A 144,179-nucleotide genomic window follows, 5' to 3' on the forward strand; every position below is an offset into this window, starting at 1 on the left:
CTTATCTTTGTTGACTGCCTTAGTTCAACTAGGCATGACCTATTTTCAGGGGGAGACCCAAGATGGTAATCTTACTTATCTGGGGAAATCTGGTGAAGAAACCAGTGAAATTCTTTCTTTTTTGATAGTGCTATTTATTCTGTTACATCCTCCTGAGCCACCATCAGCTGAGACAGATGGACCTTGGATTATCATCTTATGTAAGGGAAGATGCCTCAGGAGTTCAGTTACCCCTTATGGTGCACTACAGTTTCACTGATGGAAAGGGATCAAAGCATTTGATTTAGGAGTAGGACCTATAGCCTTCCGGACTTCCTGGCAGCACAGACAAAACCAAAGTGTGCTACCTGTTGAGCTTGAGAAAAAAACAAGAACGATCATGCAGCTTCTCTTGGTGTTGCAGTGCTGTTTAAGTGATTTGTAATTCTTCTGCAACATATTCTGAGATAATGTTGGTCTTAACTTTGAAAAGTATGCCCACAAATATACACAAGCAAAAACAGAAAGACAAAGAAACACAGATAATAACTTACTGTACATCCGGCTGAAAAAATATAAAGTGGACATCTCTGGGGACATATTTAACTGTTTACTTAGAAAGCCACAGAGACAATATACATTCTGACTTTCATTCTCATGTGACCCACTGACTTGATTTGTTTGATTTATGAAGGGTGTAACTTTTTTTTGTGCCAAAACATGTGAAATGTACTGTAAATCTGAATAAACAACATTCGCCTTTGCTAAAATTATCTAGCTGGGATTTTGAGAGCAAAAGTAAGATGTCTAGTTTGAACAGTTAGACCATGTGAAGCCACCGCACTATTTTCAGAAAGTCATTCCTATATGCTGATGTGTTATAGTATTGGAGTTACACACACACACATAACTGTGCATGTGCACATGCACAAACACACACACAAACATGTGCATGCAATTGGGTCCCTATTGAAATGTCAGAACACAAAATGCCGAGTGCTACCAAGCTGGAAAAAAATGACCAAAAACACAGGTGAATAGTGAATCTCAAAGATTACTGTTCTCCGTTCTCCTTTAAACTTGTTTTTACAAGTGCCCCCCAACCCCACCAAAGATATATAAAACAACTCTGAGATCACCATACCTCAGAGTAAATGAAATATTCTGAAAAGTAGCATCTCTGAGTTAGTACATATAAGCCCATCTTTTGCCAATTCACTCTCCATATTTTGGGACTCATTGTAGCGGATCCTGACATTTCAAGTAGTTACCCACGTGCTCACACTTATGCACACTTTACACAATGTTCATTAGTAAAAGCATCAATACAGTTTTACAGTTAAATGTACTTCATTCAATACATTTTTAATTTATCCAATAGTTACTAAACTCATACCTCAGAAATGATTTGCTGTGCATGATTACAGAGGTGTGAAAACTGAAACTGCAGTTAAATGGTGAAAGATATGTCTTGACAAGTTTTAAGAATTCTATCTGAAAATGGACCATCTGTGTCAGTATTCCCACCTAGTTATACATAAACTACAGTGGCTAATAAATGGTCTTCTCTTCACCACCAACATCAGATTATGTAAGAAGTTTTTGGAGTCTGCCTACAGAGATTGTACCATTACTTACAATATGACCTGTAACCCATATGACTCTTTGTGATACTTGAATCTATGACAGCATTATGTTTAAAGTTCCAAGAACATACGGTTTTGTCAGCAAGTTGCACTTAAAGCAGTGCTTGAATTTTTGCAGGAAATACTTTATTTCACTAGCAATACTAGCAACGGTTTTACTTTTATAGGGCCTGTGACTTTGCCAGGGTATGTGGGTGTGCGTTTTTGCATGCAGTTGATTACGTGTAAGTGTGAGTGTATATGTGTGAGTCTATGTGTGGTGCTTGCATATTCTTTGTGTGTGTGTCTCTACCAGTGGGAAGTTAACAATGTTCTCCATTAAGCAGGCTTTTTTCACATATCTTTGGTGATATTTTGTGATCACCATTCAGCCATTTAGGTTCATAGGTAAATACTACACAATCAGTCTACATATCCATTATAGGTTTAGCCAAAAGAAAACTATTCTCTCTAACCTCAAAGAAGGTAAGACCAGACAGACCACAGGAGAATTTAAGGTTGCCTATTCAATTATCTACATTTATTGTAAAGGTGATGATGTGCTACTCTGCTTGACATGTAGAGAAATATTGTTTCTGAAGTAAGAGATAATTACAATATGAATTTATAATGCCAACACATCTTATTTATCTGCTGATGTAGGATTAATTCCTTTTATTAGGTACTTGAGGTGTCATTTGTTCTGTAAATGTATAGGTCAAAGAAGGTTGGCTCTTTCATGTCTTGAAAGGTTAGACACAGATCTCCATGGAGGAATCTATAATAGACTGACTGCAGAGAGATGGCTATTAATCTGACTGATAACTAAGAATCTTGAGGCTAATGATCTGTTTTTTATTTATGAATCACAGATGTCTTTTGAATGATATGTTTAGACAAATACCTGCCAAACGGTGCATCATATTCAGTAATGGGTCTGATGTGATATGCATAAAGGGAAATTAAGACTTCTCTGGATCTAATGGAGATGTCTTTTGAAATTAGAATCAACATACTACAAGGACTTAATTGGCTTCCTAGGAAAATACTGGTTTTAAAGGCTGATAGGAAAAAAACTTCACTTAATATATAATTGCAACCTAATACAGAAATGGAGGATATGTTGGCCTGGGTATCAGTGATGCCATCTGGTGTTGTTGATGTGGTAGTATAGGTTTAGGCCTCTAGATTATGTGTTTACTTTGCCACTAGTCCCATAGCACAGAAGGCTAATCAGAGATCACTCCTCAGGAATGTCTGTGACACTGAGCAGGGAGACAGAGATTTTAATCTGTCAGTGTAGCCAGGGGCACTGAGATCTGACATATTTTGGTGAGGAAATATTGAAGTCTGTCAAGCTGGTTTAGGTGATTAATGAGGTACATATCAATTGGTACATTATATTCAATGATGGGCCAAATAAGGGATGAATAAACTCGGACTATAACTTCTTTGAACCTTGAGGAGATACCATGAAGGATAAGTTGTATAAGGTACAAGAATTAAAAAAAAAAAAAAACAGTCATGATGGTCAAATGAAAGACTGTTATCAGTATATATACCCAAATCCCTGATGCTGTATCATTTAATAGGAATGTTATCTATATGATAAGCAGTGGTGGTGATAGGTTTGTGAAACGAACTGTGAAGCATTTCTTGATGTTGTGGTTAAATCCATGATTAACACACCAAGCACTTATCTGGTCCAGCCCTTGATGGAGAATTTGAGTTTCAGAATAGGATTTGATAACCATCCCCTACTTCCAGTCAATAACAAACTTGGTTAGCCATAGACAATTGGTGCTGTCATTTATGTCACTAAAATATAAACCAGAGAGCAATGGGTCCAGGGCAGAGCCCTGTGGGACACCATTGTTAACATTTTTTTTCCATTTAGAGCAGATACTCCATATCTTAATGGTATGGGTTCCATCAGATAGCCAACTACCAATCCAGTAAACTAAGAACTGGTTAATGTTGAGTTAGTAGAGATTATTAACAGTCCTAGCCTGGGAGATAGTGTCAGTGGCTTTGGCAAGGTCTCAGTAAGCAGTGTGGACTTTATGGCTCTTATCCATGACATCAGTAAGCCTTTCAAAGAACTCAGCCGGAGAGCAGGTATGATCTGCCTTTCACAAAACTGTATTGATGTGTATGCTGGGATATAGGGTTGCCAATACCATTGTTTATTAGTTCAGCTGTAATACAACCCATAGTCTTGAGACTAACAGGCTTGTATTTCCCAGGGTCAGTAGAGGGATCACCATTATGCAAGGGCACCATGAATGTCATTCTCCATGATTCAAGGATCTAACCAACCATACCAATCTATACTTAAACAAGGAAAGGATACTATGTTAGTCTCCTCATATAGACTTATTTCAGTATTCAGTGTAGACTATAAATATTTATTTCCATTTTCACTACAAGATTAAGAGATATAGTAGATAAGTTCATTAATAAAGATCAAACATGATTTATAGTCAGTAGATTAACATATAATATAAACATGGGAATAACTATCTTAGGTTTAGCAAAAGGAATGATCAAAGAATTGTCTCTTAATTACCTTAGATATCAAGAGAGCTTCTGATTCTGTAGATTGAAACTACTTATTAAAAACTTTAAAGTATTTGCATTTCCAGAACAGAACCTTTACAGAGACCTGTATAGCATTTCTAGAACAGTTTATTAGAATATTAAAAAAACTGTATAGAGACTCCAAAGCATATGTTAAAATTGGATTTTACATTTCACAAGAATTCACTTTAAACAAAGGGACACAGCAGTGCTGTCCCTTTCGCCTGTACTATTTGCATTAGTTATCTAACCCTTAACTAATAGTATAGGAAGCAATACAAAATGAAGCAGTCACAAATAACAGACATTGTCAATTTAAAATACAGCTTTTTGCAGATAATATTTTACTAACTATAGGAGAGTTAAAATATTCAATCAAAGAAAGAGATAATTGAAGTTCCAAGAAGTTTCACTGCTGAAATTTAATAATAATAAAACTGAAACTTTAGTGTTAAATCAATTACTTAGTGAGCTAAAAGATAAATATAAATATAACTGAGAAGGAAAGAGCTAAAATATTTAGGTATAAAAATCTATCAAGATGGGAGTAAGGTTATTAATAATAATTTTGAAAAAATAATTGAAGAAGTATTATATTTCTTATTAAAAATGGAAAGAATGTTTTCTTTTTTTACTTTTGAGGATAGGTTAGCATTTATTAAAATATTACTCAAGATTATATATATATATATATATATATATATATATATATATATATATATATATATATATATATTTAATACCTGATTACCTGACAAAAAATAAATAAAATGGAAAAAATGTTAACCTCATTTTGATAGTAGCCTAAAAGCTGAGAATAGCTTATAGAAATCATATAAGATTATGTGAGTATGGTGGTATTAGTAAATTTTACCTCTATTACACTCTGGATAGACTCAAGCTATATTAGTCAATGGAAAACAATTCAGGAGCAGACTACATTAAGTTCTTATAGGTTCATAGGTTCATAGATTAGTACTAGGCTAACTGACCATGTGGGCCATTTTATGCCTAGCCAGTTACCCCATGTGAGAATCAAACCCTGGACCTTGTGTTTATAAGGTAAACACCTTAACCTCTATGCCAGTTTCCCATCCTTATAAGCTTATTAAATATGACAAGTTAGAAATATATAACAATCCTTTCATCTGGTAAACAAAACTTACCTTAAAAGTAAATTGCTTTCAATCTTTACACTCTGCATATATAAAATCAGTTCTTAAAACAGTTAATAAATATGTTTTTAAAACTCCATTAATATGAAAATGGAAATTTTTGTGCATTGGATGATTCTGATGACCAGTTAACATTATGGATGATTCTGTTAACCAGTTAATATTATCCATCTGAAATTAAATTAATTTGTAGTTAATATGAATGAAGAGGAACAGAACACTATTCCCCCATTATATGAACATATGAATGCTATCATCAAAGGTACAGTGACCTACACAGGAAGCTTGTCCAAGTTTCATAAGTTAATTATAAATAATAATAATTTTGATGCAAAATTCTGGAACTTTTTAGATAGCAGTGGATTGTATGACTTAATAGATGGTAAGAATAAAACTTTGTTACTTAAATCAGTTAGTCACAACTTCTTCAAGTTTATACTGGAAAGTTTTTTATTGGAAGCATATACATAGAATGTTTTTCACTCCTTATAAAATCTAGAAACCAACACAACTGGAAAAGCAGGCAGGACAACAGTAGATTAAATGGTGCTTTATTCCATAAAATCGATAAGAATTAACACTTCACAAATAAAAAAAATGTGTTTTCGTCTGAGTACCTCCCAGACTTCATCCGATAAATTCTAAATGAAAGTATACACCCTGTATATACCATCATACATTCAATTAAGAATCAGTTACCTTTTTAAAGGTATACTTTCATTAAAAACATTGTTAAAAAATATTATAAAAATGTCCACAAAATAAATTGCTATATGAAAAAATATATACACATAATCTGTAATATTAAGAAATAATAAAAATATATATAGGTCCACAAAAGGTGGAGAGTGTACCATGAATAATGTGATAAAGCTTAGCAGACCTTAATTTTAATAATGGTACCAGAGAAATATTGTTATTAAGACCAGGGTACCTATTAGCCTTCAAAACAATCTGCCAATAGGTTTCCCTGTAGTCCAGTTTAGTTTCCCAGCCCCCCCCCACATCCCTGGGAACTTACTCAATAAAAAAAAAAAAACCTGAAACTAGCTCCTGCACATTCTAGTGTGTGTGTTTAAATAATGCATTTTTATGATTTTTCTTCTTTGCATCATTCATATGTTCATAGACTCTATGTTTTAACTGTCTCTCAATTTTACCAACGTAGAATCCGTCACCGGCCTTACAAGTTACCAAATATACTAAACCAGAGGAGTTGCAATTGGAATAAACTTTTCCTGTCACCTGCTTTTGTTTAGCTGCAATAAATATATCCTTACCTTGAGAAATGTACATACACTGATGACAAGCACCACACCTGTAGATACCACTTTTTCTTAGAGAATAGACAGTTGTATTATTAGCCTGTTCCAAAAAAATGTTTATATTCCAACCCTTTCAGAAAACTACCTTCAGTGGTTTACCTTTTAGGTTTTCCAAATCTGTAAGTTCAGAAAAGTTAATCCCTCTCCAAAACATTTTTAATACAATAAGCATCTGCACTAAAATTAGTCACAAAGGCCCTGCTGTATCCCTGTTGCTCTAGTTCTTGCTCTTGCCTGTTACACAGTCTAAAGGCCCCTTTGCCCAATATTGGGAAATATTTTTCAGCTCTTCCTGAAATGACTTTGTTCTTAACTTCCAAAATCAAATCCCTTGGGTAACCTCTGTCCAAAAACATGTTTTCCAAGATAGTACATTCATTATAAAAATCCACATCAAGTGATGTCATGCGGCTCGCCCGAACATATTGTCCCTTGATGATACCCCTCTTGAAAAAGTGGATGAACAATGGAAAAAATGATGTAAGAATTAGAAAAGGTCTCTTTCCTGTGATGTGAATGGTAGACTTGAAGCCCCCACATATATTGTACATGGAAATATCCAAATAGTTCATACAATCTGATGTTATATGGTGGGTAAATTTCAAAAAGGATGTAGTCTGTGAAAGGTATTGCATAAACTCATCCAACCTTTCTAAACTATCACCCCAAAACAAACAAATATCATCCAGGTATCTATTACACCTCTTCCAACAGTTTGAAAATGGACAGGGTGTGATATATTTATGTATAGCATAAGTGGGGGCACAACTCACCATAGCCACACCACACTCCTGTCTAAAAAACTCCCCTTCAAAAAATAGAAAGTTATTTTTAAGTATCGATTCAGCTAATTCCAAACAGAGGAAAATGTCATCTTCAGGTACCCCCACCTGCATTCTGAGTGCTTCTTCTAACCACAATAACCCAGTGTCGTGTGGAATGACAGAAAACAGTTCTACTACCTCAGTGGTAATAAATACCAAATTAACAATACAGTAATCAGACCTGACATTACAAAGAAAGTCCCAAGAGTCCTTTAAAATATGTGTTTCACCTTTCCACAAACTTTTCAGTTTCCAAACCAGATACTTGGCCAAAGGAGCTACTTTGGACACTTCAGATGCCACAATGGATCTCAAAGGCAGGTTTTCCACACTTTTGTGGGTCTTGGGTATTCCAAAAATGGAAGAAACCCTAGGTCTGTTATTTTCCAAGTAGGAATAAGTTTCAAAATTTATAACCCCTTGATCAAATAAATCCTTAAGTGCAAAATCTATCTTTTTATAAGAAATGTGAATCCCGTTAATAGACACTTTGCTTATAAGTAGTTTGATCCTGGAAGATGTTTAACATTTTACCTTCACAGAGAATCCTATCCATGAGTACAATGCCCCCTCCCTTATCTGGTTCCATAACCCGGCTATTTAGGTTGGCACGTAACTCCTGTAACAGTTTATTCTCATTAACTGTCAAGTTATACTTGATGTTGTTCACTGAATAGGATTTTCTAATTTCCTTTTCCAAGACCATTTCAAAACATTTTTAGCTGGGGATGCAGTGGAGGGTTAAAAGTACTAGATTTTTTGAGGGGGCTGAATGATAGTTCAGATTCAATTCTTTTCCAAATACATTTTCCAAATTAAGTTTTCTTACAAACATTTTAACATCTAAAGCAACCTGAGTAAGATTACTTTTATGCATTGGAATGAATTTGAAACCTTTCATAAACAGACTAAAAAAGTCCATAATTATGACTAAACTACTGTAATTGAATGTGTGAAAACCAGCTACACTAAAAAAATTTTGTTCTCATTTAACAAGTGAATCAGTCAACAGGTAAGAATCTATCTGATGTAATCCCTGTAACCCCCTTCCCTTCTGGTAACCTGGATCCCTGTAAAAATGGTTATTCTGTTTCTTGTTTTTTTAACCTCTCAGATCTACATGGTGATGTATAATTCCTAGCAGTATCATTGTGTTCCTGTACATGAGAGCCATGCCCATCTTGTTGAATATTGTAACCTTCCTGGTTACAACATTTAGAATTGTGAACCTTTGCTATTGTATTACCATTTCTCCAATTGTATGATGTGTTAAAATACATTTTTTGGGGGGGTACTGTTTCCCTTCTTGGTATTCCCTAAGGTCTCTTTCCATTTTTTTATACTTCTTTTTCAAAATTTCATCACATTGCTCATCAACACGATGTCTCAAATCGTAATATTTATGTTTCTCACTCTCCACCGCAAACATAAGGTCATTAGTCAAAACATTATATATAATCTATAAAAAGCTATAAAATCTCTAAGTTTAGTGAAATGACCTTCTGTTTGTTGGAGATGTAGTAAATATGTAAAAAACTGATTGGACACATGTTTATGGATTGTGAAAAATTAAATGTATATTTTAAAGTATTGCGAAGTATGTTTTTAAGGAGTTATGACCTGATAATTGTTCTTTAACTAGATCAGTAATACTAATGAATGTTCTACTTCTTGTATCTGTAAAAGACCAAAAAACAAAAAATGTTTTGGGTTCTCTTAGCAGTTGCTAGAAAAGTTAATGCAAAAAATTGGAAATGAAACTCAGTTCTTATGTTCAAAGATGTTTTTAATTTAACAGCAATACTATATAAAACTGAAAAAAGAAGTAATCAGGATAAGAGCTATAAATCATACTAAGACTTTTAATGGTTGGGATAACCTTGAATGTTACTATTGGAATACCAAAACTATTAATGTGTTAATTGTACAATATTACCTTGATGATTCACTGTAGTCCTGTCATTGTATAACAATATGTGATGTTGAATTTCTTCCTTTTTGTGTATATATTATAAATATGTTAAATTAATACATTTCTATAAAAAATAATTGTCCTTGTAAACAAAGGAAAATAACTAAATAATAAATAAATAAGGAGAGCTAAAAAAAATATTAGTTATGATATGGGCAGGCATATATGTTAAGCTGTTAGCAAGATATTATGCTGAAATGTTGAATGGGAGTAACAATTCTATGACTGGAAGAGTGGAAGTTGAAATGCACACCATTTGTTATGCCAAAATACATTAAGCCTGTCAGTAATAGTAGCTGATTTGTTGTACACAGGATTCTTTAATAGATACAGTTGGTCTTCTGACTCTGTGGGAGTCACTTGTCAGTTTAGACAATGGTAAAGTGGAGAAGTTAAAGGAGATGTTAGGTAGTTTCATACAAACTGCTAAGAATGGTAATGAAGCGAATCTGGAAGCAACAGGAAAGGTCAAATGGAAAAACTGGTGCTGTTATGAAGAATAACGATAGATAAAAATGAAAAGGAAACTCTCAATGCTACCAATGGAAGAATATATTGGGTTTAAAAGAGATGCCAAATAGGACTGGAAGAGGAAAAAGGAAGAGATCATTTAGTTGAAGCTATGAAAACAAGGGATGAGTGAAGAGAGAAAGGAGGAGGAGAATCTCTTTCTGCAACCAAGGAGTAAGAAGAGAGGGTGAGGTTGATAGAAAATTACAGCATTATAGAAGTGGGATGGACTAGAGGTCCCATAGTTATGAGAGATGAAGAGAACCGAGGATGAGCTTGCTATATAATGAGATTATGGAGGACTAGAGGGCCTTCCTAGATATTAAAAAGGCTATTAGGTAAAAGTGAGGGCAAGGAGACAGAAGTAAGGAGGGGAAGAGTTTCCCCGCTACATTCAAGTAGGGTAAAAGAAATAGAAACTCCTTGCCACCAAGGGGTAAATAGGAAGGTAGCTAAAGAGGCTGCTATAGCTTAGATCAAGTTAAGTATATGGGTTGTATTTGGATAATATGTGCTAGAAATAGATAAGGGTGTTTAGACTGCAACCATATTCAATTAAGGGAGAACAGATAAGAGACAGATATCCCTTGCTGCTACCAAGGGCAAATGATTGTAGGGAACAGTGTAGTACAGGAGGAAAGGGATTGGGGATTGTGATCCCTTCCAAATTGTAATGGTGCAAAGTATAAAATATGACAGTGTCTATGCTGAGGCCATCCGGACAAGAATAGTAGAGGGACCAGTCACCATGGAAAAAAATGAAGTAGTAAGAGTGTTCCCTTTCTGTCTCCAAGAGAAGGGGATTGCTGTTACGGGAATCAATGTGTGAAGAAGATAAATGGAAGGAATGGCAGACTATAGAGAGAGGATAAGGAAGGTAAGAACTTCCCTCGTTACCACTAAGAGGAGAAAAGTTGGGGGGGGCAGGGTTCCTTGTTGCACCATCAGTGATGCATGCTGGGTGGGAGGTGAATGAGAAAGAAATTACCTGTATATCGATGGATGAATGGATGCTAGTAGCCTGGGCAATGTATCTAATTAGCTGTTGTAGTCCAAATATGTTTAGGACCATTTTCTCAGTCCTTACTACAGATTAGTTAAGACTAATGATATTAAAAGTATCACTTAATGTGGTTTTATTGAGTCCACGTGGATGAAGAGCAGCAATATCAAAGGACCATTTCATTAAAAAATACATTGTGTTTGCAGAAATCAGTCTAATCCTAACTTTATGTATAAGCCTCAGTCCAGACTCCACCTCTAACTCTGAAGTTACTGATCTTTGAAAGACATTCATTCAGGTGCTCTTTCATTCATTGTGACATTTATTCAAGCCAAATGCCAAATGGTCTTGAGGCAATCATTTTCTATAACACTGTCCTCTGTCAGTTTTCCTACATCCTAAAGGTATGTTAGAACTGCTTGTTGATTTCACTGCATTATTAATACCAAGAACAAAGTTCCAACCTAGTTTTATCTTTGAGTCTGGCAGTCCTAGTACAGGATTAGAAATCAAGCTTTTATGTTCAGGAAATGCTCCTTTTCTTTTATCTAAATGACAAGCAGACCACAAATTAAGGATCAGATAAGGTCTTCTTCACAGAGAGATGGTTTTCTTCCCCTGCATGTATAAATGGTCACATTTAACATCACATGGGAAGTGTAATTTGACTGGCCACATTATATTCAGCACATTGTACTAATTTTGTCTACCAATGATGGGAACAGAAAGCAGGAGTACTATTTATTTCAGTAAATTCTACTTACAAAACACTGAAATAGGATTCTTACCAAAGTTCATTGTGAAAGAAGTGATCCATTCTTACTTCTGATAAAACCTAGAAGCACCTTTTTTCTCGGGAAGCAAATATTAGTTTACACACTCACACACACTATATATATATATATATATATATAGAGAGAGAGAGAGAGAGAGATGGTTTACTATCACAATGTGGTGAAGTGTTCTGTAAAAAAGTGCAATCACAATATAAGAGCTCTGAAATTCAAAGATGTCAAAAACCACATCAATGAATCCCAGACTTAACCCCCTGACCTTTATTAACACTTGTTTCTGCATTAGCAGTGGTGCAGAGTTTTGCAATTTGGTATAACTTTGGGATTACTTGTGTTCAAGTCTTGTTTCTGATGCTCTCATCTCATGATTCAGTTTTTCGACGGAGCACTTCACAGCATTCTGATAGTAAACCTACATATAAATAAATGTGTGTGTGTGTGTGTGTGTGTGTGTGTGTGTGTGTGTGTGTGTGTATATATATATATATATATATATATATATATATATATATATATATATAAAACTACACACATTTTGTTTGCTTGCTAACCAAAATAATTATTTTCAGCCACAGTCCAAGGGTAAATACAAAATGTATGAATAATTTTACCGCTCAGTACACATTTTGGGAGGAAATCTATAAAGATAGAATACAATCTTGATATAACAGGCAGTAAGCAGAAGTCAGGACTGAATCCCAGAGGCTGGGAAGTCTGAAGCCATATCTGAGCCTGACATATTTACACAACTTTATGCAGCAAAACTAATAGCTCTCAACTTTTACCAACATAATTTGGTACAAAGTATAAAATAACAAAGGAAAAGGCCCCAAATCAAGGGCACATTTTAAATGTTGGAACTATTATCTTAGAAATTCCCAAAATGATTTCCAATTTTAGGAGGAATGGAACAAAAAGTTGAGAAACATCGGGGATGGAGGGTCCCTCTAAAATAGGGACAGTTGAGAGGTTCTGACAACTTTTTTTTTTTTTAACATACTGATGTAAATTTACTGTAGTGCTGGCCAGACCTGCTGAAAATGTTATATACTTTTTATTCTTTACATTGTTAGTAGAAGCTGTAAAATGTCAGGCATAGTGTCACCTAGAGATTTGTTTTTAACTGATAGAATGTTACATTCCAACAGACGCAGATGGTCCATTTGACTTTAAAAATAATATTTTATTTAACTTCATGTCATGCATTACATGTATTTTTTTCTGTCAGCTAGGTGCATATAAATTAGCTTACTATGACACATACTCTCAAAGAGCTTATCAAATACATGGCCATGAAAAAGGCAAAGGCTGTGACCCTGAAACACTCTGAACTAGACCATCAACTTCACATAAGTAAAAACATGAGCTGCATACTAGATAATGACTGGGAACAATACCTTAGTGTTCACATTTGAGACTAGCAAATCCATTTTTATTTCCTTTCTGCTGAAATGCAAATCATCCAATGCTTTTGTGTTTTGTTTTGTTTTTTATTTAAGTTAAAACCCGCAGACTAAACAGGTAAAAAGAGAGGAAATGTGCTTAGAGCTCTGAAAACTGATGCACAATATGTTGCCATCTCAAGCATCACTACTGAAAAAAAAAACAAGATAAACTGAGAAACAGAATCCACACAAGCTGTTCTGAAAGGGTAGTTCCATGCACATCCATCTAAGTTTATCGACATTTTGGCAGCAGTGAACTTATATAGCATGCCAATAATTACTAGCCTTACAGGTGGTTTACTTTAAAAATAATCCTAGCTGCCTTTTTATACCTCACAGTAGTATGTGGAAATGCTTTGATGTCCCACTGCTTCTTTGATATGCATTTCCACCATATTTGTCGAATTGACTTCTAATAATGACCTCATATCCCTACAATGCTGTCCCAACCCCTAACCCAGCTGTATATTTTGTATGTGCAGGGAATGGAAAGTGAGTCACTAAACAGGCATGTTGATTGAATAGGAAGGCAGTCACTAGACAGGCATACTGACCCCAGTCTTTTTACTGCTTTTATCTTGTCCTTAGGTGTCTTTTCACTGCCCCACTGGACTACACTGTGCTGTGCACAAATGTGCCAAAATACCAGACCTCTGAATGTCTGTTTCCAAATGTTGGAAGGTGCATATGTGTAGCAATGAGAAATAATTTAAACTTCATTGGTCAGTCTAGTAGCAATGGGCACTTTCTCTTTTCTGAAAAACAGAAACACGTCTGTGTAAGCCAGCTTCTTCTTCTGTTCATTTTCCCCTGATATGCCTTGCTCACAACCAACCATTTCTCCTGTGTAATGATATTGTGACATTTATGGGCTCACATCTCCACTTCTCTGGTTCATTTCTATGCAAAGTATCTTTTTCACCCTGTATTTTAATCATTCTTTATCTTGAGAAAGGAGTATGAGATTGTTATTCCTATATTTCCAGGCTGCACCTTATCATCCTGCATTTTTATATAACATGTTTGGGTTGGCCATTTCTCCCTACAAGATGGGTCTGGAAGAAAGTGAAACCATAGACTACATTAGGTAGATCGATGATGACCTGATGGAAACTGTTCTTGGTGGTAATGTGCACAAAAGTCTGGGAACACATCATTTTTTGTAGCTTTTATTTCCTTTCTTTTGACATCACAACTTGTTCTGCACAACCCTTGTGTAGTGAGGGACCCATTTTGTATTTATCACCATCCCTCTCAACCTTCTTTCACCAGAATGAGTGATATAGAGTCTGAGATTCAGAAAGGCTCACCATCGGGGAAAGCCTTAAAAGGGCTGTTCTTAGACTTGCTTACATCTGAGATTTCCCACTAGCAGAGCTTCAAAGCAGAGGGCAGTCTCTATGGCAGAGATGTATGCTAATGCAGCAATCTGGGGAAGTGGCTAATGCTAATCAGCCATGTGCACTCCCTAAAAATACCAGCACCTCTCAGTTTATGCTGTTGCTCAATTCAGATAATAACTCAACTATCCAAAATTTCTTTATTAGAGGAAAAAGTGAACACCATCAAAAGATGGTGGTCACCCATTCACTCCTGTGGAAGTAGTCATAGTGTAGGTAAGTTCAGTGACAGTATGGAAGTGAGAGTGTGTGCATTTGGTGTCTGTCTGCTGTGTGGAGATATGCGTGAATGGGCATACCTTCCTTGAAGGTTGTGCATCAGAGCTGGCAACTCGGCACGTAAAAATCTACTGCCAGTCATTAGCGGACTGGAGTTCCGCTGTGGCGACCCCTAACCGGGAACTTTACAGACACTCCTGGGAAAGGCTGACACAGATTCTCCAACTGTGCCCCTTTACCCATACTATATGGTAGGAATTACTACCACTACCCAGTTAATAATATCAGCTACTAAAAGGCCCTTAAAAGGGTGTCCAATTATTACTGTGCAATATTAATATCCAAATGGTAGTATGACTAACAGTCAAGGCTTACTTTAGAGTGGCCTATTACAATAACTTCTATAAATATGCAATGTACTCTAGAGCTTATTTCTACACAAAGCAGCCACAGGTAGAAGTTTTTAAAAATATTTAATAATAAATAATTAAAACACAAGACAAAACTACTACACCACAGAGATATCTAAAAGTTCAGAGATCACACAGAAACTTAAAATAATACAGTAGGACAGGTCTGATTTCAAAGAAAAATACCTAATTAATCTTTACTAGCTTTAACTATTCCTACAAGAAATCACAGTGCTAAAACTTACATGTGAGCATAAGGCAGAGTGCTGGTAAGTTGGATGTCCAAAGTCAAAATGCTTTTAGTCTCTTGTGAGAAATAGTATTTAAACATTACAAACATGTTTGCTGGGTCCGTCCCCAAATTACATCATTTTTGACACTTAGGTTTTCCCAGGAAAACAAACTGCATCATTTTAAAACCTGGTCTGAGTTCTCAGGCCATAAAATGCATTATTTAGCAATCTAACACCTGCACAGAAACTTAACAACAATAAGAAGACAATTTCACATGTATATTCTAACAGAAACTAGAGCAATAAAGCGCATTCCACATCTAAATTCTGGTCATAAACTTTAGCTTTAAAACAATGGGCATGAAACCTTCATCTAGCCACATTGGAGCTGAATTGTAAAACATTAAAGAGATTCATAAGATCTTTTCAACTTAAAAAGACACATTTGGAAATACTTGGCTTGGTTTTCCTTACAGCAGATGGCAATGTTGCAACAATCTTGAAGTTCACATTTTGCAGTATTTTCTTACATTTAAAAACACAAGCCTGTATTTTACATTTATTTATACAGTTGATAGAATTATGTATCAAATTCTGTTTGACTAGGCTGGCAGCCTTCACCCATCTCTCCCCAATCATCACAGGCTGATTATGAGGTCTTTATCATTGTGGCTGAAGCAGTTTCTGAATTCCATTTTCTCACCATAATTATAATCAGTGTACCTCCATTAGGGGATTACCATGAGCAGTGATCCTTTTTCTGAATTCCAGGACAAGTATGTCAAGTGGCCACAATACATGATAATTAGCAAAACTGGAGGCTAGAAATGTAAAGCACAGTTAACTCAAGGGCACTGCAGCTTACATTGTATGTTTACTGTAGAGTGTCATAAATTATTATGAATTAACGCTTTAAGATATCATTGACCAATGTGTAAAATCACCTTCTTCCCACAGTGCAGAGGGCTTCTGAGTGCTGACATGAATGCTGTAGCAGTTTGTGACAACTGAACTGTATGATTCCCGCAGTGACTATATTTCCTTATCAAACCTGCTACACGCAAATTATAGATTCATAGACATTTCAAGGCTACTGAGTCTTATGACCATTCACATATTGCCAGTACCTTCTGTCAGGTAATACTTCCTTTCTCCCGGAGGGCCATACTAGTCAATTATGTTGTAACTTTGTGGATACCCATCCAGTCATCTGGTTTATGTTTACAGGAAAATAGTAAGTCATGCTGTCTAATATATAGGGGAACCTTATACCAGAAATTTGGGAGGAGCTGGAGAATAAACATATCCCTCCACCATATTTTATTTATCTGTTGGTAAAGCTTTATTTCCCTGATTCCAGTATTGGTAAAGAGATTGGACTTGAGGAGATACAGGAGGTCCAGGACAATCAGGTCTCTAATGGTTCACAAGTGAGACAGTTATCTCTGCTAAAAAGTCTATAGGACACTGAATAAAGATTAGAGCTTTCAGCCTCTCCTGGTAGCTGAGGGATTTTAGGCCTCTGATCTTACTTGTTAGGAATCTTTGGACTCTTTCTAACTGTTTGATTTGTTTAGTGACATACATCCCAAAGGAGGCCTTGTCCTCAATAGTTGGCCTGGTCAATGCTGAGCATAAGGGATTAACTATTTAGACCTTGATTATATTCCCTTGGTAATTAGCTAGGGTTACTAAAAGGATTTCTTGACAACCTTTGTCACATGATGGTCAAACGTGAGGGAGCTATTAACGCAAGTACCTGGGTATCTGACTACGTTTACATTTTGTAGTTGTGTGTTATCTATGCAGTGTGATGAAGGGAGGGAGAGTCTACAAAAATTAATGATACTACACATTTTAGCATTTGAGTCTATTTTTAGCACACCAAGAGTTTACTAAGAAGAGTTCTTTCTGGATACTTTGGCGTCAAAGGGTGACTTAACAATCATGTTTTTCAATTGTCAGCAAACTTTATTAGCCAGTGGTCTTGTCTCTCTGCTAGGAGATCTGAGAGGTAAGTACCAAAAAGCAGATGTCCTAACAGCAAGCCCTGAGTGAAACAACTTGTGACCTTCATACTTTTTGTAGAAGCACATGCAACTTCCACTGTTTAAGTTCTGTCTTTCAGCCAGTTTGCTATCCATTTACAACATTTGGGTACAATCCAGCACTGGGAAGCCTAGGCAGCTGCCTAGGGCTACATACTGGCAGGGGGCCCCCCGGACACAACATTAAAAAAAAAAAACTGTTTTCTTACTTTGCTCAGCAACCACATGCTATGTGCTGTTGCTTTAAGAATTAAAAAAAAGTGTTTTCTGCTTTGCCCATGTCCTGCTTGTCCTGCTGCTTCATGTGTGTGTGTGTGTGTGTGTGTGTGTGTGTGTGTGTGTGTGTGTGTATGTGTGTGTGTGTGTGTAATGCCCCACTTAGTTATGGAACTTGCTCAAAGTCAAACCCTGTACCTTAATGCAACTGCTAGACCCAACTTTGTAGGTAAAAACTCAAGATCTGGTATACAAAATTCATGTTGATGCAAAACATGTTCTGTTATCTTTTTAAGTGATTTATTGTAGTATGACAGAGAAGACAAAGGGAGGTCAAAAATGAGCAGTAGGTCTCCTGCAAGCAAGTAAGCATCTCTCCCCAAAAACATAAATAAAAACAGTACATTTTATGCAGTAATATATCTGATTTTTTTTTTACTTAGGTTCATAGGTAGGTACTAGGCTATTGGCCCTAGGGCCTATACAAGCCTAGCCAAAAAGGTACCCTGGCTTTCGCCACCCAAGAAAATTATTTTCCTGTGCCCCTGTCAAGCAGAACCACAGAAGTGATCCCCGGGGTGAATTTCCTATTACCCATCAAATCATCAAGATTTTTCTTGAAGAGTGTTAATGAGGAGCTCTGTTTGACAAAGATAGGTAGTCTGTTCCAGAGTATGGGAAGTCTCTGGGACAGGAATCTATCCCTCCAGCATGTTCTGTTTATTGTGGTGACAAGGTTTAGATCCCTAGAGCGTGTAGCTTGGTGGGATTGGGATTTCTTTAAGCGGAGCATGTCCAACAGCTCTGGGTTTGACATAGCTTTGTATGTTAGGCAGAGATCGCCTCTGAGTAAGTGATATGTGATGGAGTAAAGCTGGAGTTTTTTGAGACGGTCTGCGTAAGGCATCTGTTTGAGGCCAGTAATCCTCTTTGTGAGGTATTTTTGCGGCCTTTCCAGTTGTTGTAGATGTCTTGTGAGGTACATTCCAAAAGGGGCGTTGTACTCTATAATGGGTCTAATGAATGATGAGTAGAGGGAAACAATGACCTCTTTTTTTCTGGATGAGAAACCTTTTGTGATGAGGTGTGCCACGTAGAAGGATTTCTTGACCACTGTGGCAATGTGATTATCAGAGGAAAGACTACTGTCCACCTGTGTCCCAAGGTCTCTTATCACACCTTCGGTGTTAAGTAGACTACCACCTATGTGGTAGTTCATGGGTACAGAGTTTTTACCAAAGGGGATGACAATGCACTTTTTGACATTGAGCTTGAGACCATGTCTTTGACACCAGGCATCTGTCTCAGTAAGGCCCTTTTGTAGGATGTCCACATCGTTAGGAGTTTCAAGTATGGTTCCTAGTTTGCAGTCATCTGTGAATTTAGTTAGCCAAAGACCTTCTGTGTTAGCCTGTACTTCAGAGAAGTAGATACCAAACAGGAGAGGACCCAGGACTGAACCCTGTGGTACTCCACTTGTCACTGGTCTGAAGTCTGATTTACTCTGCTACTTTCATGGTGTGGGTTCTGTCAGTAAGCCAGTTGGCAACCCATCTTGTGACATAGGGATTTATACCTAGTTTAGTGAGTTTATCTATAATTCTAGAGTGGGGGATGGTGTTGAATGCCTTGGCGAGATCTAGATAGGCTGTGTGAACCACCTTACCCTCATCTATGGCTTTGGTGACTACTTCAAAGAAGTCGATCAGGTTTAGGAGACATGATCTGCCTTTTACAAACCCAAACTGTGTGGGGTCCAGAGTTTGGAGATCTCCAATGTCTTTGTTTATGAGTTCCACAATGATACGTTCCATGGCCTTGCAGACGAGGCTCATCAGGCTAATGGGGCGATAGTTCCCGAGGTCTGTTGTGGCCCCCCCTTTGTGGAGTGGGATAACTGTCACAGTGCACCATTCAATGGGCACAAAGCCTGAGGTGAGGCTATGATTGAACATGGTACTTAGGTGGGGTGCCAGTTCATTCTGTAGTTCATGTAGAAGGCAGCCTGGGATGTTGTCAGGTCCCATGTATGCTGTGTTCTTTGCTTTGGAGAGTGAAGTTTTTACCTGTGTAGCCATGATTACAGGAACTTTGCATTCTTCCGGTATAAAGATGGCCCCTTTAGGGGGTGAGAGGGGGGTAAAGTTAGCACTGAACCTATCTGCCAGGATGTTGGCAATATCAGTTGGTTCTGTATATTTAGTGTCATTGTGCTGTAACTCAGAGCAGATCTGAGTGTTGCCATTGAGATTTTTGACATAGCTATAGAATGCTTTGTGGTTGTCTTTAGAATCAGTGGCAATTTTGTTTTCATAACTAGCTTTGGAGGATTCTATGAGGGATCTCAGCTTCTTACTGAGGCTGACCAGGGAGTTCCTCCAATAGTGGGATTTTACTCTTTTTTGCAACAGTTTCTTTCTTCTGTTGTAGAGTTTGTTTATGGCAGAAGACCACCAGATTGGCTTCCTTTTTTTGGAGGATAGCATCTTGGTTCTGTTAGGGATAGCATGATCCATGCACTTGTGTAAGTGCTTATAAAGTGCATTTCTGTAGGATTCAGCAGTCGTACCTCTATTATCGATCTGCATGGGTGTCGTGAAGTTTGCCACTTCTATCTTAAGAAGCGTGAAGTTGTCTTTGGAGAAATTTTTTACGGTTGTTTTCCTAATGGGGGGTGGGAGCGGGATTTGGATGTCTAGGGTGATTAACTTATGGTCAGATCTGACCAACGAGGAGCTGACCTCTGGTGTGGAGCACTGGTCACCCATGTTGGTGATGACCAGGGTCTAGGATATTGCTGCCCCTGGTGGGGGTGTGGATAAGTTGATCCAAAGAGTTGGAATTGATGATTTCCAGAAAACGTTGAGCAAAAGAGTTGGTACATGAGTAGTTTTCCCGGTTAATGGTAGGGTAGTTGAAATCACCCATTATTAGAGTGTTGGGTTGTACCTTAATATTTTCCAGTGTATCAAGAAAAGAGGAGTGGGAATCCTGGGGCATGGTGGGGGGTCTGTAGCAAGCTACAATCTGGATTGTGATTTTGCCCGGAGTTAGTTGAACTTGGATAATCTCAGATGCATTATGCTGAGCAACTAGCTTGGAGGTGTGGATATCCTTAATGAATATGGACACACCTCCACCTTTAGTGTTTCGGTTCGGGTTTGGTGGCCGAAAGGTGTGGTATGAATTATAGCCTGGTAATGCAGGGGTGCTCTCGGGAGCTTTGAACCAGGACTCTGTCACTGCACAGATGTCAATGTTCTCCATTTTAAGGAGTGCCCTGAGTGAGTGCATTTTGAGGTTTAGACTTCTAGCATTGAGTAGCATTACCCTCAGATTTTGCTTGCTTGTACCTGTTACGGTGGTGAATTTGTCATTTGAACCTTGCCTAAAAAAGGCACTATAGGGGTGGCAAGAGCCTTTGCCAGTATCTGGAATCCCAAGGGCGACTGGTGCAGGCCATCTCTGGCAAAGCAGCGTGGTCTGTCGATCATGTCATCCCAGCCAGACAGATACTGGATTCCCTTAGAACGACACCAGAAGCTTAGCCAATTGTTAAAGTCAATCATTTTGTCCTTGTACTGTTATGCCATTCTGGGTGATGGCAGGATGCTCCTCAGGGCTAGGGTCATACCGGCCTGGGCTGCAAGATCGGAGAGCTCCTCCATGTCTCTTTTCATGTAGTCCAGGGAGGTACGTCTCAGGTCATTCACACCAACATTGACAATGACAGAGTCATATTTGTACTTGTTGTGGAGTGACCTCAGTGCGTGCGTTATGTGGCGGAATCTGGCACCTGACAGGCAGCTGATAGTAACTTTTTCCTTGTTTAACCTGGTGAGTCGAACATCAGTGTGTCTGACTATAGAGTCACCTATGACTAGAGTGTTGGGTACGTTATGCTGTAGTTGAGTGGCACACTGAGTATGTGGGCTATGTGTCATTTGGGTTGTGTTGGGGGGGGGGTGGAGGTTGCTTGCATTTTTGCTTTGGAGGTCTCTGTTGTTTGGGCAGATTTGTACTGAGAGCCTCCGCGAATGTAGGTGTGTGTTTTGTGCTTCTGTGGACTTGTGGATTTTTGGAAACCTACTGCTACAGCATTTCTATTGTCTGCATTATTTTGCTGTATTCATTGCACAAAATAATGAATTAATTCATTAATAGGTCTGGATTGCATAATATAGTCTAAACATGTTGCATTTTAGTGACTTATTTTTGCAGTACCTTCTTTACAGCCTCCAATGAAAGGGTTTTAAATTTGTCAGGTCATGTAGTCTGCATTATTCAGAGTGATCAGAACTGTCTGAACTTCAGCATCCCTTGTGCAGTCATTGTTGCATATTATTGTGGTACATTCTTCCCTACAAGATTGGACTGTAAAGGACTTCTGCATTTACTTTAGACTGTATGTCTGGCAGTTAGTGCAGAGGACTAAAGCTCTGACTTGCTAATGAACTGCTTCCTGTGGCAAAAATGCAGAGTTTGATTCTTTCCACCTTCATTTAACCAGACAGTGCTTTGGAGGAACTGGGAATGTGTGCTATGCTCCTTAATGATCTCCAAGACCAAGTACCTAGTAACTATGAACCTGCTGTCATTGTTTGCTAGACATTTCCTATTTCACAGCTGATCTAGTTAGGAAATGTTACGGCAGTATCATCGGCACATCTTTTTCAATGCAACATAGGCAATCTGTTCTTCAAGGGCAGCAGACATTTTTAGATGAAGCACTTAAATGCAAAGTTGTTAGTAACCTCTGCATTAGTAATAGTACCCTATAATATGGATTTTTTTAAATGGCTTTTACTTCTGTAGATATTGTGCATATTACTATATCATATATTATCAGGTGGTTAATATTTCTTACACTCTCATGAATACTCTTCTATTTAAACTGTGCTACATGTGACTGGATCTTATGGTATGATGCTAGTGATCTTTATACAGTTTCATATAGTTCATCCAAACCTGCCAATAAAATATATGTAATTTATTTCTTCATAACAATAAGCGATGTACACAGACAACAAAGTGGCTGTAACTGGTGGTGGTGGTGGTGGTGGTGGTAGGGCTCCTTTGATCATGAAAGTACCTTATGCTTTCATCTGGTCATTTACTTATCTGAAGCACAAGGTGAGTTCTCTGGTGGGCAATGACTGGAGCTTTCAGTCGGGCAGGTGGCAGAAAAGTTCTGAGGTAGGTATGTGCTGACGTCTGCTTTATACCTGACTTCTCTTTATGACCAATGTACACTGAGTGATGTGTGCCATCGCATGTACCTTGCAGTAGCATTTAGACTTTGGTATAATGGCCGGACAAATGAGTCAGCCAGAGGGGGACTCCCTCATGTTATCAATACTGCAGCATATAAATAGAAGGACATATTCTCTTTACTTGAACCCACATTCATTGAAAATGCATCTGGTCAGTAGTGGATTACGCGTATCTTTGGCCCCAGACTGTTTTCAGGCCATCTCTGCCAAGGCTTGTTCCTAGGTCATTGCATTCATCTGGATAAAAACCTCAGTACAAACTGTAGGCCTTTCTTCATTTATTGTCAACTCACTTGTGAGTGGAAATTATTACAAGTGTTCTCTGACTTCCTAGACAGTTCAGCATTGACTAATCCTGAGTGATTTAAAAATTCAGGTCAGTAAGGAGTCAATTGCTCTTACAAGGGAGTTGTTTTGCATCATGCAGGATTTTTTTCAGGTCATTACCGCACCATCTAAGAAGTTGGGCTTGCCCAGATTGTCAAGTGCAAGTGAGCCATCTTTTGTAAACACAGGAAAAAAAGTCCATCCGTTTTTAAATCAACTTTCAACATCCAACCACTACCAAAAGCAGGACCATGAAGCGGAAACAAGAGTGGACGTAAAAAAAGAAAACAAGGATTCTGACTTATACTCCAGAAAAGCTCCTGACTGAACAGGAAGTGGAACAGTGCAATTATGGAAAAAGGAAGAAACAACCAGTAGAAGAAGACAATAAAAAGTGTAGTGAGCAAAAGAAAATGAAAGTTAGGACTACTGCAAAACAGCAGCTGAAGAAAAAAACCTGCAGGAAGTCTTTGTTTCAAAAGAAGAAGAAACTGACAGCTGAGTCAGACTCTGATAAAGAGGACACATTCTGTCTGGTGTGTGCTGAACCTCATTTCAACAGCAAATCTGGAGAAACATGGATTCAGTGCCTTGAATGCAGGATGTGGTCTCATGAGGGGTTCACTGATGGAAGTCTTGCTTTTGTTTGCCAGGACTGTGACTTATCTGATGACATGTAAAACAATGATGCTTTAAACATTTTGTTATGAGACTTAAAGTAAAATAAAGTAATATGGCTTCTTACATGAAGAGTTTTAAGCAATTTTAGACAGTCTCAACATGTCCTGTTGTTATGTATCAACTTGCCCTGTATCGGGGTAAGTTGATACATAATTAGGGTCATTGTTTTCAGTGCTAAAACTACATCATATATAACATAATGATCCAAAACATGCGATGAAAAGATGCAGGATACCTTGAGGCACTGATATAAGTATCCATGAACGCTCTAGCTGAATCAATTGCTGGACAGTATTAGAAAATGTGAAATTCATATCAACTAGGCCCAGCCTCCCCCAGTAATTACTTTAGACCCTACACTAACTTATACAAGCTAATGAAAAGGTCATGAGCAAAACTCTTGATCAACTAATACTGTGTTAATTTTGTTAATTTTCACATTCCCTTTTTTTCCTTATCCTGTCAGTCAACAGCAAGAAATGTCCAAATGCCCAAAGCTGAATATAGTCTTCTTTTAATTTAGTTCCATTCAAGCAGAACAGGTATAAAGTATGGACTGTGACCTCTTGGACCAGTTGAACTGACTACTAGTAAACAGCAGAGGAATTTTGCTGCTCATTGATCAATTGTTCATGATAGACAAACTTGACCAATACCTAGAATTATAAAACTAAATTATTTATCAGGTACCAAAGTTATGTAGTCAGACAGGACTTGGAAGAATCATTAACAGTTATTAAACTCTGTTTTAAAACCACTGCCGAGGTGGTGCAGCGGTAGCATTGTCGCCGCACAGCAAGAGGTTCTCCCATTTGATTCTCGGCTGGAGCGTCTTCTGTGTGGAGTCTGCATGTCCTCCCCGTGGTCAAGTGACATTCGAAAGACATGCGTGAATGGGCGTGCCTTCATTGAAGGTTGGGTCTCGAGCTGGCACCTCGGCACCATAAAAATCTACTGCCAGTCATTAGCGGACTGGAGTTCCGCTGTGGCGACCCCTAACTGGGAAAAAACAAAAGAAGAAGAACAACCTGTGTGAACCATCATTTTTACCATACCCTGAGAATTAATATGCCATCTGGGGATGGTAGACTCAGACGAGGTGATGAACCTGACTTCTTGGCATGACCACCAGCTAGATCAGTTCAAACAGGAGTTGCTCTTTTTTTAATCATCCCAAATTTTGAGATTGTTAAGATTAAGAATTATAACAAAGTGACTCCTGAACTTCTGACACTTGTTCTCTGGCATCTTTTACCAGGGTTCAGTGTTGATGATCCAAAGTGGCCATCTGCAAACTACAACAGGTCTTTTTTAGTGGCACTGGTCTCTTTGTCCCAAATTAAATATTTCCTGTCTCACTGTGAGGAAGCGTGATCCATGATTTGTTATTGACCTGCAGAATCCCAGAAGAAAGAGCTGAAGGTCAGAGTGCCAGTGGAGGAAACCCAGCCTTTGGGATGATGGACATTTTACTGGCAGAGTATTATGCATATTAAAAGTCTAACAACTTTCAATAAAATCTAGATTTTCTGTCAGCAGAGATTTTGGTTACTGCTAAAGAACCAGGCATGCTGTTAGGAGTTTGTCTATCCCAGCCTGTCCTTCCATTTAAAGGGACTGAAGATGGCATTGGTTATCTCTATTTTCAAGAAACCATCTTTGGAGCCAGATATTTTCTATGGCTACTAACTTATTTTGAAACTTTTTTTTTTATTTTGTTGTTGGCAAGTCAATCAAGAAAGCAATTTATATGCATTGTGAGTCTTTTAGGGTTCTGAGTCTGTTTAATCCATTTCAGTTTTTATTTCAGACCCAGTATAGCTCTCAGAATGCCCTCATGAAGATGATGAAGCATCTTGTGTGGGTGTGATGCCAGCATTGTTATTCATTATTTCTCTTCTTTGATTTTTGAGAGTTTTGCTGTAGTTGAGCACAGGAGCCTTGTGGAAAGATTTAAGTTTGACTGCAGTTTCTCTTCTAATGTCCTAAGTTGATTCTCCCTCCTGTCTCTCAGGAGGACATTCTCATACAGTTATGTCTGATATTAATATTTCTTCTGCCAACCCTCTGATGTGTGAATGCTCCATTTTAGGCTTCTTGCTTTTCACCAAAACATAGTGTGCCTCTCAGAGACCTAATCAGAGCAAGTTACTTATACCATATTATGCAATTTTAAGTCCCATTCATTCAGGAGCCCATGGGGAAGATCAATCCCATGGTGCATGGTCTGTACCAGATTCCTCTTCAGATGAAAAATAATTCTATGAACCTCAACCCACCTACGACTGAACCCTTGTCTGTTTGTGCCATTTAAGGGTCTCTGATGCTCCTTTTTTGCCTCCTTTAATCACATTTGGTGGTGAAAGAGTAGAGACGGTTTCTTTGGTGTGCAGTCTCAATGTGATGCTTGATGACAGGCAAACACTGCAGGACCAGCTGTTTGTCATTACTGAGGCACACTGTTGTCATCTGAGGAATATCAGCTGAGGCACTTGCTGTGGTTGTCCACACCTTGGTCCCATGTGTCTGGATTACTGAAATGTCATTTACCTGAGTTTCTTAACACAGATGTTGATCCCCACCAGCTAGTGCGGCAGTCTGCTATAAATTTACTTACTGGTTCATGATGTCACCAACAAATTACTTACGTGGTTTGTGATCTGTAGTGGATTTCTAAACATGTACATATTATGTTCAAGGTTCTGAGTTTATTATTTTTAGTTCTATGTGATTTGAGTTGCTCATCACTAAAGAGTTGATTTTGCCCTATTATCTGACCCATATTCATTGTTCTTCCACTTTGGGACACTAAGTTATTCCAAGGATGTGGTTTAAAGGTTGTCATTAAGGTCACTTGCTTATCTTTTATTTATTTATTTTTTTATTTTTTTATTTTACATTTGTTGACTGGACTAGTCTAGCTGGATACATGTCCATTTTCAGTAGAGGCCTGGGGAGAAAAGCTCCAGAAATCATACAAAGTTAATAAAATGTTAATATGGAAGTTATGACAGATATTATAAAAACAGCAAATGTTACATAAAAGCAAAAATCATGCTCCGTAACTTTGGAAAACAGTACTTTAATGGCTTTGGGGGCTCCAGCTTTACCTGTCTTTGTGAGATTTCTTAAATTTGAACTTCTTTAATCTTGCATACTCAGATGATGAACTTCTGAACTGTATAGTACCTATTCTGCCTGGTTTTAACTGTCTTTTACTGAGCTTGCCGACAGACATACCATGTTTGTTTAATATTCTACTTTTCTGTCTTTACATGTATTATTTGACCTCTGTTTTGTTCTCTTGTGAGACTGATGTCCCTAATGGTTTAGGCACAGTAAGTACTCTACATTTATGTGACATTAAGATGATGAGGGATACTGTTCTGTTTTTACCATACAGAAATTGAATATATATATATATATATATATATATATATATTTTTTTTTTTTTTTTAATTTTGTCTGTCTTTAAAAGCTCATAGGTGGTTACTAGACTATTGGACCAAGAACTATTTTAAGCCTAGGCAATCTCACCCAAATTTATCAAAATATTGTTGACGTGTCAATACCCAAAGGAATTTTATGGTCATGATATAGGCTTGTACTCATCAGGCATTCAGCGTCTGTCACTGTCCATTATGGATGTAGGTGCCAACCCATGGATAAATTTGTGATTTCACATCCATTGATCCAAGGTACATTTGAATATGGTTAGGGATGAGCTTTACTTCACATGAATGGGAAGCCTGTTCCAGGGATGGGGCAATCCTTGAAACAAATACCTTTTCCTCCAACATGTTCTGTTTATATCGTAGATGAGGTTTAGGTCCTTAGAATGGGTATTTCTAGTAATATTTGTATTGTGGATGCTCAACAAATCCATCAGTGTGGGATCAGAGTATGCCTTGTAGGCCAGGCATAGATCACCATGCAGCATTCTGTAGGAGAATGAATACGAAGATAGGGCTTTGAGACAGCTGGCACAGGACTTGTTTTTTTCTCCCTGTCTCCCTGTATTCTTTAGTGAGGAACCTCTGTGGTCTCTTATCTGTTTCAAGTGCCTGTCAACTACATGCCAAAGGATACATTGTACTCGATGAGTTGCCTGATGACAGCTAAGTGCAGTGGAGCAAAGGCCTCCTTGGACCTGGATACCATGCTCTTACTTATAAGTTGTACAACACAGAAGGATTTTCTCACCACTGTAGACACGTAGTGGTCAAAGGTCAGGTTACTGTCAACATGCAATCCCAGATTCTCTGGCCAGTGGGTCTACTTTTAGTGGTGTTTTATCAGTGTGGTAACTTCCAGAGGTGGCCATCTTTCTGAAATATAGAGATTATACTTCTCTTTTTATAGAGTGATGCTAAGGTCACGCCTTAAAAATTGTCTCCAGTTTTGGAAGAATTCATTATTGTGGAGGGTATGCAAAGAAGTGTAACAGAAATGCTAAAGAGCATGAGAGAGCATGATAACTGGGATATAGATGCAAGGCACAAGGTATCTATTTGCTGGGGATAGGAATGGTACAGTATGGGCACAGAGCAGTCAGGGAGTGATTCAGGGGGTCATGAAGAGGTGCTAGGACTAAAGGATGATGAAGGAATACAGACAGGGTCATGTGATGGAAGGGGCAAATTTAAGGCAGTCATTAAAAAATCTCTCTGTACAAAGGCAGTAGTAGATGTTGTGAAGGTCGTAACTGAAGAAATGGTTGACTGTAGTGCAATGAAAAGGCAGGCATGAGACTGCTGGGAGGTGGTATCCAGGTAAAAGAGGGCAGAGGTGTATTATCATCCTTAATGGTTATCTGCATTAATTGAAAAGTCTACAGATGGCATACATCTCCTTTGTTTAGTATCAATGCATGTTTTATATTAATGTGAAGGTGTCATTCATTTCTTGTTTGTTTGTTTTGCACAAGTTCATTTCTGGTTTGCTGGGTTTGTCTAAACCCCTGATGTAGTGTAACTCCCCTAAGCTCCATCTCCTGTCAGTCTGTGGGCAGATATTATACAGAGTTCAGCCAGGTGTTTAACCCCTCCAGTCCAGAGTTATCAGTCCTCCTTCTTGGATGGTGGCAATGGAAGACCCACTGAAGACAGGTGAAACAGCCAGCCACAAATGCTGCAGGGAGAGGCTGGCTTGGCATGATGGCTTGTGTCTCTATCTCTCTACATGCCAGCATATTAACAGAGTCTGAGGTAAGCTGTGCAGCCTGGTTACTTGTGATTACTCTACCATAAGTCAAAGTAAGGTATGCCCCTCAGATCTGCAAGTTCATTCAGCCAAGCTGCCGCTGTCTGTTCAGACCTCCACCAGAGATAAATTAGCTACCAAGCCTACCCACATATCATTTTATATTCTTTCCCCCTGGAAAAAGGAAGCAGGCTTAGCCTCATCATACCTTCCAATCCCATTGTCTGACCTTGCTTCTGAGATAGGTGTGTAGGCTTATGCTCATCAGTCCTTCCCATCCCCCTGTCTGACCTTGGCCTCTGGGATAAGGGAGCAGTCTTAGCCTCACAATTCCTTCACATCCCCTTGTATGACCTTGCTTCTGGCTTCTGAGATAGATGTGCAGGCTTAGCCTTATGATTCCTTCCCATCCTCCTGTCTGGCCTTGGCCCCTGGGAAGGAGTAGCAGGCTTAGCCTCATCATTCCTTCCCAGCCGCCTATTTGACCTTCCTCCTGGGATAGGTGAGCAGGCTTAGCCTCATGATGACATCCCAGCCAGCTGCAACAGACAACTGACCCATACCTCTCAACCTCGTAGCACAGAAAATCTGGACAAAGCCTGACAGAATGGGGGGACAAAGACCCAAAAATAGGGACATATTTTAAATATTGCTCTTATAAACTTAAAAAGATGCCAGAATAACATCATTTGTCTTAGCATGCATTTTTCTGAAGAATATGAAGTCTGAAAGACAAACGTATATCATTAAGTGATTTCAATCCCCAGATCATCCCAGTGATTTGCCAGAAAATCACAAATTTTATGAGGAACAGATCAAAAATATGAGGCAAACTTCTGGACATTCTGCAAAGATCTGTACAGTTGAGAGGTATGAACTGAGCCACTAAATGTCAGTCACTGACCAACTATGTTATGTCTACTGAATAGACAGGATTGCATGTTCAGTCTGTGTTGCCTTGTTCTCTCACATCTCACTTTATTTTTGAAACGTGGTTGCCACTTGGACTTGACTGATAGCCTTACAAATTCTGTCATATCCTCTTCTGCTTTCTTTCTCCAAGCGCAGACAAGCTGAGTTGTTACAGTCTCTCCCTCTCTCTCTCACTCTATCTCTCTATTTGTATGTGTGTGTATGTATATATATATATATATATATATATATATATATATATATATATATATATATATATAAAATATATATATATATATATATATATATATATATGGGTCTACTTGATATGGCCGACATTTCACAAAGTCGAAATTCATATCACCGAGACCATATGATTGACATTTGAAATGTCGACCATACAAGTAGGACATAAAAAACAAAAAAAACTTACCTTAATGCTGCTAGCCCCCCCAAACACCCCATAACTTAAATATACCAACTCTGAGATCGCAGTAGAGTGCGGAAGTAGAAATCTTTCCATTCTGCACTGTAGGGAGATGCGGGTTCCCCATGGCCGACATTTCAAGTGTCGATCATATGGTCTCAGCCATATGAATGTCAACATTGTGAAATGTTGACCATTCGAAGGGGACCCATATATATATATATATATATATATATATATATATATATATAAATTCTGGTACAAACCGTGGGCATCGTTGTGCTGATCTCTGAACCACCTCCTTCCTTTCTGTCGCCTCAGAGAATGATAAGTTGTCTAGAACTGCACATGATGCTCTGAATAGAATCTGCCAGCAGTGTATTTGTGGCACATTCCACTATTTTTGCCAATCTCTTTGTTCGTCTTTGTTTTCACAGATTGCTGAATTATCTTTTGGCCACCAGACTACTTTAATAATTTATTGTTGATGTTACTTCACCTCTCACTGAATATTTATTTCATTTTTTCCATCCCTTTTGCATTATTTTCCATTGTTGTGTTACCTTTGGCTGACTTGTTTTAGTCTATTCTTCATTCTTTTAGCCTGCCAAGTCTTCACATCTTCTGTATACCTACTTGTGCATTAGCACAGTTATGTGGCATTCCAGAATCGGCAAACATGGCAAATTCTCCTTTCAATCCTGCTAAAATGCCATTTAGAAAGATGATAATTTTCTGTATTTCAAGAAAACATACCATAAAATAAATTGTGTACTCTGAGTACACAAAAAAGGCAGATTTTATAGAATTTCACATTCTAGGCCAGAACACTAATTCAGCACAACTTGTACTTGTATGCACTGCTTCTGAAAATGTCAGTATGTTCTATCTGGTTCTACTCTCGGATTGTCATTTTGCTTACACATAGATGCACCATAGTATATAAGGTAGGATCATGGTATTGACAGGAAATTACACTTAATAAACCACAGGTACAATTCTTATACTTCGTCTCATAAAAGAAATTGAATTTTATTTAAAACATTTAGTAAATCAGCATCTATGGTCATTTATAAAGACATTGGAAAGGTCTGGCCACAGTGCTGACCCTACTGATACTGTTTGTTGTCATGCTTCCATCTGTGTGTAGTGCATGACCTTGATCCCCTGTGTTCTGTTCTCTAGCCAGTGGCTTACCCATGCCACTATACTAGAATCTGCTCCATGAAGTCCTAACCTGATTGCATTCATTTTTTCTGACAAAATGTCTAGCATCTTGTTATAACTAAGTAGGCCATGTCTGCAGCCCATTTCTGCTCTATTATTAAATTTCAAAAAATAAAAAAAGAAATTTCCAGAGAAGTCATGAAATCAAGGTATCAAAATGAGAATAAATAAAATTTTGATATCATAGACATTGATTTCATGTGAATGTTTATTTAGTTACTTTTTTTTTTACTTTTGGTGTTGCTAAACTATGAATTAGTGGTAGTGTTTAAAAAGGTCTTTTAGATTGCCTGGCATGACATTTCTATTTTGTGAAAATGCCATCTTGGCTCTTGCTTTCCTCCAAGTTTCCAGTAATTCTTAGAATCTTTCCTTCAGCATGGAATCCCATGATTCCCTTATTGGTCACAGTTAGACTGATAGGATAGTTGCTTTTCAGCCTTAATCTTGTTCCCCGTGTTATGAAGGGGAACTCATATCTGATTGTCTACTCTTTGGAAACCTCATCCTCCCTTCATAAATTTGATAAAAAATGTCATGGTATTAGCAATTCGCATGTCTTTATGCCTTTGGGAATTATATGGAGACTCCGTTCAAGTAATGCAGCCATTCTGTAGTTCTTTCAAGGCCATTCCTTCTATAAAAGGACTGTAATCAGTGCATTTCATCCTACTGGATGGATCTGTTAAATCTCCATTTTGTACCTTCATGAATGCTGAGCAGAAATCTTTAATTTTAATAACTCTGCTTTTGCTATCCTAGTCTACTGACCCTGTTACTCTCACTGACTTTAGTTGGCACATTGTACATTATATATTTTTAAGAGGTTTTATAAAAGTTATCTCCTATTTCATTTTTTTTCTTTTTTGACTAGATTGGCTGACCTTTTCTCATTTTGGGCCTTTGCTTTTCTGATTATGTCCCCCCTTCCTTCTGCATGTAATTATATTTCTCTCCTTCCTCATATTTCCTAAATGTTCTATGTTCTCCTATCATTTGAAGCCACTTCATTTGAGAACCATAATGATGCCTCCTTTTGTAATGGCTTGGGTATGTGTTTCACATAAAGGTGTGCTGCTTCTGATTGCTGTTTTAATGTGCCTTCATTGGTGTTTACATTATGCTTGTGCTAATTTGATAGAACAAATCAGAGGAACCATTTCATTAAAGTATGCCTTGGGAAGTACAAAATCTTGTTTTTTCATTGTCTGATCTTTATAAAAACACATTATTTATCGTGTACTTGTTCTCAAATGTTGTCTTCCTTCAAAACCTGCAGGCCTCTCTTTCTCTCTCTCTCCCTCTCTCTGACAATTTGAGGACACAAGGTCCAAGATTACTCTTTCTCATGAAAGTTCTAGTACAAGCTACCTTAAGACCTGCTCCTTTTGGAGCACTTGATAATACTTTTCACTGATATGGCTGTCATCAAAACACAGTAGCAGCACGGGATATAGTAAAGTCTGTTTCTTTCGGCTTTTCCCAGTTAGGAGTCGCCACAGCGGAACTCCAGTACGCTAATGATTGGCAGTAAATTTTTACGTACTGGCTTGCCGGGCCTAATGCACAACCTTCAACGAAGAAACGCCCATTCACGCATGTCACCAGACAGAAGACGCTCTAACTGAGAATCGAACGGGCAACATCTAACTGTGTGGCGACAGCGCTACCGCAGCGCCACCACCGTGGGTACGGGATATAGTAAAGTCTTCTTTCAAAAATGCATCCATGGATTAAATATAGAATGTCTCTGCCTAGGTAGGGAAATAAGAGAATTACAGAAGGTATTCTCAGGATATAAGAAAATGGATGCATTTTTGAAAGAAGACTTTACAGGATATAGTAAAGTCTTCTTTCAAAAATGCATCCATTTTCTTATATCCTGAGAATTCCTTCTGTCGTTCTCTTATTTCCCTACCTAGGTGGAGACATTCTATATTTAATCCATGAGCATATCATATTGCCATTTACAGCCCCCTGTCCACCCCATGGTTCATCCTCTGATCCTTATTTATTCATATATTGTATTACTTTAATCCTTTTCATATAAATAAAGTGACACATCATATTTTATTCACTGTATATTTATGTAATTTACTCTGGTAGTGGTGCTGCGGTAGCGTTGTTGCCTCACAGCAAGACGTTGTCGCGTTCGATTCTCAGCTAGAACGTCTTCTGTGTGGAGGCATGCATGAATGGGCGTGCCTTCATTGAAGGTTGTGCATCAGGGCTGGTAACTCGGCATGTAAAAATCCACTACCAAACATTAGCAGACCGGAGTTCCGCTGTGGCGACCCCTAACCGGGATAAGCAGAAAGACACAACAACTCTGTGTACTATGTTTCTGTTATTGTAATGATATAACAATATTATTCTCTCAATGCTACTGATTTAAGTAACATCTTGTTAAGGATATTGCACTGATACTTGTCTTTCTTTTTACAATGTCCATTTTTCCCCATCCATGCACATATTATCTTTCCCCTTTTCCATTTACCGCTTTGAACTTCACTTGATGTTGTTGCCACTACTGGAATTTAAATCACTAGCTACTTTGATATTTTAGGGATGGGAGGCCATGCTATAATGGATGTATCTCTGTGCATCATATTTGACTAGTTAGAACACTCAATGAAAAAAATCATTTAGGATCCTGCTTTTTCTGCACTCCAACCCTTCACCCCCATCCACATCTCTCAAGCTGTAGACATTGAAAAAAGGAATAAAAGCCATTGAGTACTGGGTACACCCAGTCAAAAATCTGTACATCTAATTAGCAAAAAATTTGGTTAACAAATAGCACATTGCTCTTCTTGCTTCTAGTAGGAATTTGGGATACTACTATAGAAACACATGTTTAAAAACAGAAAGCGATAAAAATGATGGAAAGTGTAAGCACATTATTCAGGAGACAGTGTAAAACGTATAGACTTTAATGAACTATAATTCAAAATCCTACCAAGCACGGTCATTTGTGTTTCTTTTTGAAAAAGGGAAATTTAAGATGTGTGTTCTCTTTCTTTACATTATTGGTCTTTCTAGTATTTTGGTTGTGTACATGTGGTTTTCTGTGTAGTAGACAGATTCTAAAATCAAGTGTAATGAGGGGGATTTAGAAAATTATGTGAAGGGGTAAATCAAGTTTGAAAATAGGGACACAACTCCAAAAATAGTTACATTATGCGCAGGAGTAAATCTGCCCTAAAATAGGAACATTCTTCCAAAATAGGAACAGTTGAGAGGTTTGATCCCACCTGCCAAGGGAGACTCTGATGATTACTACAGTACAGATCAGTTTCTTTCCTCATAGCTCTCATGCCCTCAGTGAAGTCAACCCTCTGAGATGAATACCACTTGTTCAGTTGTCAGCTTCATCTTAGTAATATGTAGCATCCTATCATCTTCCGTGTCCTGGAAAAACATCACCTCCTTATAACGTGACAGAAACATTATAACATATTATAAATTGGTTTTATATTGGGAGGTTATAGTGGTCCTGCTCTGCTCTTCTGTAGGTTTTTGTATTTCATTCATATATTTGCATGAACACATTTGTTTTAAATAGTGCATTTTAGTTTTGTAAACACATTAATAAATATAAATTGGCTTGTTGGGGAGGCTGTGTGTTGACTTTATCCTGGGGTTATGTAAAGGTTAACAGAGTGGTGTGGTGAAATAGAGCTCCTAGGTGCATTTTATGCATTAGGCATGTTGTTACATGTGAATCAAATCTGCTCACGCTGCAGGCATTTGGCAACTATTTAAATTCTGCTGAACATGTGTATTAAGGCACCAAGTATGATTTGCTAATCTGGATGTATAGTTCTGCAACCCATTAGAAGATTAGATCTGTAAAACAGTAAACTATTTCCTCTCTGGAGTACTTTGCTGGAACATACGTGTCAATAATACTATAGTAAATTTTGCTCTAATATGATAAACATTTACCATATACTACAGACTAGCTTATTTATTTATTTTATTTCAGAACTCCAGTTTTCAATCAGCTGTAGGGATTTCTGTAATAGAACAAAATGCCTGTGTGCCTCAGAACCAACATTATGCTGTGTGTTAACCTGTCATGACACTTGCACTTTAATTTTTGCACACATTTACCAAAGTTAGGCTAGTCCTATAGTTCGTTGTGTAGTTGTCAATAGTGCTTTGTCACTTTAAATCTAATTGCTGCATTCTTAAGGCTTTTTTAAACAGTTCATAGGTTGACTATGGTATGTATAACATAATATTATTACTTGGCTAAGGTATATATAGCATCACAAAAAAGTAATAGTGCAGGATATTCAGTGTTGTTTGTTTTATTAATCAGTAGTAAAATCTGCTTTATCATCATTGCAATGGAACCATTCTCTAAACAGTATCCCAAGGGTTATAAAGTAAATAATATAATAACTAATAAAATAATCTAAAAGTATGCCTTGGCAGATTTTCATGACTTACTTACAAGCTTCCAAAGATTGTGCAAAAGATTACAGATGTGTTTGTTTATTACTTCCTTATAAATGTGATTTATATGGTTCCTCTGTACTGTACATTTGGGATTTTAGCTCTTAACTGTTTCTGATGTAAGTCAACTATTCAGAATGCCATACTTCCAGTTATTGTTTTAGAATTCTGATAAGACCATGGGATAGGAATTCTCATAGGTGAGGCATCAGATTGGGCATCCTATGAGGAACAATGCTTGCTGCAGTCCACACCTCTTCAAGTTCTGGTTCCTTGTAATACATTTCCAAAGTTACTAGTGCTTATAAACCAAGACTAAGATGGATAGCGTGCCTGTCAGGAGTTATACTTCTTTATCAAGAGAAAGTTATGACGCATGTTTATAATATCAGTAGACACACACACACACACACACACACACACACACACACACACACACACACACACACACACACTTCTTCTAAATTCATATGTTCCGAATCATTTATATCTGGGTGTGTGTGTGTGTGTGTGTGTGTGTAAACGTGTGCGCACGCCATACTCAGGAAAAGGGAGCTCTTTCTGGTAGAGTTAATACATTAAAGTGAGCTTGCTATAATCTTTCTTTCATTTTTTTTTCTTTGATAAATAGATCTTATGGTTTATATATATTTTTATTGGCCTTTAAGTCCCAATTAGCAAATCACTTTAGGTTTGTTTCATTTGTTTGAGGCAATGGCAACTGCAATGATAAACATCTAAAAATGAGTTCTTGTTCCTGCTGAGCACAGCTAAATGTTACTTTCTTTGCTTTAAATCTGTTTTACCTTATTCCCCACCCAATTACATTCTAGCAATTTATGTGCATTCTTGGATTACATAAAGGTTTATGAACATTCTGAAGCATTAAACATGTAATGCCTCCAGTTTGAATTTTCCAGGGATTCCAATAAGAGGATTCTGCACATTTTGACCATTTTATCCTAAAGACTACTTCATACAGTTTGAAAGGTAAGAGCAGGACAGAGAACTAATGAAATGTCTCTAAGAGTCAGCAACTCTGTCACATTGGTCAGCCTGGGCACTGTACAGTCTTGGACAGGAGGGAGAGTAGGGATAGATTCTGCAGAGTATTCCTGTCACAAATTAGGCATACACTTAGTCAAGTGCCTCCTTAAGTTAGTAACATAGTACAGCTAAAACAAAAGTCATGCTTGCAAGCTAGAACTACTTGGTTCCTCTTTGCCTGTTTTCATTCTGCGTTGTAAAACAGGCTTGAGTTCCATTGTACTTCAGAAACCATATAATCAGTGCGCACTAATTTTATGTTGTAAACAGTTTCATTAAAACAGCCTAGGTCATGTAAAGTATAACGCCCCCAAGGATAAATGCATGGCAGAAAGAGGGATCCCTGTGCCTCTTTGATGTGAGGGCTGTTTTGTTTTCATCAAATCCTATTGTCTATTGTCTATTGTCTTATATCTTATGCATTCGACTTTGAAAATATCACATTTACTTGATGTCAGGAGACAATTAGCTTATGTTAGTTTGCCCTGTAAGTACATTAAACATTCTACTCCATTCATTTCTTCTCCCGCACTCTTTCTCCACTTTGTCATACCCATTCTGAGGCCCCTCTGAATTCCATCTGCAACAACCATTCTGGTAGTCCATTGCATAGATCCATAACTGATTCTTTGAGGAAGTCCTTCTGCAATTCTAGGGAGACACTGACACCTGCAGTCTGTTGCTTATGCCCCAACATGCACAAGATTAGATTTAGGGGATTTGAAGACGTTACCTTTAGAAAAGAAAAAAAATGGATCTGGTAGCGGCAGCAGACTGCAGGGAGCAATGGCTTCCTGGATCTTTGAAAGCATTTCTTCATAGAGAGGGTTGTGGAGCCATGAAATGAACAGCCTGAATGAGTGACAGATACACCAAAGAGGTATTCAAAAGGACAAGGGACACAAGAAGATGGAGAAGGAGGAAACGAGAGACAGAAAGCGGGGAAGGCAAACTCTGATTGTATTTAAAGGGCAGGCAAGATTGGGTTAATTATATCCTTCTGTAGTTAAACAAATGAAAAGAAATTAAAGAAATTATTCAGAACCTATGAACTTAGAAAAAATTACCACGGAAGTCTTAGATGTTATGCTTTTAAAGTAAAAGTGATGCCATAGACACTTTTTAATAGAATAATGTCAACGAAAAAACTATGAAAAGAGCTAAATGTCTCGCAGTACATAATACATAATTCATTACAAGTTTTGTACTTTGCAAATCTTTTGAGATGACACTTGTCCATCAAAAAAAGAGGAGTAGAGGCAAGCTCTTAGCAATAATTTCCAAAGTTACAGTTTTCATCTCGATTACTGAATGTTAGGGGGAGGTACATATTACTATTTATTGTGCTCACAGAAAATGTAGTGAGGATTCATTGCACACGTTTCCTAAATCATTACTTGGTTCTAAATATGCTTGCGTGTAACGCATATATTATATTAACAAATATAAGCGATTACTTAGTGCTTTCTGATTTATGTTTATGCGACAGAAATTAAATGAAAGGAGAAAGCATCAAACTTTAATTTCGGAAAAGAAATACAAATCTGTAAAGATTCCTGGACTTTTCTAAAGCACATGAATGATGTTGAGTTTGGTCACAATGATATTCTAGTCACTATAGATGTATGCGATTTATACACTGTGATTCCGCAAACTATAGGGCTAGAATGGGTTAATGAAATGTTATTGCATCATCATATGGCACGAGTTAATAAACCTAATTATGGAACTTTTAGAGATAGTATTAAGCAATAATTTCATAACTTTTAATAAGAAATATTTTTTTCAGAAAAAGGGCATTGCTATGGGGTCAGCATGTGGGGGTGCCTATGCGAATTTAGTCATGGCCTTCTGGGAAAAGAATTATGTATTTAATAGTAAATATAAAACCTTCATTAAATTGTATCGTAGGTTTCAGGATGATATTAGTATCATCTGGAATGGTACATTGGATATGTTGAAAGAATTTTTAACATACATAAATACTATTACAAATTTCCTGAAATTTACATGGGACATTAATAATGAATACATGAATTATTTGGATGTACATCTTATGAAAGACGGTCCTAATCAAGCTTACATAGCAGTCATTCATAGAAAAGAGTATTATTCCAATTGCTTCTTGTATTATAGTAGTTGCCATCCAGAACAGCAAAAAAAGTCTGTAGTTAAAGGACAATTAGTGAGGGCAGCTCGGATGGTGACCAAGTTTGATCAATTTGAAGAAAAATGCAATTTTTTACGTGATATGTTTCTTAATAGATGTTATCCAGAAGTACTAGCTGATACTTTAATACAGGAAGTTACCACCAAGAGATTGAAAGGCCATTTTAAACCTATTTTAGATAAACAAATTCTAGCACATAATTTGAGCAATCCACGTGACATTAGTGATGTCAGTCAAAACAATAATGCAATAAGCAAGTAAAATAAAGAGACTAACTTCTCGAGAGCTTTAGTGGTTACTTTCTCTCAAGAGCATTACTCAGTTAGGGACATACTAGTTGACAATTGGTCTATATTGCTGGATGACCCTCACTGTAAAAATCAGATCAGTGACAAACCCACAATAGCCTATAGGAAAGGCAGAAGCTTTAAGGAAATTTTAAAACACGTAAAAGATTCACCTTTTCATACAAATATAGGTATGACTAAATGTGGGGCCTGTCATTGGTGCTAGAAAATCAAAACAAGTGAATTTTTTCATGTTAGAAATAGGAAGTTTTATCTACATGGTAAATATAGTTGTAAATCAAAAGCTGTTGTATACCTAGATACATGCAATTCATGCCCAACTTTCTATATAGGGAAAACAGAAAGGCAATTAGCCCAAAGAATTTATGAGCATGAATATGCTATAAAGAAAAACAAACTTAACAATGCACTAGCAAAGCACATTAGTGAGTATAGAGATCACCAGTTTTCTTTTATAGTGACTGACCAGGTGGAAATAGAGGATAGGAGACCTTGGGGCCTATATTTAGAACTTAAAGAATTGCAATGGCAAATAAGAACACAAGCAGATAGGTGGCCCTGAATAAATGAGCATAGCTCAATCACCCCAGTATTAAAACTGAAAGCATTACATAGAAATAAAATGGTATGATTCATACTGTACTTAATGATGCCCACAGTAATTAGGTAACATGCAGTTTAAATATATCTATACTTGTTAAAATGTTTTTCTATATGGTTTTAAAGAATTTATGCATCAAAATATATATCTTAGAACAGGTTGTTTATATGGTATTAATATATACAAATTTGTTATTTATTTATTCATTTATATATATTTTTTTTTTTAATTATGCACCTTTTACAAGATAGTATAATTCATTTTTTTTATACATAAGGTATTTAGTCTCTGAATGTCTCTCCCATATGAGAGCTATGTATAGTGCACATTTTATTTAAGCATTTGATTTCATGGTTTTCATTATCAATTGTATTTTTTTAGGAAAAAAGTAATATAGTATGTTATTAACAGCAGCATCATGAGCTAATTGATTGATTATGTTTTTAATTGAAGTGATTCAGATAGTATAAAAGGAAGTGATGTCATGATGCATCATGAACTAATTGATTAATTATGTTTTTAATTGAAGTGATTCAGATAGTATAAAAGGAAGTGATGTCATGATTTTCAAAATTGTCTGATGAAATTTAACAAGGTTTAAACGAAAGCGCTTACACAAATTTATGTGGATTATTTATTTTATTTTAAGTAATAAAGTGTGTGGTTTGTTGTACAACTCAAGGAATCGTTTGTCCAGCTTAGTGGCCCCTCATTTGTTGTGTATTTGCTTCAGTTTGTTTAGTGTTGCTGCCTCATAGCTCCTGGTTCTTGGATTCATTTCCTAACTAGAGTGTCTTCTGTTTGGTGCATGTATATTTTCCCTGTGTTTGTGTGGGTTTTAGCATGGCAATGTGGTTTCTTCCCTCATCCCAAAACATGTAGATAAATGAATGAATTGCCCATAAGTATATGTTTGTGTGTATGTATCTTACTACTGGCACCCCTTCAAGAATCAGTTTCCATGCTTTTCACCCACTGCTTTCCAGGAGAGGCTCCAGCTCCATTATGATCCTGAATAGGATAAGTCAGCATCAGAAAATGGATGAAGGTTACTGACTTTAATCCTCAAGTCATTAATAGGCAGGAAGACATGACTGTGTATAACTAATTATACAGACAGGTAAATATCCCTTATAACTGTGTCATACAGTCTTTACTATGTTTTACTCCTTAAAAAAATGCAAACACAAACACACACACACATATACACACACACACACACACACACACACACACACACACACACACACACTTGCAATCCTTTTGTCAATAATTACTACAGATCATCAGATGCACATAAATACACTTGTAGAAATAACAATACCTCCACTGTGGCAAATAGCTGTGTATCAATAGTTTTCATTGTTTAACAGTCTACAATAAATAGTAATTGTATACCCGTCCTTCATTGTCGATGTTTAGTATTGTTTCTTTACATAGTTATCTGTAAAACTGATAAAACTGTTGCAATGTTGATGTTACATTGTCATGTTAATGAATGTGCGTGTGTGTGTGTGTGTGTGTGTGTGTGTGTGTGTATGTGTGGGTCTACATTACAATATGACAGACCACAATATCCAAAGGCAGAATATTGAGTATTAAATCATCAAACCTGTTTTTCATCAAAATGTTATTTCTTGGGATTGGGTGTTTGCCCTTTCTCCAATGTGGAGCTATCCCAGACTTGGTATATGTAATGTGTAGGGGGTGTAGGGGTACAGGGGGATCACCCCCTGCAAAAAAGCTGTTTTATGTTTTAACAGAATTTAGGTGAAAAACCTGTTCTATGGTTTAAGATTTGATATTCTGCTGTTCAGTATTGTGGTCTGTCGATTTTTCAACACAAACTCATATATATATGACCTCAGCCATAAACAAATTGTATAACAAAAGAAGGAAGCTACTGCATGTCAGAGCAAAATCCCATGAAGGGAAGACATCTCTGATCAACATTCGCAAAAAACTACATTCTCTCATAAAAACATCCAAGGCCAACTTTGAGAGAAAAATCGCTAAGGACACTAAAGATAACCACAAAGCCTTCTTCAGCTATGTTAGAAACCTGGGCGGAAACCCTCAGATATGCTCAGAGTTGGTTCACAACAATAAAAAATACACTGAACCCACAGATATTGCCAACATTCTGGCTGACAGGTTCAGTGCAAATTTCTCCCCTCCTTCACCCCCGAAAGAAGAAATACTTATCCCAGCTGAATGTAATCTCCATGTCATCTCAGATGTCCAAGTGAGAACCACCCTAAACAAAGCAAAAAACACAGCATCAATGGGACCTGACGGTATCCCGGGTTGCGTGTTACGTGAACTCCAAGAGGAGCTAAACCCACACATAAAAATGCTATTTAACCTTAGCCTTACTTCGAGATATGTACCTGAACACTGGCGTACAGCAACAGTGGTCCCACTCCACAAGGGGGGGTGCCTCTACAGACCCTGGAAACTACCGCCCCATAAGCTTAACCAGCCTGGTCTGCAAAGCTATGGAAAGAATCATTATGGAACTCATAAACAGAGACATAGGGGACCTACAGACACTTGACCCCACCCAGTTCAGCTTTGTAAAGGGCAGATCCTGCCTTTTAAACCTGGTTGACTTTTTCGAAACAGTCACTAGAGCCATTGACGAGGGCAAAGCAGTCCATACAGCCTACCTGGACTTGGCTAAGGCCTTCGACACAATACCCCACTCAGGCATCATAGATAAGCTCAACAGCTTAAATATAAACCCTTATGTTACTAGACTGGTTGCAAACTGGCTAAAGGACAGAACCCATAAAGTTAAAATCGCTGGAGCAATGTCAGACTCAAAGCCAGTCACAAGTGGTGTCCCACAGGGATCTGTCCTGGGACCCCTCTTGTTCGGCATTTATTTCTCAGATGTTAAAGCAAACACAGGAGGGCTGTGGCTGACAAAGTTCGCAGACGACTGCAAACTAGGCGCCATAGTCGATACACCAGCAGACACACACATCCTACAAAAAGGCCTCACAGAAACGGACAACTGGTGCCGGAGTCACGGCCTTAAACTAAATGCCAAAAATGTATAGTCATCCCCTTTGGGAAAAACAAAGTACCCTCAAACTATCACATAGACAACAACCCACTGAGTACTGAAAATGTAATCAGAGACCTAGGGACCCAAGTCAACAGCGACCTCTCATTTGATACCCACGTTGCCAAAGTGGTTAGAAAAACATTCTACCTTGCACAACTCATCATGAAGGGATTCACATCCAGATCCAAGGATGTCATTGTACCCCTATATTCCTCCCTCATCAGACCCATGATTGAGTACAATGCCCCATTTGGTATGTACCTCACCCGGCATTTGCAACAGCTGGAGAGATCACAAAAGTACCTCACCAAGAGGATCAAGGGTCTCCAACATATGTCTTATTCTGCCAGACTAAAGAAACTTCAGCTCTATTCAGTATCATACCGCCTGCTCAGAGGTGATCTCTGCCTGATGTACAAGGCCATGTCCAATCAGGATCTGATGGACATGCTCCACCTCAAAAAATCCAAGTCCATCAGGACCACGAGAGTTAAAGACTTAAACCTCGGCACAAGTATGAATAGGACATGCTGGAGGAATAGATTCATAACCAAGAGGCTTCCCATGCTTTGGAACAAGATCCCAGTTCGTATTAGGCAGAGCCCCTCACTGACTCTCTTCAAGAGAAATCTTGATGAGTGGATGGGAGATCGTAAGTTTACCCCAGGGGTCACATCTGTGTCACTGCTAGACAGGGGCACAGTAAACTAATTCTATTATATAAGGGGACCTTCATTGTGTCACTACTAGACACAGTATTCTCAATTTATTCTGTACATTTTTGTACCATTTCATGGGGTGGCAAATGCCACATCACTATGGATAGGCTTACAAATGCCCCAGGGCAGATAGCCTAGTACTATACTATGAAACTATACTATGAAACTATATATAAAGATAGATATATCTGCAGAGATAAACAGAGAGAGACTGTTATTCTGCCATATATTTCCTACTCTGGTCTTCTGTAAAAACGGTTCTACTAAATAAGCCTAACCTTTTTATCAAGAAAGAAAGAAAGAATTCATTGGAAAAGGCCATCCACTTTTTTGTTGCATTATTCTATCACATTTGCAAAGCACCTAAATGATTCAGTAGTTGGTGTACTAAACAAACTGAGCCAGCAGTCATTTAGTGAGTTTCACAAACAGTATTTTCAGGAAGCTAAATCTATAAAAACAAAACAGTAACAAGAAAACCACAGTTCAAATGTTATAACTGTAATAATCTACAAAATAAATGAAGTGTGGACTTCACTTTGTGGAATTCAAGTGGACTTCTTCAAACTGTGTCAAACACTAGTAAAAACATTCATTTTATACAAGCTGCAAGGTACTCATTTGAACAAAATAGTCACGTGAGCAAAGTAGCTCATAGATCAGAGGCAGTGAATCAAACCCCTTCATTTTAAATAAACCTTAAAGTTTTTCATGTCATTTAGACTTGGGGCTGGGCAAGCATTTAATTTCACTTACCACACATACTTTTCCAGTTTAGCAGTTCTTCTATAGCTTCTTTGCCATAATGGAAAAAAAAACTTTTTCAAAACGCCAAATTTAAGATCACTGGCTGTACAATCCTGAGCATACTTTGAAAGTGTGTTTATGAGCATTTGTATGCCATTAGGAATCAAGATGTCAATAAGTCTGTCTCTTAGACAGACATAGGTTCATAGGTGGTTGCTGGGCTATTGACCCAAAGTCTTTATAAGCCTAACCGTGTATACCGAATATAATAACAGAGAAACCCAGTATAAAGGATCTTGCATAAACTTGAGATCTTAGTTAGCAATGGCTGCCCATATCTAGGAGGGTCATAGATGAAATCCCTGGTAGGAATTTATGGTTTCCCAATGAGGCTATGCTTAAATATGGTCATAGAGAGGCTTTGTTTGATGTGAATTGGTAGCCTATTCCAGAGGAGTGGCAACCTCTGAGAGACATATGTGTCTCTCCAGCATGTCCTATTTATGTTGCAGGCCAAGTTAATATCCCTGGAGTGGATGACTGTTGGCCCGTTTGACTTGCGGATGTGCAGCATTTCCATTAGGTTTGGATCCCAGATTGGTCTGTAGGCCAGGCACAAGTCTCCTCTATGTAGTCTGTATGCTACTGAGTACAGTGACAGTGACTTTAGTCTGTCAATGTATGACGTGCTGGAGACCCTGAATTTTCTTGTTTAGAAATTTCTGAGGTCTCTCAAGTTGCTACAGGTGCCTGGTAAGGTACATACCAGACGGAGCATTACTCTCAATTATTGGCCCGATGAGGGTCGAGTACAGGGGTATTATGACCTCTCTCAATCTTGAGGCAATGTCTTTATTAATGAGGTGTGAGATGTAAAATGCCTTCCTTACCACATTTGACACATCATGGTCAAAGTTTAGGCTACAGTCAACTTACATTCCCAAGTCTCTTATTATTGAGTTGTTACTTAGGGTATTATCTAATGAGTTTGTGTATGTCTCAGGGTAGTATGGTACAATAGAGAGAAGATCTGTTCTCCATTTAACAGTCACTCATTAAATTTAATCGAGGGCAGGTGCTTACGTGCAGTCTTCAGTTTAGTAAGTGTGTGTGTGTGTGTGTGTGTGTGTGAGTGTGTGTGTGTGTGTGTGTGTGTGTGTGTGTGTGTGTGTGTGTGTGTGTGTGTGTGTGTGAGTATATGTATCACAGGGTAGTATGGAACAATAGGGAGTCTGTAGTTCATTTAATATTCACTCATTAAATGTAACTGAATGCAGGCATTTACTTGCAGCTTTAAATTTAGTATATTCGGTGGTAAAGAGCTGGTTCTGTACTTGTATCTACAGACACAGAGCTCTGGGTATACGAGCATAACTGAACTACATCTTATTTATTTATTATTTATTTATTGTCTTTTGTTAACTGGGTTACTCCAACTGGGCCACTGGCCCATTTTCAGTGGAGACCCGAGGAGAAAAGTTCCACACAAAAAAGATAGCAATAACAAAGTAACAATACCAGTAATAAGAACTGAGAAACACTCATGCCAAAATGGAGGACTGCTAAGTACATAGATAGTAAGAAGAATTAAAAAAATGCATACATTAATGCGGCAGTGTAAATTAATAAGTGATAAAATTAAGAAGTAAAGATCAGTTAAATAAAAGAAAAAGAAGCCCCCCCCCCCCAAAACATTTAAATATCTTGATCCAGTTGGTAGAAGGGAGGAAACAGGTATAAAGTAAAAAGGGTAAGAAACAAAATAAGGGGGGAAATGTATAGGAGAGTCAGAAGACTGAAAGAAGACAGTCATAAGGAGAGAGAGAAGAGGGGAAGGGGTATAGTAGGAAAGGAAGGAGAAAATAGGGTTAAGGGAAGTACGTGTTAGGTAGGGTGGCGACAGGTGCAGGAGGGAGTGTTTGCAAGGTGGACTTTCAATTCTCTTTTGAAATGGATTGGACATTGGATAGTGCGTAGATTACTTGGGAGTTTGTTCCAGGTTTGAGCTAAGGAGCATTTATAAAGTAATCTGTTGTTTCGTTAGGGCTGTTGGTGTCAAGTAGCATTTGGTCAGCACTACAGAGAGACTGAGAAGGTTTGTAGAGGGATAGGAGAGTAGACAGAGAAGGACAGTCTGCAGGTTTATACAAAAGGGAATGTGCCATCTGTAGTTGTGAAAGCTGAAGTAGTTGAGGGAATTCAAGCCATTGCAGTTGTTTAAGGACAATGCAGTGATGGGATTTATAAGGGGAGTTAGAGACAAATCTAGCTGTCTGGTTATAAGTTTGTTCACCTTTGGCTAGAAAATTTGCTTGTAGGTGGGTAAATATGGGAGAAGCATAGAGTAGGCAGAGGAGGAGGTAGGCTTGAGCAAGTGAGGTCCTAGAGTTGATGGATAAGAATCTATTTCTATTCAGCAAACCAAGTTTTTGATTGTTTTATTTTTTGATGGATTGTTGGATATGGTGTTCGAATTTCAGTTAATCATCAGTTGTAATTACAAGAAGCTTGGTGTGCAAGTCTGTGTGAATGTGTTGTCAAGGGAAGAGAGACTGAAGGAAGATTTAAGGTTGGACATAGATTTTGGAAGGAAAAGAAGAACTTAAGTTTTTTTTGGGGTTAATGATGAGTTGGTTATTGATTAACCAGTGCTCAGTGGTGTTAAAATAACACTGTGTGAAGGAGAGAAGTTCAGTCAGGGTGTTGGAGAAGGTCATTAGAGTAGAGTCGTCAGTGTACTGGATCAGTGAAGAGGTGCAGCAGACAGTGTGAAGATTGTTAGTAAAAGTATTAAAGAGAAGGGTGCCTAGAATGGAGCCTTGAGGGACACCTGTTTGGATAGGTAAGAAAAGGAGCAAGAAGACTGCCATCTAACAGATTTCAGTCTGTTGTTAAGATAAATAGACATGATACCAGTTTATTGTTATGTCTAGCCTGTCTTATACTCTGGGAGAAGGATAGAAGAGCTGTAGATGTACTATAGTCTGGGTGAAGGATAGAAGGGCTGTAGATATGCTATAGTCTGGGTGAAGGATAGAAGAGCTGTAGATGCGCTATAGTCTGGGAGAAGGATAGAAGGGCTGTAGATGTCCTATAGTCTGGGTGAAGGATAGAAGGGGTGTAGTTGTGCTATAGTCTGGGTGAAGGACAGAAGAGCTGTAGATGTGCTATAGTCTAGGTGAAGGATAGAATGGCTGTAGATGTGCTATAGTCTGGGTGAAGGATACAAGAACTGTAGTTGTGTTATAGTCTGGGTGAAGGATAGAAGAGCTGTAGATGTGCTATAGTCTGTGTGAAGGATAGAAGGGCTGTAGATGTGCTATAGTCTAGGTGAAGGATAGAAGGGCTGTAGATGTCCTATAGTCTGGGTGAAGGATAGAAGGGCTGTAGATGTGCTATAGTCTGGGTGAAGGATAGAAGGGCTGTAGATGTCCTATAGTCTGGGTGAAGGATAGAAGGGGTGTAGTTGTGCTATAGTCTGGGTGAAGGACAGAAGAGCTGTAGATGTGCTATAGTCTGGGTGAAGGACAGAAGAGCTGTAGATGTGCTATAGTCTAGGTGAAGGATAGAAGGGCTGTAGATGTGCTATAGTCTGGGTGAAGGATACAAGAACTGTAGTTGTGTTATAGTCTGGGTGAAGGACAGAAGAGCTGTAGATGTGCTATAGTCTGTGTGAAGGATAGAAGGGCTGTAGATGTGCTATAGTCTAGGTGAAGGATAGAAGGGCTGTAGATGTCCTATAGTCTGGGTGAAGGATAGAAGGGCTGTAGATGTGCTATAGTCTGGGTGAAGGATAGAAGGGCTGTAGATGTCCTATAGTCTGGGTGAAGGATAGAAGGTGTGTAGTTGTGCTATAGTCTGGGAGAAGGATAGAAGGGCTGTAGATGTCCTATAGTCTGGGTGAAGGATAGAAGGGCTGTAGATGTGCTAGAGTCTAGGTGAAGGATAGAAGTGCTGTAGATGTGCTATACTCTGGGTGAAGGACAGAAGAGCTGTAGATGTGCTATAGTCTAGGTGAAGATAGAAGGGCTGTAGATGTGCTATAGTCTAGGTGAAAGATAGAAGGGGTGTAGATGTGCTCTAGTCTGGGTGAAGGATAGAAGAGCTGTAGATGTGCTATAGTCTAGGTGAAGGATAGAAGGGCTGTAGATGTGCTATAGTCTGGGTGAAGGATACAAGAACTGTAGTTGTGTTATAGTCTGGGTGAAGGATAGAAGAGCTGTAGATGTGCTACAGTCTGTGTGAAGGATAGAAGGGCTGTAGATGTGCTATAGTCTAGGTGAAGGATAGAAGGGCTGTAGATGTCCTATAGTCTGGGTGAAGGATAGAAGGGCTGTAGATGTCCTATAGTCTGGGTGAAGGATAGAAGGGCTGTAGATGTCCTATAGTCTGGGTGAAGGATAGAAGGGGTGTAGTTGTGCTATAGTCTGGGTGAAGGACAGAAGAGCTGTAGATGTGCTATAGTCTGGGTGAAGGATAGAAGGGCTGTAGATGTCCTATAGTCTGGGTGAAGAATAGAAGGGGTGTAGTTGTGTTATAGTCTGGGTGAAGGACAGAAGAGCTGTAGATGTGCTATAGTCTAGGTGAAGGATAGAAGGGCTGTAGATGTGCTATAGTCTGGGTGAAGGATACAAGAACTGTAGTTGTGTTATAGTCTGGGTGAAGGATAGAAGAGCTGTAGATGTGCTATAGTCTGTGTGAAGGATAGAAGGGCTGTAGATGTCCTATAGTCTGGGTGAAGGATAGAAGGGCTGTAGATGTCCTATAGTCTGGGTGAAGGATAAAAGGGCTGTAGATGTGCTATAGTCTGGGTGAAGGATAGAAGGGCTGTAGATGTGCTATAGTCCGGGTGAAGGATAGAAGGGCTGTAGATGTCCTATAGTCTGGGTGAAGGATAGAAGGTGTGTAGTTGTGCTATAGTCTGGGAGAAGGATAGAAGGGCTGTAGATGTGCTATAGTCTGGGTAAAGGATAGAAGGGCTGTAGATGTCCTATAGTCTGGGTGAAGGATAGAAGGGCTGTAGATGTGCTATAGTCTAGGTGAAAGATAGAAGGGGTGTAGATGTGCTCTAGTCTGGGTGAAGGATAGAAGAGCTGTAGATGTGCTATAGTCTAGGTGAAGGATAGAAGGGCTGTAGATGTGTTATAGCCTGTGTGAAGGATAGAAGGGCTGTAGATGTGCTATAGTCTGGGCTGTAGATGTGCTCTAGTCTGGGTGAAGAATAGAAGGGCTGTAGATGTGCTATAGTCTGGGCTGTAGATGTGCTCTAGTCTGGGTGAAGGATAGAAGGACTGTAGATGTGCTATAGTCTGGGCTGTAGATGTGTTCTAGTCTGGGTGAAGGATAGAAAGGCTGTAGATGTGCTATAGTCTAGGTGAAGGATAGAAGAGCTGTAGATGTGCTATAGTCTAGGTGAAGGATAGAAGAGCTGCAGATGTGCTATAGTCTGGGCTGTAGATGTGCTATAGTCTGGGTGAAGGATAGATGTGCTGTAGTCTGGGAGAAGGATAGAAGTGCTGTAGATTTGCTATAGTCTGGGTGAAGGATAGAAGGGCTGTAGATGTGCTATAGTCTGGGAGAAAGATAGAAAGGCTGTAGATGTGCTGTAGTCTGGGAGAAGGATAGAAGTGCTGTAGATTTGCTATAGTCTAGGTGAAGGATAGAAGAGCTGTAGATGTGCTATAGTCTGGGTGAAGGATAGAAGCACTGTAGATGTGCTATAGTCTGGGTGAAGGATACAAGGACTGTAGTTGTGTTATAGTCTCGGTGAAGGATAGAAGAGCTGTAGATGTGCTGTAGTCTGGGAGAAGGATAGAAGTGCTGTAGATTTGCTATAGTCTGGGTGAAGGATAGAAGAGCTGTAGATGTGCTGTAGTCCGGGCGAAGGACAGAAGGGCTGTAGATGTGCTGTAGTCCGGGCGAAGGATAAAAGTGCTGTAGATTTGCTATAGTCTGGGTGAAGGATAGAAGAGCTGTAGATGTGCTATAGTCTGGGTGAAGGATAGAAGAACTGTAGATGTGCTGTAGTCCGGGTGAAGGATAGAAGTGCTGTAGATTTGCTATAGTCTGGGTGAAGGATAGAAGAGCTGTAGATGTGCTTTAGTCTGAGTGAAGGATAGAAGAGCGGTTCTTCTATCCTTCACCCAGGCTATAGCACATATAGTCAAGGTATAACTATAAGATCTTGTAGTTATATCTGCTGGTCTTTGAAGTCTGTGCACATAGTGCAGAATGGAAGGTGTACCAGTAAATAAAAATAACAGGTTTGAGCCATTGTCCTATATCATAACATTATATCACTGTACTTTTTGAACTCCTTTTGACAGATCTTTGAACATGTTTTTTGTATTTTTCAAATAATAGCCCCAAATAAATTAATGAAAGTATTTCTTTGGCATTTGCAGATACTTTATATTTCTGAAAGCATGATGGTGGGGAACTAGGCATCTGTATTGATCATAATTACCATTTTTATTGTGCTGTATCTAGGTGAAGGTAGCCGCTGTAAAGGGGGTGTATTTTCTTAGTGCCCATTTGCATTTTAAAAATGAATTGACTGATATGTTGGATTTAAACCTGAAGTACAACTATCTTTTCCAAGATAGTGATATGAGCAACATTTCTTGCAGTCTCTAAGTACACCCATATGAGACAGCACTTACTTTGTAATAAGTCATTATTACAGAAGGCCTATGAGACCTGCCATTCTGCTTCATACATACACAAGACTCCATGCTATATCAAAGTGGGTGTATATGTGTGTTCAGTGCTCACACTGGCAGATGCATAAGAGAGTTATGATGGTGCCGAATTCAGGCCAAAATAGGAGCAACAATTTAAAGTAATTTTCATATGCAGTCTTTTATTTGCAAATTACATTTCAAACCCTCTTCTGTTTGGATTCTGTAGTTTGCTACCACAGAAGTACCTAAAATTCACATTGGAAAATAAGCTTCAAAGTGACAAATCATCTTTAATCTGTAATAAAATATTATTAAGCACATTGTACTCAATGGTTCAATGTCTATACACACATATATATTTATATATATATATATATATATATATATATATATATATATATATATATATATATATATAAAAAATATATATATATATATATATATATATATATCTATATGGGTCTACTTTAGTTGACCGAAACGCCAGTTCGCCGACACACAAAACACCGAGACCAAACAACCGAAAACACACAATACCAGCAACTCACAAAACCGAACACCATTACACCACCACACAAAATGTAAACTACACATTACACACAATTACATATCCACTAACCTTAACCCAAACCCTAACCCTAAGGTCCGACACTACCGCACACTTACTCTACCCGCACCCTAACCCTAACTCACTTAACCCACCCCTAAACCTAAAGTCCGTCACTATCGCACACTTACCCTACCTGCACCCTAACCCTAACTCACTTAACCCACCCTAAAACATAAAGCCCGTCACTATCACACACTCACCCTACCCGCACCCTAACCCTAACTCACTTAACCCGCCCCTAAACTACAGTCCGTCACTATCACACACTTACCTTACCCGAACCCTAAGTCCGACACTACCGCACACTCACCTTTCCCACACCCTAACCCTAACTTCCTCACTATCGCACACTTACCTGTCCGCTCCCTAACCCTAAATCCCTCACTATCGCACACTTACCGAGTCGCGCTCACACGTTGCCCATGCCGGTCTTTGGGCTGTCGGAATTTCACCTTGTCAATCACCTTCATTTTCGGTCGTTTGGTCTCGGTCTTCTGCATGTCGGTGAACTGGCATTTCGGTCAACTAAAATAGACCCATATATATATATATATATATATATATATATATATATATATATATATATATATATTCATAGGTAAATACTAGGCTAGCTGCCCTTGCAGGCCATTTTAAGCCTAGCCAGTTTACCTTTTTGTGTTGGAAATAACTTATCCCATTTGGTTATAGATCGGTCTTATCCATCCCATGGTTAATAATTATAAATTATCTCTAATTAGAACAACTGGGATCATACCACAGATAATGTGAGGGGGACCCCCCTCTGCCATGCATGGGATAAAGCATTCAGGAGCTGCCTCTGTCCATTACAGTAGAGGGGCAGTCCTGGGTAAATTTTTTTTAATATGGACAGGGATAAACATTTTTCTTGAGGATGGGGTGTTTGATTCTAGTGCAGCGGTAGACTCTGTGAGATATTCTTGTCCCTCCAAATCATTCTGTTAATGATGCAGAAGAGGTTTAGATCCCTAGACCAAGTATGTTTGATGTCATTTGACTTGTTGATGTGCAGTAATTCCATCAGTAATGGGTCAGAAGGTGCCTCGTATGCAAGACGCAGGTCAAATCTTAGCATTCTGTTGGATACTGAGTTTATCGACAGGGCTTTGACTCCATGTAAAACATGTTTTTTTAAGGCCTTGTATTCTTTTAGTAAGGTATTTCTGTGGGACTTCCATTTGTTTTATGTGTCTGGACAGACTTGACAAAAATCTTTAACAATTCTATTTTTTTTTTTTTTTTTTTTTTTTAATAAAGATCTTAGGTCCTCTGTTCATTTATATACTCTGGCAGTTTAACAATTTATTCCAGACAGCTACTTCATTGTTGTAAATCACACAGATTTTCTGTTTTCAAAAGTTTCTAGTTTAAAGTTATTACAAACAGATCTTGTTACATGAGTATTTCTATAGACTTTGGCATGTCTCTAAAACAGCAGTTCCTTTTTGCCTTGAACATTGAGCATGTCTTTAATCTTTATTTGTAGTTTAGTTCATCCATACCTATTATTTTAATTACTCAGCTCCATATTCCTTCTCCCATCTTGACTTTTTCATGCCTGAATTTTTGAGTTGATTACTAAGGATCACTCCTGTTCAAGGCACAATGTTGAGTGGAAGAAGTAATATATCCTCTCTGTCATTGTGGCTAATGTATCACTATTGAACAGAATATTGCAGTTGCCTTATTTACTGTTTTTTCACAATTATTTCAGAATGGTACTTTGGTGTGTTCTGTAACTCATATATCCTTTTATTGTTTGACTTTCTGAATCATTGTACATCCTTATTTGGACGGTGCAGTGGTAGCGTTGTCACAGCAAGAGGTTCTCTGGTTCGATTCTCGGCTGGGGTGCCTTCTGTGTGATGCCTGCATGTCCTCCCTGCGTTCATGTGGGGTTCCTCCGGGTGCTCCGGTTTCCTCCCACGTTACAAGAACATGGATCTAGAGCATTTCTCCCTGGGCCTCCGCTGAACATTGGCTTAGTTCCAAGTTGGACTTTCCCAGTTAACAAATGTTAAATAAAAAAATAAATAAAATAATTACCATGACCAAATGTTCTATAAAAGTTTCACTGTGCAAGAAACACTCATTTATATCATCTATAATTTCTTAAGATTACAGATTGTAAACTCTTGATTCTTCTAATTGCTTTTATGTCATCTGTAGAATTACTCAAACATTTGCCACATGTGTTAATGTCAGGAATGCATGCATTTAATCAAGGTGGGGCAGAAAACAAACACAGGGGGCACATAACACATTCCCCGTCTCCCATGCTAAAATGCTTCTGTTGATTCCCACACTGCAACTTGTATTACACAAGCATGCATCGGCTGATTTTATTATAAAAGTATATGACTGCTGTATCAAATCTTGATTTTATCTCATTGCAGCTTAGTTATATCAGAAACCATACAGAAGTAAAAATGCAAGATACCAATGTATAAGACGTTGCACATCTGGCAAGCGTTAAGCTTTTACAAATGGACTTGAATCCATTCACTCACTAATGGTGAAGAGTCATCCCCAGAACAATGATAACAAAAGCCAACTGCAGGGGCCATCACTTAATCAGACATGTGGATTGCTTGCCCCTTGTCAGTAACCTTTCTGTGAGGTATACTGGGCATCACCACAGGGGCTAGTACATCTTCCCCTATGAATGTGCATACTCCCATGAGATTGCTCATTGAAGTCTTCTGCTATCCAAAACTTGGTACACCATATACCCACACAAGTGACATGTTCCTTTCCTTCAAAGGCTTGCAGCTGCATACAGCCAGCTTCACCCTCTCCCCTAAAGACGGGCACACTCTTCTCCCTACCAACTCTGCTAAGCATCCTGGCCACTACTTAATCTCAGGTCACCCCGGCACAGTCAGGGTTTAATACTTCATTATCAGAGGTGACTGATTCACATCCATATTTACTGTACCATAAAAATCCATTTGACAGACCTAGCTGCTATATCCCTTCTGATAATTATACTGAAATATATTGCCAGATCTGTGTTGCTTTCATTAATAAGTTTGCAGTGTTGTTATGCTACAGATGTGAGAGTACTCAGTATGTAATTAAAAGTCTTTGTCCGGTTACTGTGGTTTGAATACTGGGACCAACTCTGCTTGATTTTCGTACCCACACTATTTTGTGATTCCCTGCTGACCTGTTCAGTGGGCATAATGGTGGATAATGGACAAGGAAATCCGCACCCAAGCCAACATACCACCTGCTTCTATGCATTCATTTATTTTTAAGTCTCTGCTTTCTATGCAGCTACTTATTTATTATTTTTTATTTATTTTATTTTACATTTGTTTACTGGGAGAGTCTAACTGGGTAAGAAGCCCATTTTCAGTGGAAGCCCAGCAAGAAAAGCTCCACGGTGGTTAGCACAATAAATGCAATACACACGTTATTTAATTACAGAACAAAAGAAAGGAGGTGATGTATGCTTACTCAGTAACACCAGCGTAGGATAAACATACATTATGATGCTACATTTGTAATTTGCTTACAGAAGAAGTATGCAATGCAAACAGTCTATGTTAATATACAGTGGGATAAGACTGCACTCCTTGGCAGGAATATAAAGTTCTGCAGTAGCAGCAGGAGAACTTTATTATTTAATGGAGGGTGGTAGTGAAGGCTTGATAGTGACTGAGTATAGTTGAGCACTATAATGAGGATAGTACTATTATGTAGAAAGAGTTTAATAGAATAGTATTATATAGAGAGTGTGATTTAGATCCATTAAGGGGAACTAGCCAGGATCTGAACAGTTACATATCCATGTTTTATTTTAATGGGACCGGAGGAGGTTTTTGAAGTTTTTTGTTTTCTGTGGTCCTGATTTCTAGAGGGATTCATCCTTTGTTTGCAGTGTCCTCCTATTCTTAAGTCAGTTTAATAATTAGATCTTTCTTATAAACCTACATTCTTCCTTTACCAGTTATAGCTGAATCCCCACTGTTATTTGCTGTTTTGCCATTGGGCCTACTCAGATCTACACTGTGTCTTCTCTTATCTGAACTAACCTTCTTATAATGCATAGTGTATACTCCTTGCAACCATTTTAATTCCTTTCCTGAGAACCCTGAATGAGAAGTCAAACATTCATTGTACAGGTAGACATTTAGAATTGACAATTCCTTATCCGTAAACAGCTGTGGGGAAATTTTAAGTTAAACAGAATCCACTATGCGCAAATGCATAATTGATATATAGACTCCATAGCTGACAGTCTCTGTAATATGGCATTTTAACTGACAATGGTTAACTTGCTCATTATTATGAGACAAGTCCCTTAGAAGGGTTAGTGTTTTCCTATCATGTTGCAACTGGGCAGCATGGTTACTCGGTGGAAATGGGTTAGATCCAAGGGGTGGGGTTCAGATCGTTTATCAGGAATTTGCATGTCCTGCCAATGTCAGATGGGGGTTTCTCTGGGTTCTCTTAACTTAGTTCCACCTCTCAATAGTGCTTTTCCCTTTACTCTTACGGCTGAATAGGGTCTGTGACAATCAATTCACTTGCTTAATAAAGAAAAAAAAATAAATCAGTAAGCTTACCTGGTGTTTATGGTTTCTTTTCCTCTAAGTGAAGACATACTTTTTAGTGGATGTGACAGCTGTTGCTTTACTATTGTATTTACAAAAAATACTTTTATGTTGATATCACCAAATAATATTTTTTGTGAAAAGTTGAGTGTTGCAGATAAAAATAAATATATGCCGTAATCAAAACTGGTCTGGATATAAAGTGCCTCATACATGCTTTGAACATCAGCCCAAAATAATAATAGAAATGAAGCCCAAACCTATATGATTGTTAACCAGACTAATCGGTGGACCTTTTTTCAGCTACAGGAGTAAGGGGAATATAGTATCTGAATATGTATGGACAATTTTGTGTGGTAAATCAATGGGCTTGCTTTTAAAAAGTGGGAGAAAATGCATGCAGAGAGTGACCTGTGGTCAGGACTGAACCTGGGATCTGTGAAGCACAGAGCTTGTCAACGAGCCACTTTTCTTGTACAGCACAATATTAGTATTCTGTTTCATGTGATCTATGATGGGCTGCTAGCTTTGTACCCTGCAGTTTGTAATTCATTACTGTATCATACATGTTAATTAAAAAACAGAAATAAATCTCTAAAGGTGTGCAGGAGTCAGCAGGTGGCAGAATATTTGTTATTTCTTGTAACACTGCTACAAACTAATGGCTATTAACATGGAGCAGCGATTTTGTATGACTTCTACCATTTGTAAGCCTGTCTTCCTGGCAAAAATTATCATTATTTAGTTGTTTCATTATTTATTTATTTATTTGCCATATGGACATTGAGAATTGAATTAACTGAATACGGAATTTATTAAATATTTCCCCACTGATTTTTCTTCTCTTCCAAAGTTCATGCAACTACAAGAAGCTCAACATTTATTTATTATTCCATACCCATTTTATTGTTTTCAAACTCACATGTGAGATGGAGCTTATCTTGGAAATCAGTGGATGTAAAGCAGATACTAGCCCCCATTACAGGACATGTGCATACCACACCTACAAGCAATTTTTGTTGCTCACCAGTTTACCTATTAAAATATCTTTGAATCTCAGAAGATCTGGAAAGAAACCAGAAAAATCAGTGTATACTCAGACTGAGCATGCAGATTATACATAGAAGTTACGTCAGCTTTTTAACTGAACCAAACAGTCAAGACTTTTGAGGCAGCAACATTAACCACAAAACCACTGTGCCACCCAATTTGGAAACCGTTATGGCAGAATTAAACTCTGCAAGTATGCATTATAAATAATATTTTTATGGGATGCCACACTGGGTGCAGGACATTCAGTTAAGTGAATCTGGGTTCCTACTGTCACCCCCCCCCAACTGGGGGTTAGGGATTGTAGGTTAGCATAATGGTTAAGGTGTGAACTTACAAACATAAAATACAGGGTTTGATTCCCACCTAGGGAAGAATGACTAAGCTTAAAAAGTCCAAGGTTATTAGCATGGTAATTACCTATTCCCTGCTGTCTCCACCTAACTGTAAATGACTGAGAAATTGGGATCTATTCTTATTATTGCATTCACAGTACTCATGGATATATAATACTTTCAGAGATAAATTCCACAGAAGTAAGTCTGTTTGTGTGTACAGCCCATAATACTAGTAAAGGGCAAAGATGAATTCCACAGATGTAAACCCGTTTACGTGTATAGTTGCACAGTATTAGTAATGGACTGGTCTGGAGAAGGTTCCACACCTGTAAATCAGTTTACTTGTATGTGAGGGTAATACAAATTATTGCCAAGGGAAGGTTTCACATCTGTAATAACTTTCATGTACAGTTGTATAATACTAGTTATTTTCTTTGGTTGATTCAACAGATATAAATAAGTTTGCACGAACAGTTGTGTAATACTAGTTATCAGTTGAAAAAATGTTCCAAAGATGTTAATCAGTTACTTGAATGTACAGTGGGGTAATTGTAGTTGGTGACTAGGGAGGGTCCCACATATGTAATCAGTTTATATGTACAATACAAGTGGGTAAAATAAGTTAATATCTGAGGAAGGTAATAGAGTTGTAAAACATTTTCTTGTACATTAGTATCACACTAGTTATTGACATGAAAAGGTTCCATAGATGTAAATCAGTTTACATGTACGCTATACAATAATCATAGCGATGTGTAGAAACTCATTTCGCAGATGTAACTCAGTCAGGTATAATTCTGCAGTGAAGCCAAAGCATTTTACAAAAACTGAAAGTACTAAAAACTCTTAAATATAACAGACAAATAGAATAAACCAAGGCTGAAGTTCACGTACAGGTAACATGATTCAAATGCATTAATTTTAGTAGGCCTTGAGAAAAAGGCACATCCTGAAAGACTGCTTGAAGCTAACCATGCTAGCAATGATCTTAAGTTGCCACGGCACAGAACTTTACTTGGTACATTAAAAATACAAACCACAGCCTTTCAGATTCTTCTTGGGCATTACTAGCAATCTCTCACCAGATGAGCAGGCATAGGTGAAAACTGGGCACTAACAACCGTTTAAAATGAGGAGGATACAAAAATAGTGCAAGATAAATAAGAAGCATGGATTAGACTCTGCAGAATAGGTGTAACAACACTATATTGTGAGGTAGCATCTAGTATGTGCACTGCAGAATTCTGTTCACTGGGGACACTCCTAGTCGAAAGCAACAAAACTTAGCAGAGGGTGCTGCCTTAGTCCAGTCATAAGAAGGCCAAAGCATGCATGACTATTGCACAGTTCTCTAGTGAAGTAAGTAATTTATCCATGAACTGCTCTCCAGGTGGTAAGACAAATTAACAAGCCAGCACCTGTTGCTTAAGTCACTGCCGTTTGTTAAACATTATTCCTAGACAGTATAATGTAGAAACAGAGGCACACCTGTGCCCACAATAAATAGCTATGGAAACAACCCTACAAGTTGTAGGTGGCCATAGAGTCACATTAATATTTATTGCACAGGTTATGACTGATATAAGCTTCAAACTATTCCTTATCCAAACAACAGTGGTATCCAGATTATCTTCAAGTGAAGCCAGTGTGTTCCTAAGGGAAACTGAGGTAAAGTCATAAATCATTAGTGTGAGTCCGATACCTCAGACTTCTGGTTTTAAATTATTTCTCAATGTGGACACATATATACCTGAACAATAATAGGCCAAGGCTAGAACTCTGCTGTTTAGTGGGAAGCTTGAGGAAAAATTAATGCCTTGAAACAACCCTTTGTGTTCCCTCAGAAATAAGAGGCTAATCAGTCCAAGTAAAGAGAGAGTGGCAAACAGGCCACAGTGGAAACACAAACGTTTCATCATGATTGCATTGTCCATGAAGGTAAAATCTACTGACGGATCAAGGAGAGACAAAGTTGTATAACAATGTTGATCTTTCAACATGGAAAGGTCATTACTGTTATTGCATCTCATTAAAGTGAAACCAAGTATTAAGAATGCCATAAGATATATGAAATAATTCAAAGTACACATAAACAGTTTTCTTCATAACCTTAGTAATAAATGTTAGAGACTGGGCAAAAAAATTTTCTAGATTGTGTGGGTCAAGAAAAGGCTTCTTGAGCATCACAGTTATCAAATGTTTTAATGCTGCTGTAAAACATCTTAACACAGAGACGAACCCTGAATCTGAAATATAATTGTACCCAATATATGCAGAAAAGGTAAAGCTAAATGGACTAGTCCAGGATCCAGTATGCATTTAGCAGGTCAAAGATTTGAAATCAAACTCATGAGCTCAAAATTGATAGGATAATTAAATGTATGCCAAGTCCAGCCAACGGTCATCCACAAGAACTACATTTCAGCCCAATTGGAAGCCCCTAAATAATTTCTAACAGTCCAGTTGAGACTCCCAGAATATTCCTACTAGCCCAGTTGAAATCTACTAAGTAGTTCTAGACTAACCTGGTCAATCATGTCCACTAAATAATGAGTAACAGTCTCTAATTCAGAGACTGAAAACAGTCCAGTAAGGGAGATCGGTAGAGCTGCACAACCTGATCATTATAAGGCTACATTAATTTATAGGTTCATATGTGTATACTACACTAATGACCACAGGGGCCTTCATATACCTAGTTGTGCATCCCAAATGTATATGACAAGTTTAGGAACCTTAAGATTATTCTAAGGGCTGTAAGTAAGCTAGTGCTTGGGTGGTCAGGCATTTGCAGGCTACTGTCTCCATTAGGGACATAAGTGCAAGATCAGGGGTGAATTTCCAATTTCCTCTCGATAGGTCCAAGATATGGTTGAGCTGGCTTAAGGAAGACCTGTGCTTCACATGGATGGGAAGATGGTTCCAGAGAAGAAGTCGTACCTGCTACACATACCTGCCCTTCCAAAATGTCCCGTTTATACCACAAGCAAGGTATAAGTTCTTAGATCAGGTAAATCTGATGCTGTTTGTTTTATGGATATGCCTAAGGTCTACCAGAGTGGGGTCAAAGGGTGCTTTGAATGTTGGACATGGATTGCCCCTCAGTAGTCTGCAAGAGACTGAGTACAGGCATAGGGATTCAAGGCAATCTGCACAGGGCATGTTGCTTCTGCCCTTTATCTTTTATTCTGATAACCCTTTGTGGACATTCCAGTCATTTCATGTGCCTGGTCAGGTACATACCGAAGGAGACATGTTCAATGACTGGTCTGAGGAGGGGCAAATACAGTGGATTTCCTGAAGATGACTTCCTTGGATCTAGATGCTGTACTGTTGCTTATAAGTTGCAGAACATAGAATGATTTTTCTCAGTGCTATAGACACATGATGGGCAAAAGCCAGGTTACTATGTACATGCATCCCCAAATCCCTAACTACTTGGTCTGCTCTTATGGGCATGTTATCAATAAGGCAGGTTCCAGGGGCAGCTGCCATCCCAAAGGATCTTATTATGCATTTCTTAACACTGACTGTTAGACCGTAGCTCTGGCACCAGTTATTTGTTTGGGTCAGACCTTCTTGGAGCATATTAAGGTCTGGGGGAATTCTATGACTGCACCTACTTTTTGGTCATCTGGAAACTTGGCCAGCATGAGGCCTGTGACATTGGCCTTGATTCAGAGATTTAGATGCCAAAATGGGGCACAGAGACCTGAGGGACTCCACTAGTGACCTGCTTCTTTTGTTGAGATGGCTTTCCCTAGTCTAACTTCATAGGTTCATAGGTTCATAGGTTCATACTAGGCTATCTGCCCGAGGGCATTTACAAGCCTAGCCCATCGTTTTGTGGCTTACGCCACCCCTTAAGTATGGGGAACTATACCCATTATTTTGCTGTGCCTCTGTCGAGCAGTGACACTGAGGTAATCCCTGGGGTATATCTGCGATCTCCCATCCATTGGTCAAGATTTCTCTTGAACAAGGCCAGCGAGGTGCTCTGCCTCACATGTACCGGGATTTTGTTCCACAGCATAGGGAGTCTTTGGGTGATGAATCTATCCCTCCAGCACGTCCTATTAATAGCCGTGTCAAGGTTTAAGTCTCCGGCCCTTGTGCCTCTGATGGATCTAGATTTTTGAGGTGAACCATATTCATCAAATCTGGTTTTGTCATGGCCTTGTATGTTACGCAAAGATCACCTCTGAGCAAGCGTGGCGACTGAATAGAGCTGGAGTTCTTTCAGTCAGGCAGCATAGGACAGATTTTTGAGACCCTTTATCCTTTTGGTGAGGAATTTTCTGGCCTCTCCAGCTGCTGCAAGTGTCGGGTCAGATACATTCCGAATGGGGCATTGTACACAATCATTGGTCTGATGAGTGATGAGTAAAGGGAGACTATGACCTCCCTTGATCTAGATGAGAATCCCTTCATGATAAGGTGGGCAATGTAGAAGGTCTTCCTAACTACTTTAGCTACATGGGTGTCGAATGACAGACTACTATCAACCTGGGTCCCCAGGTCCCTGATAACTTCTTCTGTGCTCAGTGGATTGCCACCTATTTGGTAGCTAGGGGTAACCTTGTTTTTCCCGAAGGGTATGACTATGCATTTTTTGGCATTTAACTTTAGGCCGTGGCTCTGGCACCAGTTATCCGCTTCTGTGAGACCCTTCTGAAGGATATCTGTGTCAGATGTGTTTTCTACTATGGCCAGTTTGCAGTCATCTGCAAACTTTGTCAGCCATAACCCTCCTGTGTTTGCTTGTACTTGGAAAAGTAGAGGCCAAACAAGAGTGGGCCCAGGACTGAGCCCTGTGGGACACCACATGTGACAGGCTTTGAGTCTGACATGGCGCCAGCAACTCTGACCCTGTGGGTTCTGTCACTCAGCCAGTTTGCAACCCATCTTGTGATGTATGGGTTGACATTTAAGCTGATGAGTTTTTCAATGATACCCGAGTGGGGTATTGTATCGAAGGCCTTAGCCAGATCGAGGTAGGCTGTATGGACTGCCTTTCCTCATCAATGGCTTTGGTGACTGTTTCAAAAAGTCAACCAAGTTTAAAAGGCATGATCTGCCTTTGACAAAGCCAAACTGGGTTGGATCCAAAGTCTGCAAATTCCCTATGTCTTTATTTATGAGGTCCATTATGATCCTCTCCATGGCTTTGCAGATAAGGCTTGTCAAGCTAATGGGCCGGTAATTTCCAGGGTCGGTGGAGGCACCGCCTTTGTGAAGTGGTACCACAGTTGCAGTGCGCCACTCCTGGAGTGCGTATCCAGAGGTAAGACTTTGATTAAACAGCTGTCCTAGCTGTGGGTTTAATTCCTCATTGAGTTCATGGAGCACACAGCTGGGGACACCATCAGGTCCCATGGATGCTGTGTTTTTTGCTTTGGAGAGAGCAGTTCTCACTTGGGCGCTGGAGATGTTTGGGGGGCTGCAATCGTTTGGTATAGATATCTCTCCTTTTGGGGGGGAGGGGAGAAGTTTGCACTGAACCTGTCAGCCAGTATGTTGGCAATGTCTGTAGAATCAGTAATCTTCACATCATTTTAAACTAGCTCTGAGCATATCTGGGAGTTTCCTCCCAGGTTTCTAACATAGCTAAAGAAGGCCTTATGATTGTCTTTTGAGTCTTTAGCTATTTTTCTCTCGAAATTTGCTTTGGATGATTTTATGAGAGCTCTTAGTTTTTTACATATAGTGATCAAGGGTGTCTTACCTTTTAAGGATTTTGCTCTATCTTGTAGTAGCTTCCCCCTTTTGTTGTAGAGTTTGTTTATGTCTGGGGTCCACCAGACTGGATGCTTGCCTTTGGTACAAAGAGTCTTTGTTTTGCTTGGGATTGCCTTATCCATGCAGTCCTGCAGGTGCTGGTAGAAGGCATTTGTAAGTGATTCAGCGGCTTGAGTACTGTTTTCTGCTGGCTCGGGGGCCTTAAAGGAGACCACACTAGTCTTTAGAAGTGTGAAGTCGGCTTTTGAGAAGTTCTTTACTGTGGTCTTTTTATTTCAGGTCGGCTGGGATGAGGACCTCCAGCGAGATTAGTTTGTGGTCTGATCTCACCAGTGAGGGGTACACCTCCGGTGTTGAACATTGTGCTCCCATGTTCATGATGATGAGATCAAGTATGTTATCTCCTCTTGTGGGGATGGTGACTAGTTGTTCCATGGCATTTGAGTTTATGAATTCCAGGAACTTTTGGGCTAGGGTGTTTGGGCTTGTGTAGTGTTCCCAGTCTATATTAGGGTAATTGAAGTCACCTAGTATGATGGTGTTTGGTGATACATTTATCCCCTCTAGTGTTTTCAGGAAGGCCATGTGAGGTTCCTGAGTTTGTGAGGGTGGCCTGTAACATGCTACAATTTGCAGAGCAGTCTTGCCTATGGTTAATTGCACCTGGATGGTCTCCGATGCATCGTGGCGTTGCCACCAGTCATGAGGTGTGAATGTCCATGATGAATATGGATACCCCTCCTTTCTTGGTATTGTCCGGATTTTGGGGCCGGAACGCATGATATGAGGTAAAACCTGATAGCGCTGGGGTGCTCTCAGGAGCCTTGAACCAGGTTTCTGTCACAGCACAGACATCGATGTTCTCCATACTGAGAAGGGCCTCGAGTGCGTGCATTTTGAGATTTAGACTTCTGGCATTGAGCAGCATTACCCTTAGTTTTTTCCTTTTTGTGTTCTAGGGTGGTAGGTTTAGAATTTGAGCCTTGCCTAAAAAGGCACTATGGGGGTGGCAAGAGCCTTTGCCAATATCCGGAATCCCAGGGGTGACAGGTGCAAGCCGTCCCTTGCGAAGCAGCGTGGCTTGTCCAGCATGTCATCCCAGGCAGACAGACACTGGATCCCCTTTGAATGACACCAGTGTTTAAGCCAATTGTTAAAGCTGATCATCTTATCTCTGTATTGTGGCATCATTCTTGGTGAAGGTAGGATACTGCTCAAGGTCAGGGTCATACCTGCCTGGGCTACATAATCATGGATCCTATCTGACAGACACATGGATATCCATCAGGTGACATATCTAATTCCATGATTTTGTCTACAATGCTGGAGTGGAGTGTTGTATCAAATGTCTTAGCCAGTTTGAGGTAGGCAGTATGCACCATATTGCCCTCATCCATTGCTTTGGTGACCTTCTCAATTCCTGGTTGAGTAGGCATGATCTGCCCTTGATTATGCCAAATTGGGTTGGATCCAGTGTCTGAAGGTTTCCTCTGTCATTGTTAATCATCCATGATAACTGTTTCTATGGCTTTACATATGAAACCAGTCAGATGTATGGGTGTCTAGTTACCTGAGGTCCATAGTTGGCTCACCTTTGTGTAGAGGGATGACCATTTCAGATCTCCATTCACAAAGCTTGTCTGAAGACTGTGGTTAAATAGTGACTCTCGTGGTCCTTATAGCTCATGTTACGTGCTATTTAGGACCTATCCTGGGATATTATTGGGGCCCTTCTAAGACATACACCCTGGTTATCGTGGGGGGTATGTTTAATGGCATTTCATAATGGGTGGCTGGGGGGGTAAAATGGAGCAGAATTTGTCGGGCAGTAGAATTGCTATATCTTCTTTCTCAGTGTAGGTAGCTCCATTTACAATTAGGTTTGCACATTGTGGACATAGCTAAAGAAAGACTTATGGTTGTCCTTGGTCTTTGAAGCTATTTTTAATTAAAACTTTGCTTTACCATCTGACTTGCTTGTTTAGGTTGATGAGAGATTTGTATCCAGTTGGGAGTTGCACTTTCTGATTCTTGCCATGACTTTCTTTTGTTATTTTACCTATTGATGCTGGGATTTCACTAGGTTGGTTAGTTTTTTGTTTATTCTGTCCTTATTCCTGGTAGACACCGCTGTCTTTATGTATCTATTAACATGATTGTGGAGGGTCTCTGTGAACAATTCTGCATGGGCAGCAGTGCTCTCAGGTTTGAGGACCTTGACATTTTGTCAATAGTAGGAATTTTAATTTAAAATAGTTCCTAAATATTACAAGGTTAGTAGGGATCCTGGGCTGATTAAAAGCAGCAGACATTTCACTGGAAAACAGCATTGCCTTCTTACCAGAGATTTTTTTCTGATAAATAATGCCCATTAAGTATAAACTTGTCTCTGAGAATGTCTGCTTATCTCCAACAACACTCCAATCTGTTCCCAGCCTTTCTGAGATTGTGGAGTTCAAGAACATTAATATAATGCATGCATCTTAGTAGAGAATTGATATATGCAATGATAGGAAATCTAATCATGGACACTGGTGATCAGTCAACTTGTTATAGATCATCAACAGAATAACCTGCACTACAATCTAGAAGGAGCTATTCCAGTGTATGATCTAGAACAGTAGCTGTCACATTGCTTAAATTCATCTGCATTTCTAGAATAAAAAATGGAAAAATGTCAAACTGTTTCTCTGACTGAAAACATTAGACTATAAAGGTGATGTGATAACTTTTATTGGACCAACATACATTTTGATATATAGACTTCTTCAGCTTACATACTGCAGTAGCCTTTCATTTGGAAAAATGTACCAGTTCACATCTAAGTAACTTATTTTAAGGGAGCTCTAATACAGACCAAATGATGGTGAAACCAGAGAGACTGGTTGTAATAACAAAGCAATTTAGACTGCACTTAGCTGAAAGATTGTGTACAATGAGTGTCCTTTAACATGGACAGAAGATAAAATTAAACAAAAAAAAAACAATCCAGAATACATTCACAGTTGCAAAGAATTCTTTGGTAAGAGTCACTGATCCAGATTCTGAAATAATTTAGAGAAGGACAATTTGAGTAACTCATAACTAGGTCAGTTATGAAGTCAGTAAGGTTTTTAGGAAAACCTTAATGTTGCCAGGCTGATATAATAGGAAAAAGAACCTACAGATTGTTCTTGTAGCCAAGATATAGCCATGAAAGTTTGTGATACAACATGGAATCTGGATAATGTCAACCACAGATGTAAAACATATAGGATTCTAACACAAGTCATACCCCATCTAGGATATTAAAAAGATCAGCTTCTGCATATATGATGGCAGCCAAATGGGGGCAAAAGTTTTCATAGACTTAGGTCTCAATAGAAACACAATGTTGAATTCATACAACAGGATGGATGTGTTACTTGATTTGTTGCCAACTGACCCAATGTTTATGTATAGTGTCCTATAAGGAGACAGTGGAGTCCAAGCCCTGCCAATCAGCCTGCCAGACTGCAGGCTTCTAGGGTATTAACCAAAGGTAAACAAACAAACACACTAATAGCATTTGATTTCACTCCAGGGTGGCCTTGTTTGGCCCTAAAAATGTATAGCCCCCTCTCTGCTCAGGAAATATGACTACTTGATGCAAGTAGTCAGTCCCATCCCTGGATCCCCAACTACCTACAGCAAGTGCGGAAAAGGACAGAGGCCCAGCAAAAGGTTCTCTTCACAGATGAAACCCATCCAAAAAGCCAAAAAAGGGCTATTGATACCAGTGAATTGCAAATCATGCTTGAAAGTTTTTATATTTTTCATTCTAACTGATGGCATATGCAGTAATAACAAAAGGCAAGTGTGAAACAGTAAATCTATAAAAATATACCTCTGGATATAATAAAGTAAGTGGATAAAGATGCAAAAATTAAAATCATAATCAGAGAGACAGTGTGCAAAAACACCAACATCATCATCAACACCCCCCCCCCCTTTTTTTCATGTTCTGCATGGGGTCAGTGTGTCATCTGTCATGATCTCTTAATTCAGTGCCACTCTCATACCTTCTTTCACAGTAATGCCTGATTGTTACAGGTCTTCTTTCATGCAATCCATCTATCCCTTTGCTGGAAGCCCTTGTTTCCTCTTCTTTTCTTCTGTGTCTCTCAAATCTTCTTCACCATATCATTGTTTGCTTTCTTGCACATGTGCTTGAATGACCATAGACTGTTCTCTTTGACCTGTACAGCATTTAAAGCTGTTTTGACTTCTGCTGTAATGTCTTCATTTCTTTGTTTATCTCACAGTGTGAATATTACCACCTGTCTCAGGTACTTCATCTCCATCAGCTCTAGCTTCCTTGAGTGCTCAGTCTTCACTGCCCAGGTCTCAATACCATATAGCAGTACAGGTCACATCACTGTTTTCTACACCTTACTTTTCAGCTTCTTTGGCATTCTTCTGTCACACACTACCCCTGACAGTCTGTGCTAGCTGCAGCCCCTCTGATTCTAGCTTTGACATTTTCATTTATACTTACCTTTTCCTCAACCACTCTTCCCAGACACTTGAAGCTGCTAAGATTTTCCAATATTTTCCCATATATCTCAATTTTCAGCTTCTTCTGATTACTCTATTTGTTGCTGTGATGTTCCTCCTCTGTGACAGTAGTCATGGAGCCTGAATCCTCACCACTGACACCAGTGAAGGACATTTACTTGGAACAAAGACAATTACACACAGTATTTCCAGATGCAGCTCTCCACATCAAACATAGTTTCTCTTAATAGCACACAGAGAGCACAATCAGTGTAGGGTCTGAGTTTCCCTCTCTCTCTCTCTCCAGGCCCTCGGTAAGACTCCTACTACTGCAGACACTCCAAGGCCAGCTGCTCTAAGGCTGTTACAAGAGTACTCAATCATGAGTGAAATTAATATTAATACAAATGGTAGTGTTTGACCAATGTAGCAAGGCTCTCAGGAGTGACTACAGTGTCACCAAATAAATATAAGTACTTTCAAAGGTTAAAATATTCACTAAAGGACCAGCCACAATGAGAAGTTTAAATATATTTAATAATAAATGATAAAGGAACATGAAAATACTAAATATCTATTTACAATTATCACCAGAGTTTCAGACACAGGAAATATTAAAATAACACAGATGAATAGATTCATACAGATACAGAAAAACAGTATTTAACTTGATCTCACTATATTTTCCTGACTGATCTAAAGAATTACTATTCCCTGTTTACTTACTAAAGCAAGGCAAGATGAAGTATGTGAGTGATTCTTCTATGTCATGTTGCAGAAACAGACTGCCCTGAGACTTCAATCTCATCTAGTATTAAAACATCATTTTTATACTAGATTACAGAATGACATCACCTACATCTGGTCATTTGGTTTCTGCTTCCTGTACTACCCTGCTTTGCTAGAAACTGAAACAGAATCTCACATATGTGTGTTACCATACACACAGATAGAGCTTTGCAAATATGTGTTATAGCATCTAGACGCCAAAAAAAATGTCAACACTTCCACTCTTCCAGGGTAGCAATTAGTTCACTACTAAAGACAATGCAGCAGGATTCCTAGTCCTTCTTTTCCCAGACATTTTGTCTCTGGCTGCAATCAGAACTGTAAGATACAACTTTTATGGCCTACTAGATAATTAAATTTCAAACTATTTTTGAAAAGTTAGCTGGACTGAGATTAACCTCTTCTCTTCCAGTACCCTCTGTTACAATATATTAATTGCACAGTTACAATACAGTCTGACCTACAGGTGTTTTTCTTTTTCTGTCCATCAGGACCCATTGTTAGTACATTTTGTTTAACACAAGCAACTTTACAAATACATTTTCAACACAGGCACCTGTAAAAATCAGTTTGATATACAAATGACATATAATTCTTTACAAAACTCCATCTAGCTATGCTGGCATATGGTACACATCCACTGCCGTACTTCTCCTGGCATAGCTCATGATACCTCATATCATCACAGCTGCTATGACAGCTGTCCTGTCTATACTCATTTTTTCCCAAGTGGCTTATGTTTTGCATTCCTATCATGTGCTGAAGTTCCTATTCAGAGTATGCTTATGTTTCTACATCATCTGAATATGACAGTTTTGTTGATCTGTTTCCCACAATCTGTTTGCTACTGTAGTCAATCACCACTATGAACAGCTGTGGGCTTAGAGGTGACCATGATTCACACCCAGTCTTATTGGGACCCCCCCCCCCCCGTCAATCCAAACACTGTACCTCTGTCTCTGGGTCCTTGTATGTATTTTGTACTAATTCTTCCAAAGTTTCCAGGACTTTGTACTATCACCAGACTGCTGAAATCATCTTTCTTGGGACCTTGTTATATGCTTTCTGCAAGTCTAGGAATGCCTAGTTGAAGTCTTTCCTCAAATATTGCTTCTTCTTAACTACCTGTCTCACTGCAAACATCAGATCAGTTGTGCTGCATCCTGATCTTTACCTGAACTGCTCATCTTCCATCTTACTTTCTGCTACACTGTATATTCATTTATCAATCACGCTTTCCAGATTTTTCATGTATTGTGACAGACGTTTGATCCCTCTGTTCTCTCACAATCATGAATGTCCCCTTTATTCTTGTACACTAGCATTAGAGTGCTTATTCTCCAGTCATCTGGGATGCACCTCTCTCTCCATACTGATATGAATACACTGCTGTCCAGTTTCTCTCCTAACTCACCCAGCATCTTGATAATATCTGCCATGACCTTATCTGGGTTTCCTGCTTTCCATGATTTAATTTTCCTTAGTGCTGTTCTTACTTTTTCTAGGATGTGCTCTTCCTTTTTCACTGCAGGCTGTATCTGGGGCAGTCTAACTTCTGTAGGATTTTTTTTTCACTTAGAAGTTGCTGGAAGTGCTCCTTCTGAATGCCTTTGTCCAGTGGACTGGTGACTGTGTCTGTGCCTTGCAGCCTAATGGAGTTTATTTGCTCCATCTGCTGTGTCACTTCCCAGAAGCTGGCAGAGTGCCGCTGATGCCATGTTCTTTGGTCCTGCAACTGATCTTTTAGATTCTTTGTTAGTCAACCAGTATTTATTCTTTCTTTTTGTCAAAAAAAAAAAAAAAAAAAGATTGGACCTAATTGAGCACTTAATCAGCAAATTGTGATAGTACGAAGATGTTAAGATAAAATGGAGCATGTGTGTATGACTCATTCTAAATAGACCAAAAAGTATGCATAGTAGTTGGAAAGAAGTACCTGTTTTCAATTAAAATGTATTGAAGCTATGCCATATTAATATAGCTGTAGTCTATACCAAGCAAATTTACAACACAGATTAAATATATGTGTCACAGCTGAATAAGGGAAGGCAATCAATATCCAGTGTGAGCATGAGTATGAGGTGCAGTAAAAGACTCCAGAAAGTTCTAATGAAGAGTGAAATCTCAAACAGCAGGAGAATCACCCATCCCAGTAGAGTCCATTATCCTGGTAATAATATCCAGATGTGAGCCAGAAATCATAGAGCATAGCATAGAAAAATGTGCTAATGTGACACAGGAGACATTTTGTAGATGATATCCGAGTCCAATCAAAACAAGCAGAGGTAAAGTTCATGGTAAATTATTTATCTGTTTATTTAATTGAAGAGGATCCAATAAGACAGGGAACATTTTCAGTGGACATGCAGGGAAAAGCTCCAACTAATGCATTACAAAAAGAAGCAGTAAAATGTAAATAATTATGAACATTATAGTGTTACAGAAAGAAGTGCACACTGCAATGTAGATATAACAGGACAATACAGAGCATAAAAATGCTGGCTTTGTGACACAGAGGAATGAAACTTTTGACTGTGAACCAAATCACCTGAGCTCAGTTAGTGGTCCTTGGAGCTGAAGGGAAAGAATGGAAGTAAGTGCCCAATACTATCTGACCCATTCCGTTAGCTGTGGTGCTGTCAGGTAGTTCCCTGGCTTATGGACAAATGGAGTGCATCCTTAAATGTTGATGCTTCCTGTCAGGGAAGGGGATTAAGCTAGAACTTCAGGTTGTTGGCATAAGGGTGGTAGTCAATGGTACAGTGAAGCACAGATCATAGTAAGGAGTTGGTGTATGGTGGGACTGACTAAGGCACACTTTAGGGCTGCCTGGATGATGATTATCCATGAGCTGCTCTTGCCTCTATCTGTCATCCAATCTGAATGAGTTGCCATAAAGGAAGCTTCCCCTGGAGAGGGAGGATCCCCATAACATGATATAGTGAGCCAGCAGATGAAATAGACTGCAAAATGGGGGAGGTCTGGCTAGTGGGATGATGGCTGGTGATTGCAATGTTTGCATGCGTGTGTGTGTGTGTGTGTGTGTGTGTGTGTGTGTGTGTGTGTGTGTGTGTGTGTGTGTGTGTGTGCACGCGCGCGCAGGCACAACCATGTATCTATGACCTATGTTTTATAGATATATATATATATATATATATATATATATATATATATATATATATATATATATATATATATACACACACACACACACACACACAAACACACACACATATGGGGTTATATCTAATCTTACTGAATGATATTATTATCAACAGTCTACAACTAATGGAAAGAAACATTGCAACTGCACTCATCATGAATGCATGTTATCATATCATAGCTTATGATACAAAGCAAACCAGCCAGCCTACTACATCACCAGCACTGGCAGATCCACCTGTGCAGTCTTACCACACACTTACTTTAGAGCCTGCTGTCTCAATTTCAATAGCAGATGTAGATGCAAGTTTCATTAAAGACTTATAACATAGTCTCTACTATAAACTTAACAATGTACTGTAAGATGCTTCTACACGTACCCCTCACAACTATCCACTATTTGTTGAAAAATTTAATTTTAGCTTTAAATAATAGGATGCCATGAAATTTTGAGTGGCCCCTTTAAATTATGATTTGTTTACAGTTTGTCCATTGATGATGAGGCTACATCATAAGAGCCACAACTGCACGACCACATCACTTTCTGGTAATTAGTAAGTAGGAAGGAATACTTTGCAGACTCCGACTTGACATGTGTTATTGTTCTAATTTGTGCGTGCACCAGACAGTAGGAAACATGTCAATGCCCTCCACATGGACAGCAGTGGAGAAGAGGTCTTTTCATTTCAATTTAATATAGGAATGGACTTGTCTTCCAGACTGAAGGTATCAGAAGTTAGCAATTTCAGAAAATGGAACTTGGAATGGAAGTCTACCTACTCTAACTTGTCTGTATTTTAAGATTTGTCACTTCTTTATGTACTGTTCCCCAGGTAGATTACTCTAGCATGAATGTTATAGTTTTAAACTGTGGGTATATTTAATCAGGAGAGAGAGTCAGAATTTTAACTTTTGGTATTCTATGATTCAGCAAGTTTAACATTTCATCTTAACACTTCTGTCTTTTCAAATATGGATTTTTTTTTTATTTGATGAGAAGTTGTAGAATCACAGGGAAATCATTAAGTGGTTTATGGGAGGAGATAATATGTATAACAATGCAGGTCCACTATGCTTCAAAGATATCAGATGTGAATGCTTATTTGGTTATGTAATAATTTTTTTTTTACTCCCTTGAAACATTCTTACAGCACATATCCCCAATACTTTACAGGGTCTTCCAGACTCTCATCTTACCCCTGGACTAACTCCAGTTCTGGGCTGGCACTGATGCAGACCAGAAAGGTGTTCTGAGGATTCATTCTGTCACTATGCTAGCTGGGGATTTTTAATTTATGACCCACCCCTAGTTTCCCACCCCAATCAAAATCAAAAAGATGAGATGCCACCACAAAGAAGGTTTACTGTTAAAACACTATAAAAAATAATAAAAGTTAAAATCCCAAATAAGCACTTTCAGCCTTTTAAGGCATTCTTCAGATCCTAAATAACAGATGATTAGTTCCTCTTTTCTAAAATGTATTCAGCCAATGAAATGTCATCCAAGCATGCATTTTAATTGTGCTGTGGTCCAGAGTTTCCTGGTCAGAATCTGACAAGGATATTAAGAGAAATTCAAGATATGTTACTCCAAAGCCTTATCCAGACTTTCAAGGTGGATACGTTTAGATGGTCTTTGTCATCTCTGAACTTCACAAGTGAGTCATGTGGTTTCTTTTTCATCACTGGCTGGCTACATTTGAATAACACAGTAAAATATGCCTGATTTCAAAAAACAATCTATTGGCAGGTTCTTAGTTTGAAAGGCTGTAGTTTTATAGAGCCACAAAGAGATTAATATATGCTTCTTGACCAAGAATAAATGTAGACTGGAAAGTGAGCTCATTAGCTGAGCAGCTTTTTTTTAAAAATTATTTTGTAATATTTGTTGTCTAAGCTACATCTCGGTGAGAAGTGGAACTCATGCTAATGTCCAACAATCCCAAACACACTTGTACTTCTCCAAAGCTTTACTGCAGCCATGAACTGTGATGAATTCTTAAAGTCTTTAGTACAGACAGAAGAAGTTAAAATTAAAGTTAGTATATTATGTTTTGTTGCTAAAGGCTTGATGTGGGTGATATGGCCACGTGTGGGTAAAGTGATGTTCATTTATTGAGAGTTCTACGCAGTTATATTAAAACATATGCCACGAGGATGCCACAAGGATCTTTGGTGTAGGGGCTTGTTTTTTATTAGTCTACGCTATTACCATTTTAGTTAAAATAACAGAAAAGTGGATAACTTTGTGCATTGAAGTTAAAACAGATATGTTAGGGAGATTGCAAATAAACAGCCAATGCACTCAGAAATGAAGATGGCATCACTGAATGATTACTAAAAACTGCTGAGCACAATGTAATGGCTGTTTAGAGGCAAAATGTGTAGAAACATTTAAAAAGAAGCTTAAGTCTCGTGAGGCAAAGTGTTTAGATTCATGCATTTAAAAGAATTCTATATCTAGTAGATACTGACTTGAGCACAAAAGGTGTATATTTATGAGGCAGAGAAAAATGACAGTAGAAGAAATATAGTTTTTACAGAAATTGAAAGGCTTTAGAAACACTATAAAGCCCTAGGCCGGAATTAAGAAGAAAACAGTAACACAGGTGTGTTCTGAAAAATAACATCATCAGAGCTGTACACTGCAGCCCAACCATGGTAGGAGTGATGTTGCTTGAATATGTCAGGGCTATTTATGCATAAACAGGCAATTTGATCAAGAAAGTAGTATGAGTTGTGCAAAGAAGTGGATAGAGCTATGGCAAGTCACTTGACCTAGGCTCAGTAACATGCATGTAGTGTACTCACAAGGGCTACATAGCAAAGTCCCTACTATGGTTATATCATAAATGGGAAGGAAATGGGTGGATAGGACAGTCAGGAAGGGAGAAGAGCAATAGAAGAATACACAGAAGGACAAGAGAAAAAGTGTGGTGCGTAAATGGAGAGGAAGGATATTATAATTTATTATTTTTCTGTGAGATAGGCAACTGTTTTTAAGGAGGGTAGAGGGAGAAGTTATTTTGGGGAAGGTGTGGGTATGAAGGAGGTATAAGGATGGTAACATGGACAGACAAAGACAGACAGAGGAAATGCTGACACAAACTGGGGACCACAAAGGTGGGACATGAACAAACAGAGAATAGTTGGTGATGGGGACGATAAGAAAGCAAACATTGGAGGGAAGAGACAATAATAGGAAAGGAAATATGGTGTGGAATAGGGATAGGGAAGGGCGAAAACTGACCATCAAGCTTCACCGTGGTGTACCCAACCATCTCCATGAGCAGCATCATGGAAGAGCTCAGCCACTGGTGACCCAGTGGTCAGAGCCCTGCAGCTCTGCATTTCTCACAAGGATGTGCTCCAGAATGCTAATCTGTTCATCCAACCACCGGTTCACCACAACTATTACCAGTCCTTCCACTTCCCACCAGGTGAACCAATGGAGCACCCTCCCTGTGATACTTCTTAATGGGAAACCTACACTTCCTACTGAGAAACAGCACTAGAGAGCACCAGCATCCTTTGTCACCCTGCAGAGACTCTGGGTAGAAGACCACTGTGGACATAGCAGATAAATGTAGGACAGATGTGGGGCCTGGTAGCCAGTGCTGTACTACGATGAGCTCCACAGTGGACACTGCAGAAAATATGAACATAAATAGAGAGAAAAAAATAAGCAAGGAAAAATGATAAAATCAAGAAGATGACTGATAAAGAGAAAAACAAAACAAAAGAACAGAGCTCACTAGGTTGTGCTACACCAGTTTGCAGTACAAGTCCTGGAAGAGGTACAATGCAGTCAGCTAAACAGTGGAAACGTATGGCAATGTACAGGCCTGAGATATGACTATTGCAATGTGGACTACAAGATGTGATATGATGGGAGGTACCCCGTCACTAGGACTACAGGATAGGACATGACGGGAGGTACCCTGGCACTGGGACTACAGGATGGGACATGATGGAAGGCACCCTGCACTGATGTGTAGGACAGTGGCAATGTGCAATGGGCATCAAAGCTAGGCATAAATAACCCAATTGAAGAAATGAACCATACTGCACTGAGGAGGGGTAGGTAGCATATACACTGTAGCAAATATGGGATTTGTGGATGTGTGGCACATTATGGCAACAGGCTACATATAACCTGCCTCAGAATACCAAAATAAATATACATTAGTCACATAACTCCTGTGATAATACTGCATCCTGACATTCATAAACCATAATGTAGTATTATATCACAGCCCAAAATTCGTATGTCCATGGTATGCCAGGCATGAATGACATAGTCATGGGTTGTGAATGCATTTATTAATTCTGTATCTCCCAATAAATCCTGTGCGAGTATGTAAAAAAAAAAAAAAAAAAACACTGGAAAGTAGAATGCATGAAGTCATGCCTTGTAAAAGATTTTCCCAAGATTTCAGCAAAAGGCATTTTTTTCTTAGCCAGAAAAAAAATTAAGTCTTCAGGACATTTGCATTGAGTATTGACTTTCAGCTTGCCAAGAGAAGTATAGACAGAGAGAGGTGCCATCACCAAAGGCAGATTTCAAAGCTGGATACATAAAAACTAAATACTATCCGGGTCCAGACAATGAAATGTTAAGAGATTAGAAAGGGGAGATAAAATTCATAGGATGTGAAAGAAAGTAATCACTACAAACATCTCCTTTCTCAGGCCACATTCTACTCAATGAATAATGAACTGTGGAAAGAAAAACAAACCGGTCCAAAGGATAACAGGAGGAAGAGAACCGTGTGTCTAAACTGGACTCAGCCCACTGCAGAGACAGAGCAATGGAATTCAAAAGCCTCTGTTGTTCGAAGAAGAAGATACATAATACTGGGGAACTGATTCATATAGTCAGATTTTTCAGATGTTCATTTATGATTTGGATCCATTTTTGGTTAGACTGTTGCTAGCTACCAGGCAGACAGACTCTGAAGGGTCTTTGCTAAAGAACTGATATCCTGCTTTACACTCTGAATAAGGAACCAAAGAGTCATATTCCATCTTGTTATTTTAGGACCTGGTCAACCCACAAAGGGAGACCCATTTTTTTTTGAGAGGTAGAGAAAAATATGGCATAGACAGGTATTTCACCAAGTCTACTTGTATGTGAATTGGACTTTAGCCTACAGAGGACTTAGCATGGATGTGTAAGGAAGTATCTTCAGATTTTTTTTATTTCACAGATACAGTGGGTATACAGAATACAGGACGATTTTTCACTGCTCATCAGGAGTCAAAAGACCATTAAATAAGGAAAATCTGCTAACAAAGTACTGCTGGACATTGAATAACTTTGATTTGGATTGACCACTGTTATGATACATGCTTTGCCCAATAGCTGGAACTGATGTACGTCATTTTTTCTGTCTAGTTTTTCTGCTGTACAGCAATTTCATTTTTAGAAATCAACGCCTGCTTAGTAATTACATTATTAAGTTATTTGTAATGTGCTAAATTCTGTTGTACATTATTCAGCCTGCTGCATGCTGTTTTAATTTTAGCTGGAATAGAACCTAGAAGAATAGTTTTTTTGAAAGGGGCAAATAAATGCTGCTCCAGCTTATTCGTAGCTACAGTTAAATTCATAGCTAATAATAGAAAATATCCAACTCCAACCTAGTTGTTCTGACATTCCCTCTCAGTTGCTTTTGAATACTGTGCACTATAGCATCTCTGTCCAAATTTGGGGTGTCCCATCCTCCTCTTACTTCCTTTGTATCTGTGATCATCTTCCCATTGCATTCCACTGGCATGTATCTTAACAGGTACCATGCTTTTGGGCTTATCCTTGTTTTATTGTATTTAGCCTCCTCATTATTGTGCTAATTTTCCATTTCTATTGCCTATGGTTTCCCATCTCTCTTTTGTTTCGGTGTCCTATGGTTTCCCATCTCTCTTTTGTTTCGGTGTCCTATGGTTTCCCATCTCTCTTTTGTTTCGGTGTCCTATGGTTTCCCATCTCTCTTTTGTTTCAGTGTCCTATAGATTTCCCATCTCTCTTTTGTTTCAGTGTCCTATAGATTTCCCATCTCTCTTTTGTTTCAGTGTCCTATAGATTTCCCATCTCTCTTTTGTTTCAGTGTCCTATGGTTTCCCATCTCTCTTTTGTTTCAGTGTCCTATAGATTTCCCATCTCTCTTTTGTTTCAGTGTCCTATAGATTTCCCATCTCTCTTTTGTTTCAGTGTCCTATAGATTTCCCATCTCTCTTTGTTTCAGTGTCCTATAGATTTCCCATCTCTCTTCTGTTTCAGTGTCCTATAGATTTCCCATCTCTCTTTTGTTTCAGTGTCCTATAGATTTCCCATCTCTCTTCTGTTTCAGTGTCCTATAGATTTCCCATCTCTCTTTTGTTTCAGTGTCCTATAGATTTCCCATCTCTCTTTTCTTTCTGTGTCCTATGGTTTCCCATCTTTCTTTTGTTTCAGTGTCCTATAGATTTCCCATCTCTCTTTTGTTTCGGTGTCCTATAGATTTCCCATCTCTCTTCTGTTTCAGTGTCCTATAGATTTCCCATCTCTCTTTTGTTTCAGTGTCCTATAGATTTCCCATCTCTCTTTTGTTTCAGTGTCCTATAGATTTCCCATCTCTCTTTTGTTTCAGTGTCCTATAGATTTCCCATTTTGTTTTGCCTGCTGCTTCTAAGACCACTATATCCATTTTTCTTGTTTATACCTTCATTACTCAGCCTGAAAATGTACTCTTTAGGCTACACTCTAGTCCTGATGCCATCCTGAATTTTTGATCCCTCACCAGCATCACCTTCACTACTATCTCTGTATTCTCTTCCATGCATATGTACTTTCTTGTAAATGAGATAGTGTGCCATCCTTCCTTTCCATACCCTCCTTAGACCCTACTTGATAGCAACTTATTACAATTATAAATATGCTTTCTCTGGTGCCATGTTGTTTCCTCAACCTTTTTATCAGTTGCCTTCACTGATGCTGGCTTTTATCTTCAGTCTCTTAATAGCTCTGCTTCTTAATCCTTGATTTTTTTCTCATACAGATTACTCTCTCTCCTTCCTAACTAGGTAATCCCTATTATTTCTATCTATATACTTCTGCTATGCCACACACACTCCTGTTTCAGCTCCACATTCTGCCTACCACAGTGTCTGCATCTGGTTTGGTCTGTTATTTCTTCCTTTCTTTTAACCTCCCTGTTAACAACTACCTTCTCTCTTGGTCTGTACCAAGATTGCTTTCATCTTATCGTCTTGGTCTCAAGTTCTATTGTGTCTTGTAATTATCTCTGACATCTTATTCTGGTTTACTGTAGTTTAAATACTCACTTTGCTCTTTACATGCCTGCTAAATCCCATTTCTTCCTACCTCATGCGGCCTGTGAATGTGGTCCTTATCCCATCCCACTATTTAATGCCAATATTTACCCTCCTTTCCCACTTATTTTTCTACTGTTAAATTTGCTACCACTTCCCCAAACATTTCCATGCTGTGCTGTGCCTGCCATTTTATTTTATCCCATATCTGTTGCTTTATTTTAGTTTTGATCATCTCAGCAGTGAATCTTTTGAGTCGAGTGCAGTGCTCTCTCCCTTTTCTTATGCATTTGCCTCACCTCCTTGTAGATGTCAGAAAACAATCTAGTCTGCTCCTCTGCTCCCCATCCCTTATGGAGGAATGTGTACTGCTTTGGGCCTCCCATTTCCCCTTACATCTATCCATCACTGACTCCATCTTTTCTCTTTGCTGTTGTTATCTTTGCTTATTATTTTTTCTTCCCAGTTTTCCTACCCAGTTCTTCTCAAAGCATAACATTCAAGTTTCTTTAAGCAGTAGTTTTCCAGTTCCCCTATATCCTCCGTAGTATTGAAGGAGTTTCTAAAGAATCCCTTCCAGACCTTGTTTGGGATACAAATATTTGCTACCCCCTTTTCCCTCCCTTCTAATATACCCTACCACATTAACCATTCCTAATAACTACTGCTGGTGTTTCTTTTCTTGTTGACATCTCTTCATCCCTTGAACATTGCAGCCACCACATCCTTTTTCCACCACCTCTCACAAGGTCTATACATTTACTCTTGGGTATTACTTTGTTACTAATTTCTTCATTTATCTTGTGTTTATCTTTGTTTCCTGTATAAAACCTATTTCTACTTGCTCTCACATGCACCTCTTTATTGATCTTTTGATTGTACTTAATATTATTCTGACCTTACAAATTATAATATTTATACATGTACTTCTATCTCCTTTCCACCCCCTGACTATCTTCCTCACCCACCATGGTCAGCATGCCATTCCAAGTTATTTCCTTTAGTTTTCTGTCCTCTTGTTGAGCTTTTCTTCTTCTTGTCCCCTGACTCTTCCCTCCACTCCACGGTCCCCTTTTCTTATTTTTCTTCCTGCTTTGTAGCTTAACTTAGCACCCATTTACTTTTCTTCTTCCTTAGGTCCTCTACCTTAATTCTAAGTCCTGATGGGACTCTTATGTTACTTATGTTACTTGCACCCTTGTTTCCACTATCTTTCTGTTTGTACTCTTAACTGTTATTCCTTCCCAGTTTCCATCCTCTTTTGTCTCCTCTACCTGCTGCTTCCCCCACGCTATTTCCTGTTTTAATTTTCCTTCATCTCTACTCCCTTGTTCCCCTTATAATTTTTAATTTCTTATTCTGTTATATCCAGCAATTCTTCTCTTTACGGCAATATTACGGTCACATCTCTATTTCAATCCTCTCTTTCCTTCCCATATGTTTCCATTCTGCCTCGTGTGTTTCTATTGTCCCCTCCTCAGTATACTGTTCCTGATTTTCTAATCATTGGTTTCTAGTAAACCTATTCCTCTCTTTCATCTTAGGGCACTTTCTTCTGCATCAAGTATATTATAAATTACCACAAAAGTGTGAACATTATTACAAAACTCACACTAATTTTGAGATGGCATTAACAGGGAAAAACAACACATTTCAGTTTACAGTCCATATTTGTGAACCACTGTTACTCCAAGGTTCATCAATGGCAGACACAGCATGAGTATTACCTTCTCACCAGGGCAAAAACACACCTTTTGGTAAATTCATCCTGACCAAAAATGCATGATTAAACCATTTTTCTATTATAATTTCAAGATACTGAAGAGAAAGATTGCTTGTTTTTCTTTTTTTATATATTTTGTTTTATTAGTTCCTCCAGTCTCAGTCCTTTACTGCTGAGTGATTTCCTTTGAATCCATTGGATCATCTCAGCTTTTGTCCTAAGACACGTTTTTAGTGTTCTTCTCTCTTCTCTCTTCTCCTTCTTCTTTTTCACCTTTGTCATGTGACTAAGTCTCCACATACTTTCTTCACCCTTTCCCTCCCTGTCATCATCCTTGGGATGCTGCTTCTACTGATTGCAAGACTGTACTACTTGGTTCCTTTCAGCTTCTGTTTCCTCAGACCCCTCCCCTTTTAATATGGTTGCCTGCTATGTTTTCTCAATATCCAAACCATCCTATGTCTATGACTATTAGGCATTCTCCAGTTCCTTTACCAAAAAGTGTCTATATTTTATGTGACAGAATTTTAGTTTGAAGCTTACATTTAATGCATGTTTGCCCTCACTTACTTCTTAACTGCTAAAAATGTGTTTGATATAGCAAGTTCACACTTACTGTATTCATCTCCCAGTGTAACTTGGTAAAGCAGCAGTCACTTCTGATCAACATTGTACTTGTTTTTTTTTTCACTCTCCAGGATTTGTCCAGTTGTATTGCACCTTTAACTTTAGTATTCTTCCACTGACACTTTCTGGGGGTTATGGGGTTATGCCTGTTTACCTCACTTTTTTGCTTTGGACTCTTTCTTTCTTCTGAAGTTGCTATTTCTTCCTGTGATGTATTGTCACCTTTTTTTTGCTCTTACTTCTGATCTTCCCTCAAACATCCTAACTAGCTAATTATTTTTTCTCATCCTACTTCTTTGTATGTTATCAGAGGTGTATATGTGTGTGTGTATATATATATATATATATATATATATATATATATATCGAGAGAGAGGTGTGTGTGTGTGTGTATATATATATATATATATATATATATATATATATATATATATATATATATATATATATATAGGCTGTACCTTTTGTGCAGTAGTTTTTATTTATCTGCGTTTATTCTATTCCTATTGTTTCCTTTGTTGGGCTTTAATGTTTTGTTCCTTTGCTCGCTACATGTACATTTTAGCTGGTTATATTTCTTTGCTCCATTAAATGTTTTACAGATATAAATTATTTCATGAAACATCTGTGTAATGCTAGCAGTGGGTGGAGAGGGATCCACATATCTAAATCATTTTAGAGGTATAGATGTGTAATGCTAATGCATGGAAAAGGATTCCACAAATGAAGAGCACTTTATATTTACAGCTGTGTAACTCTCGTAATGTGAGTATTTTCATTGTTGTTGCAGTTTGCCAAAAGAGGGAAGAGCAGATCAAAAGCTCATGGTATTCACATAATAAAGAAGACTATATTAAGGTCCTAGCCGGAATAAATTTGTATGGAATGTAAGCTTGTAACCCTCTTACATGATTGTATTAGTGTGTCATGAGAAGTCACCTATACCTATACAAAGGTTTCTGGTTTAAATTCATCTACTGTATTAGGAAACTGAACTGTACTGAAAAACAGTATATGTATTCTTCTGGGTGGTTTTGGAAGATGATACACTGTTCTAAAGCTATTTATCTAAGAGTTGTTAACGTGCCAACTGTATGAGTGTTCTTTTATTTCTTAGGACACTTGAGTGCCTAAGGGAGCTATTTTAGCTTGTTTTATTATTTAGTCTATTTTTAAACTCCCCAAAAGAGGTCTGAGAAACTGTCACTGCTCTTTTACACATCAAAGATGTTTTTATTTTTTCAAACCTTACTTGCATTCCATCTTTGGCAAAAAGACTCTTTCAGGGTTTTGATAACATTTAAAACTGATTTCTTATATGATAGATGTTATATAATCCACTGGAAGCAAAGCCTGTGATATGCAGCAGTCCAAACATAAATTAACCTTATTTTTTGCAAAATTAATAAATGATTTTGAAAATGGAAAACGTTTCTACTTGTAGGTCCTTTCTTTTGTAGCATTATGTAGTTTACGTAATTAGAGGGGTCTACAGAAGCATTCAGGTAGAAATGAGTTACCAGACGTAGTTTATGGTTATTCAGTTATCAATACGTGGCCATTCAGTTACCAATACAATTTCTGCATGGTTCATTATACAATGTATGCATACATACAGTCCCTGAAGCTAGTGTTCAAAAAACAGATAGCACCTTATATCATAAACAAAGATTAGTGTGTACAGAGAAAACTTATTGCATAACTAACATACACATCTTAAAATAACCTAAGGCACAATAATTTGTGGGATACATTTCGGTTGCACGGCTAGGCTTATAATGGCCCAAATGCTCGTTAGCCTAGCATACACATATGAATCTATCAACTGTCTTTGTTTCTTAAGGTTAAAGTTTCTTAAATTAACATCATGGTTAAAAGAGCCCATTGGCTCATTAGTGTGCTGTTTAATTCATCTATGTCCAGCTCTTTGATTTCTTTTTATTTACCTGGTACTGTTAAGTCAAATTGACCTAAAGTAGGCACTGCAGAGATCAGTGAGTCAAGACTGGCATTAGCAAGTGAGGGGACCAAATTGGTCCATTTTGGTGTGACTCCTCATCTGCCACTGCAATTCTTCCTCCACTTGCTGTTTTTTTAGCTTAAGATTATTTCACCTTAGGTATCGTAAATGTATCCTATTACTATGTATTAACATACATCAATATGTTCATGGTTTAACTGCTTGACTTGTGGATTACCTCCCCCTCCCCTAGTTCAACATGTCTTGTTGTTCTTCTCTCAGGGTCTGCTTCACTTACTCAGACATACTGTAAGGGACCTGTTTGATGGGCGACCAAGGTTCTATATCGATATGGTGCGTCACCAGATGGGCACACCCTGGCTTAACAGTAAACATGGTCCCAAACTCTGTATTAGTGCCTGGATCTCCTAATATAGCTGCATACTTCCCTTCTTCCCCTTTATCCGCAGTGGTGGTGCTGCGGTAGTGTTGTCGCCTCACAGTAAGACGCTGACCGGTTCGACTCTCAGCTAGAGCGTCTTCTGCATGGAGACATGCGTGAATGGGTGTACCTTTGTTGAAGGTTGTGCATTAGGGCTGGCAACTCAGCACGTAAAAATCAACTGCCAATTATCAGCGGACCGGAATTCCGCTGTGGCGACCCCTAACCGGGAAAAGCTGAAAGACACAACAACAACAACAACTTCCCTTGTTCCCCTTTGATTTTTCTGTCTCCCCCTCACTTGAGTCAGTCCTTATTCTCCTTGAAATCCCATGCCCAGCAACAGTACATGCTACAAATACTTTTTTGTTTTTTTAGCACGTTTATTGAATTATCACTTGTGACATAGGCAAATTTACATTTATGCAAAAGTAATCAAACTGTATTAACAAATACTTTTTGTATGTTATTTTTGCCATTGAAACATTAACTAAATGATGTTCTGACAGTGTACAGGTACTTTTTTTTGTTTTTTTTTACTTATTTTAGTACTTACGGTAGTAAATGAATTCATGTATCATGTCTGCTTATCAGTGTGTTCATTTATGCTACATTCTGTCCTGAGGCTGCCTTACACTTATTTTGCATGCTTGCTCCTATCATTTCTTCAGGTCTTTTCCACCGTGTTATTCTTTTTACACTTTCAAACAATTGAATCCTTTTTACTGTTTTCCTCTTTCATCCACCACTCAGCTCATACACCTAATATTTCACTTCACTGTGATTATTTTGTCCCTATCTGTGCAGCAAACATTTTCTGCCATACTGCTTAATTTTTTTATGCTTACTAATGTTTGTTTTCATGCTGTATGAGACTGAACATTCCACAGTTATTTCTTATAACTTTGTTTATTAACAACCATTCACTGACCCCATATCAGAAAGAACAGCAAAGGAAAACAATACTTCTCTGTCAGACTTCAAAATATGTGTGGTGCGGTCTTATTTTCTGATGGAGAACAAGCTGCTAACATGGTGAGCCATACAAGACAGAAGTGGCAAACTTCACAACACCCATGCTGATGGACAATAGAGGTACGACTGCTGAACCCTACAGAAATACACTTTATAAGCACTTACACGAGTGCATGGATCGTGCTATCCCTAACAGAACCAAGATGTTATCCTCCAAAAAAAGGAAGCCAATCTGGTGGTCTTCTGCCATAAACAAACTCTACAACAGAAGAAAGAAACTGTTACAAAAAAGAGTAAAATCCCATGATTGGAGGAACTCCATGGTCAGCCTTAGTAAGCAGCTGAGATCCCTCATAAAATCCTCCAAAGCTAGTTATAAAAACAAAATGGTCACTGATTCTAAAGACAACCACAAAGCATTCTATAGCTATGTCAAGAATCTCAATGGCAACACTCAGATCTGCTCTGAGTTACAGCACAATGACACTAAATATACAGAACCAACTGATATTGCCAACATCCTGGCAGATAGGTTCAGTGCTAACTTTACCCCCCTCTCACCCCCTAAAGGGCCCATCTCTATACCGGAAGAATGCAAAGTTCCTGTAATCACAGCTGCACAGTTAAAAACCTCACTCTCCAAAGCCAAGAATACAGCATCCATGGGACCTGACAACATCCCAGGCTGCATTCTACACAAACTACAGAATGAACTGGCACCCCACATAAGTACCATGTTCAATCATAGCCTCACCTCAGGCTTTGTGCCCATTGAATGGCACACTGCAACAGTTATCCCACTCCACAAAGGGGGAGCCACAACAGACCCCGGGAACTACCGCCCCATTAGCCTGATGGGCCTGGTCTGCAAGGCCATGGAATGTATCATCATGGAACTCATAAACAAAGACATTGGTAATCTCCAAACTCTGGACCCCACACAGTTTGGGTTTGCAAAAGGCAGATCATGTCTCCTAAACCAGATAGACTTCTTTGAAGCAGTCACCAAAGCCATAGATGAGGGTAAAGTGGTTCACACAGCCTATCTAGAACTTGCCAAGGCTTTTGACACCATCCCCCACTCTGGAATTATAGATAAACTCACTAAACTAGGTATAAATCCCTATGTCATAAAATGGGTTGCCAACTGGCTTACTGACAGAACCCACACTGTGAAAGTAGCAGACTCCAAATCTGACTTCAGACCAGTGACAAGTGGAGTACCACAGGGTTCAGTCCTTGTTCCTCTCCTGTTTGGTATCTACTTCTCTGATGTACAGGCTAACACAGAAGGTCTCTGGCTAATTAAGTTCACATATGACTGCAAACTAGGAGCCATAAGCGAAACTCCTAATGATGTGGACATCCTACAAAAGGGCCTCACTGAGACAGATGCCTGGTATCAAGGCCATGGCCTCAAGCTCAATGCCAAAAAGTGCATTGTCATTCCCTTTGGTAACAATTCTGTACCCATGAACTAACACATAGGTGGCAGTCTACTTAATACTGAAAGTGTGATAAGAGACCTTGGGACACAGGTGGACAGTAGTCTCTCCTTTGATACTCTCATCACCACAGTGGTCAGGAAATCCTTCTACGTGGCACACCTCATCACAAAAGGTTTCTCATCCAGAAAAAAGAGGTCATTGTTCCCCTCTACTCATCACTCATTAGACCCATTATAGAGTACAACGCCCCTTTTGGTATGTACCTCACAAGACATCTACAACAACTGGAAAGGCCGCAGAAATACCTCACAAAGAGGATTACTGGCCTCAAACAGATGCCCTCATGAGACCGTCTCAAAAAACTCCAGCTTTACTCCGTCGCATATCGCCTACTCAGAGGTGATCTCTGCCTAACATACAAAGCTATGTCAAACCCAGAGCTGTTGGACATGCTCCACTTAAAGAAATCCCAATCCCTCTGAGCTGCACGCTCTAGGGACCTAAACCTTGTCACCACAATAAACAGAACATGCAAGAGGGATAGATTCTTGTCCCAGAGACTTCCCATACTCTGGAACAGACTATCTATCTATCTATGTCAAACAGAGCTCCTCATTAGCACTCTTCAAGAAAAATCTTGATGATTGGATGGGAAATAAGAAATTCACCCCGGGGATCACTTCTGTGGCTCTGCTTGACAGGGGCACAGGAAAATAATTTTCTTGGGTGGTGAAAGCCAGGGTACCTTTTTGGCTAGGCTTATATAGGCCCTAGGGCCAATAGCCTAGTACCTACCTATGAACTTGTAAGTACTATGGGAGTAAGGCTAGAGTAGGAAGTTCCTTTGTACTTTGCTGTAGTGTCTTTTATGCAAATCTCTAGGTCATGTAAGGCATAATGATGCCTATCATAGCCTAGTGCAGGGTACCCTCAGGGAGTGGCACCCTATTAGGCCAAATTTGTCCAATTGGCCTAAGACCAGCCCTGCAATGAATAATCAGTTGATTGTCATCTCAGCAGTGCAGAGATCATTGAATCTCTAATTGTTCAAAAAGTGAGCACAGCAGAAATTTCCTAGTCAAAGACTGATTCACAAGTAATAGCTGTAGATATCTCTGAAACACCAGTTACTCCATATGAGAACTGCTATTATTTCTTTAATGTATTTTTTTTTCTTTTGTATTGATTCTATAATGTATAACTGTAGCTTTTCTCTCCAGGCTTCCACTGAAAAAAAGACGTGTCCAGTCAGACTTTCCCTGTAAACAAATGTAAAATAAATAATAAATAAACAAGTGAGGAAATGCAGAGATCACAAAATCATTCTGCCCTTAGGTGCACACCAAAAACTAAAATTGCCTAATAAACATAGCCACACCATAGAATGCAGCTGTCAGATATGTGTAAATGTAATTATAAGTATAATTCTGATTTCAGCAGCTTTTATAATAATACCATTAAAAAAACTGTGCCATGAAATGAGTCATGTTTTTGCTCAACACACATTTTTTAGAACTACATAATATCTGAACATTAGTTTAATTGTGTTATAACAATGTGTACGGAGGTGGAGTACTTATGGGAAGTGTTAGTGGCTTGTGTCTTTGTTTTGCATCAGAATGTCAAGGCAGTTGCCAAAGAATGTTTTTAAGCACTTGTGGCCAAGGCTGGTTTGTTATGACTACACACAATACATTGTCTAAATAAATCTAACAAGCATACAAGCTTACTGACAAAGTGGATAATTTACTTTTGAGTATATTACAATATTTTTCACACATTAAAGGAAAAGTCCACCTAGAAACTGAAACAATATATACATTTTCCTAATTCATTGTACCTTCATATTCTCTGCTATAATAATGTGTCAGAATCACTCTAAGGCTGACTTTCATAGACACATGCTTCATACCTGCATGGTGATAAATAGCACGTAGCTTTTGAAATGAAACAGCCCACAGTTAATCAGATATATATTAGGGCAAGAGCTCTGGCATACTGAAAAAGGACCACACAGTAAAACAGAGATGCTGCATTATAGGGTAGAGCAGCCCTAGCCAGGCCCAGTGGATGTGGCATGTGAGTGATGTGTCTGATATCACTGCAAAGTCATAGCATGACAGAACTTGTGTGTTGATGCACATGGTGATACACTGCACACTTGACAGTCATGTGGATAGCCCAGTGGGGGAAAACACCACAAACTGCCAGTGCAGGCCATCACATAAATGGGAGGGTAGGAAAGTCAGACATGGGAAGATGGGGGGTATGAAAGTATGAAGGAGATGGGGAGCAAGCAGGAAAAAACACACAGGTAGCCCTAACATATGACAGTTTGGGGGGGGGTGCAATTTTTTGTTAGGAAGATAGACACCAATTTTCAGCATATAAAGAAGACAGAATGAGGGCAAGTAGTGACAAACAGCTTTGAAAGGGATACAGGGAGAAGGGAAGTTAGTAGGGTAAGGCAAATAATCATAAAATGCAAACACAGACAGACATTATGTGGCACGTAATGTAGTGTCACTGGGGGGGTACAACCAAAGGTTCATTGCATAGTGCCACAGCATGACAGGTGTTCACAAACTTTCTTGCTGAGCACAGAGGTTACCTATTCCCAGAGACCCATGCCAAGCATGTCTAGCATTAGCAAGGCCACAGAGATTGCAACAAATCCAGCTCAACAACTTAAAACGTAACATTAGCACTTTCATTTTATTTTATAACAAAACTTCTTCAGATGAAGTGAACCAAACACACACACTGTTTAAATACAATTCTAAAAGGTCATGTGATATTTTTTTTAAAACCAAGTGATCAGATTAAAATTATGTAATCAGCTTAAAATCATGTGACAGCCAAAAACTTGTAAAATCATGTGATCAGCTTTAAGTCACGTGCCAGCCTAATTGCCTGAACAAGGCAACATATTCAGTAAGTTCAAAATTGAAGTAAACAAAATCAAAGGCTGAATATCTGAATACATCAACCTGTAAAGCTTTCTTTTACCAAACAATAATAAATAGTTGTATGTAAGAGCCATTGAATAGTAAATTCTATACTAAGAAAATCTGCCCGATAAAAAAGGTAGTGATATCATCTTTCTAAAGCTCTTAGTTTTAAAAGACAGCTAATAGAAATCTGGTCATTAATCCCTGGCAAATGAAGTTCTTGTATCCTTATATCAACCCTTTTTGTGCTCTGATAAATACATACAACTTGACATACTTGCTTTATTAATACTTTCCTTAGTCTCTATTTCACATTGAAGCCATACTTCTACAAATTAACCAATATACTTCAAAGACTTTCTGAACATGCTTTGTAATGGTTTATAATTAGCCTCCACTTGTATACCTTTGCTATAAACATATCCATACAATTTCTGACATGCATACACTATCTCTAATAACTCTTTCTTAGCTGACATATGTCTCTTGCACATCTGTAAATGCTTTTGACCACAGGCAACCAGTCTATTTTCCTTTAAAGCTACAGCTCCTATACCATTCTGATTTGCATTAATTTGCTATACAGCTAGTTTATTTCTATCATAGTATTTTGATATGTGCTTCTGTCACTTAATTTTGCAGCATTTCAAAACCTCTTTTCTTTTCCATAAGTCCAAACCCAGGCTAAATCCTATTCCAACAACTTTCTGAAAGGCATAATTTCATGTACCAATTAGGAACAATCTTTGCAAAATACTGCATCATTCCCAGAAACCTCTTTAATGCCTATTTGTCTTCTGCCTTTTGAATTTATACCGCTGGCTCTGATATTCTCTGACTTCAGTCCTTATGATGTTAAAGTATAACCTGTATACTTCAGACTTTTCAGTTTTATTTTGCATTTGTTCTCATTTAATTTACGATTATATTGAATCATGTGCTTCTTTTTATCACCTCATACTAATTGACCATCAGTTATGCTCACATTATGTTCTAAGCATTCAATTACTTGTACAAGATATGTTTGAAATACATTGGATATTGATAAGAGAGCTCTTCTTGTCTGCAAAACAACATTGATCGACGCCCTTATGTGGGGATTGTTGGGTGCTTTCCTGGGAAAATGATTTTGTGGGGTACCAAGAATTTCGTATAACCCCAAGATAGAGAAACCTAAAAATTGGTACATCTAAGTTGCGTGTCTACGTAGAAGAGTTTAAAGATTTCTGGATCTAGCTTTATCTGCCTTAGTCTTTGGCTTGTGTCTACTATTAAAAAGAAGTTAACTTTTGGCATACTTTATTCTATTTCTTCAGCCATAATTAATAGATAATGCCATCTTTAATCACTTCATTCAGCTTTTGTGGATTATATACACACCTTGTTTTGCTTCATGATGGTGACCATATTACTCATCCAGCCTTTTGTCTGTACCTATTTCTTAATGACACCTTTCAATTCAGTAAAAATCATGTGTATTTCAACTCTCAAAGCTACTAGTACTTTCCTTGGAAATACAAGTCTGTCAGGATTTATCTGAATATAATAATCACTTGGTGAGCTTCACAAACCTGTAAATAAATCATTACAACCGTACAGTGTATCTTTGCTGTATTTCTTCTCAGTATTCAAACTGGCTGTGTAACTCTGAACCTGTTCTTGTGCGCATTGAATCTGGGCTTCTATACCAGAAATGCATTTCACCATAATCAGCTTTCCAAACAACCAGAAGTACTAGGCAAATTAAATTTCATATTTAGTGCCACTGTTTGAAAGAGAATCTTATACTAGTTGCCATTACATTTACTTGTCAATAGCTTTTGAACCAATGGCTTTACCTGATGTCTTGAATAGCTCAGTAATGTACACACTACTTTCTTTTCAGTGCCCTTCAGGCCTGATGCATTAAAAGTATTTTCTGAAATGATATTAAACTTTGTACTCTTATCCAGTTGTAATCTGATACTCTGGCTCAGATTCATAGAAGAATGTCACTTGTTTTCACAGTGCGAATATTCAAGAGTCCTGCACAGGGTGGCTGACAACTCAGAAGACATGCATTACACATTGACTTTGAACCCATTCACTCTGTTGTTAGTAATCTGATGGGCGGTCTTGTTGCACCGACTGTTCATTCTCTGACTACACAGTACATACTCTTAAGAAGTGTCACTCAATAACTTCCAAACATTTCAGTTACGTGTGTGTGTGTGTGTGTGTGTGTGTGTGTGTGTGTGTGTGTGCCACACCCACACACACACACATATTTTTTTGTAAATCACTGAATATGATTACTTCTGCCACGATTTCTACACGCTATGAATTTCTTCCTCTTCTGCCGTAGCCAGTACTTAAAAACTGAATTTCAACTGCACCATACTTTCTATACACCTCTCTGCTTCCCATCTCTGTTACTGTTGCAATACAGTTTCACTTTATGCATCTTCACTTTATTGTGTCACATTTTATTGGTAGGTTTCCACATCCTGAATTATTTCCTTTAACTGTATAGGACTAATTTCATTTCCATGGAAAACATCCACATCTTCAGATGCTGTCATATGTGCTTCTCTTAAAATTATATCCGTATTTTCATTTTTTATATCACAAATTATTCTATCAGTGAATCATGTAACTCACCAAAGTCACAGTCTTTGGCTCAGTTCTTTATCTTGTAACATAAGCATTTATAATTTCCACTGAGCAGTGGTTTCTTGTAAGACACAAAGAATGAGCATATGGCAAGTTCTTTTTTTTTTTTTTTTCACAGCAAATTTTGAACTTCTGATACCAAGTAATAATAATTAAGAAGAGTTCATCAGAATACGCTAAAATAATCACGAACTCTGTGGATGTGCCACCAGGCTCCATGACAGTTTTACTGTGACTGCCAGTTGCTGAAGAGACCATGATATTATGTGATATGCATTCTGCTGTAGCATTAGACCTTGCTCTTTAAGAGGTGCTAGCATAACCTACTGGTATGAAAGTTACCTTTGGCTTTGGGAAAAGAGTTTCACTTTAGTTGTTACATGAGCTTTATTACACTTTATTGACCTCAGCAAGATGCCATATAAGGACATTAAACTGTGGGTCATGACTAAATGAATAAGCTACGGAGAATGTGTGATGTATCCTATGTCTTCACCATATATAAGCCATATACTTATATGTACAGCCCTGAATAAAGGAGGTAGTCAAATAGCTCTGTCATATTGCTTGTCTATTTCAAGGTAATACACATAATTTATCTAAGTGAGTAAATTATTAAAAAAGATGCATGAGCACAAGAGGACCAAATATGGAAATACAAAGGTGAGGTATAACAAAGTATTTTTTAAAGAAAGAGAAGAGGCAGGAGGATCAGTAACATGGCAGAACTCAAAAATGCATAGGGTTTACAGGTTTACATAATGTAATTATTACACTAGTAGGAAAAAAGAAGAAATATGCTGCTGGATAGGCAAGGCCTGCAAATTATTGTTACTAAGAAACTTGAACTGCTTTAGTTACATTCTCCCTTTAGCAGTCCTTTTCATCCTCCATGTACCTTCTTGTGTTATTATCTGTGGCACATACTGTCAGCAATAAACATGCTTTGCCTTCCAGAGCTTCTATAATTTTATTGAGATAGATGTTTAAAGGGTTGGCCTGTGTGCTGGCTAATGGTATATCCTGCTAGTTATAATGCTTTCAACTGTGTGGCTTCCATTTGCAGTGATCTCTTTTTCCCCAACTAATGGTATAATTATTCTACCAAATTATGACCTACTTCAAGGCTGTCTAATCTGTTTAGTGACTTCCTATGCGCTACTATGTCAGATGCGTTACTGAAATCATAAGTAGGCCGCATAAGCAGCCTCTTTCTGTCTTTCATATGGGTTATATAGTCAAAACACTTTCATGGATTCATCTAGACCTCCCTTTTTGGTATGAAACTATGCTGCATATGGTCCATAATATAGTACATGCTATATTTTTCATATAACTATGTCTACAAGTAAAGGAATAAACTTACAAACTTAAGTTTAGTAACCGTTAATCTATTTTTTCTGTATTAGTTTCTGTCTCCCAAAATATAAACATTGTACTGATGTTAACATGAAGACTGACAATGTGTAGGCCGTGTTAAGAGTTACTCATTTCAGGTGTTCCTTTGGTCACTTTCTGTAACCTGTGACTATGCCACACTAGGTATGGGTAAATCCTAATATTTGTTTATTTATTTATTTATTTATTTATTTCTTTATTTATCTAGCCTTTGTTGACCAGGTTAGTCCCACTACTGGCCTCTTTTCAGGGGAGAACTGATGAGCTATTTATACTACAAGGAGAAATTTGGCCAGTGCATTGGGGAAAATACACTACTCTTTTCTTATAGGTGCCTTGGGATCTTTTACATCCATCTCTGCTACCACCAACAATAGGCAGATGAGACCATAGTTTAATGTCTCTTTCGAAGTATGACATACTCAGGAGTTCAGCACCTCCTAATGCTGCACTGCAATGTCAACATTCTAACCAATAGGAGTGGGAATAAAATCCGCAGCCTTCTGTTCTATCACCAAAGATATATGTGTTATCTGCTGTGCCACTGACCCTGCAATGCACACTATTCCAATAACTGCTGTTATAGTCATTTCTAACAATATAAAAATGCTGGAGTGCCTCAACCTCAAACTGTCTTTTACAGACTTATAAAAGTTTACAGTTATAGGTTCATAGGTAGGTACTAGGCTATTGGCCCAATGGCCTACGTAAGCCTAGCCAACAATGTTCCCTGGCTTACGCCACCCAAGAAAGTTATTTTCCTGTGCCACTCTCGAGCAGAGACACTATGACATGGCTTTAGTAGTTATTGGTCTTTTTTGTGGAAACAGCTGGTCATTTAAACTGCCTGACTTGATATGACTCATTACTATTTTAATAGCATGGAAAAGGGCACAGCAGAAGTAGTTGTCATGCAGATAATCTGTCTTCACAGAATTACCTGGCAATAATAAGAAACACAAAGTACTGTGGTGGTGGTGCTGCTGTAGCATTGTCGCCTCACAGTTAGACGTTGTCCATTCAGTTCTCAGTTAGAGCGTCTTCTGTGTGGCGACATGCGTGAATGGGCATTCTTTCATTGAAGGCTGCCAATCATTAGTGGACCGGAGTTCTGCTGTGGCGACCCCTAACCGGGAAAAGCCGAAAGACACAAACAAACAATAAGAAACACAAAATAATGAGTACCAGTGATAATAGCTGCATTCAGCTGCTAAAGGCTATGATATTGATGGCACTAGGAGGTACTTACTGCTTCATAGGTCAAACTGCTGTGGCTTTTTTCCGCCTCTTTACTTTATATGTATTTTGTGCAATATGCAACACCATCAAAATAAATTGAAAATATGCTACACAGTGAAACAGAGCCTTTGTGTTTCGTTCTAAGCAGGTTATTGACTTAATCTTTCATTAAAGTGCGAGAAGTCTACTTAAAATGCTGAGTTCTGGATTACACATTTTTAAACACTTTTCTTATGCTTGGCTACAGGGCATTAATTTTACAAATATGTAGCACTTGGCTACTTACTCCCTGTACCTTGTTAAACATTGAGAAGATAATTACTAGGTTGTTGATGACTGATTGCTTTAACTTGATTCCAGTGAGTTTACACAAATACTGAGATTTTATTCTTAGTATCCTTCCTTTGGGGATGAATCGGCTCCATCCTCATCCTAACACTGATTTTAAATATCAAAAGAGATGTGAGAATTACAAAATGTTTGCCATACACAGGAAAAGCATCTGTTTTGGAACATGTGGCTTTTCATCTTCAGAATAATGGGTTTCATTGCATTGTGCAATGACAGTTAAACAGACCTGTCTGATTGCCAAGTCTGAGGTTTGTAACACCAGCCAATGTACAGTTTGCATTTGGTCTGAATAAAAAATAAATTGAGTATAATTAAACTGTTCTGCCTACTGTCGTGCTTTCCAGAATGTCAAATAAACAGAAAAAGAGTACAGCTTTTGTTGTTACAACCCCACCATGTATTATGCAACATACTAAAACTATTAAGTGTCAAGGCTCACTTTTTATTATTTATTTACTTTTTGTTGTCAAGGTTTGTTCTACAAGACTGGTGCAATTTTTGCAAGAGGTACTAAGGAATTTTCCTGCTTTTCTTCCAGATGAGTATAATGAAGCAAACACTGAGTTAGGGATATCAGTGCAGGCGAATGGAAACCCTGGCAATGTTGAGATGTTGTCTCAAGCAAGAGAAGTGGAACCAGTAGGATTACTGGGAAATAGATACTGTTAGAGTCACAAGCAGATGACCTGGGGATAATGTGATCTGAAATAATGCAGCGAGTTAGTGTGGAAGCTCAAAAAAGACCCCAGTGCTCAGTTGGAAATGCAAATGGAGAAAGAGGTTTTAATAGGGGAATCAGGTCCTTGTTTGATATGTGGATAATCTAAAATGCCAGTGCAGATGAGACAGTAAAGCATGATACTGTCAGAGGTGGGAGTGACCATAAGGAGTATGGAGAAAATTTTAGGCACATTGCATAAACATAAATCAGTTGCTTAGCAGTAAAGTGGAGCAAGGTCAGAGAAACATGAATGATCTAAGAAGAATTGTGTTAAGGCTCAGATATGTGTCTGTGTTTTTTGCTGTCTGACAGATATAACGTGTGGTATAAAACTTCAGAACCTTTATCATTCAGAGTTAAACAACTGATAGTATTGATTCATTCGGTTTCAGAGCAAGTGTATAACTTTCCAGGAGGATGGAAATTTGAATCTAACGTGAAGCCAGAAATGCCAATTTTCCTTGGAATACATTTATTACGTATAATTTGTTTCTGAATAAAAGGCAGAAGATACTGGTGTTTCTGAGGAATGAAGTGCAGAATGCAATATCAGAAAACTGCAAAATATATGAAATGGAAGATCACTTTCAAATAGACAAGATCTAGTCCAAGGTTATGGACAGTAGGCTGGAAAGTTCTGTCTCATTTAAAGCATTTGCCCTTTAATTATATAATTAAATGTAGTAGGGTATATTAAGGTACCCAGGGCAATCAAGCTTTTTTTTTTCTTTTGGTTGTTGAAAATGGGCATTTACAAGCTTATTGCCCTTGTTAGTTGCTGTAATATTGTGGAAACGATGGGAACTCATTAGAGAACTGTACAAAGAAATAGACTAATTGTTGATTAGAGAGTCAATAATGCACTAAATTCTGCTTTTACTGAGTGAAAATAGTACTGAGTAGTTGAACACTGAAGGGCAGGAAAATGGAGAGCGTGAAAAGGTAATGACAATGGTTTTGAAACTGAAGTAAAAAGTAATCACGCGTACTAAGGGAGACAATACTAGAAAATAAGGCAACTGAAAATATTGCACAGTTTGCCATTGCAAGATGAAGAAGGGAATGCATAGAGGAAGGGGAACTGAAAGGAGAAGTCAGACATTTGGGCTGGCAGGCCTAATGCTTTTACAAAGCAGGAAGAAAAGGAGTTTTAAGACAAATAAATTGGACATTTTTGTGCCAGAAGAGAAGAAAAAACTCAGTTTAGGAAACAAGAAAGGGAAGATCCAAGTGAAGAAGAACCAGGAAAAGGCAATAAGAAGCCGTAGTGATAAACATAACGAATGTACAGTGAGGGAAGTGAGATAATCAGTGTCTCACATATTATCTCACTTAATGCGAAATTCAACATTGTAACATTTCTGATGTACACTATCATGCACTTTATATTGACAAAAATATACAGACATGCTCCGACATTGTTCTGATGGAAAGTCTGGCAAGGAGCTTATTTTCCACTTAAAGAATCTGTCTTTTTCCACCATTGTTGCCAATAACATTTCCTGCTTTTCTTTTTTTTTTTTTGTAAATAGACTTAAGTCCTTCAACTGATTAAACAAATGTGCATGTAGAGATATAAGAGGTGATAATCCCATAGCAACTTTGATAAGTTCTCTTGTGATAGCCCACCGCCTCTTAACCTGTGGACAGTTCTATCAACAATGGCAAATATCTTCCTGTCATAAGCCAATTTGTGAGTATGAGTTAGAGGGTATAAACTCCATTCTAAACAACGTATCTGGACTATAATGTATGCTCATTATAATTTTACATTGAATTGCCTTATCTCTGTGAGAGGTATACTCTTTCTTAAGATATTCTGGCATTTATTGTGTTGGATTAAATATATGAGTTGTTAATGAATTATTTCTGGTAATCTGGTTTTATTCCTGAAACTTTCATTTGCCTACTGCATGAATCTGGGCAAGTCACATAACCAGACAGTGTCCTGGGATAGTTGGAAAATCAGGCTAAGCTTTTCAATGGTGGTCTGAACCACATGTCTGGTAACTACTTATGAACTTGTAATCGTATATCTTCACCCATTTACTGACCATATCTCTAGTTATTGTATATTCTCATTTCCTTACACTGATATTAGATGAGGCCTCACTGACTCCAGAGTCTAATGCATTTCTTACACCTTTCACTAAGTTTAAAACTGTTGAAGGATTTTGTTTGATTAGCTGACAAAGCTTTAAATGACAGCAGTCCTTTAAGTAATATTCCAATTATTTCTTTAAAAATGGCATGACGTTTGTCAGTAAATTCATCATTGTACTTCATGGGTCTCACAGTTTTAGTAGAAATTTTAAGATATAGTCCCATAAAACAGAAAAAGAAGACCCTCCTGACTTTGATATACTTCCAAATAGAAGTTTTAGCCATCCCAATTTTGCTAAAAAAATCTTAATTTAACCTTTCACTGTTTTAAGTTGATCGGAATGGTTAATCCAGAATTTGTAAATAGCATTATCAACTCTAGTAGTTTACTTGTTAATCATTTGAAATATTGGGAATCATCACAGCGAGTCCCAAAATGTGGAGAATGAATGGCCGAATGATCAAAGTTACATGTGCCAAGTCTGATATGCAATTTCTCCAAGGTATGGCGATCTCGGAGTTGGTATATATAAGTTCAGGGGGTGGGGGCTTGCCTCCCACATGGGAGGGTGCAGAGACAGGCTTGCTCCCCTGCAAAAAGAACTTTTAAGGAGAAGAACAATTTTCAAAACTCGCTCTTCTCCCATGTTTTGGGTCCTTTTTTTTCAGCTTTTCAGCACTCAGCATTCCAAGTGTCGACATTTCAATAAGAAGCAGGTTTACTTATTGCAGTTTGATAACCAGATAGGTGAGCTGATCCTAAGACCCTTTTCAGCCATGACCCAGGCTCCAGAGGAGCCAAAAACTACATTACACGAATGGTAGTTATACGGTGCTTGACAAAGAAACACAACAGAAAATGATTCCAGTAGGTTGTAAACATCAAGTACTGTGTAATATTATACAAGTGAGAGGTAGAAAATAGTTATTTACAAAGTTTAGATATGCATCATTACCTTACATCTGGAACCCTGAGTTGTAACAAAAAACTTTGAGGTGAGAAGACAATAGTCAGTGACATTAGGATGTTGCTTAGCCTGTATCTCTAAAACAGTTACAGGTTGTTTCCTCCATTAAGTGTTCCTTTAGTTTTTCTTTGAAATTTTGGAGACTTTTTAGACTTACTTCTTAGAGAAGCTGTTTAGAGGTGGGTGGAGCAATTTCTGTGGATCTGATATATGGCCTTCTGATAAGTAGTCCATCATATTTTGTGTTACAGAGTGTATAGAAGGTTTCTCTTACTAATAGCTTGGTTTTCAGAGGTGGGCAGTGACCACGTTTGAGGATTTTAAACACTATTGTACTGATGATACTTAGAGCCTTCTTTGAACTGGTAGCTAGTTGACGTATTTATGAAGGTCACAATGGTGTGTATTGACTGGCCAGGAGGGCAAAGTGACAGATTGTGTTCTCTGCTGCTTGCAGTTTTTTGGTGTTTGTGCTAGGGTGGAATTTTATTAATGTTAACCTATATTCCAGTTTAGGAGCCAGCACATTTTTGACATTAGATTTTCTTGCTTTTGGTGATAGAAGGTGAGATATTTTTGTACAAAGCTTCAGTTGTGCTAGCACTTTGTTTAAAGTATGAGCAAGGGGGATCAGGAAGAACCCCTAGGTACTTCTGTTCTGTCGCAGTGGGTGTTACATTGTTAAAATTATCTTTAATTTGTAATGTGGGAAGGACTAATATTTTTGTGGGGTACAAACAGCATGCAATGGGATTTTGAGAGTTTATTATTAGTTTGTTTATTCATCAGGGTGCAAAATGAGAGGGACATGTCTTGTCTATTTTGTTGTAGTTGGGTTTAAAGTCTGGACAGATTGCAGGAGGAGAAGGTCATCATTGTATGTAACTAGATGCATTTTGAGATTACAATAGTGAGATAATTTACAAAAGAAGAATAAGTGTAGGGTGCCTAACATTGATTTTTATGGTACACAAATATTGAGGTTACTAGTATTAGAGAAGATATTGTTGCAGTTAACTTGGAAACTTCTGTCCTCAACTTTTGAATTACTGCATTGTATTAGTTCCAGAATTAAGCCTAATTAGTTTATCTAGTAGCAGAGGATCGTTTACAGTTTCAAATGCAGTAAATAATCCACCCAAGAAGAGGCAGTCATTTAGTTTAGTGTGGATTGTATATGTAACCTAAATGCATTATGGAGTCCATGTTGTTGGTCACATACTATACCATATACATTTAAAAGATCTGTTTATGGAGGAGTTTTTCAATTTTTTGTCTAATGGGTATAGATTAGACATTGATCTATAATCTTGGCAGGTCTTGGGTTTATGGACTTCAGGTAATAGGATAACTATAGTTTGCTTGAAGATGGTGGGGAAGATAGTGGAAGTGAAAAAGAGAGGGAGAGAGAGAGAGAGAGATTAGATATTTGGGTTAAGGTTTTGGCTATCAGTTCTGATGCAATTTTTAGGGATGTGTGGTATAATGTGTTAGGTTTAGTTTTAATAGAAGCTCTTTAGTTTCTTCTGCAGTTATTTCTTTGAAAGATAAGGTGGGACTGTAATCAGCCAATGTCAAGCAAGACTTGACTTTTCATTATGTTGATTTGGCAAGGGATAGAATTTTCAGCAGTATGAATAGTAAATACAAACAGAAACATGACAGTTTATGTTCACTGAAAAGTTGTGCTGGGGAAGAAATGTTACAGCATTTTTTATATTTTAAAATGGTTAAATGTTATTAGGCATTCTTGAAAGAAAAAAGATGTAAAGTGAAATCTTAAAAAAAAACATAAACATTGGTGTGGTAATATCTGAGAAATACAATATCAGTTTATCCCCACCTTTTAGGGGAGATCTGACAGTACAGTTGTGCCTCCATGATATATGGTCTGCTTTGGTGAAATTATGAACCTGGTTTGGATCTTAATAAAATGCACATTGTCTTTTCCCACTGAGTGCCACTGCATCTTTAACATGCAACGTAACCTACGACTTACTCAGGTAGATGAGACTTGATCTAATCCCATATCCAGAGGCTTGCATCTCAGGAATACAGCTCCTCTCTCATGCTGTACTTCAAAATCAGTACTTGAACATGAGCTGAAACACCCGTTGTAGGGATAAAACCTACAGCCTTCTCATCTGGCATCACATGTAACTGAGCCAGTCTCTATTGAGCTACTGACATCAGAAATCTTTATTCCCTAGTAGCAGGAATAGAGTTTGCAAAGGAAACATTTTTTACCAAATGTCGTACTTATTAGACGGTTAAGAATGAAGAGTTCTGTACACTGGACAGAAGGAAATATTGTGCTGGACTATTATATTGTTATACCATAGTCCCAGAAATTTGATAGAGCTAGTACCTTTGCAGCTCAAAGCCAGAAAACCTCCAATATGAATAGTCTAGAAATTATATAACTTTTTTGTGAACATGTTTAATTTGTATTGCAGCAGGACAGTTAATGATCGTGATTAGATATTGAGCTATAGATGCAGTAGGTTTAAGTGGTGCTCATCTACTCTACATGTAATCCATTAATCAACTAGCCTTAGAAAATGTTAGCTTCCATTTATAATACGTACCTCTACAGTAAACATCATTCCCTTGAGCTGGTCTTTATACTTCATTGAGTAATCAGTCATAGAGTTAATTGCATAACTTTTGCAGGGGGGAAAGCCATATAATATGAGATTCAAAGACACTAAGGTCAGTGTTAGGTCATTGTTAAAGAACATCACAGTAAAATGTTCTATGCATATTTGATTGACACACAAAATCAAAAAGCACATAATGCCCTTACTTATTTTAAAGTTCTGAATGTACTTGCATCCAAAGTTTTGGTCTAAGAATCTCTTATATTTATTGGCATGTGCTCTAATGGTAAAATTCCAGAGTGTAAATTTTCATTATATTTCTGCTGCTGATACAATAAACTGATCAAAAAACTGTAATGTGTTAATCATTTACTGTAGAATGGTACATTTTTACTTAATAGGTTCATAGGTGTTTACTAGGCTAACAACCACAAGGGCCTTTTTAAGCCTAGCCATGCATCCCAAATCTCTGACAAGTTTTGATACCCTTGATAAGTGTAAGCATGGGCCTGAGAGATGAACCATTTACAGGTTACCTCTCTCCTTTAGAGACATAGGTGCCAAACCAGGGATGAATTTCCAGTTTCCCATTCAATTGTCTAACTTGCACTTGAATTGGGTTAGGGAGGAACTCTGCTTCACATGGGTGCGGAGCCTGTTCCATAGATGGGGTAGCCTCTGGGATACATATCTACCTCTCCAGCAGGTACTATTTATATCACAGCCAAGGTTTAAGTCTTTAGAACAGGTAATTCTGGTGCTGTTTGTTTTGTGGATATGCAGGAGGTCCATCAGAGTGGGGTCTGACAATGTCCTGTATGCCAGGCATAGATCTCCCATCAAAAGCCTATAGGAGACAGAATGTAGGGATATGGCCTTGAAGTGGTCTGCATAGGACATATTACTTATGCCCTGCATTATTTTAGTCAGGAACCTCTGTGGATGTTCCAGTTGTTGGATATGCCTAGTTAGGAAGACATCAAAGGGGGCATCATACTCAATGATAGGTCTGATGAATGCCAAATACAATGGAACAATGAATGCCTTGGACTTAGATGCCATACCTTTGTTTATAAATTGCACAACATAAAATTATTTCCTCACCACTGTAGACACTTGATGGTCAAAGGCTAGATTACTATCTATGTGTGTCCCTATGTCCCTGACTACTGGGTCAGCTCTAAGGGGTGTGTTGTCAATATGATAGTTACCATGGATGGGTGACTTCCCAAAGGATACTACTATGCATTTCTTGGCATCTAGTTTTAGTCCATGGCTCTGGCACCAGTTGTCTGTCTGTGTCAGCCCCTTCTGGAGAACATTTGTGTCAGTGTGAGATTCAATAACAGCTCCTAATTTGCGATCATCTGCAAATTTAGTCAGCCAGAGACCACTGACATTGGCCTTCAGTTCTGAGATGTAAATGCCAAAAAGGAGTGGTCCAAGGACTGATCTTTGAGGGACTCCACTTGTGACTGGCCTCTTTGTAGAGGTGGATTCACCAATTCTAACTTCCTGAATCCTATCTTTGAGCCAGTTGGCTATCCAGTGGGTGACATATGGGTTTGTACTTAACCTCTTAAGTTTGTCAACAATGCCTGAGTGGGGTATTGTGTCAAATGCCCTGGGCAGGTCAAGGTAGGCAGTGTGAATGATTTTGCCCTCATCCATTGCTTTGGTGACCTTCTCAAAGAAGTCCACCAGGTTGAGTAGCCATGATCTGCCCTTCACAAAACCAAACTGGGTTGGGTCCAGTGTCTGGAGATTTACTGTATCTCTGTTGATCATCTCCATGATAATTATTTCAATGGCTTTACTGGCTTTAATCATTTAGGAATACTTTTATGGAACATTTGTCATGTCAGTCCCCCAATTTAGTAGCATGACCCTAGCATTAGTTTTGTGCACTACATTTCTAATTCAATACCTCAAGAAATGCAAGAACTAAACTTACTAAATGGATACAAGTCCTAAACAACATGTCCTACATAGACCGACTCAAAGCCATGTCACTATATTAGTTATACCCCAGACTGTTAAGAAGTGACTTGTGTCTGGCATACAAGGCATCCTCTGACCCAATAGTGATAGATTTACTGCACATCAGCAAGTCAAATGGCTTCAGAACTACTCAACAGAATGGCTTGGAGGGACAGGTGTATGTCACAGAAGATACTGCTGCTCTGGAACAGACTCACCATCATCATAAAACAATGTTCATCCTTGTCCATATTAAAGCACAACTTGGAAATACAGATGGGCAACAGAAAATTTACCCCAGGACTGCCTTGTGTACGGCTAATGGACAGAAACAGCTCCTAAATGCTTTATCCCATGAATGGATCCCCTGCAATTATCTAGGGTATGATCCCAGTTATTCTCATTAGGGGTAATATATAATTACTGACCATGGGATGGATAAGGCCAATCTCTAACCAAATGGGACAGGTTAATATGAGTACAAAAAGGGAAATCGGCTAGGCTTAAAATGTCCCACAAGGGCAGATAGCCTAGTACTTACCTATGCACCTATGTACTATGCATTACTGTATTGCTCGAGTGCCTTGGTTGTAACTCTTAGGTCTTAAACAGGTGTTAAGAACTGTTGCTGCAGCCTGGAAAGTTAACTTCATGGTACAACTTACAAGTTTTGCTTTCTTAACCTGTCCATCGTGTTATGGTTTCAGGAAATAAACAAGCGGCTGGCTGTTTCAACTTTGGCTGTGGTCACAGCCTAGGCTTTAGGTTAGTGCCTCTGCAATGTGCTATAGCATTTCCATCAGTAAAAAAAAAGTCTGTCTGTGGCTCTGTTAGAGGAACGTTATTCCAGCTGCCTCTCCATGGACAATAATTTGGGTAAAAATGGTATCTCTGAGCACAGCTCACTAACTATTTGAGCAAAAGAGTACCTTGTTTTTTGGTATAACTTTTAGATTTTACATCTTCTCTTTCTAAAGAAGAGCTCTTGTCAAGGAACTGACTGTAGAGAAGTTCATTTATGCAGTGTGTTTTTTGTCAGTGAACATGTCATGTTTGTTTCTTTAGTTGTTTGAACGTTGATATTACTTGTATAATTATATTTATGACAAAAATTTAGTTTTTTTCAGGGGGGGAGAAAATACCAGTTGCTAATCAACTTTTTTATTAACTAATTTTATTGTTGGCTTTGAAAGTACAAGTCTTGTTCTGGGCTGACTCTCTAAAGTTTCACTGACAGTTCAGTTTGACATCTGCCCCTTACTTATGTCACTGAGGTGTGTATTTCTGGGTATTCTCCTGATTGCAGAACTCTAACTGGGCAGTCTTTCTGATAGTTTTCCATGGAATGGTTATATGGCATTACTGTTGAGGTCAATGGCTTTAGGGCCTGTGGTGAAATGCACAGTGCTATCTTTGTAACTAGAAACTAGATTTAGCATGGCAGTGGTCACTGAAACTCTATGAGGCTAAAGTAATATGAAGATTGTTTGTATCTGTAATCATTTACATCTTTAATTTCCTTCTAAAATTGACTTAAAAGAAAATGCAACAGAGTATTCTCACCCTTACATACTACTTGTACAGTACCACTTACAATATCTTATCCTTATATATTACGTGTGCAGTAACAGTTACACTTTCCTATTCTTATATATTACTTGTGCAGTAACACTTAGAATATCTTAGCCTTATATATTACATGTGTCGTAACAGTTAACAATACCTTATCCTTAAATATTACATGTGCAGTAACAGTTACACTTTCCTATCCTTATATATGTACGGTAATGTGTTGTTCTATGTGCTTGTTTGCTGGCATTTGTTTTTAGTATTTTTATTTCTTATGTAACAAGTTCACAACAGAAAGGATCTGGCACACTTAAAAGAGTACCGGAAATAAACATTACAAAAGCAATTTCATCAAAACAAGATCTGACAACAGAAAACATTCCAGAAATTCTCTTTCTGACTTACTGGCTTTTCAGTGTGATTAATGAGAGCTAAGATGACAAAAACCAAAGGAGTATTCTTTATAATACTGTGGGTCTTATCTTTAATCTTTCAAGCACAGCAGTTTGTATGTGATTAAACACCTTATTACAGTGTTTTGTGATACAGGGACATTAGTTTTCCACAGTAGTTGTCGTGCAGGTCAGCATACTGACCAATTTTGACACATAATTCTCAGACATCTGGGTGCAATGATGTGTCAACTTTAGAATTGAAAATGTCTCTCACAGTGAAGCAACTCTAATACTCGAACTTCTTCAAATAAAAGCTGGCCACTGACTAAATCTTTCATAATGGTTCTGAACATCACAGTGGGCAGGGTCTCTGTTTAATATTGAATAATTTCATTTAAATATTTGGTACAACCAAGAGAATTCACAAGAAACTGAATCAAATAAAACATAATTTGTAATAGGCAATGAGATAAAAAAAAAACTTGACTAAGGTGGTATTAATGGATAGCTTTCATTTGCTAATCCAGAATATAACTATATCTCTAAAAGTGAACAAGTATCTTTTCATTCCTCATACTGCTTTACTCTCCCTTCTTCACTTACTTCCTTACTACTATCAAATTCTCTTCCCTGACTTTCTGTCTAAGTATACCATAAGCCTGTTTTTCCCTTACCTCATATTGCAATTCCTATTTGTATTAGACTAACTTACCTTTACTTTCTATACCAACTGTCTAAAATTTCTATAAATATGAAATGATTGTCATATACCTTTGTATCGAGTTTGAAATGTTTTTATATTATGGCTAATTTGATATAATTATTTAAATGGCAAATGATTTTGTTTGATTTCTGAAGATTGTAAAATTATTGTTCTTAAAATGTTTTGTAATAATTCAGAACTTTTTCTCCCCAGGCCTCCACTGAAAATGGGCTTCTACCCAGTTGGACTTTCCCGGTAATCAAATGTCAATAAATAGATATATTTTTTCTTCTTCTTGAACATATATTTATTTATCTGTAGGGGTTTCCTTTACATTATTAGAATTATACTTCTCTGAAATTTAAAACCACGAGACAACTACGCCGAAACAACAAACAGTCAGATCACCGGAATTTTACTTCGGGAAAGGAACCAACTGGCCAACATGAGGAAATTTGCCCTTTTCCCCACTATAGTGGGATCTCGGAGTTGGTATATTTAGTTTGGGCAGGTAACATTTGGTCAACATGGGGAAATTTGCCCTTTTCCCCACTACAGTATGATCTCAGAGTTGGTATATTTAGTTGGGGGTGGGTGGCTTTGATTTGTTATTTTGTAGTGTTGGTCAACTGGGTCCTTTCCCGAAATAAAATTATGTTATAAATGTGTATTAAAATATTATTTGAAACAAGTATTGCTTTCTACTTGCTTTCTTTGTTATAGTAATTAGCAACCTAGTCATTACCTTTGATCATCCAGCTATTCTGCACACAGAGTAGTTGAGCTACTGAAACAGACATTATTTACATCATTACAATCCAATAATATCAGTAAATATGCAGAAGCTCTACAGAAGTAAAATTCATTTGAATAATAATGGAAATAAAATCTTTCTCTTTATGTGGAAAATCCAGTACCTGTGATGCTAAACAGTTCTGACTGAATTCTGCTTCGCTAAATGCTTTTTATTAAAAACAGAGCCTGTTTACTTTGAGACCAACACAACTTTGAAATGTCTGTCTTTCCTGAGGTGTAGCAGCTTCATTGTTTATTTAAAGAATAACAGAGTTATAGAGTCCTATGTGGACTAAGGTGTCAGTGACTTTGTAAAAGGTTTTGTGTTTATATATTTTCTCTCAAATCCACTGTTCTGTCAGCATTGGGCGTACAAAGCAGTATTCAGGCAGTAATGTTCCAAAAGGCACTATTGCTTCCAGAAAAGCCAGGTGCATACTTCCCAACTGTGCAGAATTGCACAGAATGTTCAGATTTGTCACTTATACTTTTGATCTATTTCTCATAAAATTTGTGTTTTTCTTGCAAATCATTGAGAACTAAATTCACTAAATAATGGCAGATATTTGTGTTTCAGACTATATATCTCTCAGAAATGTGTGCTAATGCAATACCTGTTATTTTACCAACTTTCTAAATTTATAAGAGCAATGTTTAAAATCTGCCCTTGATTTTGGGCCTTTGACCTTCCCCCCATTATGTTTGGCTTTGTTCAGAATTCTTGTGCTAAGAGGTTGAGAGGTATGGTCAGGTGACTGTGGCAGCTGATGGGTATGTTGAGATTACGATGGTGGTTAACCATAAAGCGGTACACATAAGATATACCCAAGTCCCATGTTTTCTTTGTTAGCTCAAAAGAATTAGAAAAGTGATTAGAAGGAAAAGGATGAACAACTCTACCCAGGGCCAGATTATGGGCAAATGGGGCCTGTGCAGGGTAATGGATTGCCAGCCCCCCCCCCCCCCACAGCCATTCGAGTGTCCTATTACTTGACTATTTCTTCCCAGTTACCATAAACACTGTTCAAGCTTAGTGTGCACATTACTTTCTCCTCTACTTCTACAATGATTCTAGATATTTGGATTTAATTTAAAACTTGTATTTGAAATTTTATAGCACAAGCACTGATAGCTATTTACCAAACAAAACAATACAGTCTCACCATGAAAACAGAGTTACCGTGAACAGTAAACTTTTCTCCCTTGAAACTCACATTCATTGAAACAGCATTGAAACTCACATTAAAAGAAAATGCATCTGGCCAGTGATTGATTAAGGTTAACATTGGGCTTCTTTCAAACCATAGGCCCCTTGCACTCATTTTTAGGTCCACGCATACTTGCAAGTGTTCTGTGATTCACCTTCCTGATTGTATTAAATTATATTCCTTGTATAATACAGTACCACTTTTTAGAGTGTATTTTAAATTTGTAGTTTTGAACATTTTTTCCAGTAAGCAATAAATCAAAACATATGAACAATAATGACAAAACTACCCATTTCAGAACATTTCAACCATAAAAGGCTACTCAAACTTCTATCATTACAATACAGCAATATCAGTAAATATGCAAAATCTCTGCAGAAGTAAAAGTAATCTGAATAATTCCACATTAAAGATATCTGTACCTAATGAAGAGGTTGCTGCTAGCAAGCAACTTTACATTTCAGTGTTTCCTCTACAAATTCAGTGCCTGCTGTCCTTGAAGAATATATTGCCTGTGTTAAAAAATGGTAAGCTGGTAATATTGCAATAGGGAATGGCTTGCAAAACCACAACAGTTTCATAGTTGTAGGCACCTCATCCAAAGGACACACTCAGGAGTGCAACACTCCCATCTCTCCTTAATGTACACCACAGTATCAGCAATCAATCTATATGGTGTGGGAGTGGAACCCATAGCCTTCTGCACCAAAGGCAAGTATGCTACCTCTTGTGATACTAACACTGCATTCAAATCCTATGGCACAAACACTGATGGCAATTTGTTAAACAAAACAGCTGCACATTGAAGACAGACTTAGCATGAGCAACAGTAAATTTCTCTTGACTTAAAACTCACAATTTCTTGAAAATGCATTGCCTGAAACTCGCAGTTCCTTGAAAATGCACTGAAACCCACAATTCCATGAAAACGCACTGAAACTCAATTCCTTGAATATACACCGTCTGATGAGTAAATGAGCAGTCTAGAATCTGATAGTTGTTGTAGAGGATTCAGGCTGTTGCTTCCAAGGTACAGGGTTTAAGCCTGAGCAAGTTAACTAACCTACCATACACACACACACACACACACACACACACACACACACACACACACACACACACACACACACACACACACTGCTCACCTACCATCTCCTTCACAGCAGCAGTACAGATGTTTGAATTCCGCTTGAAAAGTTAAGTTTGCATGTGTCATTCTAAAGATGCATGCAAAGTGTCTCCTTAAAGGGAAAGATCTAATGTTTTTGTCTCTCTCACCTCTCAGTAAGCATCAGTTGTTCACCTACTACCATCTCTCTCATCGACTTTATGGCAACAGTACTGCTGTTTAAATTCCATGCAAAAATTAGAAAAGTTAAGCATGCGAGAGTGAGTGTCATATTAAAGATTCTGTGTTAAAGGGAAAGTTCCAATGTTTCAGTGTGTGTCTATTGCAAAGATGCATGGATAGTGTGTTCTTTTTTTAATTGTTTTAATTAAAAATTAAATGTTGTGGCATCCCACAGCCAGTGGGTCCTAGGGAACTGCCTAGGTTGCCTAGTGCTAAATTCAGCTCTGGCTCTATCTCCACCTCTCCTGTAATCTTAGATAGCTTTGATTTATGTCCAGCTACATTTCTGCCCCCAACCTATTCAGGACACTTTCTAGGGTCTTCTATCTTAAAGGTTCATATTCCTTTATAAGCCTAGCCACGCAATCCAAACCAGTTGTGTCCCTATGTATCATCTCCACCAAATCTTGCTACCCTCCTCTCTTCACTACTTAGCATCTCTAATATACAGTGCTTAGCTTCTCCCACTCAGGGCTTACCATCTTGCAAATATTTTTTTTACTTGAGCAAACTTTTTTTTTATCTTGTCAGATGCCTCCTTCATGCCATCAGTTATTGATTGCATCAGTCCATGTGTGTTTAGCTCTACCAATACTGACATTCAGGATCTACTATGCATAAGCTAAACTTCATTAGAACAATCTACTGTATGTTATATCTCTCTGATTGTATACATTGTATTTACTATTATATGTGAAATCTCTTTGATTGTATATATACAGCTGTACAGAATTTTTCTGTTGTAAATTGTGTTCTTGTGGAGCTTTTCTCTCCGGTCCTCCACTATAAATGGACCTCATTCCAGTCGGACTTTCCCAGTAAACAAATGTAAAATAAATAAAAAATAAAATAAAAATCATGGGTGTTTATTAGGAGTGGGTATGTTAATTAAGGTGTTCCTAGAGGTTAAGTGGGGTATGTTAGTTAAGGCATGTAGATTAGAGACATGAGGGCAAGACAAAGGGTGAATTTCCAATTTCCCATCAGCTGGTCCAGGTTACGCTTAGATAGTGTTAGGGATGCACTCTTCTTCAGTGGATGGGCAGTCTGTTCCAGAGTATGGGGATCCACTGAGACACATATCTCTCCCAGCAACATGTCTTATTTATGTCACAAGCAAAAGTTAAGCCCTTGGATTTAATGGTACTAATGTAGCTCATTTTGCAGATGTGCTAAAGGTCCATCAGAACTGGATCCAAGGATGCCTTGTATGCCAGGCATAGATCACCTCTCAGTAACCGGTAGGAGACAGCGTATAGAGAGAAGCTTTACACTTCAGTTCTACATCTTTCATTTATGACAGAATCCATTCTCTGTAGGCCTCTTTGACTCTGCCCCAATATATTTATGTTCTCCCTTCTAACTCTTTCTAGTTTTCTGCCTCAGTCACATTCTGCTAAACCATTCCTACTGTTTCCTTCCTTTCCTCTGCCATTTGTGCCACTGCCAGCCGTACTCAGTGTTATGCTCCTACACCACATGCAGTACCTTTCTTTAATTCCTAGCAGAGTTTGTCCTTTATTCATGAACATGTCTACTGGCCTGCATCCTCTCTTTCATCTATGAAAACAAAATCCTTTTTTTCACTAGTGAACTCTCTCCCTATAATACTGTATATATTTTCACCAATTTCCAGCTGTGGGCTACTGCACTCTCCAGGTCCCCACTTTTAGTAAGACTCCCTTTACCCCTTTACATTCTGCACCTGGCCAACTAATGGGTAATCTTAAAATGTTGTTTTTATCTTTCCTTGCTTCATAATCAGCATTCATTTCTTACCCCTTTTGTAGTTTCCTTCCACACTTTTAAACCCCTTCTTTTTCAGTTTCACTTTCTCTGCCTTTTTTCTTTATAGACATCAGTATTTGTGCCCTTTCCCTATTAAGAAGGATAAGAATTGTTTTTGTTTTATAATAAATTCATCTCCCCACTTATATTCCATGTGATGCAAGTAGTTTTCAATTTGCCTTGAATCCTGCCCTCCCTTCTCCCAAAGTCATTAATTTCACTTCTGCTGCTGATTTCCTCCTCCAGATCCCTACCTATACCTCTCAAGAATTCTGGGTAAGCCAAAAATAATAAGAGGGACAAACGGCCAAAATCAGGGACAATTTTCAAAAATTACTCAATAAGTCAATAGAACAAACACATTATCAGTATGCATTTTCTGAACAGTAAGAATTATGAAATTCTTACTATCTGGCATCACTGACTGTAATCCTGGGTGATTTACCAGAAAATTGAAAAAAAAAAACAGTATGTGGTTAAATCAGAGACTTGCTGAAAAATTAGGGACAGCTGACAAGCTACTTGTACATCCACTGTCCAGACATTTTGGTGCACCAGTTCAGGCCCTCAGGGCCTGTGGCTATACCTGAAAAGCTTAGAAATAAACAGAAAATTTGTAACCAGCATATCTGTCAATAACACACATCTCATCCTAGGTTACATATTATGTTCTGACCTTCTAGGTTAGGACTTTGAGCCTCGTCTCCTGTTCCTCCATGATAGCTCACTGTGGATCCTTCACCCGTTCATTGTCTCTGTTCTGCTCATTACTTTCATCTGATCTTGATCTGGGTCATCTAACTATAATAAAATCTGTCTTCTTTTGCTTATATCCATATTTTCTTTGTCTCTTGTTAATTTCAGGTGATTTTACTACTATAAACAAGCCTATGAGTCCTTGTGAGCTCTGTGCTTCTCTAAGCCTAAGTCTGTCCTGTTGTGCTTTTAGTGCCCCTCCTCAGCCATGCTTACAATTAACTTTTGTTCCAGATAAATTTCCTCATCTCTTTTATCCTCCTTTCCTTCTCTGAGAACAACTTTGTTGATGTAGCGGTGTCCTGTGCATGTCTGCACCACCATCAGTTAACCTAAATGCTCATGGATTACTGTTCCTTGAAAGTATATAGTGCATCCTGGGAGTTTCGCACACTAACATTATTGTATGAAAAGCAGAATGCTCCTAGCCTTGTTTTCAGTTTTTTTTCTTTACTTTTCCTTGTAAGGCTTGACTTTTTTCTTCAGGGTTACCACCTTTTTATATACACCACCACCTCCCTTTTGTGCATGTCTCTGGCTCAGATGGATGTAGGCCTGCTTGCTGTACCGATAACCTGTGACACACCAGCAACTCACTGCTGAAGGATCCAGCCAAGAGGAATGGAAACAGTGGTGGTAGCCAATCACTGCATTATGGGCACCTGGTTAAGGTAAGGTATTAAAATTAAGCAACATATGAACCAAGATGGCTGCTCTGGCCTGCCGAATATCATGTGTAGTTGTAACTAGAGTTTGACTTGCACATTTCATTGGGTTAGGATTGCAGGAGTCATTTTGTTGGCGTACACATCAGAATATTAAGAAGCCAGAAGAGACATCAGAATTCCTGCATTCTCTGTAAGATAACAGTCGTGATCCATGACTCTCATTTTCCTTTGCAAGTATTCATGGATACCAGGAATATGGCGAACAAATGGGACAGTGATGGAGGACGACTCAATGGTCACAAAGACACAGAAGAAAAAGACCTAAAAATAATCTCTGATACATTTAATTACCTTATGTGCCCCTTTATCACATATATTTTATGTCACTCCAGGCCCTCCTTGCTACCTTAATCATAACAGCAAGCATGATATTCCTTTTGTCTATTTTTATTTGAAAGGCTTTAAATATGGCAGTGTATGCAGACCAAATCTTTCTTCCTGTTTGGGACTCCATAGTCTAGTGTGTCAACACACAGGGAATCCATATCTTCATAAAATGTGCTCTTTCTAAGTCAGAAGGGAGGGTCTTTCAGTTTAAACCAAAATCCACCCTCCCCCAATTCATGAACAGTTTGCATATGCTACATGATACCTTGAAAAGGAATGAATGAAAGCAGTTTTTTATGTTCACAAATATAAAAATAAGTGAGAAATCAACTAAGGAAACATATTATTCTTAAAATTGTGAAACAGTATATAGAGAGTGTGCACAATCTGGTGGGAAAATGCTGTAGGCAATGCACTGAAAACTCTGGAAAAAGATACCCATGAAATGGGAGCATTAATTCCTGACAATAGTATGGTTGGATACTAAAGCAAGATGTTTAAAATCACAAAGAAGATCAATGTTGTACAAGAAAACAATATTTTGTAGGAAAAAATAATCACAAAATTGAAAGATTTAATTTGATGTTGAAGGGAAGATTCATGTATTACAATAAAAGGTACAGCTTCACATAGATAACTGAACTACAAAAACAGATTGCCGTGGAAGTGCTCTTTGTTCAAATGTTAAATTAATACAAGAGACATACCTATCAACCCAAAGTCATAAATAAAAGTGGGACAGAGGCCCAAAAATAGGAACAATGTTTAAATACTGCTCATACAAACTTAGAAAGTTTTGCATTAGCATGAATTTTCTGAAGGGTGTGAAGTCTGAAACTCAGTTGTCTGTCAATATTTTCTAAATTTAATCTTTAATGATTTTCCACTAATTTGCCAGAAAAGCACACATTTTTTTTTAATGAAAAATGGACCAAAAATATGAAGCAAAAATCTGGACATTATGTGGTACAGTTGAGAGGTATGAAGAGAATAAACTAGCTAGATGTAAGATAAGTTTGAAAAAGGATTTACAGAAACAGGTCTTGGTGCTGCAGCTATAGTCTCTACCAGAGAAAGATTAGACTGAAGAGGAAGAAAAGGGCAAACGTGATTCAAAAGAATATAGAGAAGCTTACACAGTAGAACATATGACTAAGGTGGGAAGGCCAGAGGCCTGTTTTCATTAATTTTCCTGCCTCATCATTTTCTAACTCTAAAGTGTTTTCTTAAAAATCCTTTGAGCTATTTGTGTTATTAGTGGGTTTTTTTCTCTCTATGTATTTCTAAAGACTACAATTTGCATTTTTTATTAGTCTGATTACACAGTGAGGCAAGACTGCGTGATATGAATGATCTAAGCCTATAGGACAACAATACATCCCTGTGATTTTTTAATTATTTTGAGACACAACAACCCACTTCTTTCATAGTGAAAAACTGTGCCACTGAGTATGTCATATGCCACTATGTTTGGTGGAAAATAAACACAGGAGAAATGTTTTTAGAAACTTATCAAAAAAGATGCTTATTCAGTTGGAAATCCAGTCTGTTTGCAAAGAGTACATGGTAGGTCACTCACAAATGTACTTTCTGTTGTAAGCTTAAACAGTGGCTGAAAATATACTAGTAAGAAGAAATAAAGAAATTGAAAAATGTTGTATATTTAATAACCTGCCTGGATTGTAAATCCTTTTATATTGGCAGAACAACTAGAGAGCTATATAAAAGGATTTATGAGCACAAATATGCCATACAGAGAGGGGATGAAAAGAATGCTTTAAGCAAACATTATAAGTCAAAAAATTTGTAAAAGAGAGTATAAATTCTTGGTAGTAGAGGCCCTTCCTAGTGATACTACTGTTATGAATATAGAAGAAGAGCTAGGTTGGCTAGAATACTTATGGCAGGTCAAACTTAATGCCTGCTTCCCACCAGGTTTAAGTGATAGGGAGGAATTTGTTATGTATTTGAAAAGAAAGAGGCTCAAACATTAGTAGTACCTTTTAAAAACATATAGTGTAGTAGTATGTTGGTGAAAGTGCATTTCTTAAAGGTTTTCAAACGTATTAAGTATTTTAAGAAATGTATAAAGTATTTCCTGAGAGTATTTTAAAATGTTTTTCTTTTTTTTTGTAGTATTTTCACAAAATTAGCTTTTTGGAAGTTGGAAGAAAGAGGAAGTGACAGTTTAAAGTGAATGCATCATGTGATGAGTTTAAACCATGTGACAATTGAAACCTTAAAAAAGGAATTTTGTAGAAGTTAACCTCAGTCTGAAGAAGTCTCTGTAGAGTTGAGATGAAAGCCCTAACTGGAGGTGATTTTATTGTTTTATTAAAGTGTGGTAACCTAAGAAGACACCGCTATTTTCTTTATTTGTTTTTCAAGTTTATTGGTGAAAAGCTGCTTTTGGTGGATACTAGTAAGAAGTGCTCAAACCGTGGATCTTTTACTGATTTCCACCTTCAGATTTGTCTTAATTTTATATATGTCAAGGGGAAGTATACCTCAGAAATGTCCAGATTTTCACGGTATGTCCAGATTTTTGCTTCTTATTCTGTATGCTCCTCATAAAAATCATGGAGGACTGAAGTCACTAAATAATGAGACATTTGAGTTTATAAGAGAAATATTTTAACATTGTTTCTGTTTTCGGACCTTTGCTCTGTCCCTACCACATTATTTTTGGCTTTGTCCCAAATTCTTGCACTTAGAAGTCAAGAGGTATGGATTGTGGGCTCCTCAAAGTGAAATAAAATTAAATTATGCTTTGCACATTAATTGCACTTGAAATGCTGAGACCATTGTGGAAAATTTGTGGGATTTTATGATTTATTAATCTAGAAAACAGTGACTTGGTTTTAACCATATTAGCTAGTGTGTGTTGAAGCTGTCATTCACCTACAAGGCATCATAATTAAAAATGAATCAACTGGTGCTCACTTGAAAAACTACACACAACAAAACCTCTTAACCTGATCATGTCCCATCCAACTTGAGTACCACAACTTCCCCTAGTCATGCTGCCACAAAATATGAATATCTTAGAGGGATTGTGGGGACAGTCTGCATGGAAGGCCACTTGGTGGTCAATAGAATGAGTCATGTTGTCCTTGTGATGACAAAATAACTTGCGCTTTGATACTATTGGAAAACTCCTACAGCCTATAACTCATGCAGAATTGTGTGTATAATCCAAGAACTACATCATGTTTTCAAATACTGTAATTTATGATATAATAAGGGGTCTGAACCCCACCCCACCCGCTCCATTTCTTAGACCAGGCACTACATAACTTGGTACAGAGAGACTATAAGGTAAGTCTAGCCATCAGTGGTAATTAATATAATAATGAAGAAATGTTCCCTGTGTCACAAGAAAACATGAATAAGCATAACCTTGTGAAGAGAAGCAGATTGCAGCAATCTACCTCAGGCAGAGTAGCCCACACCCTTTCTCTTTCATTGTATTATGTGGTTATTGCAGTAACAGTGATGTGTCAATCACTGGGATAGATTTCTTGCTTCTGTAAAAGAAAAAAAAACTGTATAGGACCAAAATTAATTCAGCTTTTATTCTCTATGTTGAAAGTGATATGCTCCAAAATCATTTACAAAGGTTTATTGTTGAGTACCATTTATTCTGTATTTTTGCTATAAGAATACAATTACAGTGAAAATCACTCAATAATACATTAAGACTGGAGCTGTTGTTCACAGCCTCTTTACTCACACGTATGTGGTGCACAAATATTGCATACAAACCACGTTGTATGCATAGATGCAAAGACACACACGTGTGTATGTGTGCGTGTATGTTTGCATGTATGTATGCGTGTATGTGTGCATGCATGTGGGTATGCCTGATTGTGAGTGCTCACATGCATGTGTATGTATACATATTTACCTTAATGGGAGACCCCGGGTAAAATGGTTTATATACTGTGTAACTATTAATTCCAACTATCTAAACCAAGGGTTTCAGATTCCCAACCCATTAGTTGCAAATGGCAAGGAAAAGCTTTTACTCCATCCTGCAAAGTTTTGCCACCCACATATACAAGAAATGTGAATTCCATAACGTTAAAAAATAAATTGCAGTTCCTTCACCTCAGCAATGAAGTCTCAAATCCGCTGCTATACCCTAAAAGGATTTTTGCAGTAGGTTCACCTTGGCATGAAATACTGCACTCCTCAGATCCATGATAACTGGAAGGGGAATAATCCAAGGCATCATAACCTTTAATTTAGAAAGTATTTTGCCAAGTTTGCTACAACAGTTGCACCACACCGAAGATGGCAGCTACAGTCCTGTGAATTAGAGCAGGGTCCCAGAGGAAGTGGGTGGCTAAAATTCAGATCTGGCTACATTCATAAGTATTCTGTACCTCAATGAAAATAGATCAGTAGATAGATATAATATATAATGATATGGCAACATTGGCTGTAATTTAAATATCAGTACAGAGTGGTAAACAACCACTAACTCCTCATGTATAGTTCAGTAGAAATCATAGGCTGGGAAATCATAGTTTATAAAATGATATTCTAGTAGCTGCAGTAACTGTTTTGTAGTGCATGGAGTGCCAAGATTATGCTCCAAAATTGGGAAAAAGCTAAACCTCAAGACAAAATAGAAGTAAAATGAATTCCTATTCAAACTGCTCAGCATATCCACTTAAATCTAACAATTTGAGCCATGGTAGGAAACAGTTCTTTACTGCAGTGACTAAAGGGACTGTTAACAACAATGCCAATAACAATAACAATTTGACTGTGGGGCCTGATATTTCTGGTGGCTCTGGTGCCATTGACAATGTCAATGATAATGGTCAAACTAGCCAAAATTCAAACAACAACTTGGGTGGTGCCAGTGGTACTGGTCCTTTTTTGGTGGACTCCACGGGCAACAAAAAGACTCCAAAATGGTCACAACAGGCGGAGAACAAGAACAAAGGAAAGGGGAAAGGTCAGAAAAAGATCTGACTTTTGGCATTGAAATTTTGAATCTTGCTGCTTGTAGAGGTTCATTGGACTACCACGGTGCTTACTGCTTTCTTCCTTTTGGTTGTTGCTGGTGATGAACTTAACCAAGATGCTGTTTCTGTGTTAAAACGTGTTTTTTCTTTTATACCTTCAAATACTGTGAATATCCCTAGATTGATAGTTGACTTCAGGTTATATTTAAGGAAATTAAATCTGAAATTTATTTTTGATAATCTTCCTGAAGTCAGGAGTGAAGTGACAGTTTGCAAGAACAATAGCACTTACAATCCTGCTTTAAATTATACCATTCAAGTCTTTGGCACTCTTTGTGAAAGACAGTTTAGAACTTTGACTGTAGGACCTTATGTTTCTAACTTGCCAGAAGGAGAAAGAAAGGCCCTGTTTGATTTGAGTAAGAATAAAAAAGTTAGAGTTATGAAAGCTGACAAGGGGGGCTCATTAGTAGTCATGAAGACTACAGTATATGAATCTGCTATGTTAACCTTACTTCATGATGACAAATGTTACAAAGAAGTTATTAGTGAATTTATTCTTAACTGTTTTCAATGGGTAGATATGATGCTATTTGATTTATTTTGTGAGATTAGCATCGATTTTGACACATTCAGGTTCTTACAGGTTGAATACCCTAAAATGGCAGTTTTGTTTGGTATTCCCAAGGTACATAAGGACTGTGTTAGCCCTCCTTTTAGACCTATAGTGTAAGCAGCTCATTCTAAAACTGAGCCTATTTCCATTTGGCTAGATAATATACTTAATTCAGTGGTTCAGAAATCAAAGTTCTATCTGCGTGATTCTTGGCATTTATTAGAATTATTAAGTGAACTTAAAGTTTCTGAAGCTTTTTTCTTTGCCAGTTTAGATGTCACTTCTCTATACACAAGTATAAACCAGGAGGCAGGTTTAGAATACCTGAGAGAATATTTGACACAATATACATCTCTTGGGAACAACATAGTTAACACTGTTTGCACCATTATGGAGTTGGTTCTCACCAATATTTTTTTCAAATTTGGTAGTAGTTTCTTTCAGTAGATATCAGGTGTTGCCATGGGGTCAAGAGTAGCTCCATCTTTTGCCAATATTGTCATGGCCCACTGGGAGTTAAGATTTCTTTATGTTTTGCCTTTTTAGACAATATTTTGTTCTATAGGCATTACATAGATAACTTGATCTTTCTCTGGAAGGGCAATTACAGTAGCTTTCTATCCTTTGTGGAGCATCTGAATTGTAGTACCACCTTTCTTAAATTCACAGTGGGAGGTTTTGGTGAGTCTATAGATTTTTTAGATCTTCATTTAACTTTTGAAACTGTGTCAATGAATTTCAAGAGTCAAATATTTAGGAAGGCTACCTTTGTTACACAAGGAAAGCTTACATCCTGTCCATATGAAGGGTGGAGTGGTAAAAGGTCAATTCATACGCCTCAAGTAGGTTGACAACTGAACATTCTGTTTTTCTACATGAGGTAGACAAATTGACAATTCTTTCGAGAGAGAGGCTACAATTTAGTTTGGCTTAAGAAGATCATTCAGAAAGTATTAGCACTTAGAAACACTTCTGCTTGTCCCATTTTGAGCATTAGGGACACCCTTAGGGAAGTGTCCCCAAGTGTTCAGTGTAAAGACCCTTTTGGTTTTTCTTTAGCTTTTCCCATACCAATATGTAATGGGATGGTCTACATCAAGAGAATTTTACTGGATCATTGGAAGGTTATTATGGGAAATACCAAACTCACAAAAAATTTTGGGTGTAAGACCACATTTTTCTTACAGGAAGACTATCAGTATTAAGCATATTTTGGAAAACAATAAGATGATGGCTGTGAATTCTACATCTAGGCTTGCTGGTAGTTTTTCCTGTGGAAAATGTAAACAATGTAGATTTATGAGTAATGTGTCCAGTATAGAATTCAAACACATTGGGAGAAGATTCTGGGCTAAGGATTATTACACCTGTAACATCACCAATGTTGTATACTGTGCTACATGTGATACATGTGACAAATGTTATGTTGGAAAAACTATTAGAGCTTTACATAAAAGAATATATGAGCATGTTTTAGCCATTAGAAAAAAGGATAGAACTAATGCTTTGGCAGTGCATGCAACAGAATGTTTACTCTTCAAGAAATGTTCTTTCTTTGTATTAGAAAGGGTTAATTCTGATCCTTTTACAGACGACTATAGGACTTTCTTAGAATGTAAAGAAAGTTTGTGGCAAATAGTTTTGGTTGCTGATGAAACTCCAGGCCTCAATGGCACTATCAACATTAAATGTGTAACAATAGCTAGAAATAGGTAGTTCATTACTTTGACTACCTATTATTTTAGTGTATAATAATGTGTCTTATTTTATTACTTAATACTATATGTATTATAATACATCATATTAGATTATTGTATTTAAATTGGTTATTTTATTTATTTATTTTTTACTTTTATAAGTTGTTAGATTTCTTTAAGAATGTCATGTGATTTAATTGACAACAGTTTATAAATACATTTTGAACTGGAAAACTGTTCTGAAGAAGCTCATTAACTATTAACTCAGTTATGGTCCTCTGTTTGGATTTATTGCTTCCACTGGTGTTCATTCATTTTCTAAAAAGCTAAACCTGTTACGCACTTCTGTAGTGACAGACCTGACCATAACAGCACTTTAGAGGTGTGTAACATTTATTACACACACACCCTAAGTGCTGTTACAGTCCAGTACTAGGAAAGGGATGATCTTTTACACTCAACAGTCCATGAATATCTTTCTTCATATATCAGTGAATGTTTACAGATGCCAGTCTGCAAGTAAATTATTTAAACTAGGGCAACATTTAAAAAAACTGTCCCTGACTTTTCCCTACAATTATGTTTGATAACAATTCCAATAATCCCCTAGGTAATGTTTTGGTAAGGTCAACATTTCTAGCAAAGTCATCCTTATTGTTTATTTCAACATACAATGGAGATTCTGATGAGATTAGGAAAATAGTCAACAGGAATTGGGGTGTTTTGAAGTTGGATAAGGATTTGGCCCCGCAATGTAATAGTAAATTGAGCTATGTATATAAGAAAGATTCATCATTTAAAGACATTTTTGAAATGAATATATGGGGAAGGGGCTTTACATGTAATAGACCAACAGGCAATTTTAAATGTGGAAGGTGTTCCACGTGTCCCTATATATTTCCTACTGGTAATAGCCTCGTGATAAATCATTGTTTTATTTCTATTTTGGGTCATTTTGATTGTTACACCAAAAATGTGGTTTATCTTGCTTTATGTCAAGAATGTAACGCCTTTTATGTAAGCAAAACAAGTAGGCATTTTAGGGAAAGGATAAGGGAACACTTGTTGGATGTTAGACGTCTTAAAACCACCAATGCTCTTGCTAGGCATTTGGTTGACCATTCCGATCATAGTTTTAAATTCTGTATATTGAAACAGATAAAGGTGGATCAACAAGGTAGGATTACGGACACACATTTGGATATTTGTGAATTAAAATGGCAACTTAGATTAAACGCACATAATTATCCTTGATTAAATGAGTACAGTACTGTTAAGCCTATACTCAAGTTAAGGAACATTACAGGTATCAAATAATAATATTACCATAGATTTAAATTTTATGTGAAGTTAAGCACTTTCAATAACATTTATGTTTTAATATTTAAGACATTTATATACACTTCAATATATGCAAGATTTTAATAAACACAATTTTGATAAAAATAAATTTTTTCTGTATAACATATTAATACATATATATATTTTTTTATTTGAAATTATCAAATTACTTAATTCAATTTTTATTCAAATAATGAAATTAATTTTTTATTTTTATTGTATAATGTTAACAATTATATACAATGTAAGGTAGTTTAATGTTTGAAAGTACAGTTTAACTTTAAGTGTTTCATTGAAATTTAATTGAATTGTTAATTAATTTATTGATTGATTGGATTATCTATTTAAGTGGCTTGTAACAGCATCATGGTATTCTGAAGAAGTCTGAGCATTCGGACGAAACCTAGGTCAATTTTATGGTGTATGGTGCATTGTGAATAAACTTCTGTCGGCTGGACCTCGTCTTCCTTGGTTTTTGGTATTATTGGTCGTGTACGTACTACTTTTGGTTATTGTTTGCCTACAATTATGTTTACTTGCTGTCTATGCAACATCACTCACTAAATGCTTTACCAGCTTTCAAGGCCAGTAAAGCACTTTGGCTTTTTTTTTCTGTAAATAATAGTACATGGAGTAGGTAAAACTCCCTGCACTACAAAGAATTGTAATCGGGTCTGAGAGTTTTTTTCTCAAGGTAAATTTTTTTGTTATCCATCTCTCAAGCACATAATAATGGGGTTACAATCAGAGACCCGATTGTAACCCTCTATATTTTGCTTCTGTTCATATATGTTGTTTGTTGCTTTTTGTTCTTACATTGTGATTGTAGCCTAGGCTGAGTCTGCAGTTGATAATTTGCAAACAGTGCTCAGCCCTAGTAACCAAAATGTAAATAAAGTAAACTGCAAATAAATAGCTTAGTTTTCTATGTATTAATGAAACAAATTGTTTCCTTATTTTGGTCAGCATCCACAAAGATCTGTACCATGATTAAGACTAAGAAGCACCCCCATACTCTTAAGTGACTGCTGGAAATTATACCCAAATAAGAATCATACTATCCCATCCTAATCCTTAACAACATGCTTTTCTGATCCTTTAGTACCATAATGTTTGAGTTCTTTTTTTTTTAATTCATTTTTATAACTTTTTTTCACGTATATAAAAATGTATAAATCTTGCCATTGTGGTAATCAGGAAATTAAGTATAATACAGAGTCCTGGTTTCGCAACCATTTATATTGTGCAGTGTACGCATAACATAAAATAAAAACTTTCACCAACTTGAAAGGTATTAAAATGTATACAATGCACTATAGGTATGCCAAATTGGAACAGCTCTACAGCAGAGAGCTTAGATGAACACAGCTACTAAAAAATAAGAAACAAATTGCTAAAGAAGAATGGATTATAAATTCTAGAGCAGAAATAACTCTACACTATCTATGTTATATACAGTGTAATACAAAAAAAAACAAAGTAAAGTTTACTACTGCTGAAATATAATTTGTATACTTTACTATGGATAACTGAAAGTAAAGCAGGTTTTCGATAGAGAATGTAGAAAATGTTTATATGCTTAATTCAAGCACACACCATTTTGTAGTCTGTAACTTCATTTGTACTCTGTGGCACCTGCTTCAGTAGTCTTGCTGTCTGTTTGGTGTTGAGCCAGATTATTTCAGCCACTGCATTTCTAGACCCTTGTAAAATTACTTTCAGCAAAGTCGCTCATCCAGACACATTCATCTTACCAAAGTTGCTGGCAGTATCAGAACTGCTGACAGCCTCACAGACCTGCTTTCTGAAATCCAGAACTCGGCTCTTAAATGATGGTTTCCTCTTCAGATTTATTATTCTACCAGTGAGGCTAGGAAGAGCATTCTGAAACTTGCCCAAACAGAAAGCAAAATACAATATCTTACCTTCCCCTTAGTGAGTTTCAGAATTTCATGCAATAAAAATTTGGCTGCAAGTTATCCTATAAATTAATATTGATCTTTGCCTCTTTATCTCCTGCAACTGATTGACTTAGCAGCACTCCATCAGTAAATTATCCATATAATGTACCTAACAAAATAAAATCATACATGTTAACAGAATCTTTTATACAGATTTTAATGAATTATTCAGCCCAAAAAAGTATGTATACACGAGAAGGAAAAATATTTTCATAGGCAACTTGCCTATGTTGTTCAGGTTGTAGCAACTATTCATTCTCACTTCTAACATGTTTCATAGTTAAGGATTACAAATCATGATGTATGTATGCATGCTAATGCATAAAGCTATTCCTCTTATGGAACTTGCATCCTCTGGCACTCCATTATTCACCTGGAGGGAAAGATCTCATAGATTCCTGATCTATAAAGGTGCAAGGGTTATTAATACCATGTGAAGCATACAATTTCTATAGTCTGTGCAGTGGTCATGCACTGAGAACATTAACGGCAAAACACCGTACAAAGTACACAATTTGTACTGTATACAGTAAAGAGGACATAGTAATAAACACTATAAATAGTACACAGTAGTAGTCACTCAATGTGCACTGTATGCACAGCACCCTTCACAGTAATGAGCACTATATCTAGTACAAACAAGCTAGTTCAAATAGTTACTTTCCACCAATCCTTGTACTTCCAAACAATAAAAAATATGTCAAACAGGTAGAAAAACACTCACTTTATTCAACAACAAACAAAGCTTTCGGGAATATCCCTTCTTCAATGTTAATAATAAATGAATTAAGACATTATTATATAGTAATTAATCAAAAACCCACATGACACAGCCACCCAATGTAAAAACGAACATTATTAAGAATGTAATCACTTCTAAAAGCCGCAGCAGAAAAAAATACATGTTTTTTTATGTATATACTCTCATTCTTATAAAAAAGGAAACCATAAAATCAATCAACTAACATATTTCTTAACAAAATGTATACACTTTAGGCAGATAATATGCACAGAATATATATGAGATATTTGAAATAAAATAAAATACATAAACAAATATTTTTTCATATGTTTAGTATATACCTGGATAGTAGAATATCTAACTATCTACATTGCTTCTGTCTGAAATCTAACATAGGTTTAAGTGTTATTCTATTATTTAACCCTGGTATTCTATCTGCTGCTAGTCTTATTATCCACCTGTATTCAGCCATATCTAACTTATTATTTTGATCACCCATTCTTAAATTCTTACATATGACCTCCAATACTTTAAATTTAAAATTATGCAAACTACCTTTCTCTATTCTATGCTGTGCCAATGCATTAGATGGAATATTTCTTTTCATATCGGACCTGTGTTCAGTGATGCGATCCTTTAAACACCTTGAGCATTTTCCGACATAAAATCTTTTACATTGTGTACATGTAGCTAAATATACAACCATGGTAGCCTTACAGGTTGCTGCACACTTTATTTCATATCTTAATTTACATATCGGATGTTCAAAATATTTTTTATCACAAATATCCGGACAACAACTGCAATTATAACAGGGTACTGTCCCTATATTGTACATTATTGGAGTAACTAAATTAACTTTAAAATCTTTAAAGCACAATTTCCTCTTTAGATTATTCATTTTTCTGTAAACAAAATAAGGATTATCACCCAATAATGTATAGAGTTCAGGCTGGACCAATATGATTCACCAATTTTTTCTTATTATTGCTTCTGCGTGTCTTGTCATGTTGTTATATGTGGTAATATATCTCACCATAGAAGATGAATTTATTCCACTACCATTAGTAGCTGAATAGTTGCTAAAATAAGGGGATGCTTGTGTCGTCCTAGACTCCATTATATTTCTTCTTATTCTCATAACATTTTCCGTATCATAACCCCCATTCTGAAATTCTTTACATAAGATGTCCATTTGTTCTTCATATTTCATTAAGTCAGTATTTAACCTGCTAATTCTTAATAGTTGACTTTTTACAATGCCTTTAAAAACATGTGGGAGGGTGGCCTAATGGTTAAGGTGTTTGATTTACAAACACAAGGTGCAGGGCTTGAGTCTCACAAGGGATAATTGGCTAGGCTTAAAATGGCTTGCAAGGGCAGTTAGCTTAGTACTAACCTATAAACCTATGTGCTGCGTGCATACTTCTAGCATGTGTATATTTATTTGCATGTATATTTTTCCTATATGCACAAGTTTCTATCCAAGCCCTTATAGATTACAACATCCAAAAAGGATATCTTATTCCAAGAATAATTCAATAGTAAATTTAAGGAAATCTGTGGTATTATTGAAATAGTGTACAAAAGATTTTAGTTCTTGTTCATCTCCTTTCCATATTAAGAAGCAATCATCTATAAAACGTTGATAAAATAGAACATTATTCTTATAATCATTACTTTCACTTCTAATATAATATTTCTCCCATTGGTTTAATACTATATTAGCATAGGTGTTGGCCATGCGAGTACCCATGGCCACACCAGATGTCTGTAAGTATGGTTGTTTATTAAATAAAAAAAATTCTTTTCCAGAACTACTTCTATCATACTACATAATGTCTCCACATCTTTACCTTTCATTTTTACTTCAGCACATAAAAAATTTTGAATTGCATTTACCCCGTATTCATTTGGTATTACTGTAAATAAAGAGCTTATGTCCAAAGTTACCATTATAAATTCTTTATATGTGTTGTTCTCATACCATGCATAAAGCTTTTCCAAAAAATCATTCGTATCCTTAATGTAACTTGGACATAAAGTTAAATATCTACTCAAACTCCCCTGAACGTAAATGGATAAAGGTTCTGTTGGCCACCCTCTTCCTGACACTATAGGTCTCATCGGTGGGGCGGTCATTGATTTATGAAGTTTTGGTATTCCATATATTACAGGAATCATAGGGGTTGACACAGTAAAGTAATTGAACAATTCAGTTGTAATATTCTGCATTTGATCATAAATATACATGTTTATTTCATAAATAATCTTTCTCACTTCTTCAAAGGTTAATTCTTTAAAGGTGTGCTCATCATTTAAAAATTGTTTCATTAAATTATTATATTCATCTCTATCAAAGATGACTATGGCTCCACCCTTATTGGCTTGTTTAATAATAATATCTTCGTTAGCACATATTTGCTTACAGGCTAAAGACTCTTCATAGGAAACATTAAATATTTTAATTTTTAGCCTATCCATTGTAACTTCATGACATAAATTTCTCAAAATCTTCACATACTACATAAAAAGCATCCAAAATGGGATAATTATTAGGAACAAAAGTACTCTTTTTCTTAAATTTGTTCATAATATCCGTTTGTGAATTCTTAAATAACATTTTCAGACATACATTTCTAACGAATGTCTTTAAGTCAGTTAATGCCTCCACTATCAAGTCAGAACCACAAGGTATAAATTGTAGTCCTTTATTTAGCAGGCTCTGCATTGCTGTAGTTAAAGGAATGCTCGATAAATTCAAAAATGAATCATGTAGCTTACCAGGTATCTGCATCCCTGCTTGCTGTTGGGAAGCGGGCTGTCATTTTTTCTTTTGCCACATGCATAGGAATTGTTTTTTTGCTGAGAACGCCCTCTCGATTGTGAGTGTTTGCTGAGTTCTAATTTTCTAATACCATGATGGGAATGGACCCCATTCCTAAGTCAAAGTATGATTAAAGTTCATAAAATTAATATTGTTTCAATCTTTGATGTCAGCCAAAATTCTCTTTGCAGTACCGCAATGTGCCCAGTAATGACTCCTGTAATTCGTACGGGGTTACACAGATTGATAACATATCTAAATATGATTGAAAATTCTTTGTTATAAGATCTGTTGCTCCTACTACTATTGGAACTGTCTGGTTGTCTTTCTTCCACATTGCTGTTGTTTCTGCCTGCAGATCCTGGTATTTTATGACTTTGTGTCCCTCTGTACATAAGACACTGTAGTCACTGGGTGTGGTGATTTCAGTGATCAATGCTACTTGTGTCTTCTTTTCTTGTACCACTAAATCTGGTTTTCTAGCATTTAGCTTTTGAACTGTTGGTAATGGGTGATACCATGTGATATAAACTTCATCTTCTATGATGATTTGCGGCTCACACAATGTACAGTAATGAACACTATAAAGAGTACACTACATACATTGTACTACCTATCTACTACGTTTATGCACTTTATCTATGCATAGGCTATGTATATATTGTTAGAATGGCTAAAATTGTCTATAATGATATAACTCTATAGAATTATCCAGATGTGTAGTATATCTTGTAACCTAGTTTATGTTCTATCACCTTATATTTATATAGTACTCCTCATGTCACTTGTATTGTTTTTGGACTATAATATATTTGTATTGCACTGTATGTGAAGTTTTTCTCCCCAGGCCTCCACTGAAAATGGGTTCTGTAGACCCAGTCGGACCACCCCGGTAAACAAACGTCAAATAAATAAATAAATAAATAATACACTTTAGAGATCAGTGTACATAGTATACAATGTGCACTGTATACAGCACATAGTACACAGTAATGGGCAGTATACATAGTAAGCAATAATGAGTACTGTTACTGTACAAAGCACTCAGTAATGAGCAGTATATACAGTACATACTGATGAGCATTGTACGTAGAACTGCGACAGCCCACACTTCCTAACCTAATCACTTACAATCATTTTCTTTTAGATCCACCCTCCTCCTATCAGTGACCGCTGTGCAAAAAGCTTCACAATACATGCCACCACAACAAAATTTCCAGCCAAATTAATCTCATTCAGGCCTAAGACACATTCAAACAGCAAATAAGCTTAAAAAAACACTTTCCTTCACAGACTTGTCTTTAATATTGTATCTTAACAACCCTGCAACATCAACATCTTACAAGAGAAAAAAGGATATTTTAATTTTTCACAGCTTTCTGCTTCTTCTCTTAATAACATTTATTAAATTATGCTCGGTAGTTGCATTTGAATGTCAGAAGAAATGTAATCCTAAATATTTTATTGACTAAAAGCATATGCTTATATCCCACTGTTTAATGGAGATTTGAGCTGAATGCTTAGACATGGGAACCACCCAGTCTGGTTTTCTAGTACTTTACATTCTGCTCCCACCATCAGAGGGTGGAAAGAGGATGGAGATTTTGCCTGCTTAACTTAGTAAACTTCTTTGAGAAAGTTACTGAAGCTGTAGAGAGAAGCAGTGTACTTTATACAGTGAACAGTGGTCTGACAAGGCCCTGTGTCACAATTCCACATGCAGAGATTGTAAATAAGCTTAGAGGCATAAATGCAGACTCTTATGTTGCAAGATGGTAGAAAAATGGCTGACATGTATAGACCCCCACATAGATAAAGTAGCAAGTTCAACCTTAGAACACACAGAGGTGACTAGTAGCATTTCTCACAGCTCAATACTGGGATACTTTGAATTGGCATTTATCTCTCAGGTATCTAAACCCCTTACACAGACATATGGCTAACTAAACATGTCAGTGCCTGCAAGCTGGGTGTTGTTATTCACTCTACATCTGATATCATGATTCTGCAGCAGGGGCTAAACTTTACAAATCAGTGATGCTTCAGAAAATGACTTAAATTAAATGCAAAGTAGCATAGCACTGTTAACTTTAGAAAACAAACCTCAGCGCAACATCTTACAGTATAGGCACTCTCCATTCAAGATTGATACAGTCATTAGAAATCTTAGCACATTTGTAGTCAACACCATATCCTTTGACCACTACATAGCAGCAGATATCCGGAAATCTTTCTACCATAGCTAAATGTATTTCATTTTGGTTAAAATAAGTTACAATTCATCTGCACTCTGCCCTGATTAGGCCAGTTACAGAATATAATCTCCCTTTTAGTATGTATCTATCCAAACGGATCCCCTTCAAAACTTCTAAATTTCATAACATAGAAGCTCAAAACATTGAGACCATAATATCTAAAACCCATGACATATAAAACTCATAACATCAAATTTCATAACACTGAAACTTTGCATCACAACTTCAGAACCTACAAATCACATGTAAATAACATCCTCGCCACCTAAAATAACATCAAAGTAGTAAACACACTTTGTACTAAGTTTCTGTAGGGGGGCAAGCCCCCCTGCACCCCCTGTAAATTAAATATACCAACTCCGAGATCGCACTACAGTGGGGTTAGGAAATTAACTTTAACTTCTTCCCCAGTGTAGTGCAATCTCTGAGTTGCTATATTTAATTTACGGGGGGGGGGCTTTCCCCCCTGCAGAAATGTAGTACAAAATGTGTTTACTACTTTGGTGTTGTTTTAGGTGGAGGGGATGTTATTTACATGTGATTTGTAGGTTTTGAAGTTGTGCTACAAAGTTTCAGTGTTATGAAATTAGATGCTATGAGTTTTAGATGTTATGGGTTTTAGATGTTATGGTCTCAATGTTCTGAGCTTAGATGTTATGACCATTCGATGTTTTGAAGGGGATCCATCCAAACATATCACACAGCTAGAAAGACCCCCAAGGTTCTTAATTAAAAAGATCACCAGACTAAAATCCCCAGATACCAAAGCAGGTTGAAGATCAGTCCCTATACTCAGTCTCTTATACACTCCTACATGTTGATTTATGTCTAGATGTCGTTGCTGTTAAGGTCCCAATACTCCTTTTAGCTCCAAAACCTTCACCAAGTAAATAATGGCTCCATAGACATTCAAGACCGGAGTCTCCATCAATAAATAAATAAGACATACTAGAGGTACAGGTTTATTACTGAGTGTTTCCTCCATTTCTGGAATTTTTTTCTATTAGTAATAAATAAGAGTGATGCCCTTGCCTCCTTTAAGGTAAACCTTGACATTTGGAAGGGGACTGTTAAATTCATCATGAGCCTGACTCGATTGCCCTCCTGAATGCAGGAGATTCCTTATAAGGGAATGACAGCTTCATAAATATTATGACTCTATGAATCCATACATAGTTTTCATTTCCCTTGCTTGCTATTGGAAGAGACAGCTGTAAAACACAGATGAGTGAGCAAAGATGCTGCACTTGCTATCATCTTTTAACATCTGAACAAGAGGGTGGACAAGGGAAGGTCTGGAAACTATTTTTGAATAACTAACGAATGTCTGTGTTTACTTGCTTTGTACCACAAAAGATTTAAATGCGGCATAATCTTTTTAGCAGCTTACAATAGAAGTCATAGCAATTAACCCTTAGCAAATCAGTAAAAACAGTATCTGTTCTTAAAAATGTATTTTGTGAAACCACTGACACTAAGCAGAATTAATGTATCTAAATGGAGAGAAAAATACTCCTTTACTATTTCTTGGCTCAAGTTATTGGTACACAAGCTACTTTCTTGGAACCCAAAAATTCAACTAAAACAAAATTGTGTGGGCATGGCAGTCACCATTACTACTCTGGGGTATTAGAAATTAAAAATTTAACTGAGAACACTTGAATGATAAAAAAACTGCTGCCAGTAATGTTGGAAAATGGCACACTTAAATAGAAATTGTAACAAATAAAATACGATAAACGCTTTCGTCTCTATACAATAACATGAGACTTCATCAGATAAATTAACTTCATTCACTCCATTCTTTAATAAAATATATTATTAAGGATGATCGATCTATAAAAAATAAACTGAGTGAGAAACCATTTAAAATCTGTAGGAGGGGTGTTAACTTTAAATCCCTTATAGAATCAACACACTCAAAACAATTAATATTAATGCATGTATGAATAAGTGTGGTGTGTGTCTGTTTTGCAAATACACATTTGTAGGACATAAGGTAGAAATTAATGGACACCAGCTTAAAGTAAAGGGCAAATATAATTGTAATATATATAGTGTTATTTATGTGGCCATGTGTCAATTTTGTCCTGCTTATTACATCAAAGAAAACTAAGAAAAAGAATGTATGAACATTTGTATGAAATTCAAAAGAAAGAAAAAAAAACAAAACAACAAATGCCTCCAGACCATCAATTTAAGTTTAGCATCAAAGAGAAGTTGGTCCAAAATACAAGAGGAGGGCCATAAGCACTTATGTTAGAAAAACATGAATTATTTTGGATGTTATATCTTAATGTAGTTGCATGGCCAGGTTTAAATGATCTAGCATCCATTGGATGTTTATTGAGATTAAAAGCTTCACTGAGATAATTATGCAATCATTAATGGTGTTTAGTTTGCATTGTATTTTATAATATGTTTTAATATGGTTTTCTTTTGATATATATGTATTTAGATTTTATTATTATTTAATTGGATTGTAGTGCTTTGTGATTTGATCCCTTTAAGAAGGTGTGTGACTGGAATCATCACGCAAATGATGTCACTGATATTTTATTTAAGAATGGAGTGAATGAAGTTAATTTATCTGATGAAGTCTTGTATTATTGTATAGAGATGAACGCACTTATATTTTATTTGTTGCGATTTCTATTAAAGTGTAATGTTTTCTAACATTACTACCAGGCATTTTTTACTTTTAGTAGGTTTATTTTCATGTTTCTGTGTTGTTAACAGTTGAACGATTCTGATCCATTAGTAAATCACAGCAAATCAAGATATGATGAAAAATGTATTCATCTTTTGGTTCAAGGGTAAAGTTTTTCTTTAAGGGGTTTTGTCAGTGCCCATAGAGTAGGTTGGAGGGTTTCTCTACCATTAGTTGAGTACAAAGTGGATGAGGGTGCAATTTGTCACTCAAGTTTGCATGTTTTGGCACTACAGATTGCTGTTTTTCATAGAGAATCATTGTCCTGTGGCACTGATTATACTACAACAATGCCCATGAAAAATTCACAGTTTTTTGATTTTTTTTTACTTTTCTCCAGCATTGTGTGATCATAGGGTTAGTACAAATAAGTAAGGGGGTGTAGGGGTGTACAAGAACTTCCATTACAGAAAATGATTTTTATTATTATTTTTTATCTGATAAAATCTTTGACTGGTAAGTATTGTCCTGTTGTAACTTTAATTGGAAATAACTTGACTCCATAGTAAACTCATTTTGGAACTGGCCACAAAGCCAGTGAGGACCATTAGACAGTTCAGATAATTATGCTGGTGATGTTTGTCTTACAAGAATTCAGACCCTCCGTGCTGGCAGCCATGGAGTGGGCAACAAAATCTATCTTTATAAGCACTTTAAGTGACAATGCATGTAATAATTCCTCCATGTTGCACTTCACTTAGTAAGGATGTGTGGTGGAGTGTCCTCAGGTTGTTGTTGGAAGTGCCAGGAGGCAAAAGTAGCAGCTATTTTTGCACATATTCTTTAACTGCATATTGCAGCAGCCTTATCTTTCAGAAGACAAGGTAATGCCAACAGGATTATGGCCAGATAGGGTTGATTGAGTTCTGAGCTTATTTCTGATGGATATATTACATAAAGTGGGATGTGATAGGCATTGTATTTTGGTTTAGTGTATTTAATGCTGAGGTAGGTGGAATAGGCCACAAGGGACCATTTTAAGCCATGACTTTGTTACAAATGAGCAAAATATCAGCAATAAAAATAATTTCTTAAAATCGGATGTAAACTTAAATTGTACATATGTTTACAGTGCAAGTGATCCTCCTGGTGGCCAAAAATGTCTCTACCAAGAAATGGAAATGTCAGCATCCTTCGCCAAAGGTGTGTGTGTGTGGGGGGGGGGGGGCCTGCACACTTTTTTGAATAGAATGTGTGAGATTGAGATATATATGAATAGGCATGATGCAAAATAACTGGGTGGTCACCAAATGGTGACTATAATGTACTGTTATCAGCTTCACCCTGGAGACATCTTAAACATCTTATAAAGTTGAGGTCTCTGTCTGAGGGGTTCTGGTACATTTCTGAGTCCTTCTGGGAGACAGCAAAGGCTGACTTTTTTTTTTTTTTTTTTTTTAGTTAAAAGTCTGGTGTGCATTTGGTATTTGTAAGTAGTCATTTTTCTTCTGTTTTTGGCAAGTTTGCACGGTCAGCTATTTGAAATAGTTATGTATCACTGTAACAGTCTGCTGGAAGTTGAAGCTGAGGTAAGGCTCCAAGCAGATTTGGCTACTGTGTTAAATGATAAATGTTTCATGGAAAATATTACACGGTCGATGCTTTTTTAAAACTTTTAAGTAAAGGAGTTTGGTGGTTTAAAAAAATACATTTTGTTTTATTAAGTAAAGTTAGAACTGAGACTGATATTCGATTAACCTTGTGAGGTAACTGCTGAACTAATGTTATACTATGGTTATTTCACAATAACGTTTTTCCACAACATAGGGCTTACACTTACTATAACATCTGAATGCTAACGGGAGATTTAATGCAGTGTGTTTGGCCAGGATGCTACCATTAGTAGCTCTTGTCTGGAATAATAGAAATATTCAGCAAAGCAGCTGTAAAATGGACAGAGTAACTTAAAAGTGTAGTACATTTGTTTATATAACAATGTGGAAGCTAGTTGCTGAAAAAAGCTATTACCCTTCCTTTTGAGATGTAACATACCTCTCAACCTCTTAGAGCAAGAAATCTGAACAAAGCCATACATAAAAGTGGTACAAAGGCCCAAAAATAGGGACAATTTTAAATATTGCTCTTACAAACTTAGAATGTTGATAGAATAACAGGTTTTGCATTAGCTTGACTTTTCTGAAGGGTATGAAGTCTGAAACTTAAATGTCTGTCATTATTTTCTGACTTTATCTTAAAAAATTTGCTACTAATTTGTCAGAAAACTACAGTTTTATAATAAACAGACCGAAAATATAAGGTAAAAATCTAGACATTCTGTGAAAATCTGTACAGTTGAGAGGTATGGATGTAATGTGGGTTAATTACAGTATGTGCATGTGTAAGTATGCTGTAACCCACACTTTAACAGCCTCGAGTTAGTGCAGAATTCCTGACAAACTTATACTTTTGTTTGTGTATGTGTCTTCAGAAATGTCATTTCTGTTAAAGGATAGCACTAAACAAAGACTAGTTCTGTGTGGGACCTAACTGTTTTTGGTTGATGGCGGGTACTAAATAATTTGGGGGTTTGAAGAGATGGTGGGTATAATCTGACCCTTTCAGTGAGCTGTTACTACACAAATTAAGAACAGGAGTCTGGAGATACTCTGGTTATTTGCAGATGTTGCAATGGTTTATTGGCCAGTATTATCTTATATGACGTAGGTAAGGTGGTCTGTAGGTCATGGTTTGCCAGATTACATTTGTTATGACACATAAAGTTTACCCTGTCTAACTGTCTGTGTCAGTCTGAGTCAACTATTAATTAACTGGTTTTCGAGAAGCAACTTCAAGTCATAACCCCTATACCTTCATTAACAAGTTTATTACGAGTTTGTCATCACCTCTGGACCTTCAATAACAGTTTTACAACAAGTCTGTCACAATCCCTGTATCTTCATTAACAAGTTTAGTGCGTTTGTCACAAACACTGTGCAATAGACTCCCTGTTTTCCGGTCTCACTGGGACCGGACCTTTGGCTGGATAAACAAATGTCTGGTTAATCAGAAAATGCATACAAAATAGCATTTATAGGTTATACATCAGCTAGAATAAGAGGATTTGTGTTAGTGTGCATTTTTCTAATGAATATGAAGTCTAAAACTCAAATGTCTGTCATTATTTAGCCCAGAGGAGGCGGAAATGTTGTTCTTCGCTGTTGTCTTTTGCTCTGGCTACGGCAGAAATTTGATGGCCAGTTAAAGAGAGACCGTAAAAGAGGGAGTCTGCTGTACCTTCATTAACACATTTACTACAAGTTTGTTACAACCCCTATACCATCATTAACCCATTTCCTGCAATTCTGTCACAACCCCTGTATTTTCATTAGCAAATTTACCACAAGTTTGAAATGTAATCCTAAATATTTTATTGACTAAAAGCATATGCTTATATCCCACTGTTTAATGGATATTTGAGCTGAATGCTTAGACATGGGAACCACCCAGTCTGGTTTTCTAGTACTTTACATTCTGCTCCCACCATCAGAGGGTGGAAAGAGGATGGAGATTTTGCCTGCTTAACTTAGTAAGCTTCTTTGAGAAAGTTAGTGAAGCTGTAGAGAGAAGCAGTGTACTTTATACAGTGAACAGTGGTCTGACAAGGCCCTGTGTCACAATTCCACATGCAGAGATTGTAAATAAGCTTAGAGGCATAAATGCAGACTCTTATGTTGCAAGATGGTAGCAAAATGTCTGACATATATAGACCCCCACATAGATAAAGTAGCAAGTTCAACCTTAGAACACACAGAGGTGACTAGTGGCATTTCTCACAGCTCAATACTGGGATACTTTGAATTGGCATTTACCTCTCAGGTATCCAAACCCCTTACACAGACATATGGCTAACTAAACATGTCAGTGCCTGCAAGATGGGTGTTGTTATTCACTCTACATCTGATATCATGATTCTGCAGCAGGGGCTAAACTTTACAAATCAATGATGCTTCAGAAAATGACTTAAATTAAATATAAAGTAGCATAGCACTGTTAACTTTAGAAAAAACCTCAGCAACATCTTATAGTATAGGCACTCTCCATTCAAGACTGATACAGTCATTAGAAATCTTAACACATTTGTAGTCAACATGCATCTGTTTCATAAGCAGAGTGTGCTGGATTACAGGATATTTGGACAAGAACCAGTATTAAAAGTAGAACTGACAGACAGTGAGAAATCGGTCACAACTCCAGCGATTTCATTAACAAGTTTACTATAAGTCTGTCGCAACCCCTCTATCTTCATTAAAAATTTACTACAAATTTGTCACAACCCCTGTAACATCATTAACCCATTTACTGCAAGTTTGTCGCAACCCCTGCATCTTCATTAACAAGTTACTACAACCCCTATACATTAATTAACAAGTGTATTACAAGTTTGTCACAACCCCTGTAATTCATTAACAAGTTTACTACAGGTTTTATGAGGAACAGACCAAAAATATGACACACAAATCTGGACATTCTGCAAAAATGTGTACAGTTGAGAAATATAGAGTGGAGACATCATGCATTACTTTATTAATATCAATGTCCGTCTATTTAAGTTAATTGATCCATGGAATTGCGAAGTGTTTAACTGTTTCTGCTTTGTGTACTGTACTGGCTATTTCCTGATGATGTTTATGCCTTATGCAGAGCATCTTAAAGCCCTTTCCCTCTATTCAGTCTCCTATAGATTGCTGAGGGGTGATCTATGCCTGGTTTACAAGGCATCCGCAAACCCAACACGTATGAATCTCCTACATATTTATAAGTCAGAGTACCAGAAATACAAGGTCTAGAGACCTGACTTGGTCTGTGACATAAATAGAACATGCTGGAGAGACAGACATGTGACCCAGAGACTTCCCCTCCTATGGAACAGGCTTCCCATCCATGTCAAGCTGAGTTTAATTACCCAGTTTAAGCGCAACCTAGACCAGTGGATAGGGAACAGGAAATTTACACCGGACGTGATACCCATGTCTCTTATGGACAGAGGTAGCTTATAAATGCCTGGCTCTCAATGTCCTCTTTGGATATAGGACATCATTATTATTTCGGGAAAACTTGGCTAATTAGCCTAGTAACAATTTATTAATCTATGGGTTCTTATTCTGTGTCACTGTGAGCCTTTTTCAAGCGACATAGAAATCAGCGAGTCTTCCCTAGATAAAAAATAAATTACTTCAGACCGCCTCATACAAGAAACATATGCTAACTTCTGCAGAAGCAGATCCCCCTACACAAACACAATTGAAGTAATCAAGATCTTGCTTATTTGTCACTCCTTTTCAATTCATTTGCAGCAAATAAACATATTCATTGACTGTTATCACATATTGTGTAGCTTATTTTCCTTATATTTTATTTTATTTTACTATTGGTACTACTATAAGATGGTTGGTGTGAAAGTAGATCATTGATTCTTTCATTGACTGTTATCAAACATTTTCACGCAACAGCACATATTTCCCGACTTGCTTAGGCCTTCCTTAAAAAAGGCTCAGGCCTACCCAAAAAAAGTTGGGCTCATTATTTGAGAACCATTGGTGTAGCTTATTTTACTACTGTAAGATTGATGTCATGGAAGCCTACCTATAATTTTTTTTCAATCCAGAAAATAAGCGTCATACATCTACATTCTGGTGTAGAACAACCGATGCTTCACACCAGAGGTCAATTCCTCATTGGTCAGATCCAACCACAAGCTAATCACCCTAGACATCCACATCCCTCCCCCACCCCCCATTAGGGAAACCACCATAAAAAGTTCTCCAAAGCCAACTTCACTCTTCTTAAGACAGAAGTGGCAAACTTCATGACATCCATGCTGACGGACGATAGAGGTATGACTTTGAATCCTACACAAATGCCCTTTATAAGCACTTACACGAGTGCATGGATCGTGCAATCCCTAACAAAACCAAGATGCTATCCTCCAAAAAAAGGAAGCCAATCTGGTTGCCCCTGCCATAAACAAACTCTACAACAGAAGAAAGAAACTGTTGCAAAAAAGAGTAAAATCCCATGATTGGATGAACTCCCTGGTCATCCTCAGTAAGAAGCGGAGATCCCTCATAAAATCCTCCAAAGCTAGTTACGAAAACAAAATCGCCACTGAATCTAAAAACAACCACAAAGCATTCTATAGCTATGTCAGGAATCTCAATGGCAACACTCACATCTGCTCTGAGTTACAGCACAATGGCACTAAATATACAAAACCAACTGATATTGCCAACATCCTGGCAGATAGGTTCGGTGCCAACTTTACCCCCCCTCTTGTCCCCTAAAGGGCCCATCTCTATACCGGAAGAATGCAAAGTTCCTGTAATCACGGCTGCACAGGTAAAAAACACACTCTCCAAAGCCAAGAACACAGCATCCATGGGACCTGACAACATCCCAGGCTGCGTTCTACATGAACTACAGAACAAACTGGCACCCCACCTTAGTACCATGTTCAATCATAGCCTCACCTCAGGCTATGTGCCCACTGAATGGCGCACAGCAATGGTTATCCCACTCCACAAAGGTGGAGCCACCACAGACCCCGGAAACATCTGCCCCATTAGCCTGATGAGCCTGGTCTGCAAGGCTATGGAACGTATCATCATGGAACTTATAAACAATGACATTGGTAATCTCCAAACTCTGGACCCCACCTAGTTCGGGTTTGTAAAAGGCAGATCATGTCTCCTAAACCTGATAGACTTCTTTGAAGCGGTCGCCAAAGCCGTAGATGAGGGTAAGGTGGTTCACACAGCCTATCTAGATCTCGCCAAAGCTTTCGACACCATGCCCCACTCTGGAATTATAGATAAACTCACTAAACTAGGTATAAATCCTTATGTCACAAGATGGGTTGCCAACTGGCTCACTGACAGAATCCACACTGTGAAAGGAGCAGACTCCAAATCCAACTACAGACCAGTGACAAGTGGAGTACCACAAGGTTCAGTCCTGGGTCCTCTCCTGTTTGGTATCTACTTCTCTGAAGTACAGGCTAACACAGAAGGTCTTTGGCTAATGAAGTTTGCAGATGACTGCAAACTAGGAGCCATAATCAAAACTCCAAAAGATGTGGACATCCTACAAAAGGGTCTCGCTGAGACAGATGCCTGGTGTCAAAGCCATGGCCTCAAGCTCAATGCCAAAAAGTGCATTGTCATCCCTTTTGGTAAAAACTCTGTACCCATGAACTATCATATAGGCGGTAGTCTACTTAACACCGAAAGTGTGATAAGACACCTTGGGACACAGGTGGACAGTAGTCTCTCCTTTGATAATCACATCGCCACAGTAGTTAGGAAATCCTTCTATGTGGCACACCTCATCACAAAAGGTTTCTCATCCAGGAAAAAAGAGGTCATTGTTCCCCTCTACTCATCCCTCATTAGACCCATTATAGAGTACAACGTCCCTTTTGGTACGTACCTCACAAGACATCTACAACAACTGGAAAGGCCACAGAAATACCTCACAAAGAGGATTACCAGCCTCAAACAGATGCCTTACGCAGACCGTCTCAAAAAACTGCAGCTTTACTCCGTCGCATATCGCCTACTCAGAGGCGATCTCTGCCTAACTCACAAAGCTATGTCAATCCCAGAGCTTTTGGACATGCTCCACTTAAAGAAATCCCAATCCTTCCGAGCTACACACTCTAGGGACCTAAACCTTGTCACCACAATAAACAGAACATGCTGGAGGGATAGATTCCTGTCCCAGAGACTTCCCATACTCTGGAACAAGCTACCTATCTATATCAAACAAAGCTCCTCATTAGCACTCTTCAAGAAAAATCTTGATGATTGGATGGGAGATAGGAAATTCACCCTGGGGATCACTTCTGTGGCACTGCTCGACAGTGGCACAGGAAAATAATTTTCTTGGGTGGCGAAAGCCAGGGTACCTTTTGGCTAGGCTTATATAGGCCCTATGGCCAATAGCATAGTATCTACCTATGAATTTATGTAATTAAGTGCAGTATTTTTACACCAACTATATCAATTCCTGAGAAATTTTCACTTCTTTATTCAGTGGGAGTGGTAATGAGCAGGATTCAGAGGTGTGGTCCACACTGAATAGTGTCACTGCACTGTAACATGCAGGGTAAAATTCAAGGCAAAGCTGAGATAGAACCGCACACTACTGCTGCAAAAGCAATCAGTTACTGTGCAACACATAAAAAGCTTACAATTTAACTATCTCCAAAAAAAAGTTTTACCTTCCTTAGTAAAATGGGCTCTTCATCCCACAGCTCTGATATGGCCTATTCCCTTGTCATTGCTACTTCCACTTCTGAAACCTTCAGATTCCAGTCTCAGCTATATCACAGTCTATGATTAATTGCAGACACCTTTCCCCCACTACTGATGTTACTGTCTTTCGCTTGATAGAACTGTTTGACTTCTTACCTCCTTAAAATCTAAGTACTTTACTGCAAGTTTACGTATTTTTTGACCATTGCACACCATCACTGCCCATGTCTCTCTTTTCATGTCTTCCAATGAAACCTTCTCTTCTGTATCTTTCTCACCCCCTAATAAATTTCACATCTCCATTAGTCAAGCCTTTTCTGTTTTGGATACTCAGATTTATAACAACCCTTCCATCACAGACATTGTGGTCTGTTAGGTATTATTCATTAAGTTAATGCCATTTCTAGATCATAAAAGTAATTGCACTTAATTCCCCATGTGATCCAAATGAACTCATTTCTGTTCCTATCTTTATTTTCGTTTGTTTTATTTATTTCTCACACTAAAAACAGCAGCAGGCTAAGTTGAATCCATCCTGTGATTTTCCTCTTTAACTGTGGGGACTAATTTCTAATGCATAAGTTAGTTATGTTCCTATTTAAACAGTACTAAACAATGCTATTAACTCGTAGTCCTATTTTCATGTTCCATGTTGTAGCTGAAAGGATCCATAATGATTAGCTATATACCCAGTTACCAAGTAAACAAACAAATAAAAATGTTTGGCCTTAAACCTTTTTTTTTTCAGTTTGACTACAGTGCAAAATAAACTTCAGCCCACTGTATGCCCACAGGCAGACTATCAAAAACAGAAACCAGTTCTGTATAAACAAAACTGTTAATTGGAATTGACCTTGTTCCACTCATTCATTTTTGTGTACAAAAAACACTTGAAAATTTCATAATTTCCTTTATTATACAAACTGCTGTTTGCCAGGGGATTAGCTTTGCTTCTAAATGAAGATGCATTTTATCTTTAGACCTTTCCCAGCCAATTTCCAGACTAACTCACTCACAATCATTTACTATGAAAGACAGTGAGACAAGTATGTGCAAGAGCTAAGTGCTTTTCTCAGGATAAACTGTAAGTAAAGGTCGAGGGGGTGGGGGTGATGGGCGGAGTTGCTGTAGATAAACATATTTTTTATTGAGAACTATAACAAGAGAACTGGAAATCGAGTGAGGTATAGCTAAGCTGTCTTTTAACTGCATGTCATCATCCTGTCCTTTAGAGACGGCCTATTTTTTGAAACAATAGACTCCAATATCTTCAAATTATTTCACAATTGCATCAAGTGGTTTTGAAAACTGCCTAATACTAATGTGGTTACATCAGTTATGGATGCAAGTCCGCACTTGTAACATTCTCTTAGATTTCAGTCCTTAAATAGCAACTTACATTTATACTTAGATAGGCAGCTTCAAGCTATATTTTTTATCTTTTTATTTATAATCTACTTGGCATATTCTTTCTTGAACATCAGTATGGTTAAATTGAACTTACCATTTTTTATTGACTTTATGGTGGCTTTTATTTGACCATAGTATCCAGAAAACCGGTGTCGCTAATTATAAAATGAAAAACAAAAAACAAAACAAAATATATATATATATATATATATATATATATATATATATATATATATAGGTGTCACAAATTATAAAAGGAAAATACAGCAAATTTAAGTACAACAAAACTATTAATCATGTGTGATATCAACAGATACTGAATAAAGTTTGCAAACAAAAGAACCTCCTTGCAGTGCAATGCTATCTAGCTTTGATGCTTAATGTCTGTAATACAGTGCCATCTAGCTTTGATGGTTAATGTCTGTAGTACAGTGCCATCTAGCTTTGATACTTAATGCCTGCAGGGCATTGCAATATAGATTTGACAGTGCAAATTCTTTCTGTAGTTGTTAACAGTAACAGTTACAGCATACAAACCACAGTGCAGAACTAATATGGAATATAAAGAAGCTAGTTACTTCTATATGTGGAATGGTTGAGATGTTTATACCAGGCACAGTCTCTGTACAGTCTGAGACAGAGAGAGAGATCCTCTTAATCAAGGAGAAACTGATCACATGTATTCATAGCTGTGAACCTACCATCTCCTAAATGAGGAACACTGCTTCCCATAATGTGGAACAAATGGGCAAAATGTGGAATACCTCCCAATAGCTTACTAGCAACTTCAGCTAGGAAGCTCACAGGATGGTAAAAATTTGCTACTTTATACTTATAAAAAGTTATTTTGGTGAATTAATGATTCAGAACTATTTGCCATGGATATCAGTTAAAAAAATTCCTAACACAATGTGTGACAGACCCCTTCAGTGTGAAACTTTGAGGCACATGGACTTTTTTTAAGACCCAAACTGAAGAAAGTTCCTTGTAATGAGGTATACTTGAGAAGTATGCATGTATCCTGAACATATTTGTGGAAATTTGTGCAGGTGATTTATTTGCTAAAACATGTTGTGGATTCTCTCTCCTAATCACACACACACACACAGAATTGCAGCCTTTTTAGGTGGATACATCTTGCCTGCCCAGTTTCCTGTTTACTGGATAAGCAGTAAATCCCACTTAAGCCATGGCCTCAGTTTTCCTACAATTGCTTTTCTGCCCCACACATTGCTGAATTCCCACAGCATTTATTTGTATTTAGTAAGCATATTTTGTCCAGTGAAACAAAAACATAAATAACTGCATACTCAGTTTAAATTTGTCTTACCCTGTGGTGAGCAGTGGGCTAGTATGTGCAATAAAGTAACACGCACTGCAGAAGCATTCTAGCAATTTATTTTGGCTTTCCTACACTTTGCAGAGATATTCCCCAACAGTTTTCTTATATTTCATTGAGCCATTCCATATCAAGTGGCTTTAATGCTTTTTTTCCCCTTTTTTTCTGATGCACGAAACTGCATTAACTTGCATGGAGTGAACCATGGATTTTGTATATATAAGTTAGGGATGTGTGGGGGCAAAGTGCCCAACATGGGGGGGGTCACCAAATAATTTTGTCACTTTTATAGATTTTTGAGTAATGCTTCATGATATTAAAATCTGTGAAGAGTGGCACCCTTTTAAATGATTCAGTAGAACATATGGAAAGTATTTATTTTTCTGTGCTTCCATCTCTGGGGGCATGTGAACATCTCTCTCTCTCTCTCTCTCTCTTGGAATTAATCTGTAGTTACAGACGTTGTGTTTACTTAAGACAGGACGTTACTGGCCGACCAGATGGGCAGTCTCAGTAGCTTATATCCTTGAGCAGTTCTGTGCAATTTACGTATAAAGCAGAAATCACCTAGGCTCA

This window comes from Protopterus annectens, chromosome 9.part0 (genome assembly GCF_019279795.1).
Source record: "Protopterus annectens isolate FY-2018-M chromosome 9.part0, PAN1.0, whole genome shotgun sequence".
NCBI lineage: Eukaryota > Metazoa > Chordata > Ceratodontiformes > Protopteridae > Protopterus > Protopterus annectens.